Source organism: Ursus arctos, unplaced genomic scaffold (assembly GCF_023065955.2).
Source record: "Ursus arctos isolate Adak ecotype North America unplaced genomic scaffold, UrsArc2.0 scaffold_32, whole genome shotgun sequence".
In the NCBI taxonomy this organism is placed as follows: Eukaryota; Metazoa; Chordata; class Mammalia; order Carnivora; family Ursidae; genus Ursus; species Ursus arctos.
Genome location: NW_026623008.1, coordinates 27,081,017 through 27,221,523, shown reverse-complemented (window position 1 = coordinate 27,221,523; position 140,507 = coordinate 27,081,017). Strand labels below are relative to the sequence as shown.

Sequence of the window (140,507 nt, the reverse complement as noted above, 5' to 3'; positions counted from 1 at the left end):
AGATGGCCCAGGTTCAAATCCCACCAATCCATGGACTCCCTGAATGGCCTTGGGCAAATCCTTTTCCCTCTAGTTCTCTGTATCGCCTTTTTATAAAAATAGAAGGCCCAGGCATGAGTTTCCTTTCAGCTCCCAGAGTTCTGGGACTCTCTACCGTGTCTTAGAAATCTCCCCAACCCTGGCCAAGATCACACAGGGTCCTGAAGTTACCGGGAGACGGGGTGTCCGAGGGGGAAGTTTTCTATTGCGGTGGGATGTGCTCCAAACCTTGCTACTGGTCGGAATCACCTGAGGGACTTTAAAAATGCAGATTCCTTAGCCTGACTCCCAGAGAGGCTGGAGGTCTGAGGTGGTGCCCCTGAGGCCAGCTTTGGGGAATCCCCAGACCAGAGAACCCCCCAATGGCTGTCCCCACGTCTGGCCACAACCTGGACTAAACAGGCCATTCCAGCCCTAGATCACCACAAAGCCTACTGGCCTTTTTCTTTGGGAGGCGCTGCCCCCGCCTCCCTTCTAGAGTTCTGCGGGAGCCCCCTCCTGAGGCAGGCCCGGCTGCCTTTTACATAAAAGCGAAACAGGCACCGGATCATGCAGCTGGAGCCCAGCTCACCTGCTCGGCCACATGCTTCCCCTGCCAGGTGCTAGCTAGAAGAATCTAGCCTGGAGCCCTGCCTCCTCCCACCGGGTCCCTCTCCATCCTCCCTCCTCCTCCCTCCACCATCCTCCCCAACCTCCCACTGGGCCAAGGGGAAGCAAAACTCTAAAGTGTGAATTTCTGATTAAAAACCAACCTCTGCTCATTGCCTTGACTGTTCTTGCAAAAGAAAAAAAAAAGTTCAGCTTATGTGTGCAGACCCGCGTGCACTCAGGTGTGTGTGTGAGTTACCGGCTGGGCGAGTGTGACTGTGACTAGCTCTGGGTGAGCGGATATCCGCGTGTGTCCACGGGAGTCTGGGGGTGTGAGAGTGTGTGTATACACGTGTCTGTGTGCAAGTACACTGTTCGGGTGAGCGTATGTATCTTCGTGTATCTATGTGTGTGCAAGGATGTGTGTGGATGCAGGGCTTGGTGTGTGTACTCGGATTTGCTTAGAAGGGGGTATGGCAGAGAGTGTTCAGACGTGGCCTTTGATACAGGAGAAGCCTCTGGTTTAAGTAGTACCATTATTTTGGGGTAGTGGGTTAATCAGAAAAAAAAAATTGGTTCTGGGGGAAAGCATTTAAAAAATACACCCTTCAGAACTCCAACACTTCAGGGGCGCCTGGGTGGCACAGCGGTTAAGCGTCTGCCTTCGGCTCAGGGCGTGATCCCGGCGTTATAGGATCGAGCCCCACATCAGGCTCCTCTGCTATGAGCCTGCCTCTTCCTCTCCCACTCCCCCTGCTTGTGTTCCCTCTCTCGCTGGCTGTCTCTATCTCTGTTGAATAAATAAATAAAGTCTTTAAAAAAAAAAAAAAAGAACTCCAACACTTCATTTCAACTTAGAGCATCCAAGTTTTTTCGCCTTTTTCATTTTCTTCAGTGCAGGACCACAGCCCTCCCTTCGCCGGTGGGTCTGCCGGTGGGAGCGTGTCATCTTCGTTGGGTAAACTAAACCCACAACACATCATCCTCAATTTCCAATTTCAATTTCTCTAAAGTGGAGCGTGCACGTTAAAGACACTTGTAAAGTGATGTGAGTGCTGCAACTTCTAGATTTTTACCATTTTGTTTCCAATCTTATCTTACAGCTGCTTATCCACACCTAATTTGACAGCAATTTTTTTTTAGCAATTCACCTTGATAGAGTCTTTCTAAAGACTTCAATGCAGTTTTACAGAAACAACTTTTGGTGTGTTCACAATATTTTGGTTTGCTTATTATTTAATTGAATGGCACACCTTCAATGACGAGTGCCACTGGAAGAAATGGATTTGGAAACAAAAGCAGCTGACCCCATAAGCCGTACCCCAGCCCGTGGGAGGGGGAGCCCACGGACGGACGAGGTCTGTGTGCGGAGGGCAGCAGGCCATGTGGTTTACGGAGAAAAGGGCGAACCTCGGGCAAACAGCAGAGAGGAGAGGAATCCGAAGAGCCTGCTAGCTGTGTGGGCGTGCTACGTGTGAGTGTGCTGAGAGAATGTGTCTGCTCGTGTGTGTGTGTGTGTGTGTGTGTGTGTGTGTGTGTGAGTCGACTTGCCAAGGTGCTGGTGGTAGCAGGTCTGAGCGTCCCTGTCACTTACGCCAGCAGGCGAGTCTCAGCCCGGACCATGGGGAACCGCGATTTTTCACCCAGTGATTCGCCGATGGCAGATGACAATGATGGTGGTGATGGCCAGGGCTTCTTAAGTAAGCTGGCCAGGGCTGCGACGTGACGGTGTCACAGACAACAAGATACAGCCAGGGGCGGGGCAGAGACAGTGAGTGTCCACGTTCTGCCATTTCTTTCACTCTCCCGATGACCCGTGAGATGGAGATCCTTCTCCCCCCACCGCAGATGAGGACACTGAGACTCCAGGAGGTCTAGCGCTTCCCAGGCTAGACAGTTGGTGGCAAGATGGTGCAGACACAGGCCCTTCAGGGCATTGATGGCCAGGGCACCGCTCCAAGAGGCTAAGAGACCACCGATTTCCTGCAAAGCACTGCTGAGCCCCACTGTAGACACAGCCCTCTCCTCATTGGTCTCTGTAGAGCTGCAGAGGGAGGTGGGCGGGGAGGCTCAGGGGTGGATGCCCAGGAGATGGGGAGGACGGCCGGGGACAGGTTGGCATCCACCATGAACCAGACGAGGGCTCATCTTGGCCAAGCTCTCTGGATTCTTCAAAGCCACCCACATCCCTTGGGACACTGGATACTCCCATCGTCCTTAGGAGGAAGGAGGAAGGGGTTCTTCTTCCCCATTTCACAGATGAGGAAACAGAGCCCAAATTTGGGCATGACCCACACATACCTCTGCTCTCTCCCACCCAGACTCTCATTGCGTGGCAATTAGTAAGTGCGCCAATAAAATGCATTCTATTGACCAGGGTTGCCAGATAAACAACAGATAATTTTTTAGTATGGGTATATCCCAAATATTGCATGGAATAGACTTATGCTTAGAAATGTATTTTGTATTCAAATGTAACGAGGCATGCTGTGTTTTTATTGGCTAAATCTGGAACCTTAAAACGACCCCCTCCTCCTCAGTCACCCACTCCTAAGCCTCCTGGAAGAGGTGGAAAGAGCTGACGACCCCTGGGTCTGAGTTCTTGCTCCTTTGTGTATTACCTTGGCCAAGTCACTCACCCCCTCCAAGTCTCTACAGGCTGATTATGAGGATTAAATAAAATAACATATGTAAAATGCTGTGTCTTGTGTAAATGTTCAATGGACAGGCGCCATTATTATTATTATTATTACTACTACTACTATTATTATTTACCAGGTGGTGAAATTAAGGCTGAGAGACAGAAAGTGACTCAGGGTCGCGAGGAATCAATAGCAGACCAGAGAGATGCCCATACTTGGGGCTCCTGTATCCCGGCCCTGGCTTCTACCCACTGCCCAGCTGCTTTCCTGCTTCGTGGCCAAGACGCTGGTGGTTGGCTGGGCAGTCAGGCCCAGTGACCCACCCTTGAACGTTCTCCATCTCTAAGCAGCTGCCCACCCCCCTGCCCCCTGCCCCAGCACACTGGGGCTCGCAAGCACCTCAGAGCCCCAGAGTCTCAGCTCACCCACTGCTCTCAGCCCAGAGCACCCACTAAGGATGTCCCTTAGTCCCCTCTCCCCTGTGATCTGGAAGGTGCCTCCACCCTCCAACCCTGGCAGGTCCAGAGATGCGCTGGGGTAGTAGGAGTGAGGTGGGACCCTCCCACGTAGCTCCCTCCAGGCCAGGATGCCTGCGCTCCTCAACCCCCACCCTCACGCCCATGTTACTTCCAGAAGCAGCTGCCTGGCGCGGGACTGCTCCTGAGCCTCTCCTGGGGCTGGGAGGGACTGAGAGAAGGGAATATGGGACCATGGCCACTCCTGCTGGGCCCTACCTGGGGCTCCACAAGGGGCCTGGCCAAGAAATCTGCCCCTCGAGCTCCTTTCCTTCCTCCCCCACCCCCAGCTCCCCATCTGTAACCCTAATGAGCTGCTGACAGTTCCCATCTGCTCTTCTCTGGCTTCCTGGGGAAAGGGAGAGAGAGGAGGGGACGTCAAGGAAGGTGGAGCAGAGAGAGAAGGTGGGCTTCTGGAACTCAGCCCTGGTCACATCTCACGTGGGGGAGTTGGGAGGCGTCTCTGACATACATGGGTGCCCCTTGCTCCGCTGCCAGACACCTGCTCCTACCCATACCCTTGAAGGCCCCACTCCTCAGGGTGGGAGTATCTCTGTGAGAGAAGAGGTTTCAGCCACTTGCTGTCCTGCCTGGACCCCAGACCCAAGAGCTGGAAAGCTTTAACTCCCAGAGGGGCTGTCTCAAGAAGAGAAGAGACAAGCCTTCCTTCCCAATCCAGGAATTCCCAAGAGGGGTCCTCCCCCACCCCACGCCCCTCCTGTTCTGCTCACGGGGGGGGGGGGGGGGGGCAGAGGACTAGGGACTGGAGGACTGGGTTGCCGGCCTTAGCCCAGCCCGCCCTGCCCAGCCCCCTCCCGTCGTCGCCTCCTCGGCTCCTGCTCGCCAATGCTGCCATCTAGAGGTAAGATGGGGAACTGCAGGCGCTGGTGCCTGGCTTGGGAGGAGGGAGGAGGGCGGAGGGGGGCGGAGGGGGGCAGAGGGGGGCGGGGAGGGGGGGCCTTCACGCCCAAGCCCACCAGGGGAGGATGGGCCAAGTATGAAATTGCCCAGACACCTTGCCCTGGAGGAGCTGCGTGAGATCTCATCCACTCCCCTGCTTCCAGGCTTCCATACGGCCATGAGCTATTTCCTGGCTCCTTGCTCACCAGGCAAATCTAGGAAACCCAGAAGCTCCAAGAAGAGAAACTATGTGCTGGGCACTCATTATACATCACCTCCTCTGAGACTCACAGCAGCTGCCACGTGGATAGCATGTTCCACGCTACGAATGAGGACATCAGCACAGGCAGGGAGAGGGAACCATTCATGGAGGGCAACTGACACCCAGACTTCAACGTGAGCCGTCTTCTTGACTTCACTTTTTTCTGGCTCACTTGAGGAACTCGGAGGTTCGCTAATGTACCAGTCCTGTGCTGGAGAAGCACCTGCTGTATGCAGGGTCCATGCCAGGTCCTGGGCACCCAGAGATGTCACAGACCTGTCCTCCCTCTTGTCCTCACGCTGGGTGTGCTCACCATCGGGGGGGGGGGGTGAACAGGAGCTCTAGCCCGGCCCACTCACCAAGAAGTCTTACCTGAGGGACAGGCCGTGTGAGAAGTCACCAACTGTGACGGCAATGCCAGCAGAGCCAAAGGTGGGCCCTTTGGCAGTCCAGGCCTCTGAAGGGTGCTCTGTCCCGGGCTTCTCTTCAGAGGCTGCCTGGAGAGGAGCGTGGAGAGGCCACCACCCCCCGTTCCTCTCCTTTGGAGGACCCAGCCTTTCCCAGAGACACTTGTGACCAACCCTCAGCCCTGGGCCAAGCTAGAGAACCCACAGGACCTGACATAGAGTAGGTGCTCTGTTCACGTCTGAAGAATAAGTGAGTAAACTAGGGGCTGTTCACACAGAAGCTCCCAGCCACATGAGGTTAGACCTACCACCCCCTCCCCAGCTGCCCTCGTCCGAAGGGTCAGTGAAGTCCCTAGAGCAGAGGAAGCCCGGGAGACCAAAATCCTAGTCCTGTTCTGCTTCCTCTTTGCTGTGTGGGCATGTCTGCTCTCTGGGCCTCAGTTTCCCTGTATGTGTATAGGGGAGTGGACTAGCCCGGAGGCCTCTGCAGCAAGCAAGAGAGGGGTCTTGGTGTAGGAAAGGAGGCCTGAGCCCAGCCAGCCACCCTACTCTCTTGCCCCTTCCACCCTGGGTTAAAGGTGAGGCCATGAGCTGGTGTCCCATGGAGCCTCAGCTTGGATGCACCCCCACGTACACAGAGCACACATATGTGTCCGTGCAAGCACGCACACACGAGCATGAAGCCACAGGCACGCTCCTGTGTCTGCACGCCGCACACTCCCGCGCATGCCCCGTGCCCGGCACAGCAGGGCCTCAGGAGCAAGTTTAGGGACGCGCTGAAGTTATGAAATTGATTTCTCTGGGAACAGTTGGAATTAGTTTTAATTATCTTTATCTTTCTTCCAATTGTGCTCTCAGCCTTCTCCTCACTATTTAATCCATTGCTATTGACTTCCCCGCAGGCTCTGAGGAGGGCAGGTGCAGGGTGGGGTGGACAGTGTGTTCATTTTCTGAGAAAATAAACAATAGCAACAACCACACCCACCCAGCTCTTCCTCTGCCCTGGCGTCTCCCAGGCAGGGCTTCCTGCACGCATACACACCCTGACACAGGCGTGCACGCGCGTGCACACACACGCGCATGCGTGCATATGCACCTATCACGCACAACAGCCAAACCTCACTCTCCAAGGGAGCCCCGCCTACAAGTCCTCCCTGACCGGGACAGGAAGGAGCTGAGAGGTGACGGGCCCCAATCGCAACATCTCACGAGTGTGCGTCTTCGAAGTGGTCCCCTTGGGAAGCTGAACTTCCTTCAGGTCAACGCCCCTGCTGAAAAGCCCATTCCATCTCATGCTCCAGGCTCCCTTTCCTGAGCCCACCCCCTGGCACATGGGGCCTCCCTGGCTGCGGCACTTACCATGGTGAGGGCGGGACCTGGGTCAGATTCCTCGCTGAGGCCAGACACATAGTAGAGTCAGTAAATATTTGTTGAACGAATGAATGAACGAATGAATGGGAAACCTCTCTTGGAAACCAGCTTCCAGTACCTATTACCTTCACTCTTTCATTTATTCATTCAACCAAAACACTGAGTGAGGCTCCAGGCACGGGGCCAGGTGCTGAAGATACAAAACAGATGTGAACGGACCCCACCCCACCTAGGAGCTCTGATGGGTGGGTGGGAGGCCCCAGACTGAGCTCGGGTGAAGGGTGTGTTTGGAGAAGGAAAAGAAAATATTCTTGATGAAGGCAAATCTCCACTTTCTGAGAATCGGTTGAGTTCCTCACTCCTTCCTGCTCTGCCTCCAGACCGGGGAGCACTGATCAGTGCGCCCTGCTCTCTGGGACTCCCCCAACTGTGCCGGGGCCTGGGCCAATTCCACAGCAGTTTCCTGGAGGCTCTGCTGTCGTGGCTGTGCCGTGTGTGTGGAGTGACATATGGACCCCTCCTCCCTGGGATGCTCCCCTCAGAGCTGTGGAGGGGGCGGGGGGCCATCCCTCACCAGCAAGGTGCCAGGGCTAAGGGCCCTGCGGCGCTAATATTTTATGATTAAAAACCATTAAGGTTTAGACCGTGAAAATCAGAGGGACACAAAATCAATGGCCCAATATTGCTTCCCCCAGTAAGTTGTGTAAATATTGTGTCTTTTATTGTTTGGCCAATGGCAAGAGCAGAGATACAGGTGCAGATTATACTAACGAATCCCCTCCCCCTCCCAGCCCTGATCTGGTGAAATTAGCGCCATGGCTTGGAGGGGCCTGGAGAGCCGGACACAGGGCGGTCCCAGGTTGGCCCACTGTGGAAGGTCATTACGCTTTCTCCTCCCCTCCCGCAGAATCCCCAGCCAGCACTGTCCAGCCCTTTGGCCAGAGGCAGCGCCACCCCCCCAGACCCTTCCCTCCCCCATGCAGTAGGCTCCACACTAATTGCACAGCACACATTCACACAAAAGGCACGCACATCACATGGTGACATGCTCTCCTGACAGCCCGTCCATCACTGTGCTCCGCCATCTGTTTGAATTTGCATATTTAATCAGGAACTGTCTTTTCTCCTCTGGGGGTTCAGATCAGGGTGGGGAAGATGATTCCAGAGGTTGCTCTTATCTCTGGGGAAGGGGATGATTGAGGGGGTGTCTCTCCTATCTGGAGCTGGGGCAACTGTGGAATGCCTGGGGCTCCCCCGGCCCCTCTGGAGGTGGTGTAAGGCCAGGACTCCACCTGCCTCTGGGAGGGGTTGGCAATGATGTAGTGGTCCCTCCTGTCAATAGGGGGATGGGAATGTCTGGTTTTTCTCCATCTTCTTCCAGTCTCAAGTGTGTCCTCCTCCCTACCCTTTCGATTCCCATAGAAGAGTAGGTATGATCCTAGGATTAGACACCTCATGCCATGTCCCTGCTTCCCATGGGGTGAGGGAAGTCGGAGCAGAGTGGGGAGACCCTCTAGCAGTGCCAGAGAAGCTGCACTGGGGAAACCCAATAAATTTTTTCCACTCCCTGAGAAGGTGCCCAGAACAGAGAACCACTGAACTGATAGAAAGAGAGAAGGGCCAGCTGATGCAGGAAACGGGTGGGGGGGAGACACAGCTGGGCTGATGTGATGAGGGGAAAATGGGGGAACAGATGTGGAGGGGGACAGTTGGGTTGACCTGAGGAGAAATAGCTGGGATGATGTTGGGTGAAAACGGCTGAGCGGATGTGACAAGACACCTGGCCTGATGTAAGGGCAGGACCACTGGTCTAATAAGGTAGAGCAGCTGGGTGACATGGGAAACACCTGGCCTGATCTAAGGGAACAGACAGCAGATGTGAAAGAACAACTAAGCTATCGTCGTGAAGCAGCTGGGCTGATCTGGGAAGGTCATCTTGACTAATGCTGGGGAATAGCTAGGCTTATACTGGAAGAGCAGTTGGAATAGCTGGACCAAGGTGAGGGGAAAGCTGACCTGAGGTGGGGGGGACAGCTGAACTGAGATGGGGGAACAGCTGGGCTGAGGTGGAGGGACAGCTAGGCTGAGGTAGGGGACACCTGGGCTGAAGTGAGTAGACAACTTATCTGAGGTGGGGGAAGAGCTGGGCTGAGGTGGGGGACAGCTGGCTGAGGTAGGGGACAGCTGGGCCGAGGTGGGCGACAGCTGGACTGAAGTGAGAGACAGCTGATCTGAGGTAGGGGGATAGCTAGCTGAGGTGGGGGACAGCTGGGCTGAGGTGAGGGGACAGTTGATCTGAGGTAGGGACAGTTGGCTGAGGTGGGAGACAGTTGGCTGAGGTGAAGGGACAGCTGGGCTCAAGTGGGGGGACAGCTGGCTGAGGTAGGGAGACAGCTGGCTGAGGTAGGGGACAGTTGGCTGAGGTGGAGGGACAGCCGGGCTCAAGTGGAGAGACAGTTGAGCTGAGGTGAGGGAACAGCTGGGCTGAGGTGGGGAGGAGGACACCTTGGCTGATGGGATCAGAACAGAGCCACAGGGCAGTGCCAGTGAGCCCCCAGGTCCCGGAGACTCTGGATATAAATCCCTATCTTCAGGGTTCTGGCCTACATCCTATTTTCCAGAAATGCCTTGAGAAGGCCTAGCCAGAGTGTCACCCTGATGCTCCAGGCCACAACAGGGAGGGTCATGGGCAGGAACACCCTCCTCCACCCCCTCATCCCACCTCCCACCACCTCCAGGAAACGGGGCAGGAGGGCAGGCAGCTGGCAACATGGTATATGCCTCCCACCCTCCTCTCCAGAGACTCAGCCAGAACTGATTCCAGGGCCACACGGTGTCGGAATGGAGCAGGTCTTTGGAGAGTCCCACCCAGGCCCCCATTTCAACAGTAAGAAAGGAGACCTAAGGCAAGTCCTGGCTGCAGTATGGTCCGTGAGAAGCAGGTCTGGGGGCGGGCCTCAGACCAGCCCTCTCCAGCAGCCTTCCCTCCCTGTCCTAGTCAGCTCAGGCCTCTGTAACAAAATGTCACAGACTGAGGGGGCCTAAACAATAGAAATGTATCTTTCCCTGTTTTGTTTAAGAAAAGTCTGGAGGCTGGAAGTCCAAGACCAGGAGGCCAGCATGGTTGGGTTCTGGTGAGAGCCCTCTTCCTGGCTAGTAGGCGGCCGCCGTTTCACTGTGCGCTAACATGCCTTGTTCTGCATGTGGGGGTCAGGGGGGCATGGAGAGAGCAAGCCCTCTGGTGTCTCTTCTTACAAGGGACCCTGACCCCATCATGGGGGCCGTAGCCTCATGAGCTCACCCAAACCTAATCACCTACCAAAGGCCCCGTCTCCAAATACCATCACACTGGGTGTTAGGCCTTCAGCTTAGGAGTTTGGGGCGAGACACACATCAGTCCACAGCAACCCCCCAGCTTACTTGACGCCCGACCCAGGTCACTGGGGAACTCCCTCCATCTGAAGCTCCCTCCCAGAAGAAAAGCCGAGCCCCTAACCACAGGAGTTGCCCTCGGCTAAGAACCCACAGAAGAGGGGACAGTGGAGTCTGTATGTCCCACCCCATCGTGCCAGACACTTCTACGTGCGTCACTTCATTTCATCCTCCCAATAATATCGTGTGCCGGGGCGATCTTGTGAGTTCCATTCTTCAGATGAACAAACTGAGGATGAAGTGACCTGCCCGCAGGGTTGAGTCAAACAAATGTAGTCAGTCCTAAACAGGGACCGAATGTGGTCAGTTCAGTGCCAGGCTCCTGGTCCCAAAGCACCTTTCCAGAGCTTGTCCCAAGGAGGAAAGCTTCTGGGCCCAGCTCCCTGCTGTCCTACTTAGTGACTCAACTTCCCTGTTTTGTTTGAGAAAACCAGGTCCCTGGCTGCCCCTCCCTGCCTGGCAGTGCCCCCTCCGTACTCCTCACTCCCTGAGCCCTGGCCCTGAAAGATCCCAGCCGCACAAAACAGAAACAGCCGTTGTTAGTGCCAGCAAGGGGGATGTAGAAACTGGGGAGAGGAAGAGGCCCCAGGACAACAGACAGCAGAGAGGCCCTCTCAGACAAGAGGCCTGGAAAAGCACGCCCCCACGCTGCCGGCCCTCAGGACTCCCCTCCAGGGCCTTTTCCAGCATGAACTGCCCCTCTCTCCAGAGGCAGGCCGCTGGGAAGTTGTCACACCTCCCCGGCCCTGCAGGCAGCCCTCCCTGGAAGTGGGTGCAGGTCACTCCAGATGGGCCAGGATGGTACCATGGGTGTGTGTCTGTGTGCGGACGGCTCTGGGTCTATGAGGGCGGTGGCAATGGTTTTTGGTTTGGGGGTCAGATGTAGATGTGAGGAGACAATAGAGGTTACACATACTCAAGAGCCTGCTGGCGCAAGTTCAAATCCCAGCTCTACTGCTCCAGTGCTGTGTGACCTTGGGCACGTCACTTGGCCTCTCTGTGCCCCGGTCCCTCATAAACTGCAGCTAATAATAGCACCTACCTCCAAAGGCTGTTGGGAAGACTTTGAGTTCATACATGCAAAGTGTTCAGAACGTCAAGGGCCGTATGTAAGTATGACGTACAGGTTAGCTGTAATTACTGTGTGTTATACAGTCTGTGTGGGTCTGCGTCTCCCTCGCTAGAGGCAAAGCTGCTTGAGGGCGGGCACCAAGTCCCCCTCTTCTGTTCGGCCCAGCAGCCGCCCAAAACATAGCAGGAAGGGAGTTCCGTCATGCCCAGCGCCTGAACGAAGGGATGTGCCAGGGGTTCATGAGTGTGTGTGTGCGTGAATATTGTGTAAAGATGTGGACGCGTCACAAGCATGTGCACTGGACACGTGTGCGACAGCAGTGGACAACGATCACCTACGCCAGCGTCACTGCCGGACTGTCAGCACCAGGCGGCCAGCGTGACACGCCACCTACGTCCCTTGGATGTGAACGCGGGTTGGTCGCAGGTGTGTCTCTAGACTACGGGTCAGCAACGGGGTGTCTGTGTATTAGTGTTGGGCGCGTGTCCGCAGCACGAGCAAGAGTGTACCAGCACGTGTGTCGGCGTGTGTATGTGTGTGTCCCCATCAGGGCTGCATGAGTGGGCACCGGGGTTGTGCGTACGCGTGTGTCAGCGGCGAGTGTATATGGAAGTCGGGCTCGTGCGTTGCTGTGTGTCAGCGTCCGGAGTATATGGGTGTCGGCGATGGCACGTGTGTAGGTGCGTGTCAATGGCGGCTCCGTAGGGGTGTCGGTGAACGTGTATGTGTCTCTGAACGGCAGTGTGCTTGCATGTGTCTGCATCAGCAGTGAGTGTGTCCCTGTGTCCGTATGCTCTGCGTGTGTGTGTAGCAGTGCTGAGTGTGTGTATGTGTGTACCCGTGACAGTGTGTATGTGTTCCAGTGTTGGGCGTATGCGTCAGTGAGTGGCAGCTTGGGGTGCCGACGTGTGTCAGTGTTGAACACGTGTGTGTCAATGTTGCACGTGTGTGCATGATCAGCACAGAACATGTCCGTGAACCAGTGTGCGTGCACACGTCTGCCCCTCAGCTCCCCACCCTCCCTGAGGGAGGAGGCAGGGAGGGGCGTCCTCGGACCCTGGGACCCTGGGACCCTGACACCCGTCCTGCCAGCCCTGGCGCCTGCGCCCGCGCAGCCCCTCCCCCCACGCAGCGCTCCCTGACTGGCACCCGAGTTAATAAGTGTTGCTTTTCTCCTATTCTACTCAGGCCTGTGATGGAAAATCCTTGGGCTGGAAGTGAGCCCCGAATCGATAGTCCATTCCATTTAACAGGGTGGCTGTCACCATAACGAGATAAAAGTGGATTAACTTCTGCGCTGCTGCCGCGTCCACGGGGAGCCCATCTGTTCCCTGCACGGCCAGCCTGGCTCAGAGCGGCAGCTCAGCCCCACAGGACCTGGCCACGGGGGCTCCAGCCACGGTGCGGGATGGGGGGACCACAGGTCAGAGAAGGCTCTAGACTGGGACCCAGACAGGGTCCAGAACGGCGCTCAGGACAAGTGCCAGGTGGGATCACGGTGGGCTCGGGACAGACATGGGGACAGGGAGGAGGACAGCACAAGATGGGGGCCAGCTGTGGGCCTATGGGTCCAGGATGAAGATCCAGTGGAACCTCTGAGAAGCCTGAACTCTCCCAGACCTTCATGTGGCTGAACAGTATCTGCCAAGGCATGAATTCCAGAAGCTTCTTGGCCTGGACGCTCCGGGAACCACACATACTACGTGAAGTCACTTCAAGAAAAGGCTCTCCCACTCTCCTAAGGCCTGAAGGATAGAAAAGGCTCCCACTGCAGCAAGAAGGATGCAGGAGAAGCACCAGGAAGAACTTCCCGAGCACGAGGGTAAGCACTTTCACGAGCAGACGACCAAATGTTCACCTCTCCGGGATTTGCCCTAGCTTTTGCCGATTTTTAATCCTGGGTGTCAGGAGCAAACTAAAATGGAGAGTTATTCAGTTAAGCCCTACTCAGTTTCTTTTTATTTTTCTATAGCGCATACTGTCAAGATATTTTCCCATTTGGTCTTCTTTTTATTTTTTTATTTTTTACTTTTTTTAAGGTTTATTTATTTATGTGAGAGAGGGACAGAGAGACAGAGCATGAGTGGGGGAGGGGCAGAGGGAGAAGGAGAGAATCTCGAGCAGACTCCAGGCTGAGCTCTGAGCCCAACGTGGGGCTCAATCCCATGACCCGAGATCGTGACCTGAGCTGAAACCAAGAGAAAGATGCTTAACCGGCTGAGCCACCCAGGCGCCCCCAGTCTGCTTTTTAATTTTGGGGTTCTCTGTTTACTTCACCAGTTCTCCCAGCCCTGTCTGTGCCTTCCTTCCTTGTTTCCTTGGGAAGGCCCACCACATCTGGAAATAATCACCTGTTTCTTCTAGACCTTTTATGATTTCATTTTTTATATTAACATTTTACCCACTGGGAACTTGCATGAAGTCGGTTTCCTTATTTTTCCCAAGTGATTAACAAATTGTCCACCTCCATTTCTACACGAATTTGGAATGCCACTTTTATCATTTATGAGGGTCCGATTTTGGACCTCTCTCGTCCTTTGTTAATTTCTGTGCTAACCGACTCGGGTTTTATTAAGGATAGCTTGTGATCTATTTTGATATTTGAGAACGTGTTTCTCTTTCACATCGATGGCCTTATGCCTATATTATTTAATCGCTGTGTAAATGCTTTACTTAATGTGTGAACTTTACCAGTGAAGGTACCAGAAAGTCGTACCACCTGAAGCCTGTGGTGACTGCTTTTGAAATGTAAGCACCAGTCCCCAAATAGTGTCTACATTCAGGTTACTAAGGACCCCTCCCCCTTTTTGCTGGAGCAGTGTGAAGGCATCAGAGCTGAAGCCCTGGGGACACCCCCCCCCATGCAATCTTAAGAAGGGAAAGAGAGATATGGGATGTGCATATCCCAAGGCTCCCTCGGGTGTGCGGGATGGACAGACCATGAGTCCTGTGCTGGCTTGGGTTCCCTAGAAGCCAACTCTGAGACAAGGATTTGAGTGCAAGCAATTTCTTTGGGAGGCATCCCAGAAACCCAGCAGGGGAGCAGGGGAGTGAGGCAGGGCGGGAGGAAGCAGAGACGTGTGCCTTCAGCAAGCCGGTTACTACAACGGAGCATCATTCGACTGGGGACCTCGGGGACTTATGTAGACAGACCCCGGGCCTCAATTATCACACCCACGGGGGAAGGAGCTGGGGCATTTATACACCTCAGTCACTGGCCGAGAGGGCAACTGAGAAGCAGGGAGGGCTCCAGAGAAACTCTGCAGGCTTTTGGAAGTAGGGCAGGCAGCAGGCCCTACTGGATGGAAGGCCCAGGGGGTCTGGGCAGGGCGCCGACCAGTGAGGAAGCAGGTATGGTGGCACAGGAAGAGGAAGAGACACAATAGGGCAAAGGAAGGAGAAGGGAGAGTCAAGAGGCCTTTAGGAAGCAAAACGGACAGAGCCTGGGGACCTGACACTGTGAGGGCATGGGAGGGAGAAGAGACTGGGGTGACCCTGGGATTTCTGGCCTGGAAGACAGGATGGATGATGGAGGGAGGACCTAAATGGAAAACCCAAGAGGTAGCGCCAGGATGGAGTCCGGAGAGTCAGGGAGATGTCCAGGAAGCAGATAGGTACACGGGCCTGGGGCACAGCTGGCAGGTAAGGAGAGCATGGGGAGTCGTCTCTGAAGCCATCGAAGCTGGGCGTGTGGATGAGAAGGGGCCATGCTGAGGAAGGATCCAGGCCCGGATCGGAGACGGGGTGTGCAAGGCCTCAGCGAACACCCCACAGATGCGCAGAAGCGATTGTGAGTGAAGCTCGACGTGGGCTTGTCTCCCGTCCCCCACCCACCGGTTCCCCAGTGACTGGGAGGCCCCTCCCATCTTTCTGGGGCCAGGAGGGGTGATGCCAAGGGAGAGGATGGGAGGGGAGGGAGGGGACAGTGTGATGTGGATTCCAAAGGAGCCGACAGCTGTCAAATAATATAAAACCTCATATGTTAATAATTCTTACAATTTTGCCAAAGACTTAATGGCTGGCCTGTCAAGAGCAGTGACAGAAGCTATTATGGAAACAAGATGGGAATATTTTGGAGGCAGCATCGACAGCACATCCCGTGCTGGGCCTCCAAGGACCAGGAGGAAGACAGCAGGGCCTCCTGCCCAGCACCCCCACGAAGGCCACGTGCTGGGCCAGAGAGGAGCCGGGTCATTGTGGATTCAAGCCATCGACTGTGGATTGATCACCCATGAGGACATTTTAATTAACCGTCAGATGCCAGAGCTGCCCCATCCTGCCTGTCCCCCACCCTCCCTGATGTGCAGCCACCTCCGCTCCCAACACACACACACACACACACACACACGCACGCACACGCACGCACACGCACAAGGAGCAACCAGCCAACAGCACAATCCAGCAAGAGGTAGGCCCCGGGAGGGTTTCGGTTGGGGGAGGGAGGGGCCGGCGCCTGATCTGGCTGCTCTAGGGGCTCCCAGAGGGGTCTGGCACAGCTCGAGGCCGCCAGGCGGGGGACCAGACCCAGCTCCGTAGCTGACTCACTCAATGAGCTTGGACTCCTCACGTGGTTTGAAATGCCTCCATTTCTCATGTTTAAAATGGGAACGAGAGCAGGAAGAGTAAATAAAACATATGCAAAAATGCTTTATGGAGCTTCAAAATCTCAGACTCACCGTCCTCGACTCCCAGAAGCACCTTCTGCTTCATCTTCCTGGCCTCCCCAGTCAGCTCCAGAAGGTGGCGTCGTGATCTCCAGTTCTGCTGGCGGAGACCATGCGGCGGGGAGCAAAGCTGAAGTGAGCACACATGACTCACTTGCAGAGCCAGACGGTGAGCCCCCCGCTTCTCTCCAGCCCCAGAATCTGCCTTCATGTGAGGGCTTCTTATCAGACTCATGATCATGACAGCTACCACTCGTGAGCGCTTACCCTGTGCCAAGAGTTGTGCTAAATGTGGAAATGCAGACTCGGGAACATTCTGGGGTGGGGCCTGGGATTCTGGGGCCTGGGATTCTGCATTTCTAATAAGCACACCAGGAGGTATCGGGGCTGCCAGTCCAGAAACCGTACTCTGAGTATCAAGTATCAGTGCTTTCTCTCATCCAACTGGCACAACACCCTGTTAAGAAGAAAACCACAGGCTTGGGGGGGCCTGGCTGGCTCAGTCAGAAGACGTCCAACTCTTGATCTCGGGCTTGTAAGTTCGAACCCCTACATTGGGTGTAGAGATTACTTAAAAATAAAACCAAGGAAGGAAGGAAGGAAGGAAGGAAGGAAGGAGAAAGAAAGAAAGAAAGAAAGAAAGAAAGAAAGAAAGAAAGAAAGAAAGAAAGAAAGAAAGAAAGAAAGAAAGAAAAAGAAAACCACAGGCTTAAAATGGCATTAACTGAGGCCAAGTCATCCAACCCGGGGCTTAATGCCTATCCCAGTCGCAGCTTCAACCTCCCCCAGAAAGGTAAGTCTCAACCAGTCAGCTGGGAGTTCTGTGATCGGCACACAGGAGGTAACCTGTCACCTGGGCCCTCTCCATCCCCCACACATGAAGTAACCCACCGAATGAGACCCCCTTCCCTGTTTCCACCTCAGGGCCAGTGGCCTTGCCTGAAAGAATCCTATCTTTCTTTTTGCTAGTAATTTTCTTGCCCCAACTGTCCATTTTGTACACCTCCTCGAAGTTCCCCTCTTCTCACTAGACAGGATGCCACCTGATTCGTGACTCGTGAGATCTTCAAATGTGCTCAGTTGACTTTGGTTTTTTAACAACCCCTAAGAAACCAGTACTCTTATTATCGTCCTTGTTTACAGAGGAAACTGAGGCCTTGAGAGATGGAATAACTCGATCAGGTCCCAAGCTAACCAGCAGAACCAGGATTTGAACCCAGGTCAGCTGGCCTGTGTGCCCACTTAGCCCCAGAGCTCTGTCGCCTCCCCAGCATTTGCCCAGAAGGTCAATGACCAGGGGTGAGTCTCTGAGGATGAGCGGGCCCATCTCCAAATACCATCACACGGAGAGTTAGGGCTTCAACATGGGAATTTGGGGGAGGGGGACACAAACTTTGAGTCCATAGCACCTGGTATGGGAGAAGCATATTCCCACAGGACAGACACCCCCCCAGGGGCCACTCTCCCACAAAGAGCAAAGCCACAAAGCTCCAGGCTGTCCCCAGTGCTCTCTTTCCTGCAGCCAGGAAACATAAAGACCCCCCCTCGGGGTCCCCCGGGGCCCCACCTGCCGCGGCTCCCAAGCCACTGGGCTGTGAGCCCACACGGCCTGCAGCCGCCTGCCCACGAGCATTAATTGAAAATTAATCCACTCAGTACGTGCCGACGAGCAAATCAAAGCTAAGTGTCTCAATTAGGAAGAGAAATGGAGTCGGGCACTCTTCTCAGGAGCCGGCTTATTTATGGGGATAATATCATTTTTAATGAGGGGAGCTACTAAAAGGCACAACAAATGCAACATTTAATAGAAAAATATTACAGCATTCCATCAGCGGAGTGCTGCTGGGAGGGTGGACTCGGGGCTACACGAATGCCCGGGAATCTATCTCGGGCTGTGTGGGCACCTGTGTACCAGCATCTGTGCACACGCGTGTCCGTGTGAGCAACACATCTGCGTATGTACACATGCACGCCCTCATACAGGTCCGTGTCTGGATATGTGAGCATGTGTGCACACGTGTCCGTGTGAGCACACACATCTGCGTATGTACGCATGCATGCCCGCACACGGGTCCTTGTGTGGATATGTGAGCGTGTGTGCACGCGTGTCTGTGTGAGCAACACATCTGCGTGTGTACGCATGCATGCCCGCACACGGGTCCTTGTGTGGATATGTGAGCGTGTGTGCACGCGTGTCTGTGTGAGCAACACATCTGCGTGTGTACGCATGCATGCCCGCACACGGGTCCTTGTGTGGATATGTGAGCGTGTGTGCACGCGTGTCTGTGTGAGCAACACATCTGCGTATGTACGCATGCATGCCCGCACACGGGTCCTTGTGTGGATATGTGAGCGTGTGTGCACGCGTGTCTGTGTGAGCAACACATCTGCGTATGTACGCATGCATGCCCGCACACGGGTCCTTGTGTGGATATGTGAGCGTGTGTGCATGCGTGTCTGTGTGAGCAACACATCTGTGTGTGTACGCATGCATGCCCGCACACGGGTCCTTGTGTGGATATGTAAGCGTATGTGTCTGGGCCTGGGGGGAAGGGTGAAGCATTCCTGCGTTTTTGCCACAAGAGGTGGATCTCCCACCTACCACCTAAAGTAGCCCCATTCAGGGTGCTGGGCCAGCCAGTTAAGGATTCGGAGTATTTCCAGTACTGAAGGGGACCTGGTCCGCTTAGTCCCTGGAGAATTGTAGGTCTCTGTCACCCACCTCCCCAGAGGGTCATAAAAGGGGAAATTAGACTCTGGGCCCCAGCCTCCTCTGGGGCCTCCTTGCCCATGGGAGCCATGGTGGTTCTAGCCCCCACATCACTGACAGCTGCAGGACAAGGCCCTCGGGACGCTACCACACTGCCCTAAGCTGGCCCCTGGGCCCAGCCACCCCCTTCAGCCTTGGTCTCGGGCTCAAGAGCCAAGCACTTTGCTGGCCAGCCTCAAGTCCAAGTTCCTACCCCCACTGCCCCCCTCCTCCACGCAGCTGCGGCCCGGATCCAGACCCAGGCTCCATAGCCCCCGCCCAGGACTGCCTCAGCTTCAGCATCTGTGGAATGAGGAAGAAGTTGAGGTGGGCAGCTCAGAGCCCATCCTGCCCTCCCCTTCCCCCGACGCGGCAGCACACATGGACCTGCTCGCCTCTGCTCACGTCAGAGCCCTCCTGGAGCAGGTCCCAAAGCCTGCCCTCACTCCCAGGCCCCGAGCAGCACCCCACCCCACCCCCACTCCCCACAGGCAGCTTCTCCAACCACCTCGCCCTCCTCGGGCTCCTCCTGAGATGGCAAGGTCCTCGGCATCCGATGGGAAGAGCAACAAGGCTTGCGGCCCCCCCTCAGCACATGGGCCAGAGTGGCTGGTGGTCAGCACTAGCATTATCTCTGTGACCCCGATGACAACACCCACCTCTGTCACCACCCCCCGGTCCCATACAAGCCTGTGGAGGCACACAGCAGGGATTTTTAATCCTTGTTTCTCAGAAGAGGAACCTGAAGCTCAGAGAGGTTGAGAGACTTGGCTGAGGCCACACAGCAGGTGTGAAACCTCAGAGGGTTTGCAGAGGTCCCAGATGCACCAGAAGCCAGGCGCTTGTGGCCAAGACCTGGGCTGTCCCACCTCAGAGAAACTCAGAGAAGCCTCTAAGCCAGGGGACTCAAGTTTCGCCCGGCGATGCCTTCCACCAGGGATGTGACTTCGGACTCACTCATTAACCTCTCTGTGTTTCCCTTTCTTCACTGTAGGATTTGTCAGGGTTAAAGGAGCTAATACCCATCAAGTGCTTAGAATCGGGCCTGGCACGTGATAACCCTCCTGGATGTATTGAGATGCTGTTACTAATATTAGGCCACCCTACCCCCAAATTGCTCTCTCCTTGGTCAGGCAGCAAAAATCATCCATCGAGCAGTCTGCAAAGGTCCTCAGGGCAGGGCCTACCCCTCCCCCAAACGTCTAGCATGGGCGCCAACACCAGCTTCCCTGACCTGGGCCAGGAGCCTTCCCGTACACTGCCCTCATTCACTGGCTGCGTGCTTATGTGTTCTGTGTGTGTTCTACTCGAATTTTTCAAAAGTAAAATAACAATAAAATAAAACCAAGCAGGCATTTGTGCCCAGCAGAGGGTACTAACCAGGCAGTAGTATTCGGGTGATTATCCACTTAATGTCTGCCTCCCCATGACATGACACTCCACGCGGTCAAGAACAACGTCCACGTCCTGTCCTGCAGTACCCACTGCATCTAGAAAGATGTCTGGCTGGGGTAGGTAAGCAACGATCATTGAAGAGAGGGAGGGAGCAGAGGGTGGGCTCTTCCCGGGGTGGAGATCTGAGCCTTTGAACCCTCGGTCTCAGGAGGGGAGACTCCTACCCCAAACCAGGAGCCAGAACTGGGGGCCTCTCCCTCCCTCCCAGACCCCAGGCACCTCCAGATTGACGACATTTTGAAAGTTAACTTCCCACAAAAGTCACTCTCCAGAATTAATATTTATTTCTTATGAAATTTAAATTTTTCAGTTTAATTAAATTTTTATTCATCGTGAGTTATAGATAAAAATATTTATAACTTTCCCTTTCGCGCCACTGAGAATGAGTCTTGGATGGAACCAATTACCCAGGCCTCCTCCTGGTGACTGCTCCGGGGTCAGGGGCAGGGAGGGGGGTCAGAAGGGCCAGTGGGGGCAAGAGCTGGCATCCATCTTCCCAGGCAGTGGTGTCGGCCCTGCCTCCTGCTTCCGAGCCCTGGAGGTGACTGGTAGAAGGGGAGAGCTCAGACCTACCCCACCCCCAACTTCCTGGCAAATAACTCAGTGTGAGTTGGGATCAGGGCCAGCGAGGGGCCAGAAGGAGGCTGGGAGAAGACAGGAAAGCCTGAGAATGAGAGCAAGAGAGGAGGGCAAGTCTGCAGAGACAGAGGACCCGTCTTCCCACCAGGGCGCCGAACATGGTGGAACAGCCTGTCAAAGGCAACCCATGTTGCCAGAAGATTGTGGCTATGGGCTCTGGGCTCTGGGGCCTTGAATCATTTTGTGCCCAGAATCACCGTGAGTATCCTCTTCAGTGAGGAGCTGCCTGCAGGGCGCGTCTTCAGCAGAGATGGCGAGAGGTGCGGAGGGGGAGCCCCGGGCCCTGAAGCCAGACAGGCCAGCATTTCCATCCTGGTTCCGAATGACCTGGTACATGTTACATAACCTCCCTGAACATCAGTTTCCTCGTCTGTAAAATGGGACCTGAAGATCGCATCAGATGATGTATGAAAGGCCCGACCCACAGCTGGGGTGTCATTAATAGCAGAAGATGCTGGCCCTTTCCTCAACACCGCTAAGGTGCTCGGTCCTTCCAAGGAAGCTAAGGCCGAGCTGGGGTGAGGCTCTCGCTTCCTCCGGCGGTGAGCACCGCATCCGGCAGCGCCTGCTCAGCACTCACCCGCACCGTGGCCTCCGTCTTGGAGCTGGCCCGCATCTACACGGCCCTCGTCCCGCACAATGACAAGGGGATGGTCACCGAGGATCAGATGGGTGGCCTGCCCTCATTAAAGCAGGGGGTGTAAATGTGGAACCTTTCTGGCCGGGCTTCTCGCAAAGACACTGGCCAATGTCCACATCAGCAGCCTCACCTGTAGGGGCTGGTGGAGCCGCCCCAGCAGCTGTGCTGCACCCGCAGAAGGTCCCGCTCCCTCCACCAGGGCTGCCCCAGCTGAGGAGAAGAAAGTGGAAGTGAAGAACGAAGAATCAGAGGAGTCTGATGTTGACGTGGGCTTTGGTCTTGTTGACCCCACCTCGTCTGTAACCTGGTCATTAAAAAGCTAAACTCTTTAAAAAAAAAAAAAAAAAGTAGAGGATCCTGGGCTGTCTATCCACTGACAGGGAGCTCACTACCTTACAAGGAAAGCTCATTTGGGAGCTCCATCTTCTCACTAAACCTGAACCCTTCACCCTTAAAAATGGAGCTATCTGAACCCCCTGCGATGTCACATGTGCTGCTCTGGAATACAATTCCCTCGGACACTGGAAGATCAGAACCCACTCTCAAAACTCGCCCACGTTGATGTTCACCGGCTGTCAACACAGCCTCAAATCCGCCCACGAACTTGTTGCCTTGCTAGGAGACTACCTGGGTCCCACGTGGCCCTTGACGCAATAGTGTTCCCGGTGGCCTGCCTCCAACGGCCTTCCCCAAGTAAGACACACCACCAGCGCGGTGACGTTAACTAGGACAGTCAGTCAGGCACTTGCACCCCTCCCCGCCCCTCCTCCTGTGTGCCACAGCCCCGAGGTCCAGACAGGACAAGGGTCAGGGCTCACTTCCCTAACGCCCCTGGGCTGGGACCAGGCTCCCCCTTCCTCCTCCCTTCGCGGGGCTGCTGCGGCTGCAGTGCGTGCTAATTAGACCTGTCACTGGCCCTGAATCATTCTCAGGCCGGGCCGGGAGGTCATTAAGCCAGAGATGGATAAGTGCTAAGCTGGCCCCGCTCTGGAGATTTACAAGGCTCAGGCTGGGGAGGATTTATAAGGTTTGTTAAATTTCTAATTGAGTTTAGAGTGCAGCGCCATCGTCTCAGGGACCAAACGGCACGGACGAGAATTAAAACAAGTGCGCCTATTCCTCACGTGTGGGAAGACGGGGGCCTCCCTCACTGTCCCCCTCTGCGCCCCCCCCCCCCCGCCAGCCTGGCTGCACGGGCCAGGAGCCGCCAAAACACCAGCCCCGACCAAGTGGCTCGGCGTACCCGCCCAGCTCCAGGCCCCGCTGCAAAGCAGGGCAGGCCCAGCGTCCGTTTGCAACTGGTGGGTCGTCTGGATTTGTTGTTTGTTCCTTTTTTTAAAATAGTTAATGGACTCACATGGTTCAAAATTCAAAGAGTGGAAAGGACAGCCAGAGGAAACCTCTCTCCCGCCCTGTATCCCAGCCACACCCCGTTCTCCTCCCTGAAAAAAAACAAAAACACAGCGGTGTTATCAGTTCCTAGCAAATCCTTCAAGATCCACACACACGAGCAAATAAATACACACATGCGCACGTGTGTACACGTATGTTCTTTTGATACACACATTCGTGTACCTTGCTTTTTTCACTTAATACCAGATCTTAGGAATCTAGAATGCCGGTTGGTCAGCACGGAGCAGGCCTGGGTCGGAGTCTCGGCTTTGCCCCCCACGTGCTGAAGCTCGCTCGCACCCGCACCCGGGAGCCGGTCGAGAGCCTGTCTTCCCAACCTCACGTTCGGCGATGCCGTGTTGGTAGCTTGAAATCCTGTGGGAGTATGTCCACCACAGAAAGTGGCCGACCCCTCCAGCTCAGGCTTTTTGGTTTTGTTTTGAGAGCTAGCTGTTAACTTGACCCGCACACCGCTCGTTTTGCCCCTTGCGAGTTGTGGGACATCAGGCAAGCCACCGGACTTCTGTGAGCCTCGGTGTGTTCATGCCTAAAGTGGGCATAAAATAGGATCCCGTGTGAACCCCGAGCGTCCGTGAGGATTCAGTAAGATAACGCGGGTGAGTGTTCAGCACCACGGCTGGCCCGCGGTAAGTTAGGGGCCGCCGTCGAAGTCCCACTCCGGGCAGGCCCACTGAGGAGGTAGGGGAGGGGCCGGGAGTGCTGGGTGAGTTCTGGGCAGGATGACGTGGACAGCACGTTTGTCCCAGAGACACTCTCGAGAAGAGAAATCAGCCCAGTCTCAGCGACCCAACTCACGCAGTGTCACCACCAAATCTGCGGCGGGCCTGTCCCCAAGCTGGGCATGACGGATGCAGAACTGAACAGTTTCAGGCCAGCCTGCAAAGGGCTCCAGTGGGAGGGGGACTGACATGGAAACAGAAATATACCATCGTGCTACAGACAGGCGGAACAGGCTCGATCCAGGGGAAGGAGAACCTGACCCCCCAGGTGGGGGCAGGGTGACTTCCTGGAGGAGGTGCCCTTGAAGCTGGGCAGGGAAAGATGGTTAGGAAACCCAGGTCAGAAAAGGCTGGGCCTGGATGACTGAGTTCCAGAGCCAGTCCCAGAAGGCAGGGCTCGTTTCTTCTCAGCTCGATGAGAGGAAGTCACGTGCTCAAGGTCGCACAGCGTGGGAGCGCCTGAGCCAGGATTCTGATTCAGGTCTTCCGGCCCAGAGCCTGACTCACCTCCTGCTGCATTGTCTGCTCTGCACCCGGCACCGGGCTGTCCTGCAATAGGCACTCACGGCTCTGGGAGGGATCGCAAGGACACCCAGCACTCGCACACGTGGGGGGGGGGGTGCCCTCTGCAGCCTCCTGCCAAGACCGGTCCTCTAACGGGGAACTCACATTCTCATGCAGGGCAGTCGACTTGGTCAGAAACCCCACCTACACACAGCCTGAGTTTGGAAAAGCAAAGGCATGGACCACCTATGCAATCCCTGGATTCCCTCCTCTAGAACACCAGGGGCTGAATCCCCCCCTCACGGTCCATCGCTCCCCTCCTACCTCCTCCCATATCTTGTCTTTGGTTCATAAATCAGAAATGCCAAGGCTTCCTGTCTGAGGAGTATGCTGCTTATGGGGGAGAGGATGAAGGAGTAAGTTTAAATTTTTTTAAAGATTTATTTATTATTATTTATTTGAGAGAGAGAGAGCAAGCATGCGTGCACATGAGCTGGGGGAGGGGCAGAGGCAGAGGAAGAGAGAGAATCCGCAAGTAGACTCCTGCTGAACACGGCGCCCGACTCAGGGCTCAATACCAGGACCCTGAGATCATGACCTGAGCCAAAATCAAGAGTCACCCACTTAACCAACTAAGCCACCCAGGCGCCCCGAGGATGAAGAAGTAAGAAGCCCAGAGAGGAATGGGCACATCGGCCACAGGGCATCCCAGAGCCTGGGGCCTCCAGGGAAGGGTCGGTGTGACTCTGCCCTATTGTCTGGAGACCTGCGTGGTGACAGACAACTCTCCATCCCCTTCATTCACTCACTCAGTAATACCCAGGGGTGCCTCCTACTGTGTGCCATGTGTGAGACGTGGCCCGTCAGGGAGCCAGGCAGGCAAGGTCCCCGCGCTAGTGGCATTTTCATTCTGACAGGGGAGATGGAGCATAAACCATTAAACCAGGAAATTGGCTGATCTCAGGTGGTGATAAGTGCTCTAGAAGAAATAAAACGAGCCGCTGAGAGGCGAGGGACCAGGTGGGGCCGGGGAAGTTTTCTCTGAGGAGGTGACATCTGGCCTGTCGTCCAAATGACAGGAAGGAACCAGCCAGGTGAAGGTCTGAGGGAAAGGTATTCCAGGCAGAGGCAACAGCAGGGCAAGGGCTCAGAGGCTATGTTGGCTAAAGGAGCTAACTCTCTGGGAAAGGGATGGCCCAAGGGGGCACGGACACACACCCAAAACAGAAGGTGCAGTAGAACCAAGTACACCACACACCGATACGCAACCTCTAACTGGTCTTCCTGCTCCTTGGGCCTCAGTTTCCCCATCCATCTATGGGTCAGTAGCAAAAACATTTCCACTTCTTGAGAGAGAATGAAATGAGCTTGTGTACATGTGAGCCTCCCCACTCAGAAGCCAACTCCCCCTCCTCCTGGGATTGCCCTGCTAGGGCTTCAGAGTCTAGGGGACAACCTGCCGGCCGGGGTCTTCCATGACCTGAGGAGGGACAGTGAAGGGCTCAACCTCAGAAGAAGCCAAAGAGCTGGAACAGGTTTGCCAGGTTTCTAGCTTCTTTGAGGGACCCCAAGGATAGTAGGGTCACCCTGCTCAGTGATGAAGGGTTTACTTGTCCAGAGTCACAAGTTGATTTTGGAGTCTAGGACACATAAGAAGCCACTGAGCACCCTGCACAGTTTCCATCCTAGTGGGCCCACTTCTTCCCTTCTGCAGGAAGACACAAGTGAATCATTTCATGGGGTCTGTCAATGGGTGGGGAGCCATGGGAAGGTGAGCACTGAGAGCTGAGACCCCACACCTTGAGCCCTGGAGTCAGGGCTCCTAGAAACGTCTTCCCATTCCCCACATGCATTTACACCACCGGCATGCAGAGGTCCTAACTGATAGTCAATCACAGTGACTTCTACCAACCCACAGAAGAGTTAGGGCACAGAGGCCACGGTCTAGAATCTAAGCATAGAGCACCCCCTGGTGGTAAACATGATGATCTGAAGTCATCAAGCCTCGGAGAGAGAACATCTGGCCCAAACCCCTCCAGTATGGGGGGGAACACAACAGCCAAGCCCAGGGCTCGTGTGGCACAGTGCACGGGAGGGGGAGGATGAGCTGACCTTCAGCCACTGCCCACTAGAAAAAGACATGCCCCGAGGTGGAACAGGACTTGTCTACAGTCACACAACAAGCAGATTGTATTTGATGGCCAAAAAGATCACTCATTCATTCGTTCATTCATTCAATCTGCTTCACTGAGCATCTAGAGTATGTCAGGCACTGTTCTAGGCATAGATAACCCAAGGGTGACCAAGACGAAGTCCCTGCCCTCGTGAAGCCTGCATTCTACTGAGGAAAGGGATGCTAAGCTCATGAACAAATAAATACTCAGAGTGTCAGGTAGGGATAAGTTTTACAATGAAAAATCAAGCAAGGTATGAAGAGAAGCAACAGAGGTGCTATCTTACATCAGACAGCTATGGAAGGGCTCTATGAGGAGGGGATACTTGAGCTGAGACCCGGTGAACAGATAGACAGAGAAATGTCTAGGGGGAAAGCTTTCCAGACAATGGAAAGAGAAAGTATTCCCTGATGCAGGGGCAGCCTTGGCATGTTCCAGGACCAGCATTTAATCTGTAACTCCAAACCCAGCAGAAATATCTTTCAAAACAAAGACAAAATAAAGACTATTTCAGACATTCAAAAGCTCAAAGAATTCATCAAGAACAGTCTTTCACTATAATAAAGGTTAAAGAAAGTCCTTCAGTTGGAAGAAAAATGATACCAGAGAGATATATGGATTCAAAGAATGAAAAACACCAGAAATGATAACTACACAGGTAAACATATTAGTTTTATTATTATTTAAACCACTTTTTAAAAATAATTAACTACTTAAGCAAAAACAATGTATATTGTGAGGTTTATAACACGTATAAGCAAAATGTATGACAACAACGGAATAACGGCTGGGAGATGGGAAATGGAAGCACGCTATTATAAAAGTCTTATACTATACTTGAAGTGGTACAATACCATTTGTAGGCTATTTCAAGTTCAAGATATATAGCGTAGGGGCACCTGGGTGGCTCAGTCGGTTAAGCATCTGCCTTTGGCTCAGTTCATGATCCCAGGGTCCTAGGATCGAGCCCCACATTGGGCTCCCTGCTCAGCAGGAAGCCTGCTTCTCCCTCTATCTAACGCTCTACCTACTCGTGCTCTCTCTCTCTCTCTGTCAAATAAATAATAAAATCTTTAAAATAAATAAATAAATCCTAAAATAATGACGAAAATAACAAAACTAAAACTTAGAGCTAATAAACCAACAATAGAGTTAAATTGGGATCATAGGGGAAAAAATACCCAGTCCAAAAGAAGACCGAACAATATGAGAAAGGAAACAAAGAACAGATGGGACAAACACAAAACATAAAACAAGTAACAAGATGATAGGCTTGAGTCTAACCACATCAATAATCGCATTAAATGTAAATGATCCAACCACCCCAGTTAAAAGACAGATTGTCAGGTTGGATAAAAAAGCAAGAACCAACTGTGTGCCTCAGAAAAGACGCATTAAATATAAAAACAAATATAGGTTAAAAGGATGTACAGAAGCTATGCCGTGCTGGGGCGCCTGGGTGGCACAGCAGTTAAGCATCTGCCTTCGGCTCAGGGCGTGATCCCGGCGTTCTGGGATCGAGCCCCACATCAGGCTCCTCCGCTATGAGCCTGCTTCTTCCTCTCCCACTCCCCCTGCTTGTGTTCCCTCTCTCACTGGCTGTCTCTATCTATGTAGAATAAATAAATAAAACCTTAAAAAAAATTAAAAAAAAAAGAAGTTATGCCATGCTAACACTCAACAAAAGAAAGTTGAAGTGGCAGTATTAGTATCAGATAAGGCAGATATCCGTTCAAAAACTATCACCAGGGATAAAGAAAATCATTTCATAATGATAAAGAGATCAATTAACACAGAGGGCATAATAATCCAAAATGGTGTGAGTCTAAGAACAGAGCTTCAAAATACAAGATGCACCAACAGATTTACAAGGGTAATAGACAAATCCACAGTTTCGGTCGAAGATGTCCATACTCTTCTCTCAATTGTTGATAGAACAGTAGACAGAAAATACTTAGGGTATAGAAGATCTGAACAACACTCTAAAACGACTTGACCTAGTCAACATTTACAGAACACTCTCTTCAACAACATCAGAATATACATGATTTTTAAGTATTCATGGAATATTTTAAAAGATAGAGCCATAAATGAAGTCTGAATAAATTGTAAAAGATTCAAGTCATACAAAGAATGTTCTCTGACCATAATAGAACTAAATTAGAAATCTATAACAGAAAGATATAAGGAAAATCACCAATACTTGGAAACGAAAAACATACTTTTAATAACCCATGGGTCAGGGACGCCTGGGTGGCTCAGTCGGTTAAGTGTCTGCCTTCGGCTCAGGTCATGAGCTCGGGGTCCTGGGATCGAGTCCCACATTGGGCTCCTTATTCATCGGGGAGCCTACATCTCCTTCTTCCTCTGCTGCTCCTCCTGCTTATGCTTCTCTGACAAATAAATAAATAATTTCTAAAAATAACCCATGGGTCAAAGAAGAAATCAAAAGGGAAATTACAAAGTATTTTGAACCGAATGAAAATGAAAACACAACACAAAATAAAAACACAAAATTCATGGTATGCTACTATGACAGTACTTAAGAGGGAATATAGAGCACTAAACAGCAATATTAAGAAAGAAGAAAGGTCTCAAATCATTGACTTCAACTTCCACCTTAAGAAACTGAGGGGGGCGCCTGGGTGGCACAGCGGTTGGGCGTCTGCCTTCGGCTCAGGGCGTGATCCCAGCGTTATGGGATCGAGCCCCACGTCAGGCTCCTCCGCTGGGAGCCTGCTTCTTCCTCTCCCACTCCCCCTGCTTGTGTTCCCTCTCTCGCTGGCTGTCTCTCTCTGTCACATAAATAAATAAAATCTTTAAAAAAAAAAAAGGAAACTGAGGAAGGGGTTGGGATGGTAGGGGTCAAAAGATACAAACGTATAGCTATAAAATAAATAAATCCCGGAGGTGTAATGTACGGCATGGTTAGGGTTAATAATAGTTAATAACACTGTATTGCATATTTGAAAGTTACTAATACTACATCTAAAAAGTTCTCGACACAAGAAAAAATATAAAACTATTTACGGTAATAGATGTTATCTAGACTCATTGTGGTGACCATTTGGCAACATATACAAACACTGAATCATTATGTTGTGTCCCTGAAACTAACATAATGTTATATATCAATTCTAACTCAATTTGAAAAAGAAGAGGCAAAGAAAACGAGGGCGGGAAAAGCAAATTAAGCCCAAGGCAAACAGAAGAAAGGAAATAATGGAAATTAGAGCAGAAATCAATGAAATAGAAAACAGAAAAATAAAAGAGAAAATCCCTGAAGCCAAAACATGATTCTTTGAAGAAATCAGTAAAATTGATAAACCTTTGGGTACACCAGTAAGGAAAAAAGAAAATACACAGATTACGGGTATCAGGAACAAGAGAAATGACATCCCTACAGATTCCACACATATTGAAAGGAATAAGGGAATATTATGAACAGCTTTCTGCAAATAAATTTGACAACTTAGATGAAATGGACAAATTCCTTGAGACACAAACTATCAAAGTTCACTCGAAAAGAAGCAGATACCCTGAATAGCCCTGTATCTATTAAATAAAATGAATTTGTAGCTAAAAATCTTCCAACAAAAAAAACTGCAGGACCAGATGATTTCAGTGGAGAATTCTAGCAAACGTTTAAGGAAGCCATAATAACGCCAATTGGGCAAAAACTCTTCCAGAAAATTAAAGAGGAAAGAATACTTTCCAGCCCATTCTAGGAGGCCAGCATTACAAAGCCAAAGGCATTATAAGAAAACTACAGACTGATATCCCTCATGAACACAGAAGTAAAATGCTAAACAAAATTGTAGCAACTTGAATCTGAGAATATAGCAAATGGATTATATATAATGACCAAGTGGGGTTATCCCAGGAATACAAAGTTGGTTTAACATTCAAAAATAAACCCACGTAATCCATCATATCAGCAGAAATTATTAATATCCTAGAGCTCCTAAAAGAAATTACTACAATCCTAGTGGCTTACTACAATACAAACTTACTCTTTCACGGTCCTGGAGATCAGAAGCCCAAAGGCGCTTCACGAGGCTAAAATCAAGGTGACAGCAGGACTGCATTTCTCCTGGAGGTTCTGGGGGGAAAACGTTTCCCTGCCTTTTCTGGCTTCTAGACCCTTCCTGCATTTCTTGGGACATGGCTTCTTGCTCCCTATTCAAAGTCACCAACAGCCTAACGTCCTGGGAGAGAAGGACTCTGAAGGTTAAGGGCAGTGGCTGTCCAGGTGTTCTTTATAAGAGGTATTAATTTTTGTTTGGTTGGTTAATGAGTATCCATAAGGATGAACTGTCACTTGGCCCAGCCCCTTGCACCCAGAATAACACGTACCCCAACCACCAAAAGAGAAGAGTCGGATGTTACTCTTCTTAACGGTCAGAGGTTGGGAAGAGCGGGACGTGGCAGAGGAGACAGAGAAGGGCGGCCAGAGAGGTGGAAGGAGAGCCCGGCTGTGCGCTGCCCAAGGGCAGAAGTGAGCGCTCAGTGTTCTTCCAGCGAGAAGAGAGAATGGTCCACAGAGGTGTAAGAAGTGACTGAATTGGCAATGTGGGACTCACTGGGACCTCGGCAAGAGCTGTTTCACTAGGCTGGTGGGAGGCAAGGGCTGACTGGGTGGGAGAGTGGGAGGAAGGAGGTGGTGAGGGTGAGGACAGACAATGCTTTTCCGAGATTCTACTGCGAAATGGGGGCGAGACAACACCACGCGTCTCTCAGGGTTTTTTTGGTTTTTTGTTGTTGGTTGTTTTTTTTTTTTACAAAGCTCCCATTTCTAGGGCTGGAGTGGTCACTTCCAGCTCGGTGCCTGAAACTTCGAGGATCTCTAGGAATGTTAAATGTTCTCCTGCCCCACAGGAGTCTGGAACACCCCACCCCATCGCTGCTTAGAGGCCACTGTCCCCCACCCCTTCCCACCCACAGCCTTAGCTCGCTCCCCTCTGTGGTAGAACAGTCGGTCCTACTCTACAAAATTCCAGGGTTAGTGGGACCCCAGAGAGGGCAGCTGGTGCAGAGAAAAGAACTCTGGCTTCGGGGCCAAGAGGCTCCAGCACCCGCTCCATTCTCACTGCAGGACCCTGGACAAGTCCCCCTGCCTCCACTTCCACACCTGTAAAATGGGGTGTGCCTGAGAGAGGAAGTCTCCCGGCTCCCCTGTGTCCCCAGGACTCTCACGGAGGGTGGCGGGGAGATGGGGGAGCCCCACGCGAGGGCACACTGAGCAAAGTGGCTGAGACTGTAGCTCAGGACCCCAGTGTGAATGAATCTCGGCTGCGCACTTACGAGCTGTGAGACCCTGGGTAAGTCACTCCACCTCGCTCAGCTTCGGTTGCACATTCTAGGAAGTAGCGTCTACTTCAGAGCTGATGTGAGGATTGAATGAGATAATGTAAGAACGTGCTTCCGCCAGTCTCCGGCCCCCGGGCAGCACAGTGCATGTGGGCCATTATTTGCTTCCACCCAGCTCCCCAGCAGACTCGTGTCCCCCCTGGGTCTGAGTTTCCTGTGAGCCTGGGTTCCCTGGGAGGGGCTCCCTCCTTCCCGCAGCTCAGCCCAGGGAATTCAGCATAATTGAAATCCCCTAATCCTGCCATTCACCCTCTTGAGTCTGGATTAGCCCTGAGATCTCCAACTCAGCTGCTCTCCTCCCCCAGCTCGCCCCTGCGGCTCCCAGTTTGGGGAGCAGGGCGGAACCGGGCAGAAGAGCAGACTCTCCGCCCCCTCCGACATGTAGTAGCCTAGAGGCTGAGCAAGGACTCTGGAGCCTGGCTCTGCCTCCCCGCCCCCCCCCCCCCGGCCTGTGACTTTAGGCAGGTGGCTTGACCTTTCTGTGCCTCAGTTTCAGAACCTATACACCAGGGCTAAGAATGGTATCCCCTCATAGAGTCAGGGTGCAGATCGAAACAGTGAATAAATTCCAAGTGCTTACAGTTGTCCCTGGCACCACGGAGTGCCACATAAGTATCTGCTATTCTGCTGATGACGATCGTCTTTATCCCGCACGCAGCCAAGCACACAGTAGGTTCCAGGACGTGCTTATCGAATTAATAGGTGGAACGGATTAATTAATCAACCAACCAACCACCGAGGTTCCTTAGTTCACGGATAACTGATCACAATAGCGATGGATTTTGAGCGCCTAGCAGGTGCCAGGTGCTTCCCAACACGTGATCTCACGGAATCCTCCTCCAACCCAGTGAAGTGGGCATTGTCACGCCTGTTTCACAGATAAGGAAAGCATGACGCTTCGGGGTTAACGTGTCCAAGAGCACGGAGTCATTTTTTCCTCCCCTTTCATTTTTAATTGTACCCAATGGTACAAAATCACTGAGGAAAAAATTTAAATAGAAAGAGGCAAAATAGGGGCGCCTGGGTGGCACAGCGGTTAAGCTTCTGCCTTCGGCTCAGGGCGTGATCCCGGCGTTCTGGGATCGAGCCCCACATCAGGCTCCTCCGCTATGAGCCTGCTTCTTCCTCTCCCAGTCCCCCTGCTTGTGTTCCCTCTCTCGCTGGCTGTCTCTATCTCTGTCGAATAAATAAATTAAATCTTTAAAAAAAAAAAAAAGAAAGAGGCAAAATAAAAACAATAAAGAGAAAACCACCTGGGATTCCACACCCAGACATTTCCATTAAGTTTTCGCTGACTCTCACGCAGACTTTTCTTCATGCACATATATATCTATGTATATATATATTTTTTAACAAAGATGGGCTCGCATTATGCATACGCTGCGCTCTGAGAGACCATGGCACTCTCTCTGCCCATAAATCCCCGCCACGGGCAGCAGCTAGCATTCTATTGTACAGCCCGATCACAATTTATTTAACCAATTTGCTGTTGTGGGATATTTAGTCTGATCCAATTCTCACCATTTTATGTGATAAATACCCTCCTGATCCATACAACTTTCTGAACTTGTCCAATTATTTCTGTAGGATAAATTCCTAGAAATGAAATTTCTGAGTCAGAGACAATACATTTATTTAGGGCTTTTCATATACACAAACCGCCAAATTGTCTCCCAGAAACACCGTGCTGATTCACGCCCGCACGGGCGGTGAATAAGATATGAGCCACTAATTTTGGAGACACAAAATAGGGCCGAAACGGTGCATTAGTCAGGAAAGGTTAGGTCAAGCTGCAGTAACAAATTAACCCCAAATCACAGTGGCATCAAACAATGGAGATTTATTTCGGGCCACTTCGCAGGCTCAAGCCAGGTCAACAGAACAAGGGTCTCTGCCTTGCCCAGTGAACTTCAAGGACCCAGGCTGATGAAGAGAGAGCCCGCCATCTTGTAGCTCTACCATACGGAACACGGGACCTCCAAGGCTGCCCCTGAGAATCGGAAGAGTGAGCACCCAGTTCTTAAATGTCTCAGCTCAGAAGTGACACATGCCACCTCCAGTCACTACGTCGGCAAGAACTGTGGTCTTTCATGTGTCCAAACCTGAGGCACATGACACTAGTCAAGTCTGCTATGGGTAGGAAGGGGTCACAGTCATGGAAGGTTTCCTTTGGTAAGAGAAATCTGAATCAGATCCTGTAACTTACACTGGGCGTGGCTCTTCTTGAGAAAGAATTGTCTCAGGATAATGAAGACAAGGGGGAAGGCCAGGCAAGTGAGTCAGGCAGTGGGCTGGTGACAGGTTCCCTCTTACCTGCAGGGCAGCCCACCCCCAGTGCTTATCCTGGGCTCCTCACCCAGAGCCATGTGGACCCCAGGGAGGCCGGGGACCAAGTCCATCTTTCCTACAAAGTCTATGGGAGGCACAGGAGCGGTGTCCATGAGAAATTCTGCCCTCTGTAGCCCACTCAGCCAGCCCCCCACCTGTCAGCAGAGAGCAGCAGGAGGTCAGCCCACCCCCGTGGGTCAGGTGCAAACAGGAAATCAGGGGACAAAGATGGTGAGACTCTCTGGAGCGAGACTACCTGGGTGAACCAGCCAAGCCACTTACCATTTCTGCGACCTTGAGCAAGCTACTTATCATCTCTGTGCCTCTGTTTCCCAGTCTCTACATGGGGATAATCAAGAGTAGCTATTTCCAAGGGCTATTAGGAAGCTTGAATAAGTCAACGTTCATTCCTTCACTTAACAACCATGCGACAGACACCCTTATAGACACTGGGAGGCAGAGGTGAACAAAACAAAGCCCCTTCCCTCAAGGAGTTTACATTATCTTAAGGGGACAAGCAGCAAATAAACCAACAACAAATAACACAGCTTTTCAGGAGGTAATAAGTGCTATGAAGAGAAACTAAGCAGGGGGAGGGGGAAAGGCAGTGATGGGAAATGCTGTTTTAGCCAGAGTAGACTCCTCTGTAAAGTGACGTTTGAGCAGAGATCTAAGTGAAGTAAAAGAAAGAGCCATGTGGTTATCAAGGGACAAAAGTTCAGACAGTAGGATAAGTACGTGCAAAGGCCCTGAGGCAGGGGCATACCAGCAAGAAGGCCAGTATGGTTGGGGCAAGTGAACAAGAAGCAAGCCAGGCTCAAAATCCATTCATCGCATGAAGCTTCCTGTAAACCACACAGTCCAGAGTCACCTTCAGATTCCTCACCTCCACCGCCCTTAGGTGCCTGCCTCTGTGCTCTGCCTGTCCCGGGCACGTCACTTCGTCCTCCACGGCCCACTGCCTGTCAGGAGTCTTCAAGCCTGCAGGGAGAGGGACCTGGTTCCCTTCACCCCAGGACAGCCAGCTGGCAGGAGAGAGAAGGTAGAGAAGCATCATTACTATATATTTGCATGAAGAAGAGAAGAGGAAGGAAAACAGGTTGAAAGGAGAGAGTTCTGAACAGTGAGACATGTGCCCCTGGCCTTCAGGAATAGTAACTGACGTTTATTGAGAACTTATCTGCCAGTCACTGTTCAAACCACCAGTCCTACGAGCTAGGTGCTGTTATTCTCCTGGTGATACAGAGGCGGAAACAGAGGAACAGAGAGGTTGTCTTGCCTGAAGTCACACAGCTGCAGAGAGACAGAGAAAGGATTCAAACTCAGGACATCTAGTGGGAGTTTGAGCTTTTACCATTGCCCTAGACTGCCTCTTCAAAAGCAGATTTCTTCTAAAAAAAAATTAGAGAACTGAATCTCCCTGCCCCTCGAGCAGCAGGTCAGTTCACTGGGAAGCCACTCTGGGCTGAGTTCATCACCCAGTAGGATGCACCAGAAAGGGACTCACCTGCTGAGGGAAGGGCATGAACAGGGAGGAGGAGACAAAGGGGCTGTGGCCCCCCACCAGGCCCAGGAAGGCAGCCGTGCTCTGGGGTGGCGTGTCCATTCTGCACAGTCAGCCACGTAGAAGCTTGGCTTGCAGGTGTCCTATCCCTGATCTACGGGCAGGCAGACAGAGCAGAACAAACGTGGCCAGGGAGAAGGGAGATGGGAGACAGGAGAAACTATGGGCCAAGGGCTCACAGTCCTCAGCTCCATCGGCATCACTAAGCCCCTCGCACATCTGCCGCCTCGCACAGACCCAGACCTTACACCAACCCAGAGTAGGCAGAGGCTTTGGGAGAGGAGACCTCAGGGTGTGATAGGGACCCAGAGGCTGATGGTCCTGGAGGCCGCCAACCAGGACAAACCCAAATCCAAACAAGGATACAGTCAAGGCTGTAGACCAGACCCAGTGGGGGAAACCCTACAGAACGGGCTCAGCTTTAGAAGCTTTCGAGAGAGTGAGCTGGTCGGGCGAAATAGCCATTTCTGCCATCTGGCTGGGAGTAAGGAAGGGTCCCTCCCAACATCTAGATACCAGAACTCAGCAAAAAATTCCCAAATGAAGCAAGCCAGCTGTCACTTCCCAGCTCAGGGCCGGGAGTAGGACTTCAGAGTTGATGGGAGAAGAGCAGAGAATAAAACACACAGTCATAGATGCCTCCTCCCCGAGCCCTGTGAGAACCTGGAAAAGAGAGAGGTTAATCCTGCAAAGGGCTAGCGGACTCCGGGGCAGATTTCAAAGAGCTGGACTGTGAGGACTCAGAGAAGTCGTGATTATATCTTATCCCAGGACCCCCATTTGCTATTTCAGAACATCCCAGGCATTAGGGAAGGCTACAATCTCCAGGGATAGCAGAGAGCTCTCCCCACAAAACCTCATGCTCTCCTATGGGAACACCAAGGAGAGGTGCTAGGGAGAGCCACTGTTAGTGACCGTCTGTCTCATAACGTGCCCCATGCTTAGGTCAGCACCTGTGGCCATGGCGTGGAGACAGCCAGAGAAGGCACCCTGACTCAGTCTCCAGGCGAGAGAGAAAAGATGCCACGAACAACAATGCAGGTCATGGGCTGAGAATCTCCGTTGGCTACCATCGCCAAGTCCCAAGTGGGGCCGCCAGCACAGGCCCCATAGACGTCCCAGTGCACCACGATATCCAGGGTAGTGGGCTGAATTTGTAGCCTCCAAAGATACGTTCGCCTAGACCCTAGGATTGTGACCTTACTTGAAACAAGGGTCTTACTGGCCTTAATGAAGGTAAGGATCTCAAGATGAGATCATCTTGGATGAGGTGGGCCCGAACCCCAATGACAAGTCCCCTTTAGAAGAAACAGAAAAGGGAAAACAGAGACAGAGAGGAGACAGCCTGCAGAGATGGGGTGGTGTCTGGACCTCTGTGAGCCCGAGCCAAGAAGCACCGGGGGCTGCCGGCAGGCGCCAGGGACAAGTGAGGGGCACAGAATAGATTCTCCCTCAGAGCTCCAGAGGGAACCAACCCAGCTGACACCTGGATTTTGGAATTTGGACCCCAGAACTGTGAGAGAATAAGTATCTGTTTTTTGAGCCACCATGTTTGGGGTCACTTGTAACAACAGCCCTAAGAAACTAATACATTTGGCGACCATTTCAGCTTTGCTACATAACAAACTACCCCCAAACATAATGGCTTAAAAGAGCAACAGTTTATTATTTCTGTAATCCTGTGGGCTGGGGACGCAGGAAGGTGTCAGCTGCATAGTTTTTCTGCTCTGTCTGGTTCGGCCGGGGCTCACATACCAGCTGCATTCGGCTGACACGTGGACCAGGCTAGAAAGCCCCACATCTCACTCACCTGTCTGGTGTCCCCAACGCTGTTCCGTGCGCCCAGCTTGGGCTTCCTCACAATATGGCGGTCTCAGGACAGTCAGGCTTCTCACACGGCACCTGTCTTCCAAGAGGGCGTGGGGAGCAAGAAAAGTGAAAGTGACAGATATCTTTAGCTTTGGCCTTGGAAGTGACACAGTGTCACTCGTGCTCTTGGCGAAAGCTGTCAGGGGCCAAGTTAAATTCAAAGGGAAAGAAAATATACTCCAACTCTCAGTGGGAGGAGTGGCACAGAATGTGGAGTGGGACCATCTTTAATCTGCCATAGACACCAAGACATGGGATGCAGCGACATTCGAAGCCCGGAGTGGTTGTTCAAAACCTGTCAGGGCTGTGGCAGGAAACAGACTGCTCGCTCAAAGGGCCTTAGGAGGGGGTTTGATGACTGGACCATTTGCAGGGGTGCCTGCAGGCCTCAAGGGACCCATAGGCTGCCACCCTACAGAACTCTCCCATTGGCCAGACCCACCTGGAAGCCAGAGGGGGGAGGGTGACAGGTGATACCCCCCTAGAGGTTCTGCCTCCCAGGTGCAGAGGAGGGTGGAGGGGGTTGGAGGCAGGGTGAGGGAGTGGGCAAACACCACAAAGACCAGGAGAGCCTGTATTTGCAGAGCATGCCGGTGCTAACCCTATTCTGTGCCCTGCACTTTCTGTATGTTGTGCCTCTTCCCGAGTTTTCCTGGACTGGAGACTGAGGCAGGGCAGGGGCTAGGCTGGGCCAGGCTGGGGGCTGAGGGGTTGTGTCCAGGTATAAAGGGCTGGCAAAGACTAAGGGTGGCGATGTTCCTGACCCTGCTGCCCAGAGGTGGTTGGGACCCCTCCAGCCACGTGCCCCCACCCCTACCCTCTGATGGGCCACTCAGGACAGGTCACCCCCCACACACACTTAACTCCATCCCTGGCTCCCTCCCTCCCCTGGCTAGACCCCACCCTCACCTCCTTAATGGAGTTCCCCAGCTGACACCTCCTAATTCCCCAGTGATTAACTTCCAGCGGATTAGAACCAGGACAGCTATTTAATTAACACGCATGTCTGAGATTACTCAGGACTCATTAAGACTCCATGATTGACTTGTTAACATACAGGAATTCAATTACTTGCCTGGCACTGAACTCCTGGCCAGGGTGTGGGGGTGGGGGGAGGGGTGGCTACAAATGCCCAGCCTGAGAACCGCAGTCTGAGGGAGAACACAGACCTGTCCCAGAAAAGCTCAAGCATGAGCAGGAAGTCACAACCCTTGTCCCCAGAGAGCCCCAGACTGAGGCGGGACGATATAGCCTCTATCTTTGTCTCCAAGAAATAGATTTCTTACCCTCAAGGAGCTTCCTGAGGGGGAAGACCTAACTCATTTCCTAAGGGGCCCTGGCCTGGGGAAACACAGCCTCTCTCTTTGGGTACCCCCATTCTGAGAGGGACAAGACAGCAGTCAGAGGGGGACAGTCTAGAGGGCCTCAGTGGAAAGACACACCCATCATTGGAGGCCCCAGTCTGAAGAGGGAGACATAGCCAAGGCAATGGGAAGTTCAGTCTGAGGACACATGGTCCCTTCCCAGGAAAGGCCTGATCGAGGAAGAGAAACAGGGCACAAGGCCAGCATCTCCATTGAAGAAACTCAGGGACCAGAAAGACTGAGCAGTCATGGGGTGAGGGAGGGAGGTGTCTGGAACGGCCCTCCCTCAGAAGGGACCAGGGAGTGGGCCTCAGAAGCTGATGGGGAAGGGAGGGGCAGAGTAGGGAAGACGGCACACAGAGCCAGTCCCAGGCACCCTTCCCCAGGCCTGGCTGCCCCGTCCACACACTGGAAGTCTCAAGGGTGGGACCAAGATTATTCTTTTCTATGGCCCCATCCCACCCAGCTAGGACCTGAACTGTGCCATCGGAGGACTGGGGAAGCAGGAGAAAAAGGGGGGCCCAGGTAACTGAAGTTCAACAAATCAGGTTGGGATGACCACCATATTGATGGGGAATTTCCTGACCACCTCCTCGATGCTGAGCATTTTCCACACATCCTCGCAGTTGCTCTCCCCAGATGTGGAAACTGAGGTCCAGACAGGTTAAGTAACTCGTCCAAGGTTACACAGTAGTAAGGAGGGGAACCTGGCAGACATTCAGGTGGTCTTGATCATTACCCTTTCCTGCATTGCGCCCGAGCCCTTCCAGGGGCCTGGGGGATGGCCCGCTCACACCCGCTGCTGCAGCCCTTGTGATTATAAAACCCTTTCCACAAAACCGCAGGGAGGAAATCTGCAAAGGCAGAGCTCGGGTCAGCCCTTGAGTGAAGCCCCCTCTGCAGCCCCGTGAAGAGGAGACCCCATGAAGAAGTCTGGCCCCCTGTGCCAAGTGGGCCCAACAGGAGGATGGCAGTGCAGGGACAGAAACTTGGAGCGGATCCCTGCAAAATTCTGCACCACAGTGTCCTGTGACAGATAACAGAGTTAATGACAACTGTGGGGTGGGAGGGTGGGCCAACAGGGTGTGGGCTCTGGTAGAAGCCAGGGGATGGGCTCCAGGTGTGGCTCTGCCTCCTACAAGCTGTGTGGCCTCAGGCAAGTGACTTCCCCTCTCTGGGACTGTTCCCTAACCTTGAAATAGGACTGGTAAGGGTACCTTCCTTAGAAGGTTCTTTGGGGGAATAAATGACCCCAGGTGTGTGTTCTGACCCTGCCTGGCAGGTGGAATGTGCTCAGCACGTTGGCAGTTCTGTGGTCACGGTCATTTGTCAGCTTTTCAGGAAGAAAAGGGAAGTCCCCAGGAGCCCACAGTGGTTCACCTGAAAAAGCTCCACCTGCTAACTGCCACGCAGAACCACGTTTCTGGAACGATGCACAAGGAGAGCAGTAAGGGTACTTCCGAAACACGTCCGATGCTCTCCCGAGAGAGCCACGTCGATTCTGTCGGATGTGGGCTGGGTGAAATGCGGTCCCATGTCGACTGAAGCCGTGCTGCGCGGTGACTACACGGTGCAGAGGCCATGGCATCGGTGAGGCTCGTTGCAAATACTTCTGAACATGACCAGACGGCAGAAAGCTGGAGGGGCGACGGAGGGATGAAGACGGACTCCGCGAGTCCGAAACAGCGCATTCGGGCCGAGAAGACAACGCGGAACCGGAAAAGGGGAAAGATCTGCTCTTTGAAAACCGACAGGAAGGGCATCCCACTGCCTCTGCTGCTTAGCAGACAAAGCCCTGAAGGAAAACGCGATGTGGGAAGGAAAACGCGTGTGTATGTTTGTGTGTGTGTGTGCGTGCGTGCGTGCCCGCCCAAGGCTTACAAATGCCCTTTAAAATCCTTCCTAATTGCCTTACAATATCTTAAAAGATCTTAAAATAGCCTTATATATCTTAATATATCTCTGGAAATACCCATAAGAAATTAATAACTTTTTTCGACTGCGGAGAGAACGAAGGCTACAAGACAGGGGTGTGGGAGGGAAATTTTTGCCTGAATAATACCCTTTTATGATTTTTAATTTTGAACCCTGTGAATGTATTGCCTATTCAAAAATTAAATTAAAGAATGTTAACACTGGTTATCTCTAGTTGCTGGGGTGATGGGTAGTTTTACTTTCTTCCTCGTATTTTCCCGTATTGTCTGAATTTTCTTCATGACCATGTATTACGTTTTTAAATCAAGAAAAATAATAGCGCTGTTAACATTTTCTTTAAATGTCCGCCTCACTTGTATAGGCTGATGACCTGACTGGGCCACAGCCCATGTGACGAAAGAAATATGGGAGGCTTGCGGCTCCAGGGAAGCCACTTAGAAACGGGACCGGGCTTGCTGGGTGGCCACAGAGGGCAGAAGGAGGAAGCGTGGGCAGAAGGACGTGCTGCTGCTCAGGGGAGCACCCAGAAAGAACTTCCTATCAAGGTTGTCCTGGGAGGAAATGAGCTCCCCATCCCTGGAGGCATAAAAAAGCAAAATAAAACAGAAAACAACCTGCTGTGCTGGTCAGGGGGTTACAGAGAGAATTCCTGCTCAGCAAGGGAGCTCTGGGGTTCAAGGTCGGAGCTCAGGGGTAGAGTTTTCTAAGCCCATGGGTGCGGAGCAGGAAGCCCACGTCAGAGGTCTGCACCGGGCTCACCGCTCCCCGGCTGCCCGGACCGACCATCAGGACAGGGGCGGCATCCCCTGGAACGCAGCAAATGTAAACCTGTTAATAATACAGAATCCTAACTAACAGCTAATGTTTATGGATCACGGACTGTGTGCCAGGCACTACCCGAAGCGCTTCCAGAGATTAGCTGATTTAATTTTGAGAACTACAAGGTCGGTATAGCTTATCCCCATTTTACAGATGAGGACACTGACGCAGGGCCAGGTCAAGATGTTCCGGACAGAGAACACTGTGCTGGAGAATTGTTCTCTCCCAATGTTCTGAGCTGAATCGTGCCCACCCCCCCAAAATTCATATATTGAAGTCTCAAGACTTAGCACCTTATATGCAAACTCTCATTTCATACTTATAAATACCCTGTAAAGTAGGTGCCATTGTTGTCCTACAAGCAAGGAAACTGAGGCACAGAGTCGCTCAGTAAGCTCTGCACAGTCACCCCGCTATGAAGCAGAAGAGCCAAACCCTCGCTTCTGACCCATCTGCTCTATGCCTCCCGGTACGCACCTTCTTTCCACCTTTCCCTCGCTCTGTGGAGGTATATAATTATTCATCATACAATGGTCTAATATTAAAATGAAATTAGCAGCGACCCAGGCGTGGGCAGACACTTTGAAACTTGGCTCCCTCCCCCATTCCCTTCCCAGGGAAAGCCAGAGTGGTTTTAAATGATCATACATCTCTGTATAATGGCTTTTCCCTTTGTTCTTTTTCTTCCTGACAAAACTGGACACACCTCTGTTAAACCCGGAGGCATCCAGACTGGGTCTGATGATAAGCAAGCTTTCGGGTGGGAAAGGTGGAAATGTCCGTTCCCATCGGTCTGGTCTGCAGTCTAGAATCCCAGAATTTTCAAGTTGGGCTGAGGTCACCAAGGGGTCAACTGATGGCCTATTTGGAAGATGAAAGGCGGGGCGAAGAGCCTCCAGGACAAAGAGCAAAAGTCACAGCCACAAATTTCCTCTCCTGCCAAGGCCCAGGTGTCCTATGAAAATGGAGATGAAATTGGTAGGAGATACGGATGTTATTGTCCCTTTCGGGTTTATAAAGGCTAAGAGGACATCTTTCTCTTGGAGTCAAGCTGGACCCAAGACTTTGCTCATCCCGTGGAATACACTACCTGTCGATAAGACCTCCAGAACATTCTTCCGGCCAAGCAATCTTGGTCTTAATTTTTGTCATGCCATGCACAGTGCTGGAAGCCCCAGCTATGGAAGGATGGATGCTGATATGAAAACACAGTGGTGAGACCAATATTTATGAAGGAGCTATTATGTGCCAGGAGCTGAGGATGTCTCTGTGAAGAAGCCATGGTCCAGGCCCTCACGAGGTTCGTGGTAGGCTCTGAACAGGGGATGCCCCAATGCCCAGTAGGAGCAGGGATGGGCTCTGTCCCAGGCCACAGCCCCTCCTGGGACCTGCTGTGGGAGAGGCAGGGCAGGTGGCAAGAGCTTCCCCCTGTCTGGACACACAGCCTGGAATCCCTTGTACACGGAGAGATGCAGGACCGTTCCCAGAAAGGACAGTGGAAACCCCAGGGATGTTCCTGACATAAGACTGAGAGGTCCCAGCTTGAGGGAAAAGGACCGGTCTCCCTATCATGCCCCTTCCCTACTCCACCCTGTCTTCTTTGCCAGAGCTTCTCCTCTCTCTTTCTCTCTCTCTCTTTCTCCCCTTCTCCCATCCTACTCTCTCTCTCACACACACACAACCCCTCTGGCTCTCAGGACAGATGGCCACCCCCACAAGTAAAGGGTGAAACAAAGAAACCAAAGTGTCCCCACGCAGCCTTCAGGAGAGGACTCGGACGCTCATCGCCAACCAACAGAAGGCCAGAAGCCTTGGCCCCCGGGGGTGTTCGCCACAGGCCAAGCGCACAGCAAGTGCTTTACGGGGCCCACCTCACTTGTCTACACACGGCAGCCCGTGCTGCTGTGCGGGGGTGATTTTCACAGGGTGCGCTCGGGGCTACCAGGCTGGAAGCAGGGGCTGCCTGGGAGGGCACGGGGCTCACTGAGCAAAGCATCTTTGTGAAAAAAGGCATCCCGCTCAGCCCTGCAGCCCCAACCGGAACCAGCATGCCGGCTCTGTGGAATCTGCTACTCCCTCCACTCCACCCACAGTGATGGGTCGCAAGGGGCAGCCTCACTGAGGTCACAGCTAGAAGTCCGCAGATGTGGGATTTGAACCCAGGTCCCCAAAGTCAAGGCTCATGCAAGCTTTGCTCTTTGGCCTCCAAACATGCACACCCCCAGCTACGCATTCACAAGGCGCAAGCTGGGGGATGCCCGGGGGGTGCCTGGGGACACCTGACTCTCTCTTTAGGGGTCTCTTGATCTCAGAGGAAACGTCCCCACGGTCAAGGAAGCCAGAGGCAGAGTCTGACAGGGGGGAGATCTGGCTGCGTCCTCGGGCAGACCAGTCTGCGGGGGTGACACGGCCGTGGCCCTCCAGGCATCCAGTCTGAGAGGGAAAGACACGAACCTGTCCCCAGATAGCCCAGTCTCAGGAGGAGACATGGCCATGGCCTCAGGGAGGCCGGGATGAGGGCGTGACGGGGGAGACCAGACACAGCCCGCCGCCGGGGTTCTCCATGCTGGTGAGAGTGCTGAGACCGAGGTCAAGCAGAGAAGTCCCGACAGACGACAGACAGACTCTGCCCTTCCCGCCGGAGCAGCCGCGGGCACCGGGCCGGGAGCGCAGGCCCCGCAGGGCCTCACCTCCGGGGAGCCACGCAGAGAGGCGGGAGCCAGGCTGTCACTCAGCCGCGCAGCTCCCCAGGGAACGTTTTACAACTTCACCTATTCCGCGTCGCCTGCTTGACGGAGCAGCCGAAGCAATTCCAGGACTATATTTCATTGTCACATTTATTTGCAAGGGGTGTCAGTCAGGCCCCGGGAGTCGGCTGCCCTGCTGTTCCTCGCTCTTTGTGACACGCGCACAGAGGCACACGCTCACTGGTACCCGCATTCAGGGACGCCTCGAGACGCACTGAGCACGCCCAGAAGCACCCGGTCACGCACGTGTCGTGGACACCCGTGAACCCGGAGCACACGGATCGGGGCCATCACATCGCAGCGCCCCACGGGCGTCGTTCATGTCACTGTTCCTCTCACACTTGGCCGTGCAAGTGCGCCCGGCAAGGCGCATAGATGGAGCGTCCCTTGCACACGCACGCACACACGTACACACACAGAAACAGACCCTCGGCCACACTCAGACACCCAGAGAGCCAGAGTCCTCAGGCCAAGGGCAGCACAAGTGGGCCCTTGCCAGGGGAGCAGGCAGGAGAGCCGCCCCACCCCCAGCCTCCCAGGGTCGCTAAGCCCGGGAGATCTGGAAGGAGAGAAGAGCTGGGAGCTCTCCAAAGCCTCTCTCCTCACCCCATGAGTTCCTCAAGCTGAGAAGGCCCGGCTACCCCCCCACACGCATGCACACGCACGCGCAAACACACACACACCCAGCAGGACCCCTTCAGCTGCCGAGGAAGCTGCAGCCTCCCATTAGCGCTAATTACCATGCTTGCTGGGGAAAGGATTTAATTAACTCTCCATTGAGGCTTCGGAGGGTAGCCAGGGCCCAGTGCAGGCTCGCTGAGGCTGGGCCTCTCTCTCCAACCTCAGGTAGCTTTCCAGGTGTGGGGGAAGCATCTCCAGTGAGGAGCTGGAGGGGGCCACCTGTCTGGACGGTGGATATACACTGACACCCGTCACATGCGTTCAGATGTATGCATGCGTTGCACAGACACACTTGGCGGTGTCCCCACATACATGTGACCCCAGAGTTAAGACCAGATGATACATAGATAAATGGATGGATGAATGAGGAACGAATGGATGGAAAAGATAAATAGATAATAAATGGATGGATGAGTAAGTAATGTGTAAATAAATAGCTGATGGTAGGTGAGAGGTAGAGAGAGAGATGGATGGATGGATGGATGGATGGATGGATGGATGGATGGAAGGAAGTGAGTGGGTAGGAGGAAGGTAGAACGATGCATGAATGAGCAAATACAGCTGCACGCGGTCAAGGACACAAGGACACAGAGCTATATAGTCTACGCGGTTCGACGCTGGGACGTACACTATAGTCACTCCCCTAGGTGCACATTCTCTCCTCCTCTCCCCCGTCTCCTTCCAAGAAAGGAGGCTTCACGGCTTAGTGGTTGTGCAGTGAACTCAAGAGTTCAACTACTTGGATTTGAATGGTTGTGCCATTGCCTCACTCTGTGAAATCGGACACGTTCCTTAAGCTGTCTGTGTCTGTTTCCTCATCTACAAGAGGAGACAATGGGACTAGCATAGAGGGTTGGTGTGAGGAACCCAAAAGGTGAACAGTCCTCAGAATACGCAGAAGGTGGTTGAGAGACGCCTGGTCTGTCGTAAAGGCTAAATATACCTTAGCTAATAGTGCTAAGGCAGGTTTCTCTCCTCCAGGGAATAATCTGGAGGTCACAAAAATAGCCAGAACAGGCCCATGTTCCCAGGGAAGGAAACTGAGGGCCTGTGGCTCCACTTCTCTTCCCTCCCAGCCCCCACCACTTATACCGCGGAGACCACGTCCTGAACAGAGTCCCAAGGGTGGAAAGAGGTGCCCTGTGGATCCCAGGGCAGGCAGAGACGCCGTGAGTGCAGACACGGGCTGAGCCGGGCCCCAGCAGTCAGGGAGAACCAGCCTGCTAGGCCCCCACGCCCCCAGCCCCAAACAATGATCTATCTTTTCAATTTTCTCAAAGATGATAATTTTTTTCCTCTAGACGTTCATCTTGTGCTTTTTGACCAGAATAAACTGAAAAATAATAGAATCCAGATGGGAAAGAGATAGTCATTCATTCTGCAGACCGTGGCTCTGGCACCAGCCCCCCAGCCCCCGGGGGGGCCACTATGGAACCAGCAGTCAGGCTAGTGCAGGAGGCAGGATCGGTCAGGAGGTGGCTCACAGTCCCCTGGGATGCTGCAGCCCCCACTGGCCTCCTCCCAGTCTGGCGGCATGGAAAGATCCAGAGCATGGAGCTGGGACATCAGGGTCTTACCTCGTTATTCTGACCCTACCTAACCCACTCCCTTCTTGAAGACTCATTTTCCTCCTCTGCACAATCAGGGTGATAATTCCTCAGTTGTCTACCTGAAGCGAGGATGGGAAACTTGAATGAGCTCCCATGAGAGGGCTTTGTGAGATGTGGCCGCATCCCACACAGGCTGCGTCTGTATCCTGTGGGCCCTGGCATCCCCCACCCACACTCCCAGGGCTGGGCCTTGGGCCTGTGTTTAACAAATGGGCCTCTTTATCTCTTCTGCAATGTTCCCTGTTAAGTCTCCCTGACTCTGTCATATCCCATCCCTAGACCCTCAAACTCCCTTGGATCGGTTGGAATGCTGTAGGTCCAGAAATCTGTCTAGCTTAGAAAGACTACCAAGATGGTCCCTCGTGTTCTGAGAGACCACCAGAGAAGGCAAAACCACAGACTCTCGTTCATGTATATTAGTGCCCACTCCTTTAGGAAGTCCTTCCCAGCGTCTAACTCAAATCCACTTTGTTGTAATGTGCTTGCTTATTCTTCTCTTTTCTTTTTTTTAGATTTTATTTATTTATTTATTTATTTATTTATTTGAGAGAGAGAAAGACAGCATGGGGGGAGGGGCAGAGGGAGAAGGAGAGAATCTCAAGCAGGCTCCTTGCTGAGCACGGAGTCCGACATGGGGCTCAATCTCACCACCCTAAGATCATGATCTGAGTCCAAATCAAGAGTGGGATGCTTAGGGGCGCCTGGCTGGAGCAGTCGTTAAGCGTCTGCCTTCGGCTCAGGGTGTGATCCCGGAATCCCGGGATCGAGCCCCACGTCAGGCTCCTCTCCTGGGAGCCTGCTTCATCCTCTCCCACTCCCCCTGCTTGTGTTCCCTTTCTCGCTGGCTGTCTCTCTCTGTCAGATAAATAAATAAAATCTTTAAAAAAAAAAAAAGAGTGGGATGCTTAACTGACTGGGCCACCAAGGCACCCCATACTTGCTTACTGTCATTGCAGTCCCAACCGGATCAAAACCTGGTTGGCCAAGGTCTATCATTTTCTGCTGAACAAAACGCTTCTTTTCCAATGCTCCTTCCATGGACACAAGGCTGACTAAGAAATAAAAAAGACATTGGAGTTTGGAGTTCAAGTACCAGCCCTGGCTGGCTGTGTGACCTTGGACAAGTTACCTAACTTCTCTGAGCCCTGATCTCCATAGAGCTCAGAATCCTGCCTTGCCTGTCTCCAAGGCCGCTGTGAGATGGGGAAGCCTTGGGTAAACTGAGGTAATCCCTGCAAATTGGAGGGCTGCTTGGCTCCCAGGGACCTGTCTCCTCCTCTCCCATACCCCAGCGCCAGCCTCCCCGCTGGGAGTGAGACTTTATCTGCCCAGAGCAGGAGGGCGGCGATCTGGAAGGCGAGGAGAGGGGCTGCGCACTCTGCCCGGAGTAATTGGTGGTAATCCTGCCGCAGAGCCTATCGCCTCACTCCCAGCTGTGGGGAAGCTGTGGCCTCATCATCCATCATTAACTGGGGCTCTTCTGGCGGTTCCATTGTAGAACATGATTTTAATAACCCTGGCAGGAGGGGATCATTTTTCTTTTGTCACTTAACTCCGATTCTGTTGGAGAGAGACGGAGACACAAAAAGAGAGAAAGACGAGCCAACAGAGCAGCAGAGACAGACAGAGTAAAAGAGAGAACTGGGGACAGACAGTCGGGGAGGGAGAGGCATCTAGATACCCGGGAACTGAAATGAGGTCAGGAAGAGGGAGAGGGACGCGCCAGGGAGAAGCAGGGTGAAGAAGCAGCAGAGTGGGACAGCAGTGGCTGGGACAGGCACCCTTTCTGCCCTGGGTGCCCACCATCACTCCCTCGTCCTGCCCCCCACCCCCTGCACTGACTGCTCGTGTGAAGTCAGGGTAAGACGCCGCCCGCCCTGGTAGGCCCAGGCTGCTCGCTCGAGCTGTCCCCTCTGATTCAGCTCAGGGTCCCGTGTGGATGCTCAAAGTACCCCAGGGTCACGGTGGTGGAGGAGCAAAGGAGGGTCCCAGATTTGGGGCCATTTGCCTAAAAGCAGTAATCCCTCCAGGACACAGCTACAGTCTAGTGACGGGATTAAAACACAGGTGTGAGTCAGACAGGCTGCAGGCCTGGCTCTGCCACATGTTTGCTGAGTACCCTGACCTCGGTGTTCTCATCCGGACAATGGGTACCTACGTCACACAGTTGTGTGATGAGTACCTGAACTGATGTGTGCACTGCCCCAGCACAGTGCACAGCACATAGAAATCAGTGGGGAATGAAACACCCAGGCCACTGAGAGCAGGCCACCTGGGCAGCAGAGAAACCTCTCAGGATAGCAAGGAGCTGGGATGAGGGGCATGCCATCAGCTTGTGCTGCCTCTGCCAGCCCTGGGAGACATCTTGCCCCCACCAGAAACCACCAGCAGAGGCAAGAAGAGAGCCACGAAGGAGCCTTGGCAGGATGCAGCCCAGCCTCCAACACTGGCAGAGCCCAACTGCAGAGCCAGACCGGAGGCTGGGCAAAGCTGGGGACACAGCACCACCTGCTGGCCATTGGGGGAAAGATACAAGCAGCCCGCAGGAGAGGGAAGCCAGGTTCTTTGCTTTCGGGAGGACCAGCTTTGGGGGCCTCCCCAGGAAGCCATCACACTGGGTCCCAGGGCCCTTCTCTCTGCCTCAGAGCCTACCCAGATCCCCTGGGCAGGATCAGGAGAAGGTGGTGGCCAGGTCACAACTCTCCAAATTGGGAGTGACAGCATCAGCAGCTCCATCATCTAAATGGCACATTTCCCTCCAAGCTACAGGGTCTGGGCCTATCACAGTGAAAGGAACATCTTCTTCAATTCAAGTCTGCAAGACTTTGATGTGGACTAGGGGTCTCCAAGGAGAGAGGATGCAATTCCCATCCCAGGGGAGGCACAGGCTGGTTGGGGTGAAGGGGCTGAAAGCAGAGCCTGTCGTGGGTCGGGGCTCCCCACAGGGGAGAAAGAACCTGGGCTGGGGGGGAGCATGGGGAGCAGCTAGGGTCCTGGAAGTAAGAGAAGCCCCATCATGACTGTCATTAACTCAGTGAGACTCAGTTCCTCCAAGTTCCCATGCACAGGGTTGTTATTCCCAACTCTGTCTAGTGACCGTAAATGTCATCTTCTTTCTGGGTCTCTGTGTTTCCCCATCTGTGAAATGGGACAAGGAAGGGGGACCCAGGTCTTTGACCTGAGCCCAGGGTTTACAGCCCAACAGTGCCACCTCTGATTTCTGCTTTCTCATGTCCAGGAGGAAGCCATGCTGTTCTGAGACTTGCTGATAATTCCTCTTTCCCAGGAATGGCAGGCAGGCCCAGGGGTGAGCTCAGGGCCTGGGCAGGAAGAGGGGACCCTGATGTCCAGGCCAGGGTTTGAGCGGGGGCAGAAAGGACTGACCACATATTCTCAGCCGGGGAACCAAAGGCTCACAGCCTATAGACCAGCGGGCTCCGTCTCTGTGGCTGACGAGCACAGGTCAGGGTGTCCCAGGACCCTACAGAGCTTCCAGGACCAACCTGAGGGACAGGCCTGTGGCCAGCTGAGGCCTTTGTCCCCAGGCTTGGACTTGAGTGAGAGGTCTTGCCCTGAGCAGACTTGGGCCCCCGAGCTCCAGGGACTCCCCACACCCTTCCACCCAGTATGGGGCTCCAAGGCTGTCCCAGCAGCCTCCTGACCCCAGGGTTCCAGCCTCCTAGAAGAGGGCAGCAGGCAGTCTCCATAGCCCCACTTGACCTCCCGCAGCACCTGCTCATTTTTGGTCTCTCCTCAGAAGCCTCCTCTGAACCGGGATATGGTTCGTTACATGGGGACCTGCCTCAGAAAGGCCCCCCGGGGCATGGCCCCCAGCATCACACTTAGGCAGCCAGGACCATGTTTACATCCTCCTCCGATGGGAGGGAAAATATGTCCCATGTCATGTCCCCCTGATCACATCCAAAGAGTGTTCAAATCCTCTTGATTCTCCCTCCTTGAAATCCTGCAAATCAATGCTGTTCTCTTACTCCCATGGCCTGGGCCACCTACAGCGGCCTCTGCTGGCACCCCGTCTCCCTCCACACCACCCCAGGGAGCAGCACCTTCCAACCCATGTGCCCCTCTCCAACCACAGAGGACAGCTCCAGGAGCTCCTCTGCCACCTCTCCCAGGCCCACATTGAGGACGCAGGGCCAGCAGACTGATTTTCCCCTCACCTGGGAGCAGAGCACCCCAGCAGGGCCCCCCAACAGAGTGCTGGGGGCTGTTCTCAGATCCCAGACATTGGCAGGATGCCCCAGCAGCCCCAGAGCAATGACTGCTCCCACACCACTATCAGGAGTCAGGCTGGGCTCCCAGCCCAGGAGCCCGCCCCTCACCCCTTCTTTCCCCACAGGCTTCCCTCCAGTTTCTCCCTGTGTCAGTCCCAGATCTGTCTGTCCTCAGAGCCCTGCCTTGCTCCTCGGACCCAGGGGCTGGCCCCTGCAGGCTGTGCGTCCCAGGGCCCTGGGACAATAGGAGGCATTCATGGGAGACTGGAGGGCAGGAGGAAGGGAGAGGCCAGAGCACTGCCATCCTCCCTCCTCAGGTGGCATCTCTGACGACAGCTGTGTCTCCATCTGGGGCTCCAGCTCGTGCCTGGCAGGCCCTCCGTGGGGTGATGTGACCCAGCCCCTGAGTTTCAGGAACCCTGCTTCTTGCCTTGTGTCTCCTTCCAAGGAGTGGTAACGGCTCCCAGCTATTAACAGTATCGGGTCTGCCTCATGGTCTCCTTGCTAGCTTCTCGCCCCTTCTATAAGCCATGTGGCCAATACCCTCCACTAAATTCCCTCTGCTTAAATACTCTGAATGGTTTCATTTTCCCAGTTGGCCCTTCCCTCCGTAGGGACGCTTCACGCCACACCCTGGCTCCCCTTCTTTTCTCCCACGGTAGCACTTGACGGACAGAGCTTAAAGGGCCAGCAGAAACCCACCGCCCAGGTCGTCCCAACATGCCTTGCACTCATACGCACACACTCACTCCCTAAGGACGGAGGGGAAGCCAACCATTGGAAACACAAAGGGACCTGGGCCCCCACAGAGAAGTGATGTCTTTTCATTTCTTCCTGCTGATTCAGGCTTGCCAGCCAGGGCAGAAGAAAGGGCTTCAGAAAAGAAGAAAAGATGCTCCCACCCTGTGAGACCATTTGCAAAAGCTATAACCTCTTAGACTTGCAAAGAGCATTAACCCTGGAGGAGAGGGACACAGCTGGTTGTGCCAGCTGAACACCAGAATTCCTTGTTCTCGGCTGCGTCTCCCAAGACAGTCACTGTCCCTGAAAAAGAGGACCTCATCGTGTGGCCATCCTGCTCAGAGGACCTGGGGAGGAGCCTGGATCCTTGTTAACTCCTTGCTTGATGGCCTGGTGTTTCCTCACACCCCCAGGCTGACCACTGTGTGGAAAGCCCCAAGCACTCTGGTCCTCCCAGTCACCCTAGGTGAGTAATTCTCAAAGGGGAACAGAATTAAGCGCCCTGTCCCCCAAGCCACTGCCCCTACATCACCACCCTGACTCTCGCTGGTCTGTCCTCACCTCTCACTCCCCTACAGCTCTGGGGTCACCGTCCTCAGAGTCTATCTAGAGGGGGGCCCATCTTCTGCCTTGATGATCCCCATGCACCGAGCTCCAACAGGGGCACTTTCATCTGCAGGGCCATCTGTCACTTTTCCTGTGGCTCCCCTGCACCTGCCCTGTCGCCCTCTACCTGTCCCATACACACCGGCAAAACCCCACATCTCCCCACCATGGGATGAGGGGCAGCTTCCAGCTCTGTCCTTCCGGGGTGGTTCTCACGCCCCTGCCTGCAGTGACCAGCATCACCCAGGGCCCCAGGGCTGGTCCTGTGCTGTTGCAGCAAAGGGCACCCACAGCCAGCTGGCTCAATTCCTGAACTTACCCCGGAGGCCGTCGGCCCTGCGAAGCCACCCCACAGCCTAGCGAAGGGCAGCAGCCCCACGGGAGCGACCAGCAGAACGGCGCAGGAGCTGAGTGCACGAAGTGTAAAGCTAGGTTGCCTGGGTCTTCCCCGCCCCCCCGCTCAGTCACCTACTGGGCAAAGTCAGATTGGTTACCGAACCTCTCCTGTTCATCTAGAAAATGGGGGTGCTGCTTATAGTTGCCCTGTCGATTCTTGTAAGGACCAAATGAACTAATATCTGTAAAATGCTTAGTTAGAATAGTGACCGGCACGTAGCAAGCCGTATATGAATATTACATAATCAAAACTGCTGTCAGGGGAGGGTGGCTGGCTCAGTCAGTAGAGCGCATACACGACTCTTCACCTCCGGTTCATGAGTTCAAGCCCCGCATAGAGCTTACTTTAAAAATTAACTACTTTATTAAATAAAATGAAAATGCTGCCCATTGGTTCCACTCGTATTCAAGTCGGGATGCCCTCCACATACACACCCAGGTTCCGCAGCCTCCAGCCTCCCTTGCAGCCGGCTCTGGCCCGTCACTAGGGCCTGGTCCTGAAGAGGTGTGTGGCCGCTCCTGGGACCTCATTTAGAAGGAAGCTGGAGCTCGCCTTGCACTCTTTCTTCATCCCATCCTCCAGACTGTTTCCTAAAACGTGGATCTGTCACCTTGGACCATGAGGACGACAGGTGCACCCTGGGGATGGGGATCGATACGCTGCCAGGAGCCAGAGTCCATTAACGTTCCAGAGCCCCTCCAGCCCTAGACTTTTACATGACAGGGAAAGAAATTCTCTGCTCTCTAAGCCCCCCAAAAAACACACCTTTCCAGCTGCCATGTGAATGGAAATGCTGGCCTCGGACGCGGGCTTTGCAGCGGGAGAGGCATTTCTCACAGTCAAACACCTGCAAAAATGTCCCAAGTCAATTCCAGAGGGAACCCACATGCTGACGGCTGCCTCGCTCACACCACTGAGGCCACTGTGGCTGCCTTCTGACCCCCACCCAGCATGACAAGCCTGGGCGTCGCAGGCAACTGATGAATCCCAGCCAAGAGGTCTTGACTGTCAAAGACAAGAAATGTCAGGACGTTCACTTCTGAGGCCCAGTGCCTGGAAGGCTCACCAGGTAAGTCTCCCGCCTGGCTTCTTTTTTTTTTTTTTTTTTTTTTTTAAAGATTTTATTTATTTATTTGACAGAGAGAGAGACAGCCAGCGAGAGAGGGAACACAAGCAGGGGGAGTGGGAGAGGAAGAAGCAGGCTCATAGCAGAAGAGCCTGATGTGGGGCTCGATCCCAGAACTCCAGGATCATGCCCTGAGCCGAAGGCAGACGCTTAACCGCTGTGCCACCCAGGCGCCCCTCCCGCCTGGCTTCTTACGCGAGAGGCCAGGGTTCCCATTTGTACTTGACATTCTCTGCCATCTCAGAGCAGAAAGACAGCCCGACTAGCTGGAGTTCTGTCCGTCTTCAAGTGGCCAAAGCCATCCAGCAGGGCTCACAAGGTCAGGGAGCAGCACTGTGGGGCAACCAGGTCCTTCCCCATTGTTCCCACAGCCCTTGGCAGTGTCTCACTGGTGAGTCTGTCCATCTGGTCCCGACAATAACACGGAGGTGCCCTTGGGAAGAGTCCTGATCCTTCCAGCCAGGCCCCTGTTCTTGCCTGCCATCCCCACTCTCTGCCAGAGGCGTGGGGGGCCCAACGCTCAGCAGGAGGATGCGTGTGGGCACCCAGTGCCACGTGAACAGTCACAGATCCCCGCCACCTCCCGAACTCTCCTTCAGGAGTCCCCCTGACCCTGCGGGTCTCCTTGGTGGCCTGTGGGCAAGTCCAGCAGACAAAGCGTTCCCATTCCTGAACTTGTTGTGACGTGTCTGACAGCACAGAACTCGCCAGACTTAGATGTGACGGCAGTCCCAGGCTGCCCAGCATGTGAGCGGGCCTGTCCCGCCGCCATGGCTCTAGTCCTCACCTGAGTGGAATCCGCCCTCTCCGCATTTGTCACACCCCTGCTTCTAGCTCTCTGGCCTTCCCCCGAGGACACCCCTGCAGGACTCCCCAAGGGTATCAGGGCCACTTGGCAGGGCGGTTATGGGGAGATCCATCGCTGGCCCCAGGCTTGGGCGATCCATGCACCTGAGCCAGGTGAGAGGTGGATATTGCCGTCACCCTGACCCCTCCTAGCTGCCGCGAACACACGCGTCCTGCTGCTGCCCCGACCCTGCACATTAGCCTCCCAGCGGACAGCAGGAGCAGCCCCCATCCTCCTGACCTCCTGGGGCAGGGAACAGGGATGGCGCTCTTCACGCTGTGCGGGTGCTGGGAGGCCCCGGTGAGGATCGGGGCCGGGAGAGGGCAGAGGTGGTTCAGAAGCTCAGCTGGTGCCGGGAGGATTTTGTCGCAGGATATGCAGGCAGGTTAGGGATTCGTGGGGCTCCAGGGGAGCTGTGCCAGGCTACTGGCCCACCCCGGACTCTGTGTAATAGGAAGCCATGGAAAGTGACCCACCCTGTCAATACAGCCCTCTTAGAAGGGATGATCTCATTTCTGGCTGATGGAGAAAGCATTGTCAGATTAATTCGGAGTCAGCCCATGGGTAGACCCGGCACCAACCCCCAGCCCCAGGGAAATCACCCCTCCTCCCTTGCTCCCTAAGACCGAGACACTTCAGGGAAAAGTTGAGATTATCGTGCTCGTTCCCCTTCAAATCCCAGTCCGTTGCTTGTCTTTCAGATCTGTGTATGGTGTCATTTGTCCCACAGGAGATTTTTATTTGTATGAGGTCAAACCTGACAGCGTTTTCTTTTATGGCTTCTGACCTGTGTGCCTTGCTTAGAAAAGCCTTCTCGGGGTGCCTGGGTGGCACAGCGGTTAAGCGTCTGCCTTCGGCTCAGGGTGTGATCCCGGCGTTGTGGGATCGAGCCCCACATCAGGCTCCTCCGCTATGAGCCTGCTTCTTCCTCTCCCACTCCCCCTGCTTGTGTTCCCTCTCTCGCTGGCTGTCTCTATCTCTGTCAAATAAATAAATAAAATCTTAAAAAAAAAAAAAAAAAGAAAAACCTTCTTCGTCCCCAGGACATAGGTGCCCCACGGAGGGCCCCCTGCAGCTGTGAAGAGGGAGGCAGCCTCCAGCAAGCTCACAGGCAGCGGACACCAAGGGGGCAGGGACCGGGAGCCAGAGCCAGAGCGCATGGCGGATGCCGCGAGGCACCTCAAGCTGGTCGGATCCTTCATGAACACCGCGCAAAAGCCCCTGGACGCTCCCAGAAATAACTGGATGAGCCCGGCAGGCTTCTGGAAATCCTGGTGAACAGATGGGGATAGAAACCAGCCAAGGACGGGTCGTGACTGTTAATGTGACTCCACGGGTACCTCTCCCAGGCTGGCGAGGCCTTGGGGGAACCGAACAAAGCACATGTGCCCAGCCACCACCAACACTGAGACTCTCTTACAATCGCATCCTTCTTCCCTGCTTCTTGTCTCTACAACCACCCAGGCTCCAGTGTTCAGTGCGAGACCTTCAAAACAATCAGAGGGTGGGGACGCCTGGGTGGTTCAGTCGGTTAAGCGTCTGCCTTCAGATCAGGTCATGATCCCAGGGTCCTGGGATCGAGCCCCGAGTTGGGCTCCCTGCAGTGGGGAGGGTCTGCTTCTCCCTCTGCTTCTCCCTCTCCTGCTCCCCCTGCTTGTGCTCTCTCTCTCTCTCTCTCTCTCTCAAATAAATAAATAAAATCTTAAAAAAAAATCAGTTGGAGGTTTATTCTGTGGCAGACCCCACGTTAAGTAATTTGCAGGAACTATGCTCGTTAATCTTCATGGTGACCTTTTAAAGTAGTGACAATGATGATCCCTGTTTACAACGGAGTACACTCAGAAAGGTTATCAAATGTGCACGAGAGCTCCAGGGGAGTGACGGGCAGAGCTGGGATGTGCACAGGGGCAGTCGTGCCCCAGGACCACACAGCTCTTGCCAGCACCCCACCGATTCACCCCCTGCTTCACCCACCCCCATCTCTTTGTGTCATTGCAGTGACTGCCTGCTATGAGTACTGTCATAGTTTTGAAACCCCTGTGTGCTGTATTTCTTTCCCAAAAGGGAACGAGACGGCTTACAACAGGAAAGACTAATAAGTTCAACAGATTCGTATTGCTCAAGAATAAAAATAGCCATCGAAGGGTTGCCATAGTTGTTGTAATTGGTCCTGAAATCTGGCTTTGAGCTTCCAGGTAGCCAGGGCAAGAAATGAAACGCTAAGTTCTGATACCGATTATCAGAAAGGAGGAAGCAGATCAGTTCCTCCACAGGTACACATATTTCCAGGAACTAATTCTGAAAGAGACTTCTCATACAGGGCCTCGCGCCGGGGACATGGTGTGACATAATAAGAAAGCCATCTTCACGATGTGACAGCAAGAGCAGACGGAGAATCTCGGTATAAGCATAGAGGGCATCACGCAGTCTTGGAAACGACAGATTCAGGGGCCGCAGCCTGTGGACTGCCTGTAGGCTAAACCTCAGAAAAGCTAGAATTTTCCGCCACATGTCTGACTCTTGTTGCGTTTTGTCTTTTGAGAACAGAAAGCTCTAATTGGTTTTGACAGATCTCAAAGTACTGTGGGGTGGGGGTGGGGTGGAGCCACAGGCTACGGAAACCAGAGATGCCCCAAGAAGGGTAGTCCTGTTCTGAAAGTTGAGGTTTCATGCACACGGGCACTTATCAGACATTAACTGTATCCCTTTTGTGGTAGGTCTTGTACCACATGGAGTGGGAACCAAGGAAATGAATAACACAGGGTTCCCAACCTCAAGGAATTCAATCATTAATGGAAAAAAAGACCTAGATTTTTTTTAATACCTACTGTGTGCCAAGCCCTGAGCACATAGCACCTCATTTAATATTTCTAACAAACCTATTTAATAAGTATTATCACTGCTAGCCACAACACAGGACGGCACAGAAACTGAAAGAGGACGGACCCACAATGGCACATGCCCAACAAGGAAGCCAGATATTCACCAGTCCGTGTGTCCAACAGACCTCATCTAGCTAAAGGAACTTTCTTATTCTGAGCCCCGGTAGGGAACCTCACATCCATAACATCAAATGATGTCCCCATATGTAAAAGTGCTTCTCAAATAATTTCAGGCAAGAGTAATTTCAGGATGGGAAAAAAGGGTCTGTGTTCAATCCAACAGATGTTATGGAGGGACTTCTCCATGCCAGGACTGTGCCAAGCAGTGTAAATACCCAGACAGTGGGCACCTAGGTGGCACAGCGGTTAAGCGTCTGCCTTTGGCTCAGGGCGTGATCCCGGCGTTGTGGGAACGAGCCCCACATCAGGCTTCTCCGCTATGAGCCTGCTTCTTCCTCTCCCACTTCCCCTGCTTGTGCTCCCTCTCTCGCTGGCTGTCTCTATCTCTGTCAAATAAATAAATAAAATCTTAAAAAAAAAAAATACCCAGACAGTGAGAAACCATCCCTGACGTCAAGCGGCACCCCCAGTTTAGTGGAGAAGCAAATGCATAAATGGTAACTTTCAACATGAGTTGGTGACTGCTGAGAGAGAGGTAAGCCCGGGGGACTCTGGGAAGACAGAGGAGTCTATCCAGGGGATAGAGGAGTCCTCCAACTTGTTCTCTCTCTCTCTCTCTCTCTCTCTCTCTCAAACAAATAAATAAATCTTTAAGAAAACTGAGGCACGTGGGGGGCACCTGGCGGACTCAGTCGATTAAGCATCTGCCTTCAGCTCAGGTCATGGTCCCAGGGTCCTGGGTTGGAGCCCCGCATCAGGTTCCCTGCTCAGCAGGAAGTCTGCTTCTCCCTCTGCCCCTCCCCCTGCTCCTGCCCCTGCTCTTGCTCTCTCTCTCTGTCAAATGAATGAATTAAAAATCTTAATAAAAAAAAAGAAAGGGGGCGCCTGGGTGGCACAGCGGTTAAGCGTCTGCCTTCGGCTCAGGGCGTGATCCCGGGCGTTGTTGGATTGAGCCCCACATCAGGCTCCTCCTCTATGAGCCTGCTTCTTCCTCTCCCACTCCCCCTGCTTGTGTTCCCTCTCTCACTGGCTGTCTCTATCTCTGTCGAATAAATAAATAAAATCTTTTAAAAAAATAAAAATAAAAAAATTTAAAAAAAAAGAAGGAGAAGAAGAGCCCTCCAACCTGGAGGAGGATAAGGGAAGGCTTCCTGGAGGAGGTGGCACAAGTAATAAGTCTTATAGGATGTATAAGATTTATCCAGGCCAAAAAAAAAAAAGAAGGAAAGAAATGGTGGCAGGTGATACAGTTGGAAAGGGAATTTCAGGCAGTAGAAAAAGCTTGGGCTCAGCAAGGAAATAAACAAATGACATGGAAATGGACTCAGGGAGAGGGTGGGAGCCACAGAGAAGTTAGGAATTACTAGAGCATAGAGTTTGAGGCCAGAAGCCATGGGGATGAAACTGGAAAGACTACCAAGGGCCAGGCCTGAGGAGCCTGAACTTCACGCTGTGGGCAGTGCGGACCCCTGGAAGGTTTTAACCAGGGAAGTGACTTGATCACACGCATGCTTTGGTAATTCTCTCTAGCATCAGCACGAGAATGGTTAATAGCCTGGAGACAGGAAGAACATACAAGTCACAGGAGAGAGAGTAGGGGGCCGCACAAAACAGAGGAGTCGTCTCCCAGCAACAGTGTGGCTACTGGGCCCTCAAACACAATCCTTGAAAGAAAGTGCCTTTTAAGGCATTGCTAGGCACGCAGGAATAAGGGATTGCTCTGAGCACACCGGCACCATCAGCAGAGAGCTAGGAAAACTTGAGAGCTGAGATCTAGATGGGAAGAGAGCCGTAGGGAAACAAGGGAGTGAGAACAAGTTCTACCGTCAGGAGACCAAGACTGGGCTAGAAGCAAGGTGTGGGCCAACGCCTTAACACTAACCCAGGACACACAATGCAACAGAGGCTCACGTGACCCCAGGCAGGGGTCACTCTTGACCCCTGACAAAGGCAAACGCATCCTCGCTGGAGGACAGCATCTCCAATTCAGGCACTCCGGATTCCCAAGGAATATACATATAGACCCACAATTTTTTGAAAACTCAAATACACCAAGAGGCGAGAGTGAGTGGATATAACAAACAATAGCCTGAGATCGCCAAGGATGTAAGAAATTGTTAGCTGTTATAATTATAGTATATTAAATAACTGGTTGAAATTTCCAAAGACATAAAAGATGAAATCATAAGAGTTACCAAGCAACAAGAGACAATTTAAAAAGTGGCTCGCCAGCTCTAGAAAAGAACACACCAGAACTTTTAGAAATAAAAACGGTAACTTGCAACTGAAAGTCAACAGATGGGACCCACAGTAGATCGGACACGATGGAGGAGACAAGGGGTGAGCTGAAAGAGAGATCCGAGGAAATCACACAGAGCACAGGGCAGACACAAGCAGATGGAAAATGTGAAAGGCAAGGGAAGGGCCAAGGTGGCCCGAACGAAGGTCCCACAAAGAGGCAAGAGAGAAGGGGGGGGAGTAACTGAAGAAATAATGGCCGAGAACTTTCCAGAACTGCCGGAAGGCACACCTGCACAGATGAGGAGAGTAAAACATACATCTAACAAGACAGATGAGAAGAAATCCACGTCTAGCCACACGTGGCGAAGCGGCATAGCAAAGCGCACCCTAAGACAAAGATCTTCAAAGCCGCTACGTGGAAAAGCCACACCAGCTACAAAGAAAGGATAATTAGACGACAGCACACCTCTCAAAGGCAACCGTGGAAACCAGAAGACAGGGAACAGCTTCAAAGCACTGAGAGAAAATAACCATCAACCTACAATTGTGAGCTTAGCCAAACTATCTTTCAGGCGGAGGCTGAAATGGAGATTTTTTTTTTCAGATAAATAAAAAGAGCCATCGGCAAGTCTCTACTACCAAGGAGCCTCTGAAGGATGTGCTGTAAGAAAAAGGAAAATGATCCCAGAAGAAAGATGGGGTGTGCGAGAAAGAATGGTGAGCAAAGACTTTGATAAACGCGTAGCCAAGTCTACACAAACATTGTATAAAATAGTACCAACACAGCGGAACAGAAAGAACTAAAATGCTGCCTGCAAATAGCATGCACATCTGTAGGCGATCAAAGTTCAAGTGTGCAAAGCTCATTGTATTCTTCAGAAAGGGGTTTTAAGATACTAATAAGTCTCAGACTTCATCAGGTACGTGGGATATTTCAAATATATTTGAAATTTCAAATTTCATATATTTCACTCGAAATACAGAAGTAAGAGTATATACATTTCAAATCAATAAAGGGAGTAGAAAAGGATAGAATAAGAAAATAAGCAAACAAAAACTCCCAGGGGGGGAGAAAGAATAGGGAAAAAAACAGAATAAGTAAGGATTAAAGAGTAAGTCAAAAGACAACAATAATCACAATAAACTTAAAAGTACTAAACGGGCCATCGAAAAGACATAGTGTTAGACTGGATTTTTTTTAAATCCAGCTCCTTGCTGTTTACAGTTTACAAAAGCCGTTTACAAAATGCATTATTAGGGGGAGAAAAGGTGGGACACAAAAATTTAAAAATTCACTTTTCCTGGAAGACAGCAATTCTAAATCTGCATGTACCTAATAAAATAGCCTCAAAAATTAGGCAGCAGAGGGGCGCCTGCGTGGCTCGGTCGGCTAAGCGGCTGCCTTCGGCTCAGGTCATGATCCCAGGGTCCTGAGATCAAGTTCCGCATCGGGCTCCCTGCTCAGTGGGAAGCCTGCTGCTCCCCCTGCTTGTGTGCGCTCTCTCTCTCTCTCTCTCTCTCTCTCTCTCTCTGGCAAATAAAGAAATAAAATCTTTTTTAAAAATAGGAAGCAGAAATTGATGGAAGTGCACGGGAAGATAGAAAAACCCACTTCATGGGGGTAAATTTGAATACTCACCTCTCCATTACTGGTAGTCCAAGCAGACAGAAAATTGGTCAGAAGGACTTAAACGACATAATAAGCTAGATTTAATGGAAGTTTCTAGAATGCTGCATCCAACAATTAGAGATTATATTTCCCAAGCACTTATTTTTTTTTTATTTTAATTGATCACGTACTAGGTTATAAAGCTGGTGTCAATTCCAAAGAAATGTCACACAGATCCTGTTCTCTGACTGCAGTGCATTTAAAGCAGAAGTCAGTAAGAAACAGATCAATTTAAAATCCCCATACAGGGGCGCCTGGCTGGCACAGTGGTTAAGCGTCTGCCTTCGGCTCAGGGCGTGATCCTGGTGTTATGGGATCGAGCCCCACGTCAGGCTCCTCCGCTATGAGCCTGCTTCTTCCTCTCCCACTCCCCCTGCTTGTGTTCCCTCTCTCGCTGGCTGTCTCTATCTCTGTCGAATAAATAAATAAATAAAATCTTTTAAAAAAAAATCCCCATACATTCAGACATTTCAAAGTTTTCTTCTAAGTAATTCATAAATCAAAGAAGAAATCCAGATGAAAATCTAAAAACACTTAGAACAGAACAATGAAATGAAATAGTGCCTGTCGAAACCGTGGGGGTAGAGCCAAAGTAGTATTTCTAGTAAAATAGAGAGCCTTGAAAGTTTCTATTAGAAAAGATGAAAAGCCAAAAAAATTAATGAACTAAGCACCGGATTTAAGAATCATAAAAAGAGGCGCCTGGGTGGCTCAGTCGGTTGAGCATCTGCCTTCGGCTCAGGTCATGATCCTGGGGTCCTGAGATGGAGCCACCCCGACCCCCCACCCCTGCCCGTGGAGCACCCCCACTCCCACTCCCTGCTCAGTAGGGAACCTGCTTCTCCCTCTCCTTTCGTCCCTCCCCCTGCTCACGCTCTCAAGTGCTCTGTCTCTCTCTCATAAATAAATCTTTAAAGGAAAAAAAGAATTTATAAAAAGAACCATAGAATAAACCCAAAGAGATTTTTAAAAAGTAATAAAGCTAAGAAGAGAAACTAAATTAATGCAAAGCAAATTAATGCAAAGCAAAGCAAAAACAATCAACAAAGTCAAAAATTGGCCTTGTGAAAAGAATAATAAATAGACAAACCTCTGGCAAGGTTGATCAAAAATTCTGTATTAAAAAATAATTTTTAAAGGAACATAAGTATATATCCAGAAGAGATTCGGAAGACAGAAAGTGAACACCATGAACGACTCTGTGTCAAGGAGAAGATCATTGCAACCTATACAAACTTACAGAAACTAGAAAAAGAGCACTTCCAAGCCCATTTCATGAGGCCAGTATAACCTTGATTCCAAAACCTAACAGAGAGAATACAAGAAAGGAAAATTATAGGCTAATTTCACTCAAGAGCATAGACGCAAAAAATCTTAAACAAGGTAATAACAACCTGAACCCAGCCGTGCATAAAAATGATAATATATTATGGCTAGGTTGGGTTTATCCTAGAATTGCAAGGTTGTTTTAATATTTTAAACCTACAAGTGTTATTCATCACGTTAACAAATTAATTGAGAAAAACCACATTATCTTTTCATTAGATGCAGAAGAAGCATTTGATAGGATGTAACAGCTTACTCATGATTTTTGTAACTCTTAACAAACTAGAACTAGAGGAGAAAATTCTTTCTTTTTCCTGGAGGAGAAAATTCTTAAATAATAGGGTTACGTACCCAAAACCTTTAGAAAACTTTATTCTTAATGGGTAACATTAGCACCTTCTTTAAAATAATAAAAAAGACAAAGATGCTACTACCATGTCTTCTCTTGAAAGCCAAACCTTTCCTCCTAGCCGGTGCAGTGAGACCAAAAAATGAAATAAAAAATGTAGAGATCAGAGGGAAAGAAACGTACATCATTCACAGTTTACATATTTATTTCCATAGAAAACCCCAAAATCTACAAAGAAAGTGTTAGGATAAGAGATGTAACAAAGTTGCTAGATTTTTTTCTTTTTTTTTTTTTTTAAAGATTTATTTATTTATTTATTTATTTGACAGAGAGAGACAGCCAGCAAGAGAGGAAACACAAGCAGGGGGAGTGGGAGAGGAAGAAGCAGGCCCCTAGCGGAGGAGCCTGACGTGGGGCTCGATTCCAGAACACCAGGATCACGCCCTGAGCCGAAGGCAGACGCTTAACGACTGCGCCACCCAGGCGCCCCTAGATTTTTTTCTTTTTTTTAAAGTATGCTCTATGCCCAACGTGGGGCTTGAACTCAGGACCCAAGATCAAGAGTTGCAGGCTTGACCAACTGAGCCAGCCAGTCGTCCCCAAAGTTGCTAGCTTTTTAAAACAATATGTAAGAGGGAAGGAGAAAAGTATCTTTTCCTGAATGGGAAAAAAAAAATCAGTTGCATTTAGAGGATGTAATTTTAAAATATGTATCATTTACAATGGCAACAAAACCAGAAGGTAACCCAGAGTAAATCTAATAAAAGATGTATAAAACCTGAATGGAAAGAATCCTAAAACTTAAAGACATTTCCAAAAAAAAAAGAAGAAAAAGAAAAAAAGTCCTTCATGGATAGGGAAACAGTATTTAAAGATGTCAATTCCTTCTAAATTTGTCTATAGAATCAATGCAGCTCCAAGGAAATTTTCAACAAAATTGTTGTGGATCCAGACAAGCTAACTCTAACCACCTCAGAAGAGCAAACGGCCAAGCATAGACGCTGCTGGCAAAGAAAAATAAGGCGAGGGCACTTGCTCTACCAAGTATTAAGACTTTGAAAGGTCACGTAATAAAGATAATATGGCATTGACATAGGGACGGTCAAATAGACCAGCAGAACAGAATGGAGAGCCTCAAGCCACAAATATTTGGAAATCTGATCTATGACATAGAGAGCAGTACCACTGCAGATCACTGGGAAAAGCAAGAGCTATGATACATGAGTAATTGGATATCCACACAGAAAAAAATGAAATTGGATCCTTTCCCCAAACCATAAATGATACCAGTCCCAGGTGGATTAAAGCTTTAAATATGAAAGCCAAAACGTGTAGACTCATAGGAGAAAATATAGGAGGGTATCTTTATGACTCGGAACGGGAAAGGCTTTCCCCAACAAAATAAAAAGCACCCACCACGGGAGAAAATATTCATAAATTCAATTACCTTAAAATTAAGAACTTTTACTCATGAAGACATCACAAAGAAAATGAAAAGACAAGCCACCAGCTGGGGAGAAGTTATTTGCAACACGCTCAACTGACAGCCCCGTTGAACACATGAGCAAAAGACAGCAACAGGCATTTCCCAGAAGTAGGACATGAAAGCCAATCAACATATGAAAAGATCAACTTCATTAATAATCAGTAAAATACAGACGAAGACAACACGAGCTACAATTTTACACCATGTTGGCAAAAAATGAAGAAGTCTGACATTGCTGAGGGCTGTTAAGGATCCGGATCAATAGGAACTCTTACACTTAGCTGGTAGGAATGCAAATGAGCACGTTGGAAGCGTGTTGGAAGACAAGATGGTGCTCTTTGCAAGTTGGAACATTTGCATATCCTCCTTGCCGGGTAATTTCTCCAAAGAAACTCAGGAACTCTGCGTCAGGGAAGCTGTGCAAGAATGTCCCTAGGAGCAAAAGAAAAAAGGAGGGGGAGAGAACTACCTCAACCTCTATTAACAAGAAATGCATAAAACTCATTTTTGGTATGGCTACACAATGAGCTCTACAGAGATGAAGTGAAAAAGCTCCAATCAGGGGCGCCTGGGTGGCTCAGTCGTTAAGCGTCTGCCTTCGGCTCAGGGCGTGATCCCGGAGTTGTGGGATCGAGCCCCACATCAGGCTCCTCCGCTAGGAGCCTGCTTCTTCCTCTCCCACTCCCCCTGCTTGTGTTCCCTCTCTCGCTGGCTGTCTCTCTCTCTGTCAAATACATAAATAAAATCTTAAAAAAAAAAAAAAAGAAAAAGAAAAAGAAAAGAAAAGGCTCCAATCACCCTGAGCAACGCGGCAGAAATCCAATGCTGACAGAAAAACTCAGGTGGCCAAAGACTGCATTTCCTATGACGCCATTTTTATAAAGTTCAAAAACAGGAAAACCAAACAATATGTTGCTGATGGAAACCAAAATAGGTGATATCTGTATTTTAATATACATTTCTGAATAGAAAGAGAATAATAAATCCAAGATTCAAGACTGTTGTTAGCTCTGGGGGTGCCGAAGAGAGGGAGAGGTGGAACAGGAAGGAGTTCACAAGTGGATAAAAAGGCGTGGGCCAGGGGGGCGCCTGGGTGGCACAGCGGTTAAGCGTCTGCCTTCGGCTCAGGGCGTGATCCCGGCGTTATGGGATCGAGCCCCACATCAGGCTCCTCCGCTATGAGCCTGCTTCTTCCTCTCCCACTCCCCCTGCTTGTGTTCCCTCTCTCACTGGCTGTCTCTATCTCTGTCGAATAAATAAATAAAATCTTAAAAAAAAAAAAAAAGGCATGTAATCAGTCGCCCTGGCCAGATCTCAAGCGCTAAGTAGAGGAACAGGGCTAGTGGCTACGCTCCCAGACAGCATGAATTTATAGGCCATTCCCCCCCTGCAGAAAGTTCTATTGGACGGCTCTGTCATAGACCCTTTTTGTAAAGGGCCACGCGGTAAACGGCCCTCGTGGCTACAGCTGGCTTTGGGAGCATGAGGTCTCTGTCACAAGTCCTTCGCTCTTTCATTGCGGCCCCAAAGCAGCTACAGACATCGAGTAAATGCACGGCCGTGACTGTGTTCCAATAAACCCTCATTTAGGAACACAGGCCTGGGCAGGAACCGGCCTACAAGCTCATAGCTTGTGGACCCTTGTTCTAGACCGGAAGTTGGGTGATTGATGGACAGATGGTCATTTTATTACGAGGCTTCATCATTTTCAAGCATGCTTACATACCAAATAGTAGAGAATAATTTTTTAATAAACTTTAAAAACATATCTAGGGACGATTGGGGAAATCTGAATAAGATCTATAGATTAGATAATATTACTAATTTTTTTATTTTTATCATTGTACTGGGGTCAGGTGAGAGAGTGTGCTTGTTTTTAGGAAGTACACAATGATAGCACTGAAGGGGATGGAGGATCACGTGCGCAGCTTCCTTGCAAATGGTTCAGAAATAAGTTGTGTTCGTATGTGTACACACACACACACACACACACACACTGTATCAGTTTGCTAGGACTGCCGTAACAAAATACCACAGTACAAGTGGCCTAAATAACAGAAATGTATTTTCTCACAGTTCTGGAAGCTACAAGTCTAAGATCAAGATGTCAGCAGGGTGGGTTTCTTCTGAGGCCTCTCCCCTCAGCTTGCAGCCACCTTCTCACTGTGTCCTCGCGGTGAGGGCTTTTCATTGTATGTGTGTACCCGTAGTGTCTCTTCCTCTTTATAAGGACACCAGTCCTATTGAATTAGGGCCCTATATTAATGGCCTCATATTAACTTAATCACCTCCTTCAAGACCTTATTTCCAAATACAGTCACATTCTGCTGGGGGTTGGGACTTCAACATATGAATCGAGGGAGTGGGGCACACACCTCAGTCCATGATAGATAGAAGATAGATTGATGATTGATAGATAGATAGATAGATAGATAGATAGATAGATAGATAGAAAAAGAAGGAAGGAAGGAAGGAAGGAAGGAAGGAAGGAAGGAAGGAAGGGAGGAAAAGAAAGGAAGAAAGAAAGAAAGAGAAAGAAAGAAAGAAAGAAAGAAAGAAAGAAAGAAAGAAAGAAAGAAAGAAAGAGGAAGGAAGGAAGGAAGGAAGGAAGGAAGGAAGGAAGGAAGGAAGGAAGGAAGGAAAGAGAGGGAGGGAGAGAGGAAGGGAGGGAGGGAGGAAGGAAGGGAAAGAAAGAGGAACAAAGGAAGCATGCATATTTGGTAAAATGTTAAGGATCTGGGTAAAAGACAAAAGTCTTCTGTACTATTCTTGGAACTTTTCTACAAAGCAGAAATGATCTCAAAATTAAGAGCTTAAAAATACATACATAGTTATAAACACTTACAATAAGGCCAAAAAATACACTTACAATTTTACAGTGATGCATATATGTTATTCCTCAACAAAAATCCATTAAGTCAAAAGGAATAGGAGGCTGACTTTGGCAAAGCCAGCAACCCAGCTGAGGAAGGAGGACTGAGAAGAGTCCGGTCACCAGAAGGTTGTGGGTGATCTGGAGAACGACGTTCTTCTGGATCGACGGGGTGGAAGCCAGATTAGTTTGGGCAGCAAGGAAACGGAAAGAGCACATGTTGACAAATCTTTATCGTATTTTGGCTTGAATGGGAGGAGAAAGATATAGTACCGAAAAGGAGCTTATGTTAAAGGAAAGGAAGAAACTGGATCATGGTGAAATGTGCTGGCAGAGCCACAGAGCAGGAAAAGCCCACAAGCCCATGGTATACCCACAGTGGAGTCAAGCTGACTGGTTCAGAACCGGATCCTGACTCTGCCACTTGCCCGCCCTCTCAGTTTTCCCATCTGTGGTATGGGTTGATGTGAGAACAAATCCTACCCAGTGACCAGCCATAAAGATTAGATAAATGAATAAATACAAAGCACCTAAAGGAGGTTATGGTAGTTAATATTAGCACAAAAGCAGGGGAGAAGCGATGGAAAAGAGGGCAGGGAAATGGAGGAACTTGGGAGAGCAGTGCAGGGTGAAGTTGGACCATGAGAGGGGCCCCTCATTCTTGGGAAATACCATAATACACATGGTGGAAAACCAAGAGTCATCTCTCTTCCCAGCCAATCAAGGGTTGCCGGGGGAAACTCTTGAGAAGGGGACTCAAGTGTCTCAAAAGCACTGAAGGGACAGTTTGAGGGTGAAAGACAAGAACAGAGTTTGAGGGGCGGCTTGAAGACCCAGGGAAAACTGGAGCCAGGACCAGGCCCCTGTCTGATCTTCCAGGAGGGTCTTCACAGGACCCATGGCAGGCCTGGATGGGGTGGGGAGGGGGATGGCTGATGACAGCCAGGTCCGTGAGGCCCTTCCGGCCAGGGAGGTGGGAGCACAGAGCTGCCAAGTACTGAGCATACAGGTGAGAGTCACCAGGGAGTTCAGGCTGGGCTCCTGAAGCAGGAGGAAGGAAAAAGACAAGGTCAAGGCTGATAACAAGAAAACAGGGGAACCGGGGCCTGGAGGTCTCCCTGAGCTCAGAGAGCAGGAGCTGTGAGAGTGGCCGGGAGGACAGCTAGACAAAGAGAGGGGGATGGTCAAAGAGGGAGGTGTGGGGTGTAAGGTCTTAGAAGTTGAGTGGTACCAGGGGACGGTGAGGTCCACAGTGCGGCCACTGTATTCGTGGCTAAAGTGACGAAGGCCTTGCAGGTGATTGGTCAAGGAACTGAACAGCCAGTATGTGGGTACATCACCCATGTGGCTGAGAAGACCCCCCAGATGGTGGCAGGATGGTCGTGGAGAAGGACGACGATGAGGCAGCACCCAAGTCAAGAGAATAAGGCCAAGTGATGGGAGAAAAGTAGAAGAGTAACAGGGCAGAAGAGGGTGTCACAGCTCCACGGGCGAGGGCTTCACATGAAGACCAGGAGCCATGTCTAGATCCAACACTGGGATCAAGTGGCAATTCGACCATGCTTCTGGCTCCTTTCATACCTGGAACTCGATAGAAGGAGCTGCCTGCATTCATAACGGCTGCAGGGAGGTATCCTTAGGGATGGGAGGCACTCAGAGGCTCTGTGAAGAGCCTGAGGGGATGGCAAGTTTGTCAAAGACCACACGAGCTCGCCTTTTATTCATACACTATCCTCAGGCTCACGTGCAGGGCCTGGTTGATAGTAAGTGCTCAAAAATATTTGCTGAATAGATGGATGGGTGGATGAGTGAGTGCATGGTTGGCAAATGAACAAGCGAACGGGAGTGTGAGGGATAGGTGGGTGGATAGACGAGTGGATGGATAGATGGAGTGGTGGATAGGTGAGTGTGAGGGATAGGTGGGTGGATAGACGAGTGGATGGATAGATGGAGTGGTGGATAGGTGAGTGTGAGGGATAGGTGGGTGGAGACAAGTGGGTGGATGGATGAATGGGTGGATGGATGGATGGGTGGATGGATGGATGCATGGATGGATGGATGGATGGATGGATGAGTAAGGGGATGAATAGAAAAAAAAGAGTTAGAAGGTAGGGCATAGGGGTGAGTGAATCAACAAATGCATGAATTAAATAAACTGGGTATTCCGGGAAACATGAGAGGCGAGCCTGGGTGACAGAGGTGATCCATCAGGCCCTTCCCTCAGCAGTCCAAACCACTCATAAGAACAGTTACAAGCACAAGGAGGTTGCAAAAGCCGCCATCCTTCTGCTCCCTGGTGCCCCCCCCCCCAGCCCAAAGGCTTATCTGTGGCCAGAAGCCCCCACCTGTGGCCCTTGCATCTAGACTGGTGGGGCAGAGGACATGGCACAGGGAGCACTGGATAGTGCTGGGGACCCCTCTTCCCTCTCAGGATCCAGATCGAGCACCCCAGGAAGCAAAGAAGAATGCAGACCCCAGTTCTCATCACAGGAGTTACGGACCTGCCTTCACCTCTCTCTTGCCTTAAACAGGTCATCAGGCTTCTCCTGGACACTCTTCTTGGCAGGATTTTTAGGAAAAATGCCCCTGTCTTGTCCCTTCCATGGGCCCACCCCAGTGCTGTGGGGAGGCGACCAGCTGCCTGATCTAGCTCCCCCACCCAAGGAAGCCCCTGATGAGGGCAGTTGCTGGGCTGGCCTGGGGACTCTCCCCTTTATCCGGCTGCCCCCCACCCTGCCTGCCAGCCACAGGGTTGCAGAAGGAATAGGTTTCCTCCAAGCCAAGATAAGTATCTGAGCTTTAACTCCCCTCAGCCTCTGATCTTCCCACACCCTGCCCCCAGGACTGTACCCCCTCCCCGGCCACACCATGGAGAGCAGAGATAAGGCCCTCCTGGCCAGCAGACCACAAGGGGGGGGGGTCTTCCCTTTTGCCCACCCAAAGCTCGATTTCTGCTTCCTTCCCTAGAGGCAGGCCCCAAGAGAGCATCTGGACAGCCATCCCGGCCCCTTCGCAGCCTGAGCCCTGCACTTTACCCTCTAGCATCCAGCCTTGATTACATCCTAACAGATTCATTTCTCATTTGGGGGCACCAAACCGACGGGAAAATTCTGCCCATTTGAGCACCGGGAAAGCAGGATAGCGGAGTGCTGGCTGCCACCGGGTGGAAGAGCCTCCTCCAGATTCTTGGCAGGAAAACTGATGGCTGCTGGGACCCCTCAGGCCTGAAGACCTGGGTCCACAGTCCGAATTGCTCAGCATCCTTACACGGACACCTCCTCTATGCCAAGTCCCATGCTGGGCACTGGAGTCACAGATCAAGTCCCTGCCTTCACAGAACACCTGGGAGCCCAGGTGAGCAAAAGCGAACCCAGCCTGCAAAATCCAGGAAGGCTTCACAGAGGAGGTGACATTTCCCCTGGGTTTTAAACGATGAAAGGGATTTCTTCAGGCATAGAAATAAAGGGAAGGGACTTCCAAGCAGAGGCAACAGTGTGGAGAGGTCTTAGAGCTGTGAAAAAACAGCATGTGACCGGACAGGGGTAATAACTGGAGCAGCAGGGCTACCGGGTCCAGGAAGGGGAAGAGGAGGCTTAGAAAGAGAGCATGAAGAGGGGAGCCTGGGTGGCTCAGTCGGTTAAGCGTCCGACTCTGGATTTCGGCTCAGGTCATGATCTCAGGGTGGTAAGATCGAGCCCCGCGTCGGGCTCTGCACTCAGCGCAGAGTCTGTTTGAGATTCTCTCCCTCTCCCTCTGCCCCTCCCCCCCACTCCCGCTCGCTCTCTAAAATAAATAAATAAAATCTTAAGGAAAAAAGGTGGGGGGCAGGGAGCGTGAAGAGATGAGGCTCCAGCATCAGGGAGGGTGAGGGGCTGGTTTTGAAGGGCCTCGAAGGCCAGGAGGAAGACTCGGAACTTTAGCCCCATGGGCAACAAGGCACCAATGGAAGGTTCCGCTGGGGCAGGGGCCAGCGGGGACAGTGTTTAGAAGAAGCTCTCCAGCCGAGTATAGCAAGGGCGGCATCGCAGGAACGAAGACAGGGAGAGCAGGCGGAGGCTGCCGCCATCACCCCGAAGAGCGAGGCTGGTGGCCTGACTCCCGCAGTGGCAGGGAGGTGGCAGAGAAGGGGCAGACCCACACAAAGGGCTGACGGGCTGGACGTGCGGCGGAAGGGACAGCAAGGAGTCCAGGCTGAGCCCAGGTTTCCAGATGCCGTTCACCGGGACGGAAAAGCAGGTTGTGAGGGGGAAACGTGCAGGAGCTCAGTGCGGGGCCGTGTTTAGCCTGGGCTATCTCTGGAGTATCAAGGGGCAGATGGGGATCTGAGAGGCAGACCTGTGAGGGGTTGCCCAGGGTCATACAGTCAATGCTCTGGGTCCAAAATGCAAGCCTGCCCTACCCCCTTCCCCGGCCGGTGCTGTCTCTTCCTACGATGCCCTCCATACACCCTCTTCCTGTTCCTTTGGTCTTGCTGTTCCCCTGCCCAGAGTACCCCTTCCTCCTCTGTATAATCCCACCCACCCTCCAGTTCCAGTTGGAGTTCCCAGCTCCATTTAGAGGCTGGAGTACAGATCCACAGTCAGAGATGAGCGGGGTTCAAAAGAGGGATGGAGAGCATGACAGAAAGCGCAGAGACCAGACTTAGAGCCCAGCTCTGCTGTGAGCTGGCTGTGTGACATGGGGCAGGTCACTTTCGCTCTCTGGGCCTCAGTTTCCTAACCTGAGGTGAACAAGGAAAGGTCCTTGTCCCCAGGGAGCTCAAGGTCTAGAAAGGGCCACAAGGTAAAACAGGACCATTGATTTAGAGGCATATCGCATCCCTGGAGCGTGCAAGCCAGGAAAAAGTTTATGGAGAAAGACTCAGTGGTATTTTCTCTGAGCCATGAAGAATGGGTACAATTTCAGCAAGTGGAGAGAGGCAGGAGAGGGCCCTCGGGCAGAGAGACCGGCCCCAGCAAAGGCCGGGAGGCACAGAGTTCAGGGTGTGTTCAAGGAAGAATGAGTGTCCAGATTCTGGTTTCTTTCTGAGTCAACAGCTCAGGCACTTTTTGTAAGCAGGCAGTCCAAGGCAGGCAGCCTCCAGTAAACACCTATTTGCACAATCGAGGTCACACACAGGGACGTGTTTGCACAATGACCTGTTTGCACAATCTCAGCCGACGGCTATATTCCAGCCAAACCAGCCCGCGGCCGATGAGCACAGCCCCCACTTCCGGACACTCACCCTGGCCGGCCCACCCACTCCTGCCCCCGGGGGGCAAGCAGCTCCCTGACCCACTCAGGGAGCCCCACGCACCACGGGCAATGACAGAAACTGAAACGATCCAACCTGCAGGAGGCCCACCAAGAGCAGGGTTTCTCCCCTGGGCTCCCTGACTGGGCTTTCCAGCCCACCGAGGTCACTCTGTCTGATGGAGGAGGGGGCCAGGGACAGGAGTGCTGGAAGAGGAAGTATCCACAAAGCAGACACTGGGTGTGATGGAGGGGAGATGACCACATCTGTCTCGTGCTGTTCAGCTCACCAGAGTAAACATTTATTGAGCACTTACTGTGTACTTGGCTCTGATCCACGTGTCTCACGTGCATTATTTCACCAATTTCTCTCAAAAATCCTGTAAAGCAAATACTACTATCCCCATTTTAAAGATGATGAAACCGAGGCTCAGAGAGGTTAAACAACTTGCCCGGCACCACACAGCTAGTAGGTGGCAAACCCAAGCAGTCTGACACTTCAGCCCCACTCTTAACCTCTCAGCACTAATATAACGTCGCCAATGTCTCTCCCTTAAGGAAAGTTCTTCCTTCAATCTAACTTTCATTTCAGCTGCTACAGTTTTGTTTCCTGGTGCAGGTCTTCGGCGGAGAATGGAGCACAGGTGAGTTCAGTAAAATCTTGCTCTGAAATACTGAACTATGCACTGGGGGGAAGGGAAAGGAGTTTCACTGAACACCTACCACGCTGGGGTTTATAACTCCCATAGTTCATTTAATCCTCACAAAACCCCTGGGAGGAGTTATTTTCCCTGTGGCAGATAAGGCAACGGATGGAGGCTTGGACAGGGAGATTCTGCAGCCTGGGAGATCCTCTATGCAGAGGCTGGAGGCAGAGACGAGACTATGGTTCCTGCCCTCAAGGAGTTCACAGTCTAATGGAGGAGGCAGACAGCCAACAGCCCACTGCCATAATATGGGATCGCCAAGGAAGGAAGGCACCCGACCCAGCCCAGAGAGATGCTCAGCACAGGGTGGAGGTCTGAGCTGGGTCAGAGGCAGGACTCAGCCAGCTGGAGGTGACAGGGGGTCAGCGAAAGCAAACACAGAGAGGTGTGCAGAGCCTGGGGCAGGGAGGGAGATGAGAGCCAGTGCTGCATGACTACAGCCCGAAGAAGTGTGTCTGGGGAAGCGGAGGCAGGTAAGGCAGGGGAGGGAGGTGGTGCCGGCTGGTGGGGTATCTTGATTGTTCTGTGAAGGAATTAGGATGTATCCTAGGGCCTCTGAAGAAAGGGGACCAGTATGGTCAGCTGTGTGTAGGAAAGCTCACTCTGCCAGGTGCTGACAGAGGGTGGAGGGAGAGAGCCCAGAGCAGGGAGCCCGCGGGGAGTCCCGGTGAGGGCTGGGGAGACCTGACAAAGGCAGGGAGAGAAGATGAATTTCAGAGTTGTGGACAAGACAGAGAGCTCTGTAAAGGCAGGAATGAAAATTGCTTTGGTCACCATTGTACCCCTGCACACGTTTTCTGAATGATGAACCAAAGGCCCATTCTCCTTCATGATGGACTGATTGGATATGGGAGTGTGGAGAAGGGGGTGTGAGGAAGGACTCCTGGGTGCCTGCGTTGGGTGACTTGGGGGAGTGGGGACGGTGATACACTTTACCAAGATGAGGCACATGAGGACTGGGGACAGGTTTGGCAAAGTGGGGGGAAGAGTCATTCATTCAATCATTCATTTGGTATGCACTGAGGGCTCACTAGGTGGCAGGAAGTGTTGTAGACAATGGAGATAAAGTTTTGCACAAAACAGACTAAAACCCTTGCCCTCGTGGAGCTTCTATTCTAGTGGGAGGTGGGGGGTGGGGAAAGCCAATGACAGATGGTGAAAAGGGACATGGGAAAAAAGAGCGGGCGTAGGGGGGTGCAATTTTTTTAAAGGGTGGTCAGAGAAAGCCTCAATGAGAAGTTGATATGTGAGCAAAGACCTGAAGAAGGAGAGGGAGTGACCCATGTCATTATTGGGGGGGAAAGAATCCAGCCACAAGAAACAGGAAGTGCAAAGTCTCTGAGGCAGGAGGGAGCTTAACAAATGTAAGAAACAACAAGAAAAACAGAGTAGCTGCAGCAGAGCCGCGAGGGGGAGAATAATAGGACAGGGGGCCCCCATGTTGAGTGGGGCCTTGTAGGTCATCGAAAGAGCCTTGACTTTGACTCTGAGTGAGATGGGACCCACTGGGGGGCTTTGGGACGGAGGATGACATGAACTGACTATTTTGGGGGTCAGTATCACACTGGCTGCTGAAGGTACAATAGACAGATGGGTGGGGGACAAGAATGAATGGAAGTAGGAGACCAGGAAGGAGACGATGGCAACGATGGAAGTAGGAGATAAGGGGGTTTAATCCCGACTGGTATTGGTTTAGGTGCGGTTTATATTCTCCAGCTTTTTATCATGAAAATATTGAAACACAGAGCCAAGGTGAACTATGTAGGAAACACCTGTCTACCCAAGATTCTGGTTATATTTTGAAAGAACAGTCGACGGGGTTTGCTGAGCACGCGGGGCCTACAGGACATCATGGGGAGGTTGCCACAGAAGGTGGGTATTCCCATCTGGACCCTCCACGGCAGCCCAGGTCTGCCCCTCACACCAGACTCAGAAGACTTGTTTTCCTAAAAAGGATCATATGTTATGGACACTCTGCTAGCCGTTTGGTACCTAACCTTACTGGGTCATAAATCCGACACACTCTGAACAGTCTGAACCCTCTTCAGAAAAATGCACAGAAAATTATTTATAAGCAGTTCCAAGGGGCGCCTGGGGGGCTCAGGCAGTGAAGCGTCTACCTTCGGCTCAGGTCGTGATCCCATGCTTCTGGGATCAAGCCCCGCCTCGGCTCCCTGCTCAGTGGGGATCCTGCTTCTCCCTCTCCCTCTGCTGCTCCCCCTACTTGCTCTCGCTCTCTGTCAAATAAATAAATTTTTTTTAAATCTATATAAGCAGTTCCAAGGGAATCATAGATACAGACAATGAAAGACACAAAATTTGGTCTACTGCACTCAATCAAAACATATTCACAACAGAATCGTTGTGAATAAACCAATTTCAAGGAAGCATACGAAGACCCTGAGCCTCCCCACGCCATCCCCCTGTCTTGTTTCCAGAGTCCCCATTTCCCCATTGCCAGTTAATGGTGGAAAATACACAGTGAAGAGGGGCACAGTGAGTCAGGTACTAAACTTCCCATAACCTGGAGGCTGCCCCCTCGAGTACTGTGAGGATTGGGGTCCCAAGGCTAGAGCCAAAAAGAGGCTTAGGGCTGAGCGAGCCTGCGAGTCAGAGTCTGTCTCCCACTGATGCTCCCCCAAGGGGTGGGGGCATGGGAATGGCACCCAGGCGGCTTGAAGCCTGGGCCCTGGCCAGCCCCAAAGCTTTGAGGTCAGGAAATCCGGAGGCAGGGGAGAGGGACACCGTTGCCACATTCCCCGGCCCCTTTGAGACCCCTGAGGCAGGAAGGCTGTCTAGCCTCACCGGCTTCCCTCCCAGGCTCCTTCCTGGGAGGAAGGGGCTGCCCTGTGCTTCAGCGACTGACTGACAGTGCAGGGGAGGGAAGGAGGCTGGGCAGGTGTTGCAATCGGCGGCCCCTGGGTCTGTCAGAGACCGAGCCATTAACGACAGGGCTGGGGAGAGAAGCTGGACTGAGGCTGTTTTCAGGAACTTGCCCTCAAGAGGAGAGCAGAGACCAGGGAGGCCAGGCGGGTGCCCGCTGCAGGCTCCAGAGTGAGTAGGGGATCCACGGGGAGGGCTGTACCTTGGGCTTGACGGGACCCTCGAGTCCCGGGTCCACTCCCCCCAGCTCTGCCAAGGGCCCATGGGCAGGCCTGGGACCAGGGCTCCTGCCTTCAGCATTGGTCCCTGGGAACCAGGAGCCCTGGACAAGGAGTCTCTTTTACCAGGGCTGCCCCCACTTTGGGGGGGGGGTGCATTGGGGAAGTCACAAACCGCTGAATATCTCTTTGGGGACACCGAGCTGGGCTCGGGGAAGGGCACAATCACCATCTCTCTCCACGTCCCCATCTCAGACCCTATGTCTCAGCCTGTCCCTGTCTCCCCTGTTTCTGTCTTGCCTCCCCAGCCCCTCCCTGGCCTATCTGGGCTCTGGGTCTCTGTCTGTCCGTCTGTCTCCGAGTCTTTCTGTGCCTTTCCCTATCTTTCACATTTCCCTCTCTCGAATCTTAAACTCTCCTGGGGACCTCTTGCTTCTCGGCCTTGAGCACCTGGGCCTCTGGGTCAACGTCCTCGTCCCCTGGGCTCTTTCTCTCTGCACCTGTCCCACCCAGGCTTCACCACCTGTGTGCCCATTTCACATTCTTACCCCTTCGGCAGCTCTGCCTCCCTCTTCCTCGCCACCACATCTGGGAGGGCCTCTCCCTCTGTTCAGTCCCAGCCCCCTCCTCCCACAGGAAGAATCTCCCTGAAGGACAGGAGACATGACAGGGCAGAGACAGTGTGAGCTGGGGCAGGGAGAGGAGGGCAGAAGGCCGAGTGCAGGGAAAGGAGAGGAGAGCAGGAAGAGGCGGGAGATGGCAGTGCCTCCAGGAGGCAGCGGGTTCCGCTGGGACTGATTGGGGAGAAATGAAGCAAAGAGGAGACTGGGGGGGCCAAGGAGCTACAAGTAAGAGACCCAGAAACGGGGCTTTGAAACCATGTAGTGTGACACAGATGAAAACAAGGTGGCCGTCCTAGGATGCTGTGACCACACAGCCTGCGAGGGGGAGAGGAGGCCACATGCTGGATTCCATGACACGGTGTCCCACTTTACAGAGCGTGAAAACAACTTATGGTCACTGAGTGTGCTTGTATCCCAGCCCATCTCGGTGCCTCCTCGCTACCATCCTGAGAAGTGTGTGCTAATGTTCTCCCTCTTTCACAGATGGGGAAACCAAGGTTCAGAGAGGTGAAGTAACTAACTTGTCCACGGTCACAAAGCTGGTAAGTCGCGGAGCCGGGGTTCAGAGCAGGTGGTCAGCTTCAGAGCTGGGCTCCCACCCTCTCCACATACTGGCCCCCAGAGAGTGAGCCGTGCTCCAACAGGTCCCCGGTCACACTCAATGGGGGTGGGGGGCACCCCGGGCTGCCGTGGGGGACCAGGGACTGCTGCCAAACATGCCAAGGGGAGGATGCCAGGGCCTCTCAGAGTGGGGTTTGGTTGCCCATTCTGGACAGGAGCCAGAGGAGAGGGATGAAGTAGTACCTTGCTGGACATAAGCTAGGCCTTATGCTGACCCTTGCTGGGGTGGCAGGGCTGGGGTATGATCAAAAGCACATGGAAATGGAAAACGGTGTCCCAAAGTCTGGGCCTAGGAGGCTAAATCTTCCCCATCGAGTGTGCTTGGGGGATAATCAAACTGCTATGCTGGAGTAAGAAAGTTGCCAACTACTGATTGGTAGACAGGGATACTCTGAACAGTTGTGCGGGTTTCTCACTGCACAAAGCTGCTCAGCTGAGGAGCAAGTGGAGGCTGAAATCCAGCCTATTCTTCAGTTGCCTGGTCTTAGTGTGGGGCTGCATCTGTCCAGAGGAAGGGGCACGTTTTTCCTGATTTGCAAAAAAAAGTGACGTATGGGCTAGCAGTCCCCTGGCATCCTGATACGGAAATGAATATGAATAGCCCAGGGGCTGGGGTGAGGCCTCTGTGAGAAGGAACAGCCTGGGGTATCTTGGGCAGCTCTTATTCACACCTCTGTCTGGGAGGGAGAGAAAAGGGAGAGAAGCTTTCCTGCCTCTAAGCGCAGGGGATCCCTTGGGACACCACGTGCACGTACGTGTTCCTGGTCATACATGTAGGCTCGTCGGGGATTTCCACTGACCAGCTGCCAAGAGTGCCAATTGGTGCTGGAGAATCAGGTGCCTGGTCCCAAGACCCCAGTGGGGGCAGAAGGGAGGGTAAGGCTAGAAGCCCATCCCAGTGGCAGAACACGCTTTGCATAGTTTCTGGGACACCTGGCGCCGGAACACCTCCACAGTTCTGAGCCCAGAACTGGGGTTGTGTTGGACCCCCTGTGCCCTCCCGTTCCCGCCATCGCCATGGAGCCCAGCTTCCCACAGGCGTAACCTGACAGCCCCTTGCCTCAGCTATTCTGTGCCATTACCCCTTTCTGCCAGGGAGCGTCTCTGACCCTTCTGGCACGGCTCCTCAGGAGAACCTGCCTCGTACTCACGCGTGTGCAACCCGGATGTCCCAGGAAGTTAATACCCCAAAGAACACCCCTTGACCGATGGGGGACAGAAGTCAGTAGGTAAATGTTCCCATCCTCCCTCGTGTTCAAGGGATAAATTGTCCCTTGAGTGGATAGTCCTGAGGCATGTTCCACACAGCTCCTTGGAAGGTTCCAGCAGGATGGAGCCCCAGTTGCCCCTAGAGGATGACCCCAGTTCCATGATGTACCCTTGTGTCAGCTTTCCTTCCTTGCCTGTTTCATTCTCCCAACCCCTCACTCTGGTCCTGGGATCTTTCCAAAATAAACTACCTGCATACCATGCAAGCCCAGCTAAGATAAAAGGGAAGGAGGAAGAATGCTGTTCCTTGATGCTCCTGTCTCTGCTCTCTCCCGAAAGGCAAATATAGTAACGACCGTGGCCGTCACTTACAGAGTCATTGCCTATGTGCCTTCCATCATTTCGTGTCTTCTTCCCAAAGTCCAGTGCAGTATAGGCTGTTATTACCTCCATTCTGCGGACAAAGAAACTGAGGCTCAGAGAGGTCAAGTCACCTGGCCAAAGCCACACCGTGGCAGAGCAAGGGTTAAGCTCAGCTCTGACTCCAAAGCCCATGACCTTCACCATCCCCCTCTGCCTCCAGGTGAACACCAAACTGGCACTATGGCAGGGCTGGGAACCTGGAGCCTGACCGTGGCCGCCCTGATTATCCTGCTGCTCCCCAGAAGTGAGTATGGCCGGGGACAGGGGTGCTGTGGGGAGAGGGGAGTCACAGGGAGAGAGATACAGGGGTAGAGGAGGGAATCATTTGCCTGCACTGCCACACTGCTCCAGGGGTTCCCAGAGAATCAAGGCTGAGCACAGATGTGGCCAGGCTGCCACCCACAGACCTCTGGGGGCAAACCACCACCCATGCGGAATGGCCAGAGGGCCTGGGCTGGTCAGCCTGCAAAAGGCCAATGGACCCAGGTCTTGTCTGCAAATCTCTGCCAGGCTTGTCAGGAGGAGGCTCTGGGTCCTCTACAGCCTTCATGGGCGACAAAGGAATCGGGGTGGGAGCCATAGGAGGCAGGATTCCTCCTGGAATAAGGAAGCCCAGGCAGAGCTCTCCAACCATGGAAACTATCTTGAGAGGTGGAGAGCTTTCCATCTCTGGGGGTATGCAAGCTGAGGCCAGGATTGACAGGGATATGCTGCATAGCAAGGGTCAGCAAACATTGCTTGATAGCCATAGTTCGGCTTTGCAGGCCACATACAGTTTCTGTTGCATGTTCTTATCTGTTTTCTGTTTTGTTTTCACCCTTTAAAGATATAAACCCCATTCTTAGCTGGCAGGCCGTACAAAAACGGGCCATCCCAGCCCTGCTGCAGAGGATGCAATGTTAGGTGGAGTTCTGAAGTAAAGAGTTTGGCGAGGTTCCTCCCAGTCCGAAATTCTGAGTCGGTGAAGTGATAGGAGCCCCATGTTGAAAGTCATGAACTTGCTCTGTGATCCTGGGCAAATTCCTTCTCCTCTTAGGGCCTCAGCATCTTCAACAGCAAACAGGCATCAGAACACATGACAGAGGAAAGACGGCACGGTGGGCAAAGTACAGTGCTTCCTTATTTGTTTATACAATAAATACTCACTAAGGGCCTATTCTATGCTAAGCTCTGGGCATACAGTAATGAGACCAACAGCCAAGGCCTCTGGCCTCACGGAACCTTTGGTCTAACTGGGGAGACAGACGAGCAACTTATCACGTGACTATAATTATGAAGGAGAATAAGAGCTTTAGGAAAATTCAGGGCACTTGGCCTGATCTGGTTGATCAGCGCCTGGTCTGATTCCCCCAAGATGCTAGATGTTAATCAGGTGAGCAAGATGAAGGTGGGGATTACTTTTCATCCCCATTCTACAGATGAGAAAAATCGAGGCACAAATAGCCTCTGTAACCTGCCAGGGTCCTATAATTAAGAAGCAATAGAACCGGGCTCTAAACCCAGGCGGTCTAGTTCCAACACCCGTGCTCTTATCCACCACACCACTAAAGTGCTGGGCGGCTGTGGTCCAGACGGGGTAACACAATCAGATTTGAATTCTGAGAGCTGTGGCTGTGGGGTTCTTATCACTCCAACCATTGCTTTCACCACCTCTGGGGAGGGAGCCGCAGAGGGGCCTCGTCCCTGCCTGGCAGTGTGCTGGTGGTGGCCCGCAAGACCTAAGTGTGCACATTTCCTCCCAAGTTCACGTTCAGTGATGTCACGCTGGCAGCTTGAAAATCCGTCTTGGCGGGAATATTTACACCAGAGAAAGCAGCCTATACTACCCATCGGGATCTGGTTTTCTCGTAGAGCCAGTTGAGAAACATTGATCAACACATCACCAGCTCTCTCTCACCCCTGAGAGCCCCTCACCGTCCCCATAGGCATTCACCCCATCCCAGCCCCCATATCTTAGGGGGTGAGGCAAGGGGGTAAGGGCCTTGAGTCTAGGAATACAAAGGCCTAGGTTTATAGCTCAGCTCTGCCGGGCATAGGAGTGACTCAGGGCCCATCCTCTTCTACCCCAGGCCTGGAGGAGTGCGGGCGCATCAGCCTCCCAACCCCCATTGTCCACCTGGGGGATCCCATCACAGCTTCCTGCACCATCAGCCCGAACTGCAGCCACCTGGACCCCGAGTCCCAGATTCTGTGGAAACTGGGAACGGAGCTTCAACCCGGAAAGAGGCAGCGTCTGGCGGATGGAAGGCAGGAATTCACCATCACTGTGGCCCATCTCAACAGCCCTCGGGTCCTTCTCTCCTGCTGCCTGCGCTGGGGCACCAGCCTGCAGATCCTGGACCAGGCTGAGGTGCAGGCCGGCTGTAAGTGCCCGCGGCCATCCACCCACTCTGCCTCCACGCCCTCCTGCCGTCACTCTTAAGAGCTCATAGTATTTCCTGAGCTCTTGCTGAATAAGCACGCTACGGGCATGGCATCAGATAATCTTCCCTACCAGTACAGAGTGCTGTGCAGCCCCATTTTGCAGATGAGGAAACTGAGGCTCAGGGAGAGTAAGTGACTTGGTGAAGGTCACAAACTAAGGATGTAGCTGAGTTTTCTATCAGGCAGCATGGTGGAGTAACCATGACTCCCTCTGGCTGGCAAGGAAGCCCAAATACTCAGCCATGGGACGGTGTGCCCAGGGAGGACACTCGACCAGCTGGGCCTGCTCCTAGTTTCTCAGCCTTCTACTCAAACTGAGAAGCGAGGACTTTCTGCCAAGCCAATGCATAAGAAAAACACTAAGACCAGTTTCTTTCGTTAAGAGTCACTCAGAGTACGCCTAACACTGACATAGCACTTACCACGTGCCAGGCATGGCTCAGAGCGCTGCGGACATAGTAAGGCATTCAGCCCCCACAACCCCAGGGGGTAAGCATATTCCCATCACCCCTGTTTCACAGATGAAGAAACTGAGGCACAGGGCAGTTAAGTGACTTCCAGATGTGCTAAAAATGGCAGAACCAGGATGAAAAGCCAGGTGGACACTGTCCCTGTCCAAGAGGGCAGAGCTGAGGGGGTGGGACGCTCTGTGGCACTTGCCCCTGTCCAGGCCTGCATTTGACTTTCCCCAGGGCTGCCCCTCCAGGGTCACCTGATAGGGAGACAAGCAAATAGACAAGGTGACCCCAGAGGGAACTATCCAGAGCAAGGAAAGAAAGCTGACTATTTCCAATTGGAGCTTTCTGCATGGTCCTACCCAAAGCCCTCACTCTTCCCACCCTGTGTGCAGACCCTCCCGCCGCACCCCACAACCTGTCCTGTCTCATGAACCTCACAACCAACAGCCTCATCTGTCAGTGGGAGCCAGGACCCAACAACCACCTGTCCACCAACTTCACCCTCAAGAGCTTCAAGTAAGGGTCTCTACACTAGCCCCTGGTTCTTTTGGATCCTAGGGTGGGACATGGGCGGGACTGTGGGTTGGGGGAGCCAGAGGCAAACATGAGAGGGAGAAGGGAGCCTCGCTTTCTTCTTCTGCTAGACACCCAAGCCTGGCCTCTTGGCAGGAGTCGCGGCAACTGTCAGACCCAAGAGGACTCTATCCCCGACTGCGTGCCTAACGATGGGCAGAACCACTGCTCCATCCCACGGAGACACCTGCAGCTGTACCAGAACATGGGCATCTGGGTGCAGGCCGAGAATGCGCTAGGGACCAGCAAGTCCCCACAGCTGTGCCTCGTTCCCATGGATGTCGGTGGGTGATGCCGGGTACGGGGGAGGGGAGAGGCCCCCACAACGGACCAAGCCAGAGAGGCACAGAGAGGAAATGACAGACCCAGACAGACAAGGAGACACTGGAAGACCAAGAGACTGAGGCAGACAAGAGGGACAGAGACAAAATGGAACACAGGTGGGGACAGAGCCATGGAGACACAGACACACAGACACGGAAGAAACAGAGGCAAGGAGACACCTTCAATAATTCTCTCAGCAAGTTTCTTAAAGCGCCCACTAATTACCAGGCATTGTTCTAGGTGCGGGAGAGACAGCACTGAACGAAATAGCAAAACTCCTGCCCTTGGAACATTACATTCTAGGGGGCAAACTAAATAAAACAGAATGTCAGGTGATGAGAAGTGTGACGAGGAAGTTAAAACAGGGAAGAGTGTAGGGAAAGCTGGGGTTAGGGGACAGTTGCCCTTTCAGTAAGGCGGTCAGGGGCGGCCTCACTGAGAAGGGGACAAATTGGAGAAAATCCTTGAAGGAAATGAGGGAGCAGGCCACTGGATATGAGGGGAAAGGGCTCCAGGCAGAGAGAACAAGTGCAAAGGCCTTGGGGCAAGAGGATGAAACAGACCTAGAGGGAGACAGACACACGTACAGAGACAGACCTGCAGAAACGTGATGACATGGAGATGAAGAGACACAGAGAGACAGAGAACAAAAAGAGAGACAGACTGACAGAAACCCCAGGGATGGAGACCTAGGGCTGAAAGTGCAACAACAGGCAAAGAGAAAAGCAGGAGCAAGGCAGACCCCTACGGGATGGGGCAGGGGACGTTTCTGACAACACCCTCTCCCTGCAGTGAAGCTGGAGCCCCCCACCCTGTGGGCCCTGGACCCCAGTCCTGAGGTGGCCCCACCCCAGCCAGGCTGCCTGCTATTGCGCTGGGAGCCATGGAGGCCAAGCCTGTACATAGAACAGAAATGTGAGCTACGCCACCAGCCACAGCCTGGAGAAGCCAGCTGGGCCCTGGTGAGGCGGAGGGTGACCTCAAGAGCCTGGGGGTTGGGGGGACTGAGGGGAGGCTGGCTGAGCTGGCCCTGAAGGGCACAGGATCCAGGCTCAGAGCCTCGGCCACCCCACCAGGTGGGCCCCCTGCTGTCGCAGACCCTCCAGTATGAGCTCTGCGGGCTCCTCCCATCCACAGCCTACGCCCTGCAGCTGCGTTGCACCCGCTGGCCCCTGCCTGGCCACTGGAGCGACTGGAGCCCTAGCCTGACGCTGACCACTGCGCAACAGGGTAAGTGGGTGGTGAGGGCCTGGGAGTAGCTATCAGGGCAACGTCCAGCCTCCAGGGCCCTCCCTGACCCTCTTCTTGCTCCATAGCCCCCATCGTCAGACTGGACACATGGTGGCGGCAGAGACAGCTGGACCCCAGGACGGCGGATGTGCAGCTGTTCTGGAAGGTGACCCATTCTGACATCCCTCCATCCCTGAGACTCCTTCCACCCGGACAGATCCCTGCGGGCTGGGGCTCAGGAGTCCAGCCGGTCCGGGAGGCTTGGATTTGTATGTCATTTGCAGGCACTTTGCATGTGCCTGGGAAGCTGGGCAGTGCCCTTCTGGCGAGACTAGAATGCAGGACTCACTTATGACAAAGGGCCGGTTCAGGGATGAGTTAAGTGCCAACCTGCTTCTTCCTTTCCGCCCTCCTAGGTCCTGGCACGGGGTAAACAGGGCAAGAAGGAAGGGAGGGAAGAAGGCTGGTTCCCAGCCTGTGGGACTCAGTTCCTATGACCCAACCACCCCATCTAGAAGCCCCACCCCACTCAAGATGAGCTGTGCAGCCCCCTTATCCTCTTCTTCCCGTGCCCACTGCAGCCAACGCCCTTGGACAAATACAGCGGACAGATCCAAGGCTACCTGGTCAGAGCTCCAGACCAGGCTGAGACAGTCCCCCCCCTCTGCAACACCACGGAGCTAAGCTGCACCTTCCATTTGCCCTTGGAAGCCCGGGAGGTGGTCCTTGTGGCCTATAACACAGCCGGGACCTCTCATCCCACCCCAGTGGTCTTCCTGGAGAGCAGAGGTAAAGGGGGCTGGTGGCCAGTAGAACGCGGTGGTTAAGCACGTTAATTCGGAAGCTAGGTTGCCTGGGTTCACATCTAGTCCTGTCACTTGCTAACAGCGTGACCGGGGCAAGTGACCTAACCTCCCTGGCCTCTGTTTACTCACCTAGCAAAGGGGGATGATACAGTGTCTACTTCAAAGCATTGTTATGAAGGTTACATGCGTCCAGACCTGTGTCTGGCACCAAGTTACTGCTCAGTATGTGTTAGCTACTATTATTATCACGAGCCAGAACCAAGTTAAGCTGGTGGTGGTAACACACACACACACACACACACACACACACACACATACAAAGTGCAGACGGTCATAGGCACACACTCCCATGTGCACACACAGAGACCATCTGCCCAGGAAGATGGGGAGAAAGCCCTACGTTTTTCCAGCTGAAACACGGTCCCTGAGTTAACTGCTCGTTCCCAGGGGATCAGCCACCACCACCACCCCCAGGTTCCCCTGAATATGGTGAGACTAGTGATAACAAGAGCAAATATTCCAACTTACTAGCCATGTGACCTTAGACAAGTTACTTAGCCTGTCTCAGTTTTCTCCTTGATAAAATGGGGCCAGGGTGGCGGCTCCCTCACGGGACTCTTAGTGGACTCAGGAAATGAACACGCTCCAAGGACCACAGCGATAACCCCACGAACGACACAGCATTAGCATCGATCACCATCAGGCACTCCTCTGCACGGGGCACTGTGCTAGGCTCGTCCTAGGCATCATCTCATGGGATCTGCACCAGACCCCTTGCAGATGAGCAAACTGAGGTCCTGAACGTGACTGACTCAAGGTCACCCAGCTTGTAAGTAACAAAGCCAGGACTAGAACCCAGGCTTCTGGCTCTGGTACCTGCATTCTTCTCGCTTTTTCTGTCACCTCCTACTCTGTCTCCAGGTCCGCCCCTGGCCAGACTCCACACCGTGGCTCGAGATCCCTACAGCCTCTGGGTGGGCTGGGAGCCCCCCAGCCCTCGGCCTCAGGGCTATGTGATTGAGTGGGGTCTGGGTCCCCCCAGCCCCAGCGGCAGCAATAAGAGCTGGAAGATGGAGCATAATGGAAGCATGTCTGGGACGCTGCTGCAGGGTGAGGTGCAGGGTGAGGCGGACCCAGCAGGTGGGGCAGGCGGGCTGGCCGGGCCTGGGAAGCAGGGAGGCAGTGTTAGTCGGACAGTACGCAAGAGGCAGCCTGAAGCACCTGAGAGAAGCATCTTCCTTGACTCTTTACTGTTCTCTCCTATCCCCAGGATCAGAACGTTTTCTCCCAGTGTAACCAGATGCTCACTTTTCACAGCCCTGACCCCGCCCCCTTTCTAGCTTTCCCAATTTCTGCCCTTACCCCCATCGAATGATCCGAAGAAGAGATGGAAGAGGCTAGCTCTGCAATGGGAGGCTGGGTTATCCCCAACTGGAGGTCTGGGGTTAGCTCCTGATCACCTGCAGAGGTCAGCCCCTCACCAGGGGCCTGCCTCATCTTCTCTCTACAGAGAACATCAGGCCCTTTCAGCTCTATGAGATCACTGTGACCCCCCTCTACCAGGACACCGTGGGACCCTCCCAGCACATCTATGCCTACTCCCAAGAGATGGGTGCGTCAGCCACCAGGCCCCTCCCAGAATCTTCTCCTCTCCGTGCCTGCCTGGGCCCCAACAATCAGGATGATGAGGGAACATTTCCTTCCTCCCCCACCCCTGGCTCAGAAGAGGCTCTCTCCCAACCCCAAGATTACCCCTGGCTTACACTGAACCCCTGCAACCGGACAGAAGTCAGGTGGTGGGGTGATAAAAATTAGGGATTGGGTTTGGCAGAATTTGAGAAGCAAATCTGGCAAAAATTGATCAATTTTGCCCTGACAGAAATCAAGTGTCATGTGTGGCAGAAATTAGACAGAAGGCCTGGCATAAAGTCAGAGAGCGAGCGGCAGAAATCAGATAATGAACCCAACAAAATGAAGCCTGGCAGAAATCAGGCAAGGCTTTGGAGTCAAAGAGAAACAAGTTCAAATCCTAGCTTAGCACACTTATTAGCTGATGGAATTCAGTCGAAGGTCCTGGCAACATGAGGTTTAAGGCACGAGTCCCCTTGGACTCTTTTTTCTTACTCTGAACCACAGCGTGTCTCAGTTCTGGGGTCCAGGAAGCCACAAGATGTCCCGCTGGCTCCTCCACTCTGCCCCGCTCCCCGTCAACCCCTGCACCTCTCTCCCGACAGCCCCCTCCCACGCCCCAGAGCTGCACCTAAAGCACATTGGCAAGACCTGGGCCCAGCTGGAGTGGGCGCCCCAGGCCCCCGAGCTGGGGAAGAGCCCCCTCACCCACTACACCGTCTTCTGGACCAATGCTCAGGACCAGTCCTTCTGTGAGTCTATCCTCAGCACCACACAGCCCCAGAAGGCCTGGGAGGGGGGAGCTCAGCAGCCTTGGAGGGAGCCCCGGCATCTGGACCCAGGCTGACCATTCTCTTCTACTCCCAGCCACTGTCCTGAATGCCTCCTCCCATGGCTTGGTCCTCCACGGCCTGGAGCCTGCCAGCTTGTACCATGTTCACCTCATGGCTACCAGCAGGGTCGGGGCCGCCAACAGTACAAGCCTCACCCTGATGACCTTGGCCCTAGGTAAGGGGAGATGGGGGCCGGCCAGACAAGGCTATTGGGAGGGTTCCTCACCCATCGGATCTTTCATTTTGAGGGCTTACCTGGATCCACTGGTCTGAGGGAGGAGACCCAGCCCCGCGCGTGAAGCTCAGCCTGAGGGAGGAGGCCCAATCCTGCCCTCAGAGCCCAATCTGGAGGAAGAGACCCAGCCTTACTCGCGTGCACTCTAACGTCTTCTGGCTTTCCCCTCACCCCAGAGGAGTCTGAGCTGCATGTCCTCCTGGGCCTGTTTGCCTTCCTGCTCTTGTTCACCTGCCTCTGTGGGGCTGCCCGGTTCTGCTGCAGACCCAGGTGAGTCCTTTCAAGAGACCTGAGCTACCCCTGCCCACAGGGAATTGCAGCCTGGAGTGGGCCAGGCCAAGGTCCTCCTCGCCTTCGCAGGCCTCAGGGCCCATGTCTGCATCAGGCCCTCCACCAGCTCCTCTCCACCCAAGGGGCCTTCAGCTGCTGGGACTGGGTGGGAGAAGGAATGGAAAGATGGGAGGGCATGCCTGACCCAGCCTTCACTTGCCTTCTTCTGCAGCAGGAAGAATCCCCTGTGGCCAAGTGTCCCAGACCCAGCCCATAGCAGCCTGGGCTCCTGGGTGCCTACCATCATGGTGGAGGTGAGACCCCACAGGGAGAGGGAAATGGGGCCAGGGGGTGCTGGTCCAGGCTCCAAGTGAAAGGCTACTCCTCCCATCACTTCCTGGCAAGGTCCCCTCCCTCTGGAGGAAAGCAGATCTGAGTTTGAATCCCAGCTCTACCCATTTCAAAGCCTCAGCCATCTCACTGTGAAATGGGACGTACCTCACTCAAAATTGTTGGGGACATTCACCAAAGTAAGTCTGAAGCACATAGCACGTGTCAGGAAAATGTGAGGTGCTTTCCAGGTGTCATCATTTGGGTCCCAGCAGAGAGCAGCAGGAATAGCCCCACAGCTGTCCCAACACAGGAAGGGACAGTGGTTGGGATGAACATCTGAGATGAATCATGCCCTCACCCTACATCCTTATGTCCAGGAGACCTTCCAGCTGCCTAGCCTTCGGGACCCCGGCATGCCACCCATCACCAAGATCACAGTGCTGGAGGAAGAAGAGAAGAAGCCAGTGCCCTGGGAGTCCAATGACAGCTCAGGGTCCTGTGGCCTCCCCACCCTGGTCCAGGCCTATGTGCTCCAGGGGGACCCAAGAGTACCTTCCACCCAGCCCCAGCCCCCGTCTATCACCAGTGACCAGGTCCTTTATGGGAAGGTGCTGGGCAGCCCCACAAGCCCAGGTCCGGGGCACTATCTCCGCTGTGACTCTACTCAGCCCCTCTTAGGGGGCCTTTCTCCCAGCCCCAAGTTTTATGAGAACCTCTGGTTCCAGACCAGCCCCCTGGGCACCCCAGAGCCCCTGGTCCCAAACCAGGAGGATGATTGTGTCTTCGGGCCACTGCTTGACTTCCCCCTCCTGCAAGGGCTCCAGGTCCACGGGGTAGAGGGGCTGGGGGGCGTCTAGCACTTCCTGGGCACCCCCACCCCGGCCTGCCTCTTGAAAGGACTGGCCCACAGAGGAGAGGAGAGCGTGAGTAAGCCCATCATGAAAAATCACCTAGCCCCAGAAGGGCAGAAAGGGTACCGGGATCTCCCTATCTCCAGCCCCCAGCACCCTTCCTCTATCTCCCCAGTCTCCACAGGCTGGGCCTCTCACTTTTGTGGCCAGAGAATGTTTCGTCTAACCCTGCCCACTAGCCTCTTGTGCTTATTTCCTGTAATTTCAGTCTCTTAAACCGGTCCATGGTTTGGTTTGGTTTGATTTTGAGAAACTCGAGTGTGCCTGTGCCTCTGTTCTTTTTCTTTTCAGGGTGCTCGCAGTGATGGGGGTTCTTATCAGAAGTGTTCATTTGGGTACTCCTGCCTTCGCTCATTCATTCCACCGCCATCACCTAGCACGTAGGCCCTGTGCTGGCAGCAGGGATTCAAAAATGATTTGGCTCAGTCCACACTCAAAGGACTCAGAGACTTGAAGACTGGCCATTAGGGCACCGTGGTCAGGGTTGAGGGGTGTCACAAAGTGCTGTGGGACATGGGGAACAGACTCAGAAAAGCCCAACCCTGCTGGAGAAATATAATTAAAAACAAAATCTACTAGGGCGCCTGGCTGCCTCAATGAGTGGAGCGTGCAACTCTTGATCTCAGGGTTGTGAGATCGAGCCCCATGTTGGGTGCAGAGATTGCTTAAAAATAAAATATTAAAAAAACACAAAATCTCCTGCCAACCTAGAACACCTCTCCATGAGGGTAGAAGAGGACGAAATCAGTTTTATTACTGAATGAACATTAAGCCAGAATGTGATTCACGTCACCAGCAATCTCCTAAAGAGCTTGAAAAGACAGAAAATCTTACCCTTGTATGTAGCCAAGTGGATACATTCTCTCAGGATAAATAATACCTAGGCCTCAAGCAAGAGGACTTCACGACACTATCTGTCACACAGAGGTCATCCTAAATTCACCTGGTAAATGGGGTAAACACCTGTGTTTGCTAATTGCCTTTATCCCAAAGAAATCGAATTTTCTCATAGCTTTATGAGAAGAGGCAGGTTCGCAGCTTAGAGCCCGGCAGAAACTGGGAGACAGGGCCACTGTCTTCCTTAATGATTACATTTCAAGAGATGACTCCTACATCCTGGAGAAGGACATTCCTGTGCTGTAAAACTGGCAAGAGGCTTACTTGGTTTTTGAAAAGATCTGCATGGGTCGCAAAAGGACAGAGGAAGAATTCACAATTACAACTTTTCAAAAGTCAATGCTTTAAGAAAAGTGAGGGGGAGGAGAGCTTTTCCCCTTTTTGCACTAAGGGAGAATTAAAATGTTATTTTTATTTCATTAAAAATTTATTTTTCCTCCTTTTAATTTGTAGTTGTCTTTACACCCCTCCTTTCACAATAATATCACAGCAAGTTATTTATTGAACGTCTTCTATACAGCAGGTCCTCTGCACACAAGTGCCTCCGTTAATCCCCCAACAACCTAGAAAGTGGATACTATTATTATCATTCCCGTTTGATGAATGAGCACACCGTGGCCTAGCAAGGTGGGGTGGTTTGCCCACAGGATCACAGTACACGGCTGAGCTTCAGTTCCAGCCCAGGGCTATCCCATCCCCAAAATCAGCGACCTTCATCACGAGGCTTACAAGGCTGCCTGAGAGGACGCTGAATGAAGCCCAGCAGCTCTTCCGGGGCCTCATCCTGGAATGTGGTGGGAGAGGAAGAAGAAAGACTAGGTTGGGGGAGAAGGCTAAGGCAGGCCCTACGAAAGCTTCCAAAATAACCGGGGCTCGAGGCCAGGAACACAGAGTGGGATTAAGGACAGGATGCATGCCCAAGGAAAAAAAAAAAAAAAAAACAGCATCTTAGAATTTATACAGCACCGCACACCACTAACCAGGCCCGCAACCACCCACTCTCGTGCCCTGCCCAGCTGCTAACCAGACCTCTCTCCTCGACCCAATCCCGCCGCACCCCGATTCTTGCCTTTCTAATCCATTCTCTCGGTCCTCATCTGCTCTGGTCTCGCAACTGCGCTCCATTGGTCGAGCCTGAGCCAGCATGGCGGCGCCCATGTAACCCAGTCCTTGCCGCGAAAGGGACGGCGGCCGTGGCGCCGGCCCCGCGGGGTCACAAGTCACCATGCTGAGGACCGCGTGGAACGCGCTGAGGTCGCTTCGGACCCAGGCAGTGGCCCAGGCCCCAGTCCTTGGGCTTCCGGGGGGAGCGTGTGCCAGGCCTCCCTCCCGCCAGTGGGGCCTTCCCTCTCCTCAAGGTGAGGCGTTGAAAAGCGGGGCAACGCATGGAGGGAAGTGGGGTTGGGCGGAGATGGAGGATACGGGGGACAAGGATAGGGGAACAGAGCGGTGGTAGGATGAGGGAGAAAGGCCGGTGGGTGTGGAAGAAGTAAGACGAGGTGGGAGAGGCGTGGGGCAGCGGGGTGCGGAAGAAATGGGGCGGCGGTTAGGCGGAGGTACACAGAAGACCATGCGGCGGCCACAGAAAGGAATCGAGGCTGGGCTAGTTAAGAAGATGGACCTCAGCCGTCTCTCTTCTGCGTAGGTGTCATCCTCCCGGCCGTTCGCGCATATGCCGCCCAGAAACCAGGTAGGAGCTCTCGGGTGGGACTTCCGCGGAGAGGGAGTGCCTGGAGGGGCGCCGGATGGCCAGAGGGACGGAGGTGGCTAGTTAGAACCACTTAATGGTGTGGGTAAACTCGTGGGCCAGAGGTCCTGAGCAGAAGACCCCCACGTCTGCCTTGCCACCAGGCTGTAGCCTGAAACCTGTCTGGGGTGGAGAGAAGCGGGGGGGCGGGGGGGGGGGGCGGGAGCAGGAGCAGAAGCCTGCGGACTGGGTTTGAGTGAGAATGAGCTAGCTTGAGGGAGGGGGTGCTGGCACTACCCAGGCCTACCTAGAGTATAGGTAGACGCTTTGTGTCTGTCCTTCTGAGGTGGAGAGCTTGGTTTCCCATTCCAAGGCAGTCTGCATAGTGGGAAGATCTCTCTTCCTAGTTAAATGATACTGGACGAGTTACTCCCTCTCTCTGAGTCTCATTCTAAAAGGACTGTAAAAGTATCTATTTGAAAGGATTGTTGTTAGGATTCAGTGATAACACGTGGAGAAAGCATTCTCCGCACTGGGTGCAAAACGTAGTATATATTAGCATTTATTGCTGTGATTTGCATAGCGGCAGAGCAGGATCAGACTGGAGAGGACCAGTTAATCTCCCTCGTGCCTCTCCCTCACTTTCAAGGGAATATGACACACACCAAAGTTGAGGGTTTCCTATATGTGGTCTTTGTTTGGTGCTTACTGTGTCCTAAAGCTCGTGGTCCCTCCTCAGCCCCCTCATTTCATTCATGCTGTCAGCCAGCAAGTGTTTCTTGAGTGTCTGTTTTACATGAGGCCATGGACCAGACCGGGGTATTCAAAGAGAGGCAAACTCCAGCCATCCATAAAAGGACCCATCCTGGTGGGGGATCTAAAGAGGTGTGAGAGGTAAAGGCACAATATGGGACCTTAGGAAAGGTCGTCTACTCCCAGCGTGAAATGTCAAGACAGTTGCCTGCAGGGTTTGCAAAGGAGAACCTGAGCCCAGAGCTCCCTGGTACCTTTCTAGAGGTCCTGGGTATCTGTGACAGAGTTGGTGAGAAGAGCCAGGACGGAGAGGATGGGCAGTGAGAGTTGACTCTGGGTGTTTTCTGTCTCTGCACTTGACAGTCCAACCCAGCCAAGAAGATGACCCGCCCCCTTCCACGCTGCTCAAAGACTATCAGAACGTTCCTGGAATGGAGAGGTAAGCAGAAAGATATCTCTTTGATGAGGCACGGAGCCCTAAGAGAATTGGGAAGGAGAGAGGGAAGACAGTGGCTTTGAGGCCTGGCCCGCTGTATCTGAAGCTTGATGATAGAATCAGGCAGAGAACTACTGAAGCCCAGGGTTGAGGAGGGGCAGCAGGGGCAGACTGGAGTTCATGGAGCTCAACTGCTTGCCTTTTTTCCTTCTGTGGTTCCGATAGAAGGAGGCAACATGCCTCACAGGTCTTTGTGAGATCTCCCGTCTGTTGATCCTCACAAAAGCCCTGTGAGGGAAGAAATAGTGTCCCCATTTTATAGATTACTAATGTCTGCCCAATGTCATACAGCTCCTAGGGGGCAGGGCTGAAAGACACCAAAGCCAGGATCCTTCTGCTCAGCCCCTGCCTGGTACAGCGAGAGCTGGGCAGTCCTTCCGCTGTACTGTGTGACAGGCGAAAAAAACAATGATTACAGAATTGAAATGTCTCAAGACAGACTGAACCATATTCTAGCTGAAATGAAAATCGTCCCTTTGCCCACCCTGTGAGGAGCCTGGAACAGTCAAGCTGACAGCCCCAATTTTGTGCAGTTATCACATCATTCCATATTCTCAGCACAGCAAATCGGATTCGTGCTGACTTTTAATCCCTGACAAATGGCTCCCCACTTCCACAGAGACACTCTTTGTTACAAAAGAAATTTTCGATCATTCTTGCTTTTCAAACTAAAATGGAAACAGCATCGATTCCCCTCCCCCCCACACACCTGTCTGTCATTGCTATGCTTTTCCCACAGGTTTGATGATGTCGTGAGAAGAGTCTTGTCTTTAGAAATGGCCAACCAGGTGAGTTGGCCTCAAACCTCAGCCTCTCCCAGTCCTCTCCTCTGGGACTCGCTCCTACTGTGGTAACACCTCCATCCCATGCTTCTCAAGTCACAGTATTTATTCCGCTGTCCTTCTGTGTCCACTTGTCCATCCCCCAGACCAAGGATCTCCAGGGCAGGGATAATCTTGTTCTCTCACTGTATCCCTAGCACACAGCACCCAACAAACAGTAGGTACTCAGTAATGATCTAATGCCTGAATGAATGAGCACAGTTTGGGGACCCTCATCTAACAAGCTATGTCACCTGTCATTGGCCTTGGGCTCACCTAGATGTGAATAGCCATGTGCTGACCAAAGGCCATGCCCTGGTGAAGTGAAGAGTGAACAGAGTGAAGCCAGGCGCTGAGCTTTATGGCCTGGTTTCTATGACCGCAGCCAGGGCCTTTGAGGTATGAAGGCTAATTCTTGGGGGATGGCAGACCTCACAGATTCTCTGTCTCTATCTTCAACAGAAGGAGAAGCTAAAAATCAAGCAAGAGCTGCTGATGAACAAGATTTTGGCAAACCCTGAGGACACCAACTCCCTGGAGGCTCGAAGTTGGTCAGAGGGCCCTTGGGGAGTGGGAATGCAGGGGAGTCTGCTAGGTGGTACTCGATCCAGGGCCCTTGTCTACAAGGGCACCAGGTATCAGATGTGGCTTGATGAAGCGAGAGACAAGAAGGACCCAGGGCAATGAAAACTGGACTCTGTGATGCTGGAGTCAGCGCCCAGGTCCCTCCTCCTACCTCTGTTGTGAGCTCAGGCAAGTCTCCTCAGGCACCAAAGCTCGTCTCTGTGTCTCTCTCTACTCTGCAGCTAAGGAGGTGAAAGGGCCAGGTGGTCAGGGCCAAGGTTCCACCTCACTCTACAATCAATGCTGCCAACACTCATTGTGTGTACCAGAGGGGCCTGCTGTAGTGAGAACGTCCCCTTGGCGCCACCTTCCGCTTCTGCCTTTGCCCCCATCTTTGCAGCACAGGCAGGAATCAAACAAGAGGCTACCTAAGGAAGGATATTGCAGGGCTTTAGGAGAGGAGTGGGAGCTGATAATTCTGAAAACTCATTAGTGAAAACAGAATTAAGGGTGGTAGCTGAAAGGGGAGAGGCAAGGAGTAGCCCCTTGACAGTTCTGGAATCTAATCTTGCCGCGTTGGCTAGGACTGCCAGCTCAGGGTCGAATCATTAAGAATGATAACATGTATCGTAGACTAATTCCTGAATTTAATAGGAATGCTCTGAAGCTTTACCATTAAGAATGCTATTTGCTACGGTCTGGGGATAATACCTTTATAAGAGTAAGGAACGTTCCTTCCTTAGGCTTTGCTTTCCAAAGGAAAGATAATCCAGAGTGTTTTGAGATCATGAAATTCAGAGTGCTTTGGGAATTGTAGGGAGCTGAACCAGAGCACTGCTGATTTTTATTCCTTGAGGTCTTAAAACACAACCCAGGCCCGGGCGCTTCCTTCCTCTGTGCCAGCTCTCATCCTCTGTGGTTTGTGGTTTCAGTTGTTGCCTTGACTGTCAAGATCCACAGTTACGAAAAACACATGCAGAAACATCGAAAGGTAAACCTTGGCCGTGGCTCACGGCTAAGCACCAGCCCCCAGGGGAGAGGAGTCTGAGAGGTCAAGGGCTCTGGGTCCAGGGAAGCAGCTGGAGAAGGCGAGTGGCTGCAACACCAGGGCGCCCACCTCTCAGCTGCAGTGGGGAAAATGTTTCCCTCCTACCTCCAGTGGAAAATGGGAGCCTTACAGGGCTGCACTGAGTGTCACCCATGGTCAGGAACACAACCTTCAGGACGAGGTTGCAGTGTCTGGCACATAGTGGGTGCTCAGTAAATATTTCTTGAATATTCTGGGACTCCGTTCAAATTCTCAGCTCCGCCATTTCCACTAACCAGACGTGTGACTTTGGGGAAGTTACTTTCCGTGCCTAGGCCTCAGTTCTCCTGTCTGTAAAGTAGGGATCACAGCAGTGCCTGCTGACAGGATTGCGAGGAGCGCGTGAAATAACAAAGTACCAGCATGGTCATGGGAAGTACTAGGCCTGGTGCTGAGTACTTCACATACATCAGCTCATTTAACCCTTACAACTATCCGTCTGTTCCATTTGACAGAGGAGTGATCCAGGCATGGGGTGATTGGGTTATTCCTCAAGGCACAGCACTGGGCAGTGATGCGCTAGGACTTGAAACCAGGGGGTCCTGCTCCAGGGCCATACTCTTAACCATGATGCCATATCCCAGCACAGCACTGGGCACAGAGTTGCTGTAATTAGGTAACTGCAGGTATTTTTAACAAACGTACCATTGTAAATACAGACTGGTCCCAGCACCATGCAGGGTGGCCCCTCAGGGGCACCTGGAGCCGGCTGCACCTGCTCTTTGGAGATGAGATTTTTGCTCATCCAGAGTGTGGAACAGCAGCCCCACTGCAGAGGTCCCTTACAAAGGAGCCCAAGGCCTTCCCTTCTCTCCACGCCAGCTGACAGCTGGCCAAGCTGTGGGGAGGCTGAGCAGGGGGTGATAGGGGAAAGAGCCTGAGATTTAGAGTGAGACCCGTAGACGCAGATTCAAGACCTGACCTCACGCAAGGTCCCCACCCTGCATAGTTCTAGGACCTTCTATGAATCAGGTGACATCTTTGAGCCTTTTTTCCCCCATCTATAAAATGGGAATATCGATGACAATACCTACCACAGAACGACACTAATATTTCATCAGATTGTCAGGAGGTTTCAGTGAGATGATAAGATGACCGTCCTTTGTTACCGTAAAGTGGCACACCGCTTATTTATATAATACTAAGAGCAGTACACCCCCTCTCTCACAGGACAAAGCCCACAAGCGCTATCTGCTGATGAGCATCGACCAGAGGAAGAAGATGCTCAAAAACCTCCGGAAGACCAACTACAGTGTCTTCGAGAAGACGTGCAAGGAGCTGGGGATTGAGTACACCTTTACCCCGCTGTACACCTGGAAAGGCCACCAACGCTGGGCAGCCAAGAAGGCCCTGTGCATTCGGGTACGAGTCAGAATTGCTGCTTTGGTTGGCCCCGCTCTGGGACTGTGGTGGGAGAGCAGCAGGGAGGGTTGTCTGTTCCTGCCTGAGGCACGGAACTGGCCCCCAGACCCTGAGGAGGCGCACTGGCCATCACCCCCACGGAGAAAGGCTGGCATGCCCATCCAGGGAGGCCTGTTCCCGCCCCACCTGCTCCAGACCGGAGGTTTTACATAGGATTACAGTCTCTTCCTGCTCCCTTTCATCCCCAGGTCTACCAGGAGGTACAGAAACTCAAGAAGCAAAAAAGGGCCTTAAAAGCTAAAGCAGCAGCCCAGAAACAAGGCCAGAAGAACCTGGAGAGCCCTTCCAAAGCCGGACCAGAGGCAATCAAAGAAAACCAATAAATTTTATTAGAGTTATGTCTTTCTGCCTTAAAGGATAATAGGAGAGAAGGTGGGGCTCTGTGTGGCCTGAGGAGGAGGAATTCGTTCTTTCATTCAGCTCTGAGATCCCAGTCTTGTCGGAGGCAGAGCCTCTGCCCTCAGACACTAGAGGACACATTCTCACAACACACCTCTCACACACTCACATAAACAGCACCCTGTGGTCCAGGTGACGTACCTGCAGAGGTGAAGAGGTGAGACTGAGCGCCCAGCTGCACAGAGGAAGTGTGGCCGGCTGGCTGCCTGGCTGCCAGGTGAGAAGTCCAGCTGTAAGAGCTGCCTTTGGGACTGGGCCCTGAAGGATGAGTGGAAGTTCACTGGGCGGAAATGGGGTGGGAAAGCATCCCGGGCAGAAGGCATTGCAAGTGCAAAGGCAAAGAAGTCAACAGATGCATGCCGTGTTCAAGGAGCAGTGGGAACAGGAAATAAAGCTTGACGGGTAAGCTGAAGCTGGGCTGGGAGAGGCTTGATGTGCTGGCCACCCCCTAGGGAGCGGGGAGACAGTTACGGTTTAAAACTGAAGGAGTGATGACAGCACCAGGTCTGTGTTTTAGATAGTTAAGCAGCCGCAGTGTAGAGGGTAGATGGGAGGTGGAGACACGAGAGCAGTTTATTGTTTTGGGGTCAGGGGTACTGGTGCTCAGATTGAGAATCGATAAAAGCTACAAGTCCTACCCTCAAGAAACTGCGCATATGCAAAACATTCCTGATAAATTCTGGGGAGTTATGGATACCCCTTTTCCTGCAAAACTCACCCAATCACACCATGTGAAATGTCAAGGTCTTGCTGAGTATGCTTAACGTGTTTGAAGAACCCAAGGAAGACAGTGTGTCTAAAACTGAGTGAACAAAGAGAAGAGTGGGGAAAGATGAGGTCAGAGGGGAAAGCAGACACCAGATAATACATAGTTTTCTAGGGGGTATTAGTCTGCTCAGGCTGCCATTAAAAACTAAACTGGCTTAAATCACAGAAACTTAACCTTCTGGAAGTTCTGGAGGCTAGGAAGTCCAAGATCCAGGTGCTGGTCAATTTGGTTTCTGGTGAAGAATCTTCCTGGTTTGCAAATGGCTGCTTTCTGACTATGTCCTCACATGCAAGGGGAGAAAAAAAGATCTCTTCCTCTTCTGGTAAGGGCACTAATCTCATCATAAGGACCCTACCTTCATGACCTCATCTAATTCATTACCTCCTAAAGGCCCCACCTCCAAATACCATCACACTGGGGCTTAGAGCTTCAGTATAAGAACTTGGGGAGGTATACAGACATTCAGTCCACAACAGTGGGGAAAAGACTTTGGGCTTCATTCTGAGAAGGAAAGCCAAAACGGGTAAAGTTTATTAAAGTGACGTCCAAAGAACAGTTGGAAACAGATCCGGGACAACAGCGAGGCCTGAGGTAGAGACAGGCTTAGGGGTTAGGTTTAGACGGTGACTGAAGCCATGGGTGTGAGTAAAATTGCTCAGGGAGGGAGTGTAAACAAAGGGCCATGTCAGGATGGGAAGGATGATCTCAGGAGCAGCTGAGGGTCCCGGGTGAGGGGAAGGGGGTAGAGTGAGGATAGAACAGAGCCTGGAGTCCTGCAAAATCAGAAGTGAGATGAGAGGCTAAGAACTGCTGACTGGCTGTTCAGATGTCACCTCCAGGAACAGTAGGGAAGGCCCTTTATGGGGCAGAACTTTGAGTGGACATAGCTACATGCAGATCCCGCACTGGGGAGCCAAGTGCCATCATTTAGGCGGACCAGTGGAGGTGAGAAAAGCGACACCATGGAGCAGGCCCTACAGGAAAGGCATCATTGTAAGTGCTACCTTAGGCATAATATCTCATCTCCTTAAAGCCACCTTCATCACCCATCCACCTCATATTGGCATGGTTATCCTCATTTTACCATGTAAGAACTGAAGCTCAGAGGTTAGGTAACTTATCGAAGTTCACACAGCTGGTTAGAGATAGGCCTAGAATCAAGGCCGCATCTATTCTTACTCCAAGCCTGTGTTCTGCTCATTATACTACACTGCCTAGGGGCAAAAAATGACCTGAGATGCTATGGGAGGATTCTAGAGCATACTAAAATGCCTAGCATTTTAGAGAGAGCTGAATCCTAGCTGCAGTGGGTAGGGAGTGAAGATGTTAAGGAAATTCAGGTTGTGAATGTAGACTACTTAAAAACTTGGCTGGGAAGGAAAGGGGACCAGAGAAGGTGTAGGAACAACTTGAGCTTGGCAAAGGTCAGGGCAAAACTTCGGTGGTAGGTGTGATTAGGAGGAAGAGGTGATGTCCCATTGAGGGGGCAAAGCTGATGAGGTGGATGAGTTCAGCTGGATTAGGAGCAAGAAGGAGCGCAGAAGGCATCTCTAAAGGTAGTCAGAGGGGCGCCTGGGTGGCTCAGTCCGTTAAGCCGTTCGGCTCTCAACCTCAGCTCAGGTCTTGATTTCAGGGGTGTGAGTTCAGGCTCCATGTTGGCCTCCACACTGGACATGGAGCCTACATTAAAAATAATAATAAATTAAATAGAATGGTAGTTGGAGTCTGAGTGGAGAGTCTTGAATGCCATGTTGAGGCATTTAAACTGTGATCTGGCAAACAGCTGGGAGCCACGAAAGGGATGCCTCATATTGACCATGGCAACTGCTGAAATTTAGCCTAGCAATCAGTGCCAGTGTTGGAGAGAAAAGGGCAGTTGACACGGAAGAATGCGGGCAGAAAAAGAAAGGAAGAGATAAATGTGAGAACAATTTTGGACGAAAACGCAGAAGTAGTGACTGATAACTGATAATAGGACCCAGGGAAACAGTTGGAAGCCAAGGCCCAGATTTCAAGCCTGAGTGGCTGGAGGAAAGGATGTTTTAGAAGTACTGAAATTTCCGGAAATGGTTGCTCATCAAAGTAAAAGTGTACAGCAGATAATAGGAAGGTGATGCCGGAGCTCAAGATGGGGATGAAGTACAGGGTCGACGCCCTTAAAACAGAGAAGTAGGTGGGGGGCCTGCTCAACAACACGAAAGAGAGCTTCGGAGAAGCCCCAGCACGCGTCCTCTGGGAACAGGACAGACAAGAACAGGCCTGGTTTGCTTCACTCCAAGTAGCTTTTAGGAAGGAAACGCAAACTCAAGGACTTTCGGCCCGTCGCCATTCAAAAGCAAAGTCCGTTATCATTTTGAGTGCTTTCGTGGCATTTTGCTTATCTCATGGATTCCCCTCTGCACCCATGAGAGGTGGGTCACGACTCCACGTTCCGAGTGGGGCAAGGCCAGCCTCAAGCACCTGCCCAGAGTCACACAGCTAGGAAAGGGCGGAGCCTCCCGGAAGTTCTGCTCGGGCTTAACTCGCTCCCAGGCGGGGTGGGGATGGAGGGGGTCGCGCGAATGAGCTGGGCCAGGCCCTCTCCCTGCCGCCCGCTCGCGAGGGAAAACCGCCGCGAGAACCGCGGACCCACACAACCTACCGCGGGGGCCGCTGCCGCCGGCCCAATCAGTGTCCGCTCCGGGCGCCTCCCAACAAACGGCCCGCTGATTGGCTTCTTCGGCCATCCGCCGCGCTGCCCTGGCAACCAGGCGACCGGACGCGGCGGCCGAGCATCCAGGCCTCCGGCTCCCAGTCCCGTGGCCCTTCGCCTGCCCCGCCGGCATCCGACACCATGTCGGTGCGGACACTACCGCTGCTCTTCTTGAACTTGGGCGGGGAGATGCTTTACATTCTGGACCAGCGGCTGCGGGCCCAGAACATCCCGGGAGACAAGGCCCGCAAAGGTGAGAGGCACCCGGCCCCACAGCCAGCCCCACGCCCGGCAGCCTGTTCCCCTCACTGCCGCCGCGGCGCGCACAGCCGGACCGCCACAGCCAGGCCCCCCTGCAGACTGACCAACACCCCTGCACCGCGCGCTCCTATAGCCAGGGACCTTTGGCACAACGCCACAGCGCCATCCGCTCAGGGCCTCTCAGGAGTCAAATTCCCCCAAAAGATGTTTTTACAGCAGAAGGATTTAATACCCGCGCTGTTATTAGGGGACCTGACACACACACACCCATATCCTCATCCCCTCAAATTGGAGAGATGATTTCCCTATTTCTCTTGACAACCAGCCCCTCCCAAATGTAGGAGACCGAGCTGCCCACCACTTGGCCAAACACTCTTTGCTAGTCCAAGCATCCTCTCCCCCCACCCCCACCCCAACAGGTGCTGAGTCTCCCGTCCTCTGTGTGGTATCCTCCTTCATGAGCTGGAGGCCAGTCTTGCTCATTTCAGAAGCTAATTCTGGGTTCTGAAATAACGGATGAGTCTATGGCCATACCACCCTGAACGCACCCGATCGCGTCTGAAATAACAGATGAATAAGAAAACATAAGAAAGTTATGTTATTCCCTTCACAGTTATTGGAAGAGAAGGCAGTTCTGGAAATAATTATATGAGAGTTTCTAAAATGCAAAATCTGGCACCCATATACACCACATCTAATCTCCAGAGAAATGACCACCCAGAACACTCTGCTACCATTTTCTTCTTCTTTTCCTCCCTTCTCAACCAACAACTGCTTTCACCAGGTTTCCTGGGATTAAGTACAGAAGAAAATATATATTTCAAGGTAGAGAAAGATAAGTTGGTACAAAGGAAACTGACATGACCCCAGATTAAAAATTTATTCTCTCCAGAGATCCGTGTGCTCAACTGATGTTAAACGTACATATTCAGATGTTAAGCATACATATTCAGATATTCACTACTGTGTCTGTGAGACTGAGTCCAAGTCCACACACAAAGACATAAAAAGAATTCCCTATCTCATACCCCCTCCCTTCATTCTGCACACTGCTGCCCGTGAGCTTTCTAAAATGCAAATCTGTCCATACCCCCTGCTACTTAAAACCCTTTGTCAACTTTCACTGATGTTTGGATGGAGACAAAATCTTTGGCAGGACATTTCAGGGCCCCTGCTGACCTGATCTCTCTCCACCTCTGCAGTCCCACCTTCCACCACTGCCTACCTCCTACTTTGTATCTTAATACCAAGCTGCTTGTAGGTCTACATTTAAAGCATGCTTATTCACATTTCCCTGCTAATAATCCCCATTCTCCCCCAAAGCTCCCATTTCTATGCTAATGGTTCCTCTTCCATACTGCATTATTCAGCTTGAGAATCAGCTCCTTCAGGAAGCCTCCCCACATGGGGAAAGGGTCTGAGAATACTCCCATAGCACCCCATGCGTGCCTCTGCCTATCTTATCGCTAGCCAGGTTATACTGCAATGGTCTGTGGGTGTCTCCCCCACAGACCTGGGGGGGCACGTAATTATCTTCATCTTTGTACTCCAGCACCTAGCAGAGTGCCTAGACCAGAATGAACTGGTGTTCAGTCAATGTTTGTTGAACCGATGATCTAAATTGGCTGTTTTTATATGATGTCGCCATTTCTTCCTCAAGAGGGTTCTGTTTTCCTTGGCACGTATGTTCTGTGATTGTATTCAGGCTAATGGCACAGTGAGCTGACAGGTAGCCCTTGCACTGGCGCTCTGCGTCTTGGAAAATGGTATAAATTAGCAATTAAGAGCAATTAAGACTCTCTGCAGCCATACAGTTGGGTTCCAATTCCAGCTTTGCCATTGAACTAGCTGTATGACCTTGGAGTGTAACTTCTATAAGCCTGTTTCTTTTTTCCATAAAATGAGCATCCCACATACTAACAGCAAAGTTGTCAGAATTGAATGAGATCATGTATTCAACATCAGGTATTGGCTTTCAAGAGGGGGTCTGGGCAAGACCCTGTGAATACAAAGGGTCTGGTTTCCTTTGTCTTCAGGAGCTTTGGTTCTTCTGGGTTTGCTAAATACAGCTTTAGGGAGTTTCAACCATTTTCAGTAATTCACATTCACACACTCATTCCTTCCTTCCACAGTTTAGGTGAGTGTCAGACATCATGTGAAATGCTGGATGGAGCCTGATCCAGCCCTTTCCTGCATTCACGGGAGGTAGGGCTTTGGATCAGCGTCATCCAGTAACTGCTTCTAAAACTGGGGGTCATATCTTCCTAACAACAACATTTATTAAGCACTTACTGTCTACCAAGGACTTCTCTGAAGACCTTAATTCCCACAACTATACTACCATGTAGGTAATACTGTCCCCATTTTACAGATGGGGAAACTAAAGTTAATTTGCCTGGGGTTACATAGCCAGTAAGAGGAGGAGTTAGGGATTTGAACCTAGGTCATCAGGCTCCAGAGCTCATACTCTTAGCCAATATGTTCTTAACTGCTACACTATACTTCCATATGTGGGGGGATTCTATCAGAATCTTTGGGGGTTGGGGGAATGGGAGGTCAGGAAGAGAGGGAGAGCTCTGAAAAAACTGTCCAGTGGACCCACTGATTTTATGAGAGAAATGACACAAAGTAACTGGCTCAGGGGGGCTCATAGAAGACAGCGAGAAAACAGGGTGCAGGGTGCAGGATTCAGAAAGCTGAGAAACACCCATCTGTCCCACCACTGAGCGCTGGTGTAGCTGCAGGAGCCACTGTGACAGCTGCTGGTGCACAGAGGCCTAGACAACACCAGACACAGTAAACGAGGCCCCGTTGATGCTGTGAATGGAAATCATATTTCTTCTAGGTGTTTTCATTCTCTTGCACAACTAATTGGTCTCCTGGAGGCCCTGCCGCTCCCCGGGGCCAATGCAGATACTGCAGTTTTTCACCACAGTGGAGCCTCTAGTTTAGGATTCAACAGAAAGGAAGTGTTCTCGCCATGGGGCAACTTTTGAGTGTTGCATATGAATGTCGTCGTGTCCCCCCCCCCCCCCGTTTTAAGCAACAGCAAGAATAGTAAAAGCTGCCTTTGCCTCACTCCAGTCCTCTTAAAAATACTCATAAATAAGGCCCTATTACATTTTGTTTACATTCCTCATTTTACAGAAGGGGAAACTGAGACACACAGCCAGTAAGTGGTTTTTCCAGGACGAGCAGATCACAGTGAAGTACTGAGCAACCAAATGGTGGTGAGGTTCTGTTTTTATTTTTCTAGTTCCAATTTAGCAGGCAGCTCTGGATAGCCTTGGGCCTTCGTCCCACTCAAAATATAACTAAAGTGAAATTGGCAAAAGCAAGTCATCTGGAAAAATAACAGAAAGAGGGGGCATCCTTTACCTTCCCCTGGATCCTCCGGAGGACCGGGGCGGGGCGCGCGCAGCACTCCAGCGACCTCTGCCGGAGCTGAGCATGATTGCCTGCAGGAGTGCGCGAACACTGGGCATGCTTCGGCCAGCTCCACTTTGTCAACAGCAGGGAGCCGCTGTCCCTTAGTGTATGTGAGCCCCTTGTGGCACCACCACCCCGGTCCTCCTGAGTCAGATGCTTAACTGACTGTGCCACCCAGGCGCCCTTGTAAAGCCTTCTTTTGAATGATGTGTATTCTCATAGCATTACAGAAAGTGACCTCTCGGGCCTTCCGGGATAAACCCCAGGGGAGCTAGTTCTGGGTTTCCTCTCCCACGAGGACCCTCTCTGGAAGGTATAGTCTCTCCAGGGCTTTTTTGGAACTTGTTATTTACCCATCATCCTTTTCAAAGTTTCAAATGGAAGGCAGAGTATTGGCATTAGACATTAATGCAAACATGCAAAAATAAAGTTTCATAGACCAGATCATTGGAATTGGTATTTTTAAAGCCTCCTTGAAAAGAATGTTCTTGCTTCATGAACTGGTGTTTTCTTTTTATATGCTTCATGTAGATGAATGGACAGAGGTGGACAGAAAACGAGGTATGCTATCTCTGGGCTGCATGCGTTCAGTCTGCATCCACAGGCTCACTCGATCCTTCATCACTGGGCTTACTGGGGGACCCCTCTAACCATGTCTAAGGAAGAACACAGTCATGAGTTTCTCTTTAGCCAAGAGACTGGTTGTACGTTGGAATCTCTTATTAAATAAATATAGCATGTAAGACGAAAAGCAAGCACACTTTGGCCAAAGGACCATGTGGCACCTGCAGTATTTGTCTCTTCATCTTGTCCAAGTTTTGCAGGGATTGCTGGGGCAGTAACTACACTTGTAGGTCAGCTGTCCTATTTGGTAGTCCTTTAAAACAATTCTGTGACAGTATCGCGCAGCCAAAGAATTGTGCTTTGACACCAGTGCACCCGCCTGAGCCATTCTCCCCAGCACACAGAGCGCTCTACTGAGCAATGGAGGAAAATGGAAGCAGGTGGCTGCAGGGCTGCCAGACCTGTGGGCCGAAGCACGCCTGCGCTATGGGCTTGTTGTGCCAAATCTTCAGTTTCCCCTTCGCCCACGACTAGCAGCCAACCTGAAAAATGTGCCGATTCCTCAGAATAAATCCTTAGCCTTTCTCACCCTTAAATGTCGCAAGGACCTTCCATCACTTGACATTTGGGTGCAGTTGATGCATGTCCTCACCCATCGTCCTCAGTATTTTCAGTGCTCTCAGCATACCAGCTATGCTGAGGAGATGATGCATGTCACGTTTAAGAGCACGAGCATTAAGATCAAACACCCCATCCTAATTTCACTTCCACCACCAGCTGTGTGACCTTGGACTTTAACATCTCTAAGACTCAATGTTCCTCCTTGATAGAATAAGGAGAATAATTCAGAGTTGTCTTGGGGTTTAAATGAGAGAATGCATGGAAAGTTCTAGCCCAGTGCCTGAAACATAGTAAGGATTCAAAAGTGGTAACCATCCAGAAGCTGTAGCTTCTCCCTTTTACCCTGGGTTCCAAACTGCATGTTCCCAATAAACAAATGTATAGCAGAGGTAGTTGGTAAAAACTCAGTTGCTTTCATTGAGAGAATTATTCATTGGGCCCGGCTCAAAGAAAAACCCAAATGAAGTGCTTGGTAGAATTCTATTGTCTTTTACCACTTTCTGTGAGCAGTTTTTGGCCCATCTCTTGATGCAGGGCAAAATTTCAGGCAAGAGGCATGGATTATGAAGACTGTTAGCATACATAATTGAATTATTGGAATTTATTTTAACTTAGGCATTACAAAATAATGAGCTGAAACTGACTTCCTAATCAGAACCCAGGACGAGCAACCTGATCTGTTAAGAACTCAGTTACTAAACTCCTGATGCACCTGTGAAAAATTACTTCCTTGCCTGCCCTTAGTCTCTACCCCACCCCCCAAAACCTGGCTTCTAGTGCATTCCTGCCTCATGAAATTATGCAAAGCTCATGTGAGTGCCAAAAACTAACACCAAGACTGACCGACAGGTCTGCTTAAACCCATTTCTCAGGTTTAACTTAAATACGACGTGGGCTGCTTCCCTAGGACAGGGATAGCTTCCAGTTCCACTTTGTGCCCTGGTGTTTATCTCATGTCTGGTACAGATTTAGGCCCACCTCAACCAAGTGCTAGGTAAAGCACAGTGTGAGATGTAAACTTGTCAATTTGTGCCCCCATATTCTTTCCAAAGACTTAAATTCAAGAGGCGGAGCTCCGGGTACCAGGGACCAATCATCAAACTGCCATTTCCTCTTGGGGTCATTTGTGTTCAGTGCTCGGCCCACAGGGGCAGGGCGTGCTGTACTCTTAACAACAGGTGAACTTTCTGGTAGTTAGGGTGCAAGGACCCTATTCACTTCCCAAGGGGAAAGGCTTCATTTTGCTTTTCACTTTGCCAGAGTGACTAACCATGCCCCTGCAATTTTCTTTCTTTTAGAACTGATGTATTTGGGTCTAAGCTATTTTCATTGATACTGCTAGGGACTCAAAGACCTTAGAGAAACGGCTCAGCACCCAGGCAAATGGCAGCTTCTGTAAGCATTGACATAATCGGGGCTGATACTATCCTTCAACTGGAATCCTTCCTCTTGGGCACTCCTCTTTGCCCTGCATAAATCCGTGGGAAATTCTTCAAATTCTTTCTCTCAAGGCCTCGTGTGTGGCTTTTCATTTGTACCTATTTCCTTGCAAATTCTGCATTTGATACAGGCTATGGTAAGAAAAAGGTAGAAAACCCAGTTTCTTGCAGGTCCTTGCTTGCTTAGGTCAAGGACAAAAGACCATTCATGAAGCAAACCCAGAGAAGTTCCTATGTCTGCAAGCTGTCCACACTGCGGAAATGTTAGCGTGCATTAAGGGCAAGCTGCAATGGGTTCAAATTGTCAGATGTGAGAGGTACCCTGTGCTGGTAATGGATCTGGTTCTTCCTCACAAAGAGGATGGAGCCTCCAGTAAAGTCCAAGGTCAAGTGTGAGTTCAACACATCTGTAGGGAGTTAGTCATTTAGTTCTTTTGTGTCAAAATGTGGGGAATCCCCTCCCCCATCTCTGTAGCCCTTCCATATAAGATTTAAATACAACCAGCCCTCAGCTCCCCCTTGTCCCCAAAAATGCTCTTTGAGATGCCTTTTTCAAAAGATTTTATTTATTTATTTATTTATTTATTTATTTATTTATTTATTTATTTATAAGTAGGCTCCACACCCCGCGTGGAGCCCAGCACAGGGCTTGAACTCACAACCCTGAGATCAAGACCTGAGCTGAGATCAAGAGTCAAACATTTAACCGACTAAGCCACCCAGGCACCCCGAGATTTTATTTTTTTTTAAGTAATCTCTACACCCAAAGTGGGGCTCAAACTCACAACCCCACGATCAAGAGTCGTGTGCTCTACGAACTGAGCCAGCCAGGCACCCTGATGCTGGCTTGGCCCCCGGGTACTTCTATCAATTATTTAAAGTTGGACAGAGTGCCTGAAACCATGACCTGAATGAGCTACCTTGCCATCTGTCTCTAAAATACACGGTCACAACCAATCACCCGGTGCAAGAGAAAGGGGCATTTGTATCTTTCAGTGATAATCACTCGTGTTTAATAATTGATTTTGTATAATTATTGTAAGTCGTCAGTTTTCTGTCAGGTTTTAATGAATGTATATTCTCAGCATCCATATACTGTCACCCTTAGGCCGGGATATATCTGGCTCAATTCAGAATAATCTGTGTCCATACATACCTGTTCCTATTTCTTGTACCAGAGGGTTTTCCTAGCCTTCAACTAATATTATTTGAGTAGCACAAAATATCAACATGAACGAGTGAATGAAGAACTAGAATTATAGACACTTGATTTGGCACATGCCTTAGGATTTTTATTCTCACCAGATGGAAATTTTCCATTTGAACAAAATATAAGACAAAATATAATATCAATATTATAGATCAAATGTAGAAATTAAGACATTTTAAAATGGTGCTAATCTGAAGTACATGTCTTGTGGAAACATTAGAAATGTTTTCATCTCTAACCAGTGGGTAGACTTGTCTATTTTCATAGAATGTTTTTTTCTTTAAAAAGAGTTAATTACCATTATTGGTCCCATTTTTATGAAATTTAATTTTAAGTAAAAACGTTATAGATGAGCTAAACAAACCAAAAAAAAAAAAATGCTGTTTCTCATTTTAAGGAAGAGCTATAATCTAAAACGTTCATAGGAATCTTTTAAAGAAACATCTCCCCTATCATCAAGTGAGATAACGTACGTATCAAAATGCTTTATAACCACTGAAGCACAACATATCTGTACATTGTCACATTTATGCTTGCTCCGAGACAGTCCCATAAAGCACTCGGGACCCCGCTCTCTATCGGGACACCTGCGTGGTTTCTCCTGAGGGAGCAGATCTCACAGCACATCAGCACCCCCACTCTGCATAGACCCAGCTCCTGCATCCCGTTCATGTACAGAGAGCATCTCCTGCATAAAGCTTCCTCCGGCACCTTACTCAGCTGTATTCTCTCTTGTCTCTACAGTTCTGAATGACATCATCTCAACCATGTTCAATCGAAAGTTTATGGAGGAATTGTTCAAACCCCAAGAGCTCTACTCCAAGAAGGCCCTGAGGACCATCTACGACCGCCTGGCTCATGCCTCCATTATGAGGCTGAACCAGGCCAGCATGGATAAGGTGAGCAGACAGCTGCCTCCATCCCGTCGGTTGCATTTCTTGTACCTTTGGGGCATGAGCACAGACTGGGTCAAATGGGATGATATACGCAGGGGTGCCTTGCCAAAAAAAGGCACTTGTAAGTATCAGTTGTTGGTATTGAGTTCCGGAGTTAGAAAGAACCTGAAGTCATCCATCCCAACCCCTCTGATGTTAGTGTCATTCCACCTGCCCAAAGAGAGAGCTGGCATTCATGGCCGTATTTAGGAACACACACGTCAATCCAATGCAAGTGTCTAACCCTAAAAACTTTAATTCTGCTTCATTCTTAACAAATCTCAGCTCTGTGATGAGGAAACTGGGCATTTTTTTTTAAAGATTTTATTTATTTATTCGACAGAGATAGAGACAGCCAGCGACAGAGGGAACACAAGCAGGGGGAGTGGGAGAGGAAGACGCAGGCTCATAGCGGAGGAGCCTGATGTGGGGCTCGATCCCAGAACGCCGGGATCACGCCCTGAGCCGAAGGCAGACGCTTAACCGCTGTGCCACCCAGGCGCCCCGAAACTGGGCATTTTTAAAGCAAATTCAAAACTGCTCAGTCTTTACTTAGAACGTGAACATATTGGGGCACCTGGGCAGCTCAGTCAGTTGGGCATCAGCCTTCATCTCGGGTCATGATCCTGGGGTCCTGGGATCAAGCCCTATGTCGGGTGGGGCTCCCTGCTCAGCAGGGAGTCTGCTTCTCCTTCTCCCTCTGCCCCTCCCCCTGGCTCATGCTCTCTCACACTCTCTCTCTTAAATGAATGGATAAAATCTTTAAAAAAAAAAAAAAGAACATATCTATTTCTTTGGGAAACAAATTATCTGAGTTTTAAAATAATAATTCTAAATAAATAACGGCAGAGAATAGACAAATCTCCTATTCAAAAAACTCTCCAGTTCAGAATACAGATACCCCCTCCCTGTGTGGGGGCTATACTCAGTGACTTCCTTCCAAAGGGATGGTATGGAGAGGGAAGAGAACAGGTGATTTATAGTGGAGAAATGACAAACACTACAAGGTCAATGACAACGGTAATGAGTCATGTTGGTTGTATGCACCCTGGTACAGTGTGATGAGGATAGCACTCTATCTCCGCGGTCTTCCTTCCAAAAACCCACACCCCATTCCGATTGTGAGAAAAACATCAGACAGATGGGGCGCCTGGGTGGCTTAGTCGGTTAAGTGTCTGCCTTTGGCTCAGGTCATGATCCCAGGGTCCTGGGATCGAGCCCCGCATCGGGCTCCCTGCTCATGAAGAGCCAGCTTCTCCCTCTTCCTCTGCTGCTCCCCATGCTTGTGCTCTCTCGCTATCTCTCTCGCTGTCTGTGTTTAATAAATAAATAAAATCTTTTTTAAAAAAATCAGATAACATTTGGAGGTCATGTTACAAGTACCTGAGCAGTACTCAAAACTCTCAAGGCCACCAAAAACAAGGACAGTTAGAGAAATCATCACAGCCAAGAGAGAGAGGCCTAAGGAGACCTGATGACTAAATGTAATGGGTCCTGAAACAGAAACAGGACATTAGGGGAAAACTAATGACATCTAAATAAAATACGGACCTCAGTTACTTTTAATAATAGCAATAATAATAACAATTTTTAAATAATTCATTTTTTAGTTTCTTCATTATGTGAATTTTTTTTAATCCTGAGGACTGACGGTAAGTGCCAACTATACAAAATCCGTGCTCACTTCCTGCAGGTACCTGGCAATCTCAGGGAGCCATCTCCCTTTAACTGTGCCCTTACCTCCTCTCACTTACTTCTGGAAAGCTACTTTATCTCCTTGAGCCTCCATTTTCTCATCTATAAAATGGGGATAATAATAGCTCTTTCATCAGTTTCAGGATTCAGTCAGAAAACATAACACACAGAGGCCTGGCACATAATTGATGTTCGATCAATGGTGATCACCTCTACTCTGGTTGCTCTTCTCCTTCTGCTTTTAAGAAGGTTTAAGTTTCCATGGAGAAAGGACACAGAATTTGGAATCAAAAAACCTGGATTCAAGTCTTAGCTCTACCAGTTACTAGCTATAGACTCAATTTACTGAATAGCTCTGAACTTTCATTTCTTTATCTTCTGCCTGGTTTCATCCTTTATTCCTCTCATGGTGTCCTAGCCACAACAGGAGCTCAACATGTGATAATGATGGCAGAGAGTCCCAAGTCGATATCTTTAGTATTATACATTCCCCACACACACACCCCAGGGTATTCCTCGGTACTTCCCTCTCTAAATGAAATGTGTACCTGCATGTTGGAGAAATGGAATCATCTAGATAGTTCTAGCAAATGCCTTAGGATCTGAACGTCCTGAGTTCAAAGCTCACCCTGCCACTAATTACCAGCTATGTGAAATTAAGCTAGTCTCTTTATTTTTAAGCTGGGACTAGCATCTTCATCATAGAGTCCGTGTGAAGATTAAATGGGACCACACAAGGGGATGTGTGTGAGTGTGCTTAGCACTACCCTCCATGGGTGTAGATTATGGTCTCCATCCTGCATCGGTCTCACCCACAGCTTCTCTCCCAGACTGGTTCCTTCCCCCCATCCCCACCCCCACCCCACATCCCCCAGACTGCCCTGCCACTGGCAGTGTCAGCCTTCTCCAAGGCACCAGGTGGGAAACACTGTGGTCGTTTCGGACAGCCCTCGTCTTCGGCCCCAAACCTACTCAGGCAGTCGTCATATGTGACAGTTATTCCTTCGAAGAATCACAGGCGCTTCTTTTCCTGGCTTTTTCCGTGCCCACCATCTTTAGTCCAGTCCTTACATCTGGATTATTCCAGCAAAGTTTCTTTCAGTCTTGTCGTCCCTAGATGTTATTGTGCACCTATCTCCCCACCTCCAGCCTCCCTTCCATCGCATCTCATCATGGCCAGACTCACTAATCCGGCTTAACGATCACTTCCATCACGGCAGCTCAGAGAACTTCAGGAGCTCCCCTAGGCCCCACCATGTCTAGTCTGAATTATTTTGCCTGTCTTTCTAAAACTTTCTAATATTCTAGCCTTGCCATATTTATCCAACTGTGCTTCCCACCGACCCCGACACGAACTGCCCTCTCTTATCAGGCTGTTCGCCTCGTTCTCCCAGGAAAAGAGCACACTCGTTGCTGCCTCCGGACCCCCCTGCGCACCGTTCCCCTCACCTAGAACGCCTTTCCCCTCCCTCAGTCCGTGTGAACCTGTGCCTGCAGCCTTCTGCTTCCACAAAACCTATCTTGACCACTTTGGTCTGCAGCAGTGTCTCGCCTCCAATCATTCGCAGACGGTCAGACCACACATGGGCCTTGCCGATAGCTCATTAAGTATTGTTCATCATTTAAAATTTCTCTGACACAGTTGTAGAACTTCACACTCGCCTCCTGCACACACACTGTCTCCTTGACTCCTCTCAGCAGTTTAGCAATGACAGGAAATTAGGGAGTATTGTTTTAAGGTCTTATTTATTTATGTATTTATTTGAGAGAGAGAGAGAGAGCTCGAACTGGGGGAGGGAGAAGGGGAGAGAAGAATCTCCAGCAGACTCCACACTGAGCCTAGAGCCCGACACGGAGCTCGATTCCATGACTGTGAGATCATGACCTGAGGGGAAATCAAGAGTTGGCCACTCAACCAACTGAGCCACCCAGGCGCCCCAGAGAATAATTTTTACACATGAGAGAATTCAGGCTCAGAGAGGCAAAGGGACGTGGCCAGGGCCATCCACATGTCAGCCGCAGCTGCAGAGGGCTGGTTTTTGAACTTTCTCTCTCCGAGGCCAGCACCCAGTCCGGGACCCCATGGCTGCCGATACTGTTCCAAATGTGTTCCCTCAGCAGCACACATAAGCTGACCAGAAACCCTGGTTTTCCCGGGAGTGCCCTGGTTTCTACCTGTTGTCCTGGCTTCATTATTCACATCATCCCCTTTTACACTCTTGGTTGGAGTGGTAACTGACATGGTCACCTGAGCTGTATGACATGGTTTTCAGTAAATTCTTGGCTGGCCGCTTGTGTGGAGGTGCTGACGTCTGCCTCTATATATTTCGTTCAGCTCTATGACCTGATGACTATGGCTTTCAAATACCAAGTACTGCTGTGTCCCCGCCCCAAGGATGTGTTGCTGGTCACTTTCAATCATTTAGACGCCATCAAGGGTTTCATCCAAGACTCCCCAGCCATCCAGCATCAGGTGGAGGAGACTTTCCGGCAGCTGACTGAAGTAAGCGGGTCACCGGGTCATCACCTCTCAGCCCCGTTCTTGTCCTCATTCCCCCGTGAAACACAGCCAGATTCTATGACAGACAGAACAGGATGAGGGATGGCAAAGCCTGCCGCTCTCCCGATAAATTCTAAACTCCTACGAGGATCCATTTTGGTCATGTAATAGGCATTACCACCTTAGGCCCTGTCACTGTCGCCTTCCACATCGGGAAAGCAACGACCCAGAGCATGGCTGTTGCCCCCCGACTTCTCTGAAAGGGAGCTGGCGGTGGACATTCTGCTAAATGTTGGGGAAGGGCCCCTGCAGGGCTGTGGGGAACAGGACGGGTGAAGTGTCCCCCTGCTCGGATGTGGCATGATGGGGTCAGCCGCGCTGGCTGTCCTGCTGCCCCTCTCACCCCTGCAGCTGAGTCTCCTGCCTGCTCCTCTGGCTCCCGCCCCCGAGCGCCCAGCTAGCCCTGCCTGTCTGCCCTTCTCATCTCACTTCTGGAAGTGAAGCACTTCTCTCTGCTTTGCCTCTGGCAGGTATATGGAGGACTCCCTGCCGGGGAGTTCCAGCTGATTCGCCAGACCCTCCTCATCTTCTTCCAGGACCTGCACATCCGGGTGAGTGAACGGGCGGCCCCGGGAGCACCCTGCCACTGCCGTCCGAGGGAAACAGGGTGCCAGGTGTTCAGGCAGAAGAGGGCTGAGGTTGCCCAGTTAGTGATTCCTCTGTGGTTGGCTCCATGATGATAAATTTTCTGATAACAAATCTCAGCAGTTTTGAAATGGACCAAGGAAGACAATGATACTGCCATTCCTTCCCAGTTACTTTATGTGTTCCTTTAAAATATGATTTATTCTCTTCTCCGGAGGAAACGTGTTCTCAAGGCTGCCAGCCTGATCTCCGTGATAAAGCCTTTTCTCAAACCATTAATATCCTTGACCTATCCAGTGTCTGATGCTGTCAGGAGGCTGCCCTCCCACCCCACGAAACCCACCTTTCCTGGACTCTCACAGCCCGTCCCGGGCTTCCCTTACCCCTCCCAGCTCTGAGCCCCTCACTCCTTCCTCCCCCTTTCCTTCACCTTCACCTAGGACTTCGGAGTCTCACCTACACCCTCCCCTTGCCCAGCCCTGCCACCTAGACCCCCATCTCCACCTGCTTGCTGAGATCTCCATGACGAGGCGCCCACTGCCTCCAGTGTAAGGTCTGCAGCGAAACTCATCTCCAGAATTCCAGTCCTGCCCCCCTTCCAACTTCCCGATTTCTTTTGAGGTCCCCCCACTTCTTCAGTCAGCTCAGAAGCAGTGTCACCTTTGATTCCCCTTCTCTCATCTTCATCTCAAGTTCTACCGAGGCTGCCTTTTCAGGGTCCATGTCCTCTTTTCCCTTCCAGCTGCCCCTAGGCCGGCTCAGGCCCCCCTCTGCTTGTTGGCTGTTGCTCCCAGCTGACGCTGCCTCCTGACCCTTTCGGGCCTACTCAGGACAACTCTACATCCAACTTTTAAGAACACATTGCTGAGCCTCTGAATGTGGGGCCCGTCTCTCTGGGACAGGACTTCATTCCTCTGCATAACAACACGCTAAGGAAAGGGTGGGTGATAGGGCAAAATGAGCGGAGGCTCGGGAGTCGAACATCCTGGCGTCTGAATCCCAGCTCCCAACACAGCTCCATGACCTCTCTTGAGCCTTAGCTTCTTCATGTGAAAACTGGGCATGATGATGCCTAATTCCGAGCGTATAGCTGATGCGGCATGTGTAATACGTGTATGTGTCCAGTATAGAGAGCTTCCTTCCAGAAACTGGTCACAGGGATTACCTCCTGGTTGTAGAGAACCGCACGCAGGATGGGAATAAGACAGAGGCTTATGCTCCATTGTATACCCTTTAAACCTTTTGAATCTTGGACTTGTGTAGGCATCACACATTCACACAATACAATTCAAAAAACAGAAGCAATAAGAAGCACTTAGGGCCTGATCGTTATTTCCCTTCTGTGGACCAGGGAAGACAAACAGATCTCAACTCGGAGGCCAATTTTATGTTTAACCCTCATGAATAATTTTATTTGCTATGGATCGAGTAATAATAACACCAATATAAATTAAGATCTCTAATAGTCATCGATTAAAATAAAAAATATGAAAGTACAAATAAGATTAAGTTTTGTATTGCTTTAAAATATGGAAAACCCTGCATCAGATTCTTGTCAAAATGGTGCCTATTTGGACACTGTTTTATGGACTGTAGTCATACGAGCAGCCATATTGCTTTCTCCGTTCTGACAAGATAAAATTCATTATAATGAAAAAAGACACTCCGAATAATAAGTTTATAACAAAATCATTAAAATATATTAAACTACAAAATATATTAAGCTTTAATTGCTAAATAGGCAAGCAATGAAACATCAGAATGTTCATAAAGAAAAATAGAAATCACATATCCTGACAACATTCAGCCATGGCTCTGTGACACTTGGCTGGTCTTCCGAGTATGGTCTTGAATGGTATTTCTGCTCAGCCACAATTTGTGATTGCCTCTGCGGATTTTCTCTGTTTTCAAAACAGCCTTGGTAGTCTTTAGATTAGTCAGTAAAACCAACTAACTAGGGGCGCCTGGGTGGCTCAGGCGGTTAAGCAGCTGCCTTCAGCTCAGGTCATGATCCCAGGGGTCCTGGGATTGAGCCCCACATCGGGCTCCCTGCTCAGTGGGAAGTCTGCTTCTCCCTCTGCCTCTGCCCCTCCTCCCTGCTTGTTCTCTTTCTCTCTCTCTCTCAAATAAATAAAATCTTAAAAAAAAAAAAAAAACTAACTGAATCAAGACAACACAGGTCTGATCTAACACTCCCTTGCTCACTGTTTAACCAAAGCAAATACAAAACGCCTCATCCTGATAGCCACAGCTTTCTGTGGTCTCAAGAAACAACCTGAAGTGGTCTGAATGTGCTCAAGGGCCTGACCTGCCCTGGGGCCTGGCCAGAGACTGCCCGAAGACCACTTCCACGTGGAACCCAGAGCAGTTCTTTACAACCATCCCAACCCCCAACCCCCTCCGCCCTCTAGTTCTTCCAGGGTTGCCTCCACAAGGACAGCCACCTCAGGTCGCCCACCCTCTCCTGTGCTCTCATTCCCATTCATGCTTCCTTCCCTCGTGGACTTTCCTCGCGGGCTTCCCGTTGTTTCAGTCATCAGAAAACATCATTCCATCTTCTCCTCTTCGTAGAATGTTCCCTAATACCTCCCCTCCATGATCCACTCCACTTGGAAATATTTCATGCCTGTAAAACTCGTCAGGCTAACACATGTTTATAGAGTGCACTGTTTGCAGTGTTAGAGATACATAGGTGAACACGACTGAGGCCCTGCCTTAACGAGGATCTACGCTAGTAGAGACAGGGAGGATAAGTAAGTCATGTTCTTGTTCTGGTAACTTTAGAAAGAGGCAAGATAAGGTAAAGTTATAAAGGTCAACAGGGAGAGATATCGCGTGAGACCGGCGCTGTCCGATAGCACTTTCTGTGATGATGGAGAGGTTCTCTGTCTGTGCTGTCCAATACGATAGTCACTGGCCACCTGGGGCTATTGAGCACTTGAAATACGGCTAGTGTCTGAGAAACTGAATTTTTAAGTTAGCTTCATTTTATTTGTTTTGAAGATTTTATTTATTTATTTGTCAGCGGGAGAGCGTGCACTAGCAGGGGGAGGGGCAGAGGGAGAAGCAGACTCCCCGCTGAGCAGGGAGCCCAATGCAGGACTTGATCCCAGGACCCTGAGATCATGACCTGGGCCGAAGGCAGATGCTTAACCAACTAAGCCACCCAGGTGCCTCTAGTGCAGCTTAATTTTAATAGCCACACTTGACTAGTGGCTACTGTAGGGGACAGCACATCCTTAGATGACAGAGTTAGAGTTAAGTCAAGGGCAGGCTTTCTGAGGACAGACATTTTAGTTGAGAATGTAACTAACAAAGATCTCAGGGAAGCGCATCTACATGGAAGGGACAGCAAGTTCAAAGGCCCTGAGACAGAAAAAGCACGATGTGTTCCTTGGACAGAGAGGAAGCCAGTGTGAGTGAAGCCCGTCTAGGCAGGAGTGCTACAGTTCACAGGTGTAGTGTGCAGCGTGGGCTCTAACTAATCAGACCAGACGCCAGTCATAACCAAACTAGTACCGACCAGCACACTTAGCTTTATACCCTAGTGAGGAGTTTGTTCTAAGAGTAAAGAAAACATTTCAGGCATCCTAAGGTGAGTGGTAACATGATCTGTTTTGTGTTCTGGAAGGTGGACTGCATGGGACAAGGGCGGAGGTAAGACAGCAGTGAGGACACTATTGTAGAAATCTAGGTAGAAAGTGAAAGTTCTTGGCGTAGGTGCTGCCAGTGGGGCTAGTGAGAAGTCGTCACATCTGGGGTATCCCTTCAGGGCAAGAGGAGTAAGACTTACTGAGAAATTGAACGTGGGGAGGAAGGAAAAGAAGAATGAAGAATGACTACTATGTTTTTGGCCTGGGCAGCTGCTGGTGTCTGGTGCCACTGAGAGGGGGAAGGACTGAGGGAAGTATATTTGGGTAGAAAAATTAATTAACTCTAAGTCTGATTTGCCTATTAGACATGCCAGTAGCAATGTCAAACAAGCAACTGCATATGCAAATCGAGAGCCCAGAGGAGAGATTATCAGCGTACACCATAGAGATGGCATTTGAGGGCTTCTGGCTCTTGGTGGAGGCTGGTCATTCGCCCTCATCCACTGGTAGGGTGTGAGAAGCAGGGTCGGCATTCTCCCACCTGCCCCCTCGCTTTCAGATCATCACTCTCCTGCCCTCACCAACATGCCCCTCCTCTAGTGAGGCCAGACCAGCAACCACAGCACCGGGCAAAGCCCTGCACTCATCACTCACTGCTGAAACTGCCCACCAGGCCACCCCCCCTCCGTGTTCCCGGGGCCTGCACATCCCTGGCTCCCTTGCCTCCTGGCCCCCAGAGCCCTGCCACCACCCTGGGGAACGCAAATGCTCAGAGACACGCCTCATCCAGCACTCTGGCCCCACAGCTCTGTGACCTTCATTTCCTCTTTGAGAAAGCCGTCAGGAACTCATTAGAGAAGGGGAAAAGGCAGCAAGGGCCTTACAGATGTTTGGTTTTAAAACAGAAGAGTGGTCCATGCTACCTAAGAGAATCAGAAAAGTCAGGGCGCCTGGCCGGCTCAGTCGGTGGAGCGTGCGACTCTTGATCTCTGGGTTGTGAGTTCAAGCCCCACGTTCGGTGTAGAGACTACTTAAATAAATTTTAAAAAAAGAAAAAACGAAAAGTCTTCATAGAGGATCTGATATCTTTTTTTAAAAACGGATTTTCACAGGCCCATGGGAAATCAGGAGAGGGGTTAACTGGACACGCAAGGGGGAGGACACCATCTCAATAAAGGCATGAGGCACGTAACCACCTGGTGTGTCTGGTGGTGCAGGGGTGCAGAAGGCGGCAAGCGCCTGGGCGTGTCTGGAACGTAGGATTCAAGGAGGAACATGGCTACAGAGAAGAACAAGGCCCAACTGGACATTATCTGGCAGGCAGTAGAGAGCCACTGAAGCAGGCGAGGGACATGGTCAGACAGAAGTTGAGGAGTCTCTTAAGCAGCCAATTGGAGGAGGGATCACAACTGCATGAGAGGGGAGGCAGGGAGGCCAGCTCGGAGGCACCTGCGGTGGCCAAGTCAGAGACGACAAAGGTCTGCACTAGGGACTGGAGTGGAGAGAAGGGACCAGACACCAGGCGTGATCACTGGAGAGGCAGGGCTTGACGACTGAATAGACATGGGATGGTGGGGTCAGGGGAGCTCAGATTGCTGGCTTGGTGCCCTGGGGGCGTCATCTGCTACGATTGGGAACACCAGAGGAGGATCAGGTTTGGGAAGGCAAATGGTGCGCCCTGTTCTGAACAGGGTGAATTTGAGGTGCACCCTACGGAACCTGTAGGTGGACACGTGTAATAGGCAGTGGGCTAGATGCATCAAGCGCCCAGGGAAGAAGGCTAAGTGGCAGCTCGGGATCTGGGAGCCATCAGCGCGGAGGTGAACACTGGGAATAGATGGCGGGGGGGGGGGGGGGAGTAAGAGGAGAAGGACAGGGGAGAGTCACATGTACAGCTGAGGGCCAGCAGAGGGGCTGGGCAAGCAGACAGACCCCACAGTCCCATCCAGCCAAGGGCAGGTTGTTGGGTCAAACACAGCTACACACTGGACTGAAGCGTGTACATTCCAGACCTGCTGTGACATAGTCAACCTTGTTAGAATTGGGCTTCCAGAGTGTCTAGCACATATATATTCCCACTTCTGCAAATTTTCTTTCTCCATGCTCGTATTCACATCCCTTGGTCACAGAATCTCAAGGTTAAAAATTCCTTAACAGTCGTCCAGCCAAACCTTCCAATCAAACCAGTTTATACATCCCCCCCAAAACATGCCTTGTGCCCTCCCACCTCTGCTTCTAAAATGTCTTCACACCCACCTTCCTCTAGGCCCAGCTCCAAGAACCCACAGTTACCCCTACCCCCATGCCTGTGGTCATTCTCTTCAGTGGGTTACTTAATGTATATGCTACCCAGCATCTCCCGCTTTCTACTGTCCCTGTTTCCCATTTTATGCTTGGGTCCTGTGCCAGTTAGACTGTAATACTGAGAGTAGAAGCTACCATGTATTGAGTACTCACTATGTGTCAGACTCTGTGATAACTGCCTTTTCATTATCTGATTAAGCAGATAACACTAGCCCATTGAATAGATGCTATTATTACCCCTAGTTTACCAAAGAGAAAACCAATGCACAGAAAGGTTGTGTAACTTACCCAAAGCCCAGAGCCAAGGAGTGGCCCAGCTGGGGCATGAGCCACGCCAGTGTGACAGCAGCGGGCCAAACTGCCAGCTCGTGAGTTCTTAGCGCTTCGCACTGTCACTCATTTGCCCGCAACAGATGCTTACTTTTGAGGATATTACAAATATAATCTTGTAGCATTTTAGAGTTTGAAGGGATCTTCAAATTTATCTCATTTTACAGATGAGGAAGCCAAGATCCAATAAAACTGATTAACTGCTACAGCCTTTATGGGATTTAATCTGACCCTGACCTTGACACAAAGGATGCAAACCAAGGGAGCCCCCGCTGGCTCAGTCCGTAGAGCATGCGACTCTTGATCTCCGGGTTTTGAGCTTGAGGCCCACGTTGGGTATAGATATAGAGAGTACTTAAAAAAAAAAAAAGAAAGTACTATACAAACTAGGGAGTAGAAATAGCATAATGTGGTGTTTTCAGTCCCATAGAAAACCTTCAGACTCTAATGCCAACAGAAGCCACGTGCTCTGGCCCCTTCCCACCAGTCCAGCACATGGCCAAAAGATTGGGCTCCAGAGCCAGAAACACAAGGGTTGAATCCTCAGTTCTGCCCCTTCCGAGCTGGCTGGCCTTGAGAAAGCGCCTCAACCTCGGGGCTGCCGATTCCTCATCTGTAAAATGGAGGTTCTGATAGCTCCAGCCTCACAGATGTCTGGAAAGTTCCGCAGGGAACCAAGGAATGGGTGCGGAGTTAGTTTTGAATCCTGGCCCTGTCTCTTACTATTCTCTTCAGGCGAGTCACCTCAGTCTGGGAGCCTCAGCTTCCTCATCTCTAAAATGGGGGTAATACAGTTCAGCTGGAAGACTTGCTATGCCCTTCCAAAGAAGGTCTGTTTGTAACAACACCGTAACTCTCCAGGGCCAGTCATGCTGAGTCTTTCTCTCTCGTGGTTATAAATTCACTAGGTAACATCCCCAAGCCATTATACATTTCCCATCCTGCGAGTGCTTATGTCTAGGAAAATATACCAAGAAAAATGACAGTGAGTATATTTTTTTTTTCCAGGTATCCATATTTCTAAAGGACAAAGTCCAGAATTCTAATGGTCGCTTTGTGTTGCCAGTGTCCGGGCCCGTTCCCTGGGGAACTGAAGTTCCCGGACTCATCAGGTGAATTCTCAACTGTAATGGTCAGACCAGCGTTTGGGGTGCCAGGAAACCAACATGTGGGCCACCACAGAGAACGCGGCCCTGCTGGGTCCCCCGCTTCCTTCAGTAGAGCATGGCAGTGAGAAGGTCAGGTTCTCACCCCAGCTGTGCCACTGAGCAGACACCTGAGGCCAACCACCCAGTTCTTCAGGATTCACTTCCTCATCTATTAAATGGTTGCTGTGAGGGTGAATAAGATAATAATGCTCTAAAGTGCTTGCACAGCACCTGGCACGTAACATGTACTTGGTAAATAGCATTATTATTGCATTATTATTATTATTGCTGCAACCAGCATCTTTATCTTGAAAGAGTGCATGAATTCCTTTTTGTCCCATAGTACAAAGAATAAAGAAGCCTCCAGGACTCCCCAAGCTTGGAGAACCTTCCATCATGTCATATTTGTATTGTAGAATGTTCAACGACAAAGGCAAAGAAGTGAAGAAGGTAGAGTTCAAGCACGGTGGGCACTATGTCACTGCACCAAAAGAAGGTTCTTTTGAACTTTATGGAGACCGAGTCCTGAAACTGGGAACCAATATGTAAGCAAATTCTCCCTCCCTGAATGAATGAATTCAAGTCCGAGGGAGGTCACTTCACTTAAAAAACCAGCTTGACTTCCGCTATGAAAATCCCTGCTGACAAGTGAAATCATTTCCCCTCAGATACAGTGCATGCAGAGCCCTGACATTTTCAGAGGGCCCCCAACATTTCCCAACATAAGGCAACTCACCAGGCTGAAAAGATAAGTCATTGTAAATAGCCACGGAAGAGAACCAGCCCAAACCCGTGTCGCGGTGGAGGTCAGAAAGGCAAGGCCTGCACATTGTGCTCACACTTTTTGCAGTAATATACGTTCCTTTGCCAGAAAAGCCATTTCCACGCAGCTTTGCGGGTATTTTTCTCTGGTAAAGCGTGAAATCTGAGTGGTTGACACCCACTTAGTTATATTCTGTACTCCCAGCACATTTTTGGATGCTTTTTAATGTCTCAAAACAAAAGTTACGTGCTATATTTATGAGTTAGAAGGAAGTCGGTGTGAAAGGGCCAGACAATGTTTTCACGGTTTTCCGTTGGTAACCAGGTACAGTATGAACCGGCCCGTGGAAACCCACATGTCTGGAGCTTCCAAAAGCTTAGCTTCCCGGACACAGGTGAGCCGCTGCCTTCCTTCTTCACCTTCAGAGCTATTTCTCGACACAGAAATCTAGATGGGGAGGGGGGTGGAAACTCTAGACTTCAAAGCTAGCCAGCATTTCCCTCGGTGTTTGCAATCTTCTCAGTTCGGCCTTACAAGTACAAAGGTTTTTAATTGTAGTTTCTCATGAAGACTTCCAGTGATCTGACTAATTAGGTAATTTTAGGCTTGGCTCAACCACCATAATTAAGCTGGAACCACACACCAGGCCACGTGAAATAGCATTGTTCCAGTGCCACTGGGTCTGTGGTTGCTGAGTCCAGTACTCCTGTGTCTTCTGATCATTACAGCAACCCTTTTCAGCGCGACCCTGTATAATGCCATGGTAGCTAAGTTCAAAATGGGGTTTTAGATTCTCCGAATTCCATCTTTACAAATTCTCACAGAAGTAGCTACTAGCTTGCTCTAGGACAGATCAGGAAATATTCAGTTATTTGGCAAACAGTTACTGAACTACTTCTATGGGCTGGGAACCCAGGGACACAAAGCTGGCTTAGAAGGAGAAATGGGCATGCAGATCAAGGTGTCAGTATAAGCAAAGGCACCAAGGGACAAAAGAGCAGAGTGGTATTTGGGGGAAGCAGGGAGGCCGTGTCTCTCCCACATGGCTAGATCTTAATGCAACTGAGGCAGGTGGCCAGAGATTCTCCTATACCAGGACAGTGGGGCCTGATTGCAAAGGGGCTTAAGCAATTTGAACTTCGCCATTTAGGCAAGAGGCAGAGGGGTCTATCTCCAGCGAGGAAGAAGTGAGAGAACTCTAGGTAACTGGCAGCAGAGTGACCAAAAAAAAAAAAAAAAAAGCAGAAGAGGCAGAGCAGGGGGCAGCTGGGTTAGAGGAGCCGGGCTTGGAAGGAGGGGTGAAGGTTGAGTGGGGCCAGACAGCAAGAGGAGGAAATGGATCCCAGGTGTGTTCACCACGGTCACCACCTGAGGGCAGTGTGGTAGCTCCTATGGAAGGAGTGCCGTTGGCCCTGGGCCCTTTGCTGAGGCTACTGGTAAAAGCCCAGGAAGTAGATCGATGGAAGAGGAAGCAGTGTTCTTCTCCTTCAAGGAGGAAGGTCGTCTGAGGAGAATGGGGATGCCTAGGGCACTCCACTCATCTTGAAAGTGTGAGAATCTGGTTTGCTGCCTTGCTAAGAGTCCTTCTGCTTCTGATGTGGATTATTTCTGTTTGGGTTAAGCCTATTTTCTATGCTTTATTTGGACACAGTTCTTCCCAGGATAATTTAAACAGTTATTGTTCTGCCTGGTCCTATAATACCGCCGCGGGTCTCTGGGGTCTCAGCAGGAAATGTGATCACCTTCATGTGGCCAAAAGTCATGCAATTGTTTCTGCAGGAAAGCATTGCTCCAAACCCTCTTGCTAAAGAAGAGCTGAATTTCTTGGCCAGGCTAATGGGAGGAATGGAGATTAAGAAACCCAGTGGCCCTGAGCCAGGATTCCGGTTGAATCTCTTCACCACCGATGAAGAGGAGGAGTATGTTTTAAAACCTGTTTCTTACAAGGCATATCTAAAATTCCTAAGTGTGATAATAACCAAAAAATGGCCATTATAAACCAATGACACTCATAAATACAGACATAAAGGTCACAGAGGAAAAACCAGCAAATTAAATAACCTAGTTAAAGAAGAATCCACCAGTATTAAATAGTCTGACCCTTCTGGATGCATTCAAGAAATAGTTCTAATGTTTTACTTAGCAAAACATAGCTGAACAAGAAGTATTGGAAGTCAAGATAATCATAGTAAGAAAAATCTGTTAAGAAACCAGAGGGGAGTCAGGGCCTGATGGCTTTGGGATAAGGCAGTCTCCCGCAAAACCAAAAGGGAGAGTAATCCACCCAGGGTTCTACAGAGCTTTACAGTTTATAGAGCACTTTCACACCATTATCTCACGTGATCCTCCTCGCAACCAGATATTTGGGGTGGGGGTCACCTTCTATTTCCGTATCCATTGAACTAACTTCTGTGTGACAAATACTGTGGTAAGTGCTGGGAACACAAAGTTGGGAGCGTAAGACCCGGAGCCCGTCCTCAGGAGCTCGCAGGGTAGGAAGAGAACATACCGGACACGAGTTATTTCAGGGCCATGTCATAAATGCTGTAGTGGAGGACACAGTGATTGACTTTGCTTCAGCAGACGGAGGGAGCTGGCATCCGGGCTTGGTCTTGCAGTTTGCCAAGCAGAGGAAGGGGAAAAAGCATTCTTGGCCCAGTTCAGTACATGCAAAGGCACAGAGACAGACAAGGGCTTGACTTTCTGGAGCATAGGGTGCTCTGCCTGGGGAAAGGGCGGAAAGCTGAAGGGAAGTGGCAGAAGCTGAGGCAGAAAAAAACAGGCTGCCAAATTATCAGATGCCAGTGTGCCACACTGGCAGGGATACAGCCCTAACCTTTGGCCCGTTTCTCTACCACCTCCTGCAGACAGGCAGCGCTAACCAGGCCAGAAGAGTTATCCTATGAGGTTATCAACATACAAGCTACGCAGGTGGGTGCAGGCGATGACACGGGCCAAGCGTCAGTCCCTCCTCATCTCCTGCTGACCTGAACGTCCCAGGCCCTCCCTTCTCTCTCATCAGCATGTATCCAGAGTCCCTATTCTGACACACATCACAGTGGTGGGACAAAAATTCAACACCATCTGCTCGGAGAAGCCGCCATGCTGACACAGCCCCTTCTCGGCCTTGCTCTCTCACTTCTCCAACAGGACCAGCAAAGGAACGAGGAGCTGGCTCGCATCATGGGGGAGTTTGAGGTCACGGACCAGCCGAGGCAGAGCGCCAGCAAGGGGGACGATCTGCTCGCCATGATGGATGAGTTATAGCTGTGCCAGCCCGGCACACCCCTCCGGCCCCCCATGAGACAGGCTGCCTGATAAGGACCCCAGGGATGCCACAGGGAGCACAATGATGCTGCTGGTTTTCTCCCGAGTGAGCAGTTACCTCCCGTTCCCGTTTATGTTGTAACGAGCTACAAGTCTCCCTCAAGGAGCACCGGGTCTGGAAGGCATACGCACACCCATGTTTTCAGCAAAATAGATTCTGGCTTTTAAATTGGACCTTTTCCATTTTCTTCTGGTTTTATGGCAACCATCCAAAAGCACCCTGGGCTGTAGGTTCAAGCGTCAGAGTCGCTGAGCCGGCGTGCCTGTTGCCGCATTCAATTTAGCTTTCCTCCGGACACCTGCTGCCCACAGATGCCTGTCTGCGAATCATCGCGGAACTTCAGAGCTTCCTGGGAGGTACTCGGCCTTGTGAGTGAGATTGAAATAGGTGGGAAAGGCGGTTGGGGCCCAGTTTAGACAGTCCTCCTCTGCCCGGCACCCTGGAAACTGTAACCTCAGAGGCTAAGAAAGCCAGGCCATGACAGGGAACACGCAGCTGGGCCCCACTCGGAGCAGGTGGGTGTCCGTTGTTCTCTGCACATCTCGATATCCGTATGTGGGGTGGGCTTATCCCATATGGAAATGCATACCAAGGAAACGGTTTGCTTGATATGTACGCCTCACCCCCAGTGTCTTCCTTAGTCACTTAGCGTTCTTGCCTTCTAAAGATCCCCCAGCATGAGACGGGCCTTGACATCTATCTCCACTTCCCCCTCAGTGGCCGGGCAGAGCCTTAAGTGAGTGCGATACGTGGAAGCCACTTTCCCTTCCACGGGCCAGATGAGTTACTTCCCCTGGCAGGAGGCCAAGTCTAATAAGATCCATGTAAAATATCTCAGGCCAGGGCTGCCCTAATTGCTTCGGGAAGGAGCATTAGCCCTCCACCACATGCCCATCCTGGACGGAGTAACTGGCAGGCTCAGAGCCAGCCAGCATCTAGAGGTCAAGTCCATTGAGTCCCATGGAGGGAATATCCAGAATGGCAGAAGGCAAGAGAGAAACGGAGCTAAGCTGGTCATTGCCTGAGATGGAGCCCACCACAGGGACCACTCGGGCCCCTCACGCGTGGCAAGAGTGGAGGCAGATGTGGTTCTGGAATGTGAGGGCCAGGGAAGCTGTCCTTAGCCTGCCTAAGGCATAGTGTTTGGATACAGAAAGATAAATCACCAAATGAACTTATGTTGCTTCCTACTGATGAGAGTTACACTTCTCACCTGCAGAACCCCTCAGAAGGTCTCTTAGAAAGGAGAAGCATATCGTGCCGTAAGCTGCTTGTTACAGCTTACAAAGTACCCTCTGCTTTAGTCTCTTAGGCAGTCTGGCCACCAGCGGGGTGGCCTAAAAGGGTGACAGATGAAGGGAAAGGCTCTATCCTGTTCTGAGTTGGGCTCCCGCCGCGCTGCTACAAACCCAGACTTCATTGCCTGCTCCGAGCCTGTCCCAGGGCCTTAGAGGTGGGCCACCAGCTGCCAAGAAGCAGCCTCCTCCCTTCACCTATTCCAGAGCCATGCGGATGGTTTCAAACGTGTCTGTTCCCTCAGTAAATAAACAAGATACAGATCTCCGGTAGGGCAGCCTTGTGATGAGGCAACCTTTGACTTTCATGTCTCTAGACTTGCACAGATACTGAGAAAAACAAGTTTACCTGCGTGGTGGTTGAGGGCATGCAGAGAAAGGAGGAAGGAGGAGGCAAAGAAAATGGAAGACAGGGATTGCTCTGGCAAGAATGTGGACTGGGTACTGACTGGGTACTAACAACGCATCAGCGTTCATTTAAAACCAGGGCCCCAGGTACGAGGGTGTCCTACCACAGTAACCAGTGCACTTCAGGGGAAGGTGGCCCGTCGTCAGAGTCAGGACACTGGGCTCTGGCCCCAGCCCTGCCCTGAATTCACCATGGCCTCTTGGGCAGTCACTTTCACTCAGCCTCAGTTCCCTTATCTGGAAGAAAGAGAAAGAACTCGTTCACTGGCTTAAAGCCAGCTCACCCAGATAGTGTTGAGTGTACAGATTGCTAGGTCCTGCCCCAGGTGGGAGCCGAGAACTGGGATTTATACCCACGCTGCCCCCCACTCCATGCTTCAGGGGTAGATCTGCTCTCTTTCAGCTCTCCTGTGACTAACCTCTTCTCAGCTGAGTTTCAGACTGTTCCATTCCTGTTCATATAGTGTTGGCATGCCCTACAGATTATGGAAGGCAAAGTTCTAGAAAAGTCTTCTGAACTAAAGTTCTTTAATGGCTCCCAGAAGAAAGGTGTAAAAAGTAAGAGTGAAGGGGAAAAAGAAAAGGGGGAAAGGTGTATTTAGCACTCAGTCCTAAGAGGAAAGCCACCCCATCTAGTCCACATATGTATCTAGCAATTTTTTTAAGATTTTATTCATTTGACAGAGAGAGAGAGCACAAGCAGGGGGAGCAGGAGAGGGAGAAATAGGCTCCCCGCTGAGCAGGGAGCCCAATACAGGGCTCGAACCCAGGACTCCAGGATCATGACCCAAACCAAAGGCAGACGCCCAACGGACTGAGCCACCCAGGTGCCCCAGTATCTAGCAGTTCTTAAAGGTGAACTCACTTTTTCCACCCCCAGCATGGTAACCAGATCCCTGAGATCCCCAGGTCTAAACAGGAAATCAATCTCTCGTCGACTTGCACCTGGTTTATTACTGGTTTATACCCAGGATAGAAGCCAACTTAAGCCACAGGAAACCACAGAAAGAGAAATGCAAACTTTAGAAAATATATCTATTTACTATTATTTATCTAATCATAAAGACCCAAATTAAAATCTGAAAACTAATACAACCTTTACTTAACCTTCATTCCCTTATGCCCTGGGTAACTCCTCTTCGGCTGCCGAATTCCTGGACAGCTGGCAGTAGAGGGAGTTAAAGGAAGTGTTTACCAGGGGTTGGATGAAGGAAGCCCCATCGCAGCTGGATCTTCCCTCAGAGCTTTGTGACTTAGTGTGAAGTAAATTCTCAGATCATAACTCACCCTTTTCAAATGAGAATGTCAAAATGCGTTCCAAGGGCCAATGGAAATTACTCTGAATTATTTGATTAACACTGCCCCCCACTACACACACACACACACCATTCTTTTTGTTTCTGGCCAGTGGTGCCTCTCCTGGCAAAAAGAACATTACCTTCTCTGTCAGTTCCCCAAACAACGTGAAACCCCAGTTGTCATGGTAAAGCCACTCCACTAAGCTGGGGGCAGGCCCAGGACCCTTAAATCTGAGATGCACGCATTTGCCCAGAGAGATCACTCTGCCCTCTTTTGTCTTTATAGAACTCTCTAACTTCCTTTTGAAATGTTGGGGCCATAATTTTTTTGGGGTTTTCAAGGGGAAGTCATGGTGTCGGCCAAGGACCTTTGACACGGTTTTCTGGACGCCCTATCCTAAAGACCTCTCAGCTTCAGTTAGACTTTTTCACGTGCTTTCCTTCGTCTCTCCTCCCCACTTCAGCATATCTTTTGTCTGTACCCTTCCTTCCCTCAGTCACACCCAGCCTTCTTTCTGCACCTCAGACATGTATCTGAATGGCTGCTGAGGATGAACTCCCAGCCAAACTGCTCCCACCCACACCTTGGGGCCTCTGCTTCTCCAGGCGGTCCTTGTTCCCCTGTTCACTCACCCGCACTCCAGGCTTCCTGGCCACCTCCCCCCCCCTGCCCGCCTCCTCTAGCTCCTGTCACTACACAGATCCTTCTCCCTTCTCTTCCAGCCCCGACTCTGAGATTCTGCCCCATGCAATGGCCTGCTCTCCTCCCCTTTACCCTGAGCCTTTGGAAGGCTCTTCTTGGCCCTGCTAAACTCCATTTTCTTCCAAAAATTCTCTCCGCCTTCGGCCACAGTAGCTCACATCCTACTTTCTGACCACACTTCCCCTCTCTCCCTCATTGGCTCCTAATTGAGGCTTGCCCTGCATGGTACAGATGTTGCTGTAGCCATTTTTAAAAGTCTGTCAGAATGGCCAGGTCAGGACACCTGGGTGGCTCAGTCCATTAAGCATCTGCCTTCAGCTCAGGTCATGATTCAAGGGTCCTGGAATTGAGCCATGGGGTGAGCTCCACACTCAGCAGGGAGTCTGCTGTTCCCTCTCCCTCCTCCCCTCCCCATGCTCCTGCTCTCTGTCTCTGTCTCTCAAATAAATAAAATCTTAAAAAAAAAAAAAAAAAAAAAACGCTTGGTCAATTGCCAGATGGCCCCTATTTTACCCCTGGCTTCTCTCCCCATTCCTCACTCTCCTCTCATCTCCCCCCTTACCCTGCCCCCCAGACCACAGGCTCTCCTGCGCCCGGCAGCACCCAAAAGTGTTGACATCACTTTCTTTCCAAGAGGCTGTTATTTTCAACTATTACTATTGACTCGCAAATCTCTGTGACCCCCTCCTCGCCTGGACTGCAGGCTCACTTTCCTTGAGATCTTCCACATCACCTCAGAACTCAGTGCCCAACACTGATGTCATTTTTACTTATATGGTACATTTTCCTTACTTTCAAAAGCCTAAAGAAACTTCTAAAATTAAACATAATACAGGGGCGCCTGGGTAGCTCAGTCGGTTGAGCATCTGACTCTTGGTTTTCGCTCAGGTCATGATCTCAGGGTTGTGAGATTGAGCCCTGAGTGGGGCTCCGTGCTCAGCAGGGAGTCTGCTTCTCCTCTCCCTCTCCCTTTGTCCCTCCCCAGCTCCAGGGTGCACATGCACTCTCTCTCAAATAAATCTTTAAATGTAATACACAACAGGACAGTTTTCCATAGAAAGGAACTAGAAGCAATGGGGAGAAGTTACCAAAAACATCCTAACAGTGGAGTCAGACACCTGGGAGCAAGTGACTGTTGAGGGGTTTGGGCACTGGGTGCTGAGTTGGAGCAGGTGACCTGGGAATTGCCCCCTCGGGATTCTGTGATCCTCTGACAATTAGAAACTAAACTATTACAGCTCATCTAAAGGGAACAGAGACATTCAAGGGTCCTGAAATGAACGCAATCCAAGTGGGCCCAGTACTAGGCTAGGTGTTTAGCTGCAAAAAATTGAAACCAATTCTGGCTACTTAACTAGAGAAGGAATCTGCTTAAGGGACTTCAGGCAACTCACAGTTGTCAGGAAGACTGGAGAAGCGTGAGAGAACGGCCAGGAGCCAAGGAAGGGCAGACAACACAGGAGAGGACTCCAGCACCAGCAGCAGCCCCAGCAACGAGGCCTGGATGGTGCAGACACCAGGATGGAGCCTGAACAGTCCCTGCTGGCTTAGGTCACAAGCCCACGCCATAGCTGACAAGGATCAGAGACAATATCTGGCCCTTACATCATCTGTCGTGGGCAGCAGAACCCCACTTTCCACCGAAATGCATAGAATGTCCGATTTCCCCAAATGTGGGGGAAGGAGTTTAATTGGCTGAGTAGCCAAAAAATGAGATATCCCCCACAGAGTCATTCCACCATCTCTTGAGGTACCCAGAGTTAAAATTTATATCATCAAGGGACTCCTGGCTGGCTCAGTCAGAAGAGCATGCAATCTTGATCTGGGGGTTTTGAGTTTGAGCCCAAGCTGGGTATAGAGATTACTAAAAAAATAAATAAACTTAAATAAAATTTTTTTAGGTGTGCCTGGGTGGCTCAGTCAGTTAAGCGTCCAACTCTTGATTTCAGCTCAGGTCATGTGCTGAAGTGGGGAGGAGAGATGAAGGAAAGCACATGAAAAGGTCTAGATTGTGTGCTTAGCGGGGAGTCTGCTTGAGATTCTCTCTCTCCCTCTGCCCCTCCCCCAGAGCATGCCCACTCTCTCTCTCTCAAATAAATAAATAAATCTTTTATCCATTTATTTGAGAGAGAGAGAAAGCATGAGTGGCAGGGAGGGGCAGAGGGAGAAGAAGCAGACTCCCCATGGAAGAGGAAGCCCGATGCAGGGCTCGGCTCGATCCCAGGACCCCAGAATCATGACCTGAGCCAAAGGCAGACACTTAACCAACTGAGGCATGCAGGCGCCCCCAAAAATAAATCTTTAAAAAAAAAATGTTAGTCATTGATTCCTCTTCCCACCCACACTCCCAGATCTAATCAGCCTTCAGGGAGGCTGATTAGCTTGTTCAGTCTTTAACATTCAGCCCTTCTTTCCATTCCCTCTGCTACCATCTTCATTCATATCCCTGTCACCTCACCACATTCATAAAGCCAGTGTTCCTCATATAACCGGTTTGTAGTGTGAAGCATTCTGGACTCCTAAGGCCTTCTCTTTGTCTCAGCACCCAGGAGACTAGTCGGGAAGGAAGTAAGATTAACATAAATAAGTATGGTGAATCGGCCTACGACAAGCAAACATACAGCAAGCAATATGTTACAGGGGTTAGAGGAAAGACATCACTCCCAAATGGGGTAATCAGTGAAGACTTCAGAAAGGTATAGCAATTGAGCCAGGCTTTGAGGGAGGGATTGGATTTAACATCCAAAGATAAACAAGAGAGGAGCCAAGGCAGATGCAGAAGGATAACAAAGGCAGAGGCAGGAGTGGAGGGCTTGTCTGAGTTGCTGAGTGGCTAGGCCTAACTAGAGAGGAGAGCACTGGATCTCAAATTTTAGCATGGTTGTGCAGATTTCCGAGCTCCGCTTCTGATTCCGTGAAACAAAGCCTTCCATGAACGCAACTTGTTCCCATACCACACTTTAAGAAACACTGGTGGGAGGGTTTGAGTTGAGAACCTGAAAGAGATCCAGCTGGAGTGTGAGTTGGAATCAGGTTCATGTCAGCATTGGAACATTTATTCTGCTAGTGAATCAAAAGTTTTCCTAGCAGGTAAATGATAAGATCATAACTATATTTTGAATCTGTTGGCAAATGATCATGAGACACAAAGACCGGTAAGATGGTTTTTATAATGAATCAAATGAGAGAAAGAAGGTCTCAACTGGGTTGGTGGCAGTAAGAATGAAAAGACAAGTGAAGGGTGGGAGACCCTTCTTCCAAGAATTTGCAGGGCTCAGTGACTGGCAGGTGTAGGGAATCAAGAAATGATCAAAGTTATCATGTTTATTCAAGGTACCCAATTTGAGTAGCTGAAAAATGGTGGTAGCAACCACAGAAATAGAAAAATTCAGAGCAACAACTGATCTGGGATGGACTTGATAATCTGTCTTGTAGACATGCTGACTTTCAAGTACCACTAAGACATATGGGAGTAAGCAACAGACAGTTGGAAAATGGAGTTCCATAGAGCAGTCTGGGCTGGTGAGCTAGACAAGAGAGACTCAGTACATAGTAGCAGGCAGCATGGACAGACGTGACCAATTAGAGAGCAAGGCTGGGAACACAGCCTCAGAGAAAGCACACACATTAGGGAGCAGGAGAATAAAATGGGGTTTAAAAAAAGAGAGAGATGGAGAAGAAATAATCAGAAATCTGTGAAACCAAATGATACAGTGCCCCGGGGCGGGGGGGGGGGGGAACGAGGAGAATGGTCATGAAGTTGGAAAAAGGACTACACCTGGAGAACCACAGGTGTAGAGGCCTCCTTGAGAAGTTCAACCGTGGAAGGTAGGAGAACAAGAGTAGCTTACATGGAGGACAAAGGCAGATTCTATTTTTAGGATGAGAAGAGACTGTGATCTTTGGGAAAGGGGGAAGGCTCCTGGGGGAGCTGGAAATCAATGAATGAGAGAGTGAAGGAATGAAACAAACCTACCTCCTATGGAGCCAGGTGCTTTCACATATGAATGAAGGTCAATTCTTAGACATTACCTTGCTTTTTTCTAACAGGGAAATTGAGGCTTTTACCATGGCTTTTACCATAGAATGACCTTTGAAAAATGTAAATCAGACCATGTCACACACACTCCCTTTGATAGCCCATCATTGCACTTCTAGTAAAACATGGGGAAACCTGGGCACAAAGAGTATGATTCACTTGTGCAAAGTCAGTTAGCAGGGAACAGATTTGAAGCTAGGTCCTGCCTCCAGAGCCTGCACTCCTAACCAGGAAATCCAAACCCCTTACCTTGGCTTACAAAGCCATAAGTGCTCGGGCTCTTGACTTCCTCTCCCACCTCTTGGCATACCACTGTCCTGTGTTACTGGCTTCTCCGTTTTTTCAAATTGGCGAGCACATTTCTACCAGGTCCTTTGCACAAACACCTCCCTCTAACTGCAGTGCTGCTTTCCTAGTTTTCACAAGTTGGCTTTATGTCATTGATCTCAGCTCAGATGTCACCTTCTCAGGACATCCCTGATCATCCAATAAAAAGCCACCCAGTCACTATCACATCACCCTATTTTTATTCTCTGAAGGACTTTTACCATTTTCTTGTTTTCTTATGGACGCCCGCCCCCAAGTAGATTTATGGGTCACCAGATCAGGGAGCTCGTCTCCTTGGTCACTGCTGTGTGTCCAGAGCCTGGGAGGGTGGCCTGACGCACGGCGAAGGCTCAATGAATATTTGTTGAAAGAATGAGTGGCTCCAGTGAAGGAGACAACCCAAGACGCAGGCCCAGAGTCGCCCGAGCGCGAGCACGCCGCCCGCGAGGCATTCTGGGGGTTGTAGTTCCGGGCGCGTCCGCGGTGGCGCAGGCCTACGGCGGCCGCGCTCTCTATGCTCCGGGAGGACCGAGCGGCCCAGCTGTTGCCATGGCTTCTACGTCCCGCGGCGGGAGGGAGGCGGCCCCGCCAAGAGCCCGCTAGTTTGGGCCGCGAGGCGGACCGGGAAGCGGAAGAAATCCGGTGCGGTGGGTCCGGGATCCTGGGGCGGAGCGCGGGGGCGCCCGGAACCCCGGAGAGCAGCGGGGAGCGGGGGAAGCGCTTCCTTCCCTATTCGCTGACTAGAGCCCATCTCCCCACGCCCACCCTCACTACTCCGTGAGTAAAGGGTCGTCGCCATCCCCATTTTCCCGCTGGGCTAACAGGTTGAAGCAGCTAAGCGGCTTGTTCGAGGGCGCTCTCCTGGGAAGTGGCAGAGCCCGTCCTAGAGCCCGGGACTGCCCCTTTGCAGTCCCCGGGCAGCCCTTAGCCTCATCGGGGCGCATTCTGGTGAAGCCTGGGTGGGGTCCTTACACTCCTCCGGCCCGACTCCCCCATCAGTGGTGTGGTCTGGCTTGCCGCACTTAATGCTACCCTGCACAGCCCCGGTCGGGGTTGAATGAGGTCTTAGGGAGGGAAGTTCCACCACTTTCCACTGAGGGTCTGGAAAGAGGGGCTAGATAAGACAGAGTTACGTTAATACAACGTCAGGACGTGATGAAAGCAAAGTACATTCCGTCTGGGGAGATTCTGTTAGCCTCTGGTTTAATAGATGTGGAAACAGGTTCAGAGACATTGAGTAATTGTCCTAGGTTTACAGAGTTTGTGGGTGGAGTGAGGATTCCAACCTATTTTTCTTTGCCTTCAAAACCTATGTGCTTAATATGCTGCCATGTTGGGGTTTTTTGTTTTTGTTTTTGTTTTTTGCAATTTGCCAAAATTTCTACTTCCATGGTGGCTGCATGGTGTAGACCAGTCATTCCGGGAGCGTGGGCCCCAGACCAGCAATATCAGTGTTGACTGAGAACATGTTAGAAGTTACCATTATTGGGCTGCACCTCAGACCTACTAAGTCTGAAACTGAGAGGTGAGCCCAGCATTCTGCAATTTAACAAGTCCTCCAGTGATTCCAATACACACCAACATTTGAGAACTGGTAATTGATGTAGGGGCAAGATAAAGTGCAGATTCTTTCAGTTGGTCTGGGGAGAGACCACAGATTCTACATTTTTTTTTAAGATTTTATCTATTTATTTGAGAGAGAGAGCGCACGTGCAAGCAGGGGAGGGGCAGAGGGAGAGGGAGAAGCAGGCTGTCCAAGGAGCAAGGAGCCCGACGTGGGACTTGATCCTAGGACCCTGGGATCATGATCTGAGCCGAAGGCAGATGCTTAACCAACCGAGCCACAAGGCGCCCGAGATTCTGCATTCCCAGCAAGTCCCTGGGTGATGCTGAAAGTACTCATCCACAGACCATACTTTGAGTAGCCAGGGTGTAAACTACACTTTAGAGCAGCACTTCTCAAACTTGGATGCACATCAGAATTACTCGTGGAGCTTTTAAAAATAGGATACCCAGGCCCCACCCTTGACCAAATGAATCAGAACGTCTGAGGGGTAGCAGCAGGTAAAAACTCACTGGGTGATTCTAAGGTGCAGTGAGGGTTCAGAAGTAGCACTGTGGGGTTGGGAGTAGACAGTGATAGATTTGGATCAACTATGTGACCTTGGGCAAGTCACTTCACATCTCTTGGTCATATTTTCCTTATTTGCAAAATGAGTAGAAGTAATTCTTGGCTTGCCGGGTAGCGTAAGGATTCCGTGAGGCGTGTGCACGAAGCACCTGGCACGGAAGGGGGTTCCGCAGACACAGAGACTGGGGAGGTCGGCAGACTTGGAGAGGTCTGTGCTAGAGCCTGGTGGAGGTGAGTGGGCAGCTGCAGCCCCCAGCCTGCTACAGCCCCCGTCTGTGTGCTCCTCCTCCCACAGCCAGCAGCCTTCCGTGTGCAAGAATGGCAGTGAGCCACTCGGTGAAGGAGCGGACCATCTCTGAGAACAGCCTCATCATCCTGCTGCAGGGCCTCCAGGGCCAGGTGACCACCGTGGACCTGCGGGATGAGAGCGTGGCCCGCGGCCGCATCGACAACGTCGATGCGTTCATGAACATCCGCCTGGCCAACGTCACCTACACAGACCGCTGGGGGCATCGGGTCACGCTGGATGACCTCTTCGTGACGGGCCGTAACGTCCGTTACGTCCACATCCCAGATGACGTGAACATCACGGCGACCATAGAGCGGCAGCTGCAGGTCATCCACCGGGTGCGCAACTTCGGCAGCAAGGGCCAAGGCCGGCGGGAGTTTCCCTCCAAAAAGTATAAGTGAGCCTTGTCCTCGGCCAGCCCCTGCCCCACTCAGGTTCCTCCAGAGTTCTACTGAGCCAGCCGCCTGCTACCCTCCCTGCCCGGAGCCGGGAAGGAACGCGGGGCCGGCCCAGAAACTGGTGTCTCCGACAGACGCCCCCTGTCCCAGCTGCCTTTCACAGGGTCCCGTCTCCTAGACTCACTCGGGGATCCTACTTAGCTGTCTGTGGCCTCGATCATCGACAGCAGAATCTGATGCACTGATTTAGGGAGTCTGCCACATAGCTTTCAGCCCTCTCCCAGTGAGGGTTCTCGAGTGTACTCAGCCTGAGCCAGCCCCGAGTGTTCCCGGTTCTCACAGTCCTGTTTGCTTTCTCATAAAAGTTCGCTACAAACAAGTCCATGCCTCATGCTTTCCCTGATGTGTGCTGGGCTGTCTGTGCGTCCTGCGTAGCGGGGCAGTGGTGCTCAAAGCTGGCAGCACATTGTCCCACCGTCAGCTCTTCAGATGTAATCGGTCTGGGGTGTAGCCTGGACATTGGGATTCTTTGTAAGTTTCTCAGGTGAGGGGTGCCCGGATGGCTCAGTCGGTTCAGGGTCTGCTTTCGGCTCAGGTCATGATCCTGGAGTCCGGGGATCGAGTCCCATGTCAGGTGCCCTGCTCAGCAGGGAGTCTGCTTCTGCCTCTCCCTCTGCTATGCCCCCTGCTCTTTCTCTCTCTCTCTCTCTCTCTCAAATAAAATCTTTTTTTTTTAAGATTTTATATATTTATTTGACAGAGAGACAGCCAGTGAGAGAGGGAACACAAGCAGGGGGAGTGGGAGAGGAAGAAGCAGGCTCCCAGCAGAGGAGCCTGATGTGGGGCTCGATCCCGGAACGCCGGGATCACGCCCTGAGCCGAAAGCAGACGTTTAATGACTGCACCACCCAGGCGCCCCAATAAAATCTTTTTTAAAAAAAAGTTTCTCAGGCCACACTAATAAGCAGCCAAGTTTGAGAAATGTAGGTGAATGCTTCAGTCTGGCCAGATGAAAAGTGGCTTTTCTTTTCTTTCTTTCTTTTTTTTTTTTTAAGATTTTATTTATTTATTTGACAGAGAGAGACAGCCAGTGAGAGAGGGAACACAAGCAGGGGGAGTGGGAGAGGAAGAAGCAGGCTCATAGCGGAGGAGCCTGATGTGGGGCTCGATCCCAGAATGCCGGGATCACGCCCTGAGCCGAAGGCAAATGCTTAACGACTGCGGCACCCAGGCGCCCCGGAAAGTGGCTTTTCTGTTCAGATTCCCTGTTGAAGAGGCTGTTCATCTCATTGCTCTTTCCTGAGGTAGAGAGGTTGAGGTAATCGTGGGCCCTCCCCTCGAGTGTGGGAACTCATCCAACAGCAAGAAATCAGGCTCCGATTCTGAGAAGTGTTGGGGTCCTCAGGAAGAAGGGGTTCTCGGGTAGAGCCCAAGTCTTAGCCATAGCTGCCTTGCAGCCATACCAGCCCTGCCACGGGCACACACCCATCTCAATAAAAGCAGCTGTGTCCTCATCAAACATCCACAGAGCAGCGGCCGTGTGCTGGGCCTTCTGCTGAGCACGCACTGTCAAATTTGATCCAGTCCCTTCCAGAGGGGGGCTTACAGCCTAGCGGAGGAGATGGTCAAGAACCACGAGCTGAAATCCAGCCTGAGAACGGCTGCGTGACAGTCTTGAGTGAGGCAGGGCCTTTGACCGTAAGATGCTCTCACTTCTGCAGGGGGACTTGAGAGGAGTGCCCACTTGCATCCTAGCAGCCCGGGGCATCGCATTCACCTTCCCTCCCAGGCTTTGTCAAAGTGTTGTCCTTGGGCCGCCTCATCAGAACCAACTGGGATGTGTCTGGAAAAGCCACTTTGCTGGCTCCCCCTCCCCAGATGGGAACCAGAATCCAGAACCCAGGAATCTGCATCATTAACACCCGCACAGCCACCCACCGTGATTTTTTTGAAAACTGTTTCATTGCCTAGAGGTCCCAGAAGTCCCTGAGACTTGACCTGTGCCTTCAGGAGAGAACAGTGGCTTCTAGCAGGGAGAAGACAACTCTGAGTTTCCAGGCCCCTCTGACAGCCCCAGCTAAGGGAGTGACACCACAAGGTGACTGCTGCTCCAAGAAACCGGAAGGCAGGCACAGAAGGGAGGCCCTTGCTGTGCAGATGTCGGTGAGCTTGCAGTAAGCCGGGAAGGCCACCCCGTCTGGAGTGACAAACTGGCGGGGAGTCCCACAGCGGCCTCTTTTGTAGACATTTCCTGCACGTCTGCGAATGTTTCCAAATGTGAAGAGGGCTTATGCTGGGAGTTTGGCCTGGAGATGAAGGAGAGGTCCAGCTCTTTTAAATGATGTACCAGCAGCTTCTGCAGCCTCAGCAGAGCAAGGGAGAGCCCCCAGGCTGGGGAGCGAAGCTGTGAGACTAGTGCAGACTGCTGAGACCGAAGCACCATGTCCTTCCATAAGCATCGTGCACCAGGCCCCTGCAGGCGCACTGTCATCCCTACATGAGGTGCTGGAAGGATAAAGCAGAAGGAGAGGAGACGGGCCTGTGGAGACACACTCATGCTGAAACCCCTGGGGTAGAGCACAGCTAGATCTTCAAGCCCCAGGGATATGGGGCTTTTGGCATCTGGTCCGGGATTGCTGGGAAAGGCTGTCAAGGGCCCAAGAATGGAGGGGGGAGCTTAGTGCCCACCAGCCTGTGGCGAGCCAGATTTCCCCAATTGTTGCCCACGATTCGTTCCACTAAGCTATCTCTGGTCATGATGCCAGCTACTGAAGGAACATCAGGATGGACAAGGGTCCTGCCCTCAGGAAGCTGACATTGTAGAGGGGGAGACTGACAATTTAAAAAGTAAAAATTCTTAACCGATGTCATGAAGGAAATAAACAGGGTAACTGAGAGAGAATGCAAAGGTGGTTTTATCTTGGAAAGTGTGGTCTGAAGAAGTGAAATATAAACCGAGAAGTCTGCCATTTAAAGAGCCTGGGTGGCTCAGTCGGTTAAGTGTCTGCATTCGGCTCAGGTCATGATCCCAGGGTCCTGGGATCAAGCCCTGCATCGGTCTCCTTGCTTCTCCCTCTCCCTCTGCCAGCTGTTCCCCTTGCTTGTGGTCTTGCTCTCTGTCAAATAAATAAATAAATAAGATCTTAAAAAAAAAAAAAAAAAAGCCAAGGGAAGGCAGAAGAAACTGCCAGTGCAAAGGTCCTGGGGTGGGAACCCTGGGGGCGGGGGGCAGTAACAGGACCACTGTGACCATCAGAGGGGAGAGAGTCGGGTGAGGCTTAAGAAGGGGACAGGACTGGGGCAAATGATACCCGGCCTCGTGCATGAGGAGTGTAGCTGGTTCCAGTTTCCAGGGCGTGAGAAATATAACTTGAATTTTTCCTTACTCAGCTGAGTTCCTACTTCACCCCATTCAGCCAGAGTGGCAGAAACTCAATGCCACTGATTCAGAGTTCTCCCTTTCCTGGGAACTGGTTGAATTCTAGAATTTCCCTTCAAGGTGGCCAGCGTGGGAAAGATGGTCTGGTCTGGTGCTCACCCAATCACATCAGCATCGCTGAGCTGTCCTCGTTTTCTTCTGGCCTTTTGTGGTCAGTCCACTCAGGCTGCCACCAGGTTGCTCCTTCCTGACCCACAGACCCCCTCAGGAGTAACCCATACCTCTCTCGGCATTCAGATTTTTATTCTACTTTTCCCGGGCCTTATTAGGCCCAGGAAATTCTTAGGCTCTTGGCTTAGTTCGGCCCTATTTGCCCAAATGCAGCACACAGCTGTTTCTTTGGAGGGTTTTGTTCCTTCCTGGCACTCCCCCAGGAAAAGAGCATAGCTCTTGGTGCTCCCCAGGCCCTGAGACCCAGCTGACACCCCCCAGCTCCCAGGCTGAGGAGAACCTTGTCTAGTCTCAGGGTCCACCCCCCTCCCCCCCAAGTCTCAGTCTCCCAGATGCCCCTTGCTACACA

The 140,507-nt window shown here is 51.5% G+C and overlaps 4 protein-coding genes and 1 pseudogene across 8 annotated transcripts; all 5 read left to right on the top strand.

Moving 5' to 3' along the window:
• The first annotated feature begins 16,606 nt into the window (after positions 1-16,606).
• On the top strand, positions 16,607-21,698 carry LOC113268193 (60S acidic ribosomal protein P1-like; annotated as a pseudogene).
• A 54,496-nt stretch (positions 21,699-76,194) lies between these two features.
• On the top strand, positions 76,195-90,651 carry CSF3R (colony stimulating factor 3 receptor). Of its 2 annotated transcripts, XM_026516643.4 has the most exons (18): positions 76,201-76,359; positions 77,513-77,571; positions 78,746-78,879; positions 79,443-79,526; positions 81,352-81,645; positions 82,557-82,680; positions 82,834-83,021; positions 83,854-84,023; positions 84,138-84,291; positions 84,378-84,457; positions 84,873-85,080; positions 86,019-86,207; positions 86,608-86,709; positions 87,332-87,478; positions 87,594-87,734; positions 87,971-88,064; positions 88,297-88,378; positions 88,775-90,651. In XM_026516643.4, exons 4-18 carry the CDS (start codon positions 79,463-79,465, stop codon positions 89,252-89,254), a joined length of 2,517 nt encoding a protein of 838 aa, XP_026372428.1. In that variant the 5' UTR covers positions 76,201-76,359; positions 77,513-77,571; positions 78,746-78,879; positions 79,443-79,462; the 3' UTR covers positions 89,255-90,651. The 2 variants fall into 2 exon arrangements, with proteins under 2 accessions (XP_026372429.1, XP_026372428.1); XM_026516644.4 differs by lacking the exon at positions 78,746-78,879 and having other exon boundaries at positions 76,195-76,359.
• Positions 90,652-91,325: 674 nt separating this feature from the next.
• MRPS15 (mitochondrial ribosomal protein S15) lies at positions 91,326-97,373 on the top strand. 2 transcript variants are annotated; one of them, XM_026516652.4, is made up of 8 exons: positions 91,326-91,563; positions 91,851-91,895; positions 93,009-93,084; positions 93,881-93,929; positions 94,425-94,509; positions 95,459-95,517; positions 96,784-96,975; positions 97,224-97,373. In XM_026516652.4, the coding sequence occupies exons 1-8, from the start codon at positions 91,431-91,433 to the stop codon at positions 97,356-97,358; spliced, it is 774 nt and encodes a 257-aa protein (XP_026372437.1). In that variant the 5' UTR covers positions 91,326-91,430; the 3' UTR covers positions 97,359-97,373. The 2 variants fall into 2 exon arrangements, with proteins under 2 accessions (XP_026372437.1, XP_044246482.1); XM_044390547.2 differs by lacking the exon at positions 91,851-91,895.
• A 3,564-nt stretch (positions 97,374-100,937) lies between these two features.
• Positions 100,938-125,828, top strand: OSCP1 (organic solute carrier partner 1). The gene is made up of 10 exons (XM_026516653.4): positions 100,938-101,148; positions 109,164-109,318; positions 113,385-113,552; positions 114,080-114,160; positions 121,430-121,533; positions 121,986-122,114; positions 122,657-122,726; positions 124,112-124,251; positions 125,200-125,263; positions 125,483-125,828. Exons 1-10 carry the CDS (start codon positions 101,037-101,039, stop codon positions 125,597-125,599), a joined length of 1,140 nt encoding a protein of 379 aa, XP_026372438.1. The 5' UTR covers positions 100,938-101,036; the 3' UTR covers positions 125,600-125,828.
• Positions 125,829-125,930: 102 nt separating this feature from the next.
• LSM10 (LSM10, U7 small nuclear RNA associated) lies at positions 125,931-139,450 on the top strand. 3 transcript variants are annotated; one of them, XM_057305275.1, is made up of 2 exons: positions 125,931-126,028; positions 136,157-139,450. In XM_057305275.1, the coding sequence occupies exon 2, from the start codon at positions 136,180-136,182 to the stop codon at positions 136,549-136,551; it is 372 nt and encodes a 123-aa protein (XP_057161258.1). In that variant the 5' UTR covers positions 125,931-126,028; positions 136,157-136,179; the 3' UTR covers positions 136,552-139,450. The 3 variants fall into 3 exon arrangements, with proteins under 3 accessions (XP_057161258.1, XP_044246533.1, XP_044246534.1); XM_044390598.3 differs by lacking the exon at positions 125,931-126,028 and adding an exon at positions 134,202-134,377; XM_044390599.3 differs by lacking the exon at positions 125,931-126,028 and adding an exon at positions 134,285-134,507.
• Positions 139,451-140,507: the final 1,057 nt, after the last annotated feature.

Coding starts and splice junctions, on each gene's coding strand:
- OSCP1 (XM_026516653.4), top strand. CDS start 101,037: ATGTCGGTGCGGACACTACCGCTGCTCTTCTTGAACTTGGGCGGGGAG. Junction 121,534..121,985: donor GAAGTTCCCGGACTCATCAG/GTGAATTCTCAA, acceptor TTTGTATTGTAG/AATGTTCAACGACAAAGGCA. Junction 122,727..124,111: donor GCTTAGCTTCCCGGACACAG/GTGAGCCGCTGC, acceptor TTGTTTCTGCAG/GAAAGCATTGCTCCAAACCC.
- LSM10 (XM_044390598.3), top strand. CDS start 134,245: ATGCTCCGGGAGGACCGAGCGGCCCAGCTGTTGCCATGGCTTCTACGT. Junction 134,378..136,156: donor AGCGGAAGAAATCCGGTGCG/GTGGGTCCGGGA, acceptor CTCCTCCCACAG/CCAGCAGCCTTCCGTGTGCA.
- MRPS15 (XM_026516652.4), top strand. CDS start 91,431: ATGCTGAGGACCGCGTGGAACGCGCTGAGGTCGCTTCGGACCCAGGCA. Junction 93,930..94,424: donor CTTTAGAAATGGCCAACCAG/GTGAGTTGGCCT, acceptor TATCTTCAACAG/AAGGAGAAGCTAAAAATCAA. Junction 94,510..95,458: donor CAACTCCCTGGAGGCTCGAA/GTTGGTCAGAGG, acceptor TTGTGGTTTCAG/TTGTTGCCTTGACTGTCAAG.
- CSF3R (XM_026516644.4), top strand. CDS start 79,463: ATGGCAGGGCTGGGAACCTGGAGCCTGACCGTGGCCGCCCTGATTATC. Junction 82,681..82,833: donor TTCACCCTCAAGAGCTTCAA/GTAAGGGTCTCT, acceptor GCCTCTTGGCAG/GAGTCGCGGCAACTGTCAGA. Junction 86,208..86,607: donor GTCTGGGACGCTGCTGCAGG/GTGAGGTGCAGG, acceptor TTCTCTCTACAG/AGAACATCAGGCCCTTTCAG.